Source organism: Haliotis rubra, unplaced genomic scaffold (assembly GCF_003918875.1).
Source record: "Haliotis rubra isolate DU_JTF1 unplaced genomic scaffold, ASM391887v1 Scf1191, whole genome shotgun sequence".
In the NCBI taxonomy this organism is placed as follows: Eukaryota; Metazoa; Mollusca; class Gastropoda; order Lepetellida; family Haliotidae; genus Haliotis; species Haliotis rubra.
Window position 1 is genome coordinate 2,707 of NW_025765105.1, and position 131,286 is coordinate 133,992.

General features: G+C 39.5%; 1 protein-coding gene and 1 long non-coding RNA gene across 3 annotated transcripts; both read left to right on the forward strand.

The window, feature by feature from the left end:
• Positions 1 to 12,569: 12,569 nt before the first annotated feature.
• On the forward strand, positions 12,570 to 99,289 carry LOC124261152 (sodium- and chloride-dependent glycine transporter 2-like). Of its 2 annotated transcripts, none has more exons than XM_046695488.1 (16): positions 12,570 to 12,702; positions 22,930 to 23,114; positions 23,273 to 23,477; positions 23,970 to 24,101; positions 24,667 to 24,855; positions 25,189 to 25,315; positions 25,821 to 25,953; positions 26,302 to 26,436; positions 27,072 to 27,175; positions 27,871 to 27,995; positions 43,398 to 43,510; positions 44,169 to 44,297; positions 44,752 to 44,851; positions 45,155 to 45,255; positions 45,846 to 46,013; positions 98,793 to 99,289. In XM_046695488.1, the coding sequence occupies exons 3-16, from the start codon at positions 23,408 to 23,410 to the stop codon at positions 98,928 to 98,930; spliced, it is 1,764 nt and encodes a 587-aa protein (XP_046551444.1). In that variant the 5' UTR covers positions 12,570 to 12,702; positions 22,930 to 23,114; positions 23,273 to 23,407; the 3' UTR covers positions 98,931 to 99,289. The 2 variants fall into 2 exon arrangements, with proteins under 2 accessions (XP_046551444.1, XP_046551437.1); XM_046695481.1 differs by lacking the exon at positions 98,793 to 99,289 and adding an exon at positions 46,823 to 47,497 and having other exon boundaries at positions 12,573 to 12,702.
• A 2,966-nt stretch (positions 99,290 to 102,255) lies between these two features.
• Positions 102,256 to 107,501, forward strand: LOC124261190. The gene is made up of 5 exons (XR_006894273.1): positions 102,256 to 102,436; positions 104,492 to 104,553; positions 105,856 to 105,952; positions 106,115 to 106,165; positions 107,384 to 107,501. It is a non-coding gene; the product is annotated as an uncharacterized LOC124261190 (long non-coding RNA).
• The last annotated feature ends 23,785 nt before the right edge of the window (positions 107,502 to 131,286 follow it).

Below are 131,286 nucleotides of genomic sequence, written 5' to 3' on the forward strand. Positions count from 1 at the left end.
GAAAGAATGTTCTCCCTGGCTTCTAATTTGGTTAATAAGTATTTAACAAATAGAGTCTTAACCCTTGTACCATTGCTTAAAAGCAAAGTACTTTTGTTTCGGTTGTCTAAAGCTACGTGATATGAATTGTTGAGTTCAAGGTATCAGCAATGTAAAGATGCAGTTAAATGCTTAAACCTCCGATAGGGTTAGTTGGTGGATGATTGATTGTGTTAATGTACATAGTTTCTGTTTTAATCTTATTCAGAAATGCGATTGTGTGCCTTTTGTATTGAAGGAACAAGCATGTATGCTGGTCTTGTAGTCTTCACGATCCTTTGGATACATGTCCCACAGGGGCCAGTGTGCCGATAACGGAAGTTAATGTCATCAGGTAAGTACATATCATTTTTCACGTGCACATATCATGAATGATGAAGAAAGAGATGTGTGTGAATGTGTGTGTGTGTGTGAGAGAGATATATGTATAGATGTATTCTCAGAGTCATTCTCAAAATTCGTGTATATTTCATGTTTGGCAAAAAATGCAAATTTTGTTATCTTGTTTTATTTTTGAATATTTGTTGATTACATTCATAGTATTCTGAATATACAAAACATAGATTATGCAAGCAACAAGTTTTCATTTTCCATATTTTACCCTTTTAATTAGAAATTTCATGACATTTGCGTCATTACCGTTACGAAATTTGTAACGTCATTTTGAAAACTAAAACAATCCAAAGATGATATTCATGTAATGTACATATATATTAAAATATGTGGTTTTGCAATGATATAACATGGCTAACGAATTTTTTAATTTTATATTCATTGTTTAAAGGGGACAACAAGCCCAAAATTCCCTTTCATTTTTCCGATTTGCAAATGTAAAGTAATAATATGTAAGCAAAAGATTCAAAATGAGAATATGAATTATTTTATGCTTACTTGAAGCTCTACTACCAAACATATGGCACTACAAATCCCAGACGTAAAACAGATAAATCAATTTTAATTAATTAACAAAAATGATATTATTATGGCATGGACATTTGGAATTTATTGTAGTGACACAGCAACGGCAGTGACATTTTTAATAATAGCCAGTTTTATATGTTTGCTTTAAAGAGATAATTAATGAAATTTGTCCAGTCAGATATTTTAGAATGTTTGAAGAGATATGTAATGGAGGCAAAATATTTGCTTATGGATGTCCCTGTCATGTAAGAAAACAGATAAAGACTGCATGTTACGGCAGTGACATTGTGACAGTATATAATGTCACTACTGTAACGGCCCTATCACAGCCGGTTTCTTCTTTGTACACCCGTACACTACCCCTGTCCTTACCGTAACAAACAAATCACACTTATATGCTTATTGATTTTATTCATTTGATAAAACTTTTTATGATAAATAGGATTCCAAAACATTTGATATCTTTGAATTGAAACTAGAAAATTGTCACTGCCGTCACAAAATCTGTCCTTACCGTAACAAAACCCATGATAACCTAACCATCGCCGATGCAGTTGTTCCTATAAGCTCATCTGTCAAAGATCTAGGCATATACTTTGATACATCACTGTCAATGGAAACACAGGTGAACAATATCTGTAAGACTTGCTATTTCCATCTTCGCTCCATCAGCAACATCCGCCAATACCTTACAGCTGGAAGCCACCATACATGCCTTAGTCCGGGAGCTTGTGATTTCAAGGCTCGACTACTGCAACAGCTTGTTGTTTGGGATCAGTCAAAGGCTCTTGGATAAGTTACAGAAGGTGCAGAACACGGCCGCTTACGTATTATCAGTCGGATTCCCAAACATGGCCACATCACACCTGTTCTTAAACAGTTGCTGGCTCCCCATCAAGGCAAGAAGCGACTACAAAATCCTCTGCTTGACCTACATGGCCCGTCACGGACTTGCTCCCCATATCTCTCTGACCTGCTTACTCTTTACTCAAACAAACGCTGCCTTCGATCATCCAATCAAGAGCTTCTGTTTGTGCCAAACTTCCAGGCTTAAACTTTTTTGGAAACCGGGCTTTTTCATATGCAGCCCCAACCTTGTGGAATTCACTCCCCTACAATCTAGAAGTTTCTGATAGTATTGCCACTTACAAGTCAGGACTCAAAACATACCTGTTTTCAATGTATTATTAGGAACTCTATTTGGACGTGTACATATTGCTGTATAAATGTGGGAGACTCTTTTAATCTGTTATTGTTGCGCCTTGAGAGCATATCTGCTGACGTGGAAAAGGCGCATGAAGAAATCTGCAATATATAACGGATTTAGGACATGCAAAATCTTAGATGTCATTTTGTATATACCCTGTTTCGATAAAAATCAGAAAAATGATTTTTTTTTGGGGTGTCAGTCTTTGACAGTCATATTTCCTCACTGCTTACCAAACATGAAGTAGAATCAGAGGAGACAATTACAGGGAGTAATCATTATTGCAATTTTTTGGATGATGTTACGGTAGTGACAAACCTTGATGACAAAAGTTTAACATTTTTACAAATTATTTTCCTTACCAAAAGGCCAAACCACGCCATGCATCTAAAGCTGTAATATTAATTATGATATGTTTAAAAAAATTATTTTTCAAAACATAGAAAAAAGAGCCCCCAAAAATCAAATTGCACATCGGCCACTGGAGTTATGACACATGAAAATTGAGTAAGATTAGGGTGGTTTAGGGGGTTTTAAAAATAATATAAAAATATGTTTTCCCCAATTTTATTACTGTAAAGTGTAGAATAAACTGAGATAAATTTGTTACCATAAAAATGTATTCATTTTGGCTTAAGTTTGTCGGGTACAAACATATCACATAAACATGCACGAATTTTGAAAATGACTGTACTCAAATGTCTGTAAGTGTGACTGACTTTTCTGGTACGTGTGAATATCAGTCCGTATCTGTCTCTATGTGTGGTTTTAGAATAGAGTGCATTCAGTAAGTACATATCATTTCTGACAAATGAATGACGAAGGAAGAATAATGTGTGCCTTAATGTGTGTGAGAGGTCCCACACAGCAATTTTCAAGTTATGTGACGACAATGGAAACCTTCGTCGGAGTCTGTATCAAACAATCAGCCCATTTAATTTACGAGCAACGATCGAACCGATCCCAACGATCAGGGGTAAGTTCACCATGCCTTCAAGCCAGTCACACTGAATCAGGCCATCAATCCATTTAGTCGCTTCTTACAACCCATCATAGGTTGTTAACGACCATTTATAGCAGGTATTATTCATCCTGGGTTTCAAAGTTTAATCGCCTCTGCAGGAACGAAAACAATAAGGCCCAGATACTCATTTCTTCCCCTCCCGTCACATCCGTGGCAATGTTTCAGTATGGGATTGATCTATGCAGTAACATACTATACACACAAACTATGGAGAGAAAAGCATATTCTAACATGGAATAGACTACCAATCATGATAAAACGCCTGAAAGAGATATGTGTTACTCATGTTTCAACGAACATTATATTCACTTTTTCATTTTATAAACTTATAACAACATAAAATGGAAAGGCGAAAGTCAGATGAACATCTATTCTTTTGTCATTCGTGAATGTGTGTATCAAAGAGTGAGATCTTTGAGACAGACATATGGGGAGTTTCATTAGGTTTTGAAACCTAAGCTTCTACATTCTCAAAGTATTTTCATAACTTTCCTATGCGAGCTCAATGTATATTTCTACCTCTACAACGCATAATGTTGGCTGTCGACTATGACTATTTTACACATCTCCTTCTATTGTCACGAACTGTCCACGTTCATAAGTTTTATGATGACATAGATACTGCCGTTATTGTGACTGCGCTTGTTAGTTACTATTAGAACTGAAGAGCTGCTGAGCAGCAGGAAATATACTATGTAATGTAAGAGGAAAAATTATCAAGGCTAGAAACTTATTTCTACATATATTTTATGATTATACACCAGAACAAAACACCCAATGCAAACATGTAATGTGTATTGCTTCCACTGAGAACCTATATTTGCAGAGTTATAGATTGGGCTTTATTTATTTACCAGAAGCCCTAGCTCATCTTCCGGACCCACAGTTGTAGATTTTATCTTCTTTGTCATGATCATCTTTTGGCGATGGATTCTCTGGGTTTAGAATATGTACCCATGCTACAAATTGCTTTTGCTGATATTTGCTTCATCTGTTGTGGAAAATACTTCAAACACTACTTTCTTAAATATGATATTACACGTTTAACTAAATTTACCAACAGTATTGGTGGATTGGGTTCAGATGGAAACAGAATTCAAGAATCATAGCGTCATCTTCTAAGTCTGTAAAATAAAACCATAATGAGTAAAGTTAGATTTGTAAGGAATGATGTAGGGTGCGTTTGCGAAACGGGCTAAACTGGCCCAAAATCTCGTGTTTTCACGATTTCTGCATTCTCACACACGTTGGACAAAGTTACGACGCAAGATCCTCTTTACATTATCTCTGTTGCATCTGACGCTTATGTTCCCAGAGCATTGGCTAGCTGTCCATGACAAGTCCACTGGAAGTTGATTGCCAACTGATGAGGGACGATTGTTGAAATGTATTTGTGAGACTGGCTATTTTTGAAGATTATCCTAATATTTCGGAATTAAAAAGAGTAATAATTGAATAACGGCGAGCGCGGCTTAACTGGGCGTCTTCAGATCGTGTTGGGGTAAGAATGGTTTTACGTAAATAGCGAGATTTTGTATCAAGGAATCATCTTTATCAAGTACATGCCCATTGGCGTATGTGTATTGATTATTCAAGATTTATGTTGATTTATCATGGTTGGTTTTTTCTCGCAGGTTAGAGCTCGCGGCCCAGCAATCTTGGATGAATACCACAGCCACAATTTAAATGGAGAATACCAATCCTTCGCTGTCTACTGCCTGGTGTGTCATTTCGTCGACTTGGACTTGGCTACTCAGGTGTGTGCGATGCGTACGTGAGCCCGTCTGTTCGATATTCTTACGTGTTTGTGTGTATCCAGTTTGTCTGTTTTAAAGTGTTTATATTCACATATATCAGCAAATAAATCCATTAACTCTCAATAGTTTCTCCGGTCTATTGTTCTCGTTCTTAAGATATATTTCCGGCGAAAATGTTTGGGACTAGCATATCCTCTTTCGCCATTTTAGCTAATCCAAATTGATTTGCATCAGTACAGCATCCTGTTCTACATGATATGCATGCAGACAAAGTGGCATTTTTAATATATCTTGACTCTAAACATTTGCTACGCTGATTTAAACTTTAGACTAATTCATGGTGTTCTGTTTACCACTGTAACTTTTACTCGAGGTGATTTGTTGTGACAGAGGCTCTGGATCCGAGAACTTATCCGAGTTCTTGCTTGTTAATATTTTGATGATGTTTTAATTTCAGGGTGGAATTATATGTATTCCAGCTCTTGTAGACTGGTACATTATTGGCGCTTTTTCATCACATTTCGTTGCTTTGCTGGAGATATATCTTAGTGTCGTTTGTGTATGAGTAAGGACTGCTCGCTAGGCGTTGGTGGCGCACATCCTATGGTTTTAAAACACCGCCATCATTTATTAACTGTATATATCTATTGTGATCCATCTGATGATGATATTCCAGCGGTGTGCCCGGACAATTTGAAACCGTTAATGTTATAATTTTATAATTTTCTCAAAGATGAGTAGGTAGTATTTTGCAAAATGTAAATCATGATAAAAAACCAAAAGATGTTTCACATTTTGAATATGGATAAAAATACCACCGGCTTGTTTTGTGGTAGGAATTACTACAGCTTTATTGCAAATAGAAGCGTTTCCTAATGACCTTGAAGCTGTTAACAGTCGTCGAAGCGTAGTAGAAGTATGTGAATTACGAAGGCTCAGATGGTATTCTCTAAAACTACCATTTGTCAAGAACTATTCTAATATTGTGTCTATCTTTTTTAGGTATTGACCGTTTCAGTGGCGACATTCAACTGATGATTGGCAGACCAGCACCCCTTTTCTTCAAGATCACATGGTGTTGTTACATTACACCAGCTATGTCTAGTTGGTATCTACCGTCTTTCATGGAATCGCCTCTTTATGACACCAGGAATATATACGAGCAACAAATCCATTTCCATAACATAAGAAATAGATGCTATATATAGTTAGTGTACCATATTTTAAGATTCCAAGTACAAAGTTATTTTAGCCATCACTATAAAATACCAAGCGCGTTCGCGAATAGGAAAGCTTTTCCTGCTAAAACGATGGCACCATCATTAACGCACGCAAAGGCAAGTCAACTGTCCACCTGAAACAATTACATGTCCGTCACAAAGCGTTGGGAAGATTTACTGAGGTCTCCCTACAAAATGAGACGGATGCTGAACTATTACACACAGCGAAATACACGTAACTCTTCGTCTCGACTGAGCTTTAGAGCCTTTGTTACGTTGAAGGCGCAAATATAATGTTATCAAGTTAGTCATTTTAATGACTAAATTCAGTTTATAGATTTTTAAAGAAACATTATGAAACCCTCAAAAGTAGGAAATCCAGAGTCTTTTATGAAAACAGCTTTTCAAGTATATCTCAGTACGTTTATACAGATTTCAGCTTGACTAAATAAACTATATGCTAATAAAACGTATTTCATTTTCCAGATGACTATTGTTTTCACCTTCGCTCCAGTATAAGTTGCCAACATATGGAGAATATGTGTATCCTTATTACTCGACTGTAATAGGGATGGATAATCGCTTCCCTCCCCTGATGCCTGTGATAATAATGATGTTCCTCGCTATTTACCGTAGGAAAGGAGGTGTTTTCCCGGTAATTCTGTTTTAAAGCTGTCAACGTTGTCAATAAAAATGAAAATATACAACATAAAAATCCATAAGGTACATATTTCTGGAAGTTTATTTATAAATTGGTAGACATGTATTGGCATTATTTCACTCAGACTTGTGTACATTTGAACACTGGCGTTAAACAACAAACAATTATTAACATTGGTCTTCAGCAAACTCCATGCATTACGTACATGTAAGATGCGGTTAACGGGATCAGGTGGTCAGGCTCGCTGGATCATTGGTTGTACATGTCTTCTCATTACCTCTCTAGATCTGCGGTTGCCCAGTAAACATTTGAATGGTAATACATACAGTAACCTAGGGTTATAACGAACTCAGAGGGAAAACTAATTTATTTAGTTACAACCATTAGTTCATTGTAAGCATTTCGGAGCTAAAGTATGCTACAAGTAGCCGGAGATAAAACATTTCTTTATATCAGCCAGGTAGGTGATAAGCGTGGTCGTTATAGGCGTAGTAATCTGTCATTCCGTCGTTACTCCTTCTGGAAATAAAATGTGTCATTTGTTTATGTCAAGTTGGACTTAAGAGACAATTTGTCTTTCATCAATGCGCACAATTCAAGATCGGTTTAAGAATTCAGCAAATACACCTCGTCATTGTTTCCATCTGGAAGTAATACCTTACTTCAGCACATGCCCATCGACTCTTGGTTAAATAAGTCTATGACAGTCAAGACTCATAGAGATTCGTAACAGGTCCATGAACATTTTTCCTACAGTTCGCGACAGTGTCTCTAGATGTGCATGCAATACTGTAAATACGATTAGTCAGTAGCTAGTCGACTGTGTCATGCTGTGCGAACAGATTTGTGTAAGGCTTCTAGGTTTTAATGTTCCCAGTGAAAGGGCTTTGAGAGCAATGTTTCTGTGCGAAGTGTTTATGGTATTGATTTTATTTCAGAGAGGATCAAGATGTCCCTGAAACCTGATGACACATGGGGCCATCTGAACCATCTTACCGCAGAGTACATCAAAGGAAACACAGAAGACCTTCCACTCTCAAAAGTGTCTTCTAAATCGTCGATTTCCTGGAAAGGGTAGGATAATCCCAGTTAGGTGACCTTTAGGCAAGTATAAAGTAGGCACCCAGTTTCAGCCCAAGTTCACTTTTTGTCCGCATCGGAGTATTTGGCTCAGACTGGCAAAGTCTACCATCAGTCCATAATACTTAGAACGCCATTGGCCTATAATTTATACATATAGAGAAGTTAAAGGTCACATGCAACGCAAAACAACACAACTTTGCTGCAGATTCTGATACCTTTCAGTATGGACTTACAGAAACAATAATCAAAAATCAATTTCAACTTCTAAAGTTGAAAAATAACGCGATGAAAACCCCCGAATCGGAGTTCAAACGTGATTCACCAATTCCCCACCGCAGCGCTGGGGTGAAAAGTGGTTTCAACAGCTATGCTGCGCTGCGCTCATAACGCATGCACAGTGAATACGCCATAAACAAAGAACCGGCTGAGCGTATCGGCAAATGAACTAGCCAGTGAAAGGAGACTTCGTTACACTTGAGTGCTCGCCAACCCGCTCTGACTGGTTCGTTCGGTATCCCGGGTGCTTCGTTTCGAGCGTAGTAAACCCAAATTACAAATTATTGCACTTTGTTTTGCGATTGTACGCTTATAATTGTGTTTTCTATCTGTTTTTTCACTAATCAGCAATGCATATTATATATCATGAATACGTGATAATTGTGTTTTAATTATGTTTGTATTTTGGTTGCATGTGACCTATAAGATATATTTATATAACGGAATATACATCAATAACCATGACAACTGTCAGAAACATATCCCGTCGTTGTGTTAGTGCATGCTTTATGAGGATCTCATATAATGCAGAATGAAATACGACAATTATTGTTCAGTATTTTTAGTCTTCATTAAAAAAGTACACTTTACACAAGTGAGGATAAAGATTCGTTCTTGAACTGGCTTCAACATAAAATGGTAACAAAAAAATACATCAAGGTGGTATTTATCTCTTTCCGTATAAAAATCAAACATACATTTGACAGATTCCCGCCTTCTCTTTGAATTCATGGTAATCTATCTAATCTCAATAAGGAAATCGTGTGAGAACTTGCCACCAGGACACTTCGAATTTTTGCACGTGTTTTTAAAGCAAATGGTGCTGTCTGTTAAATATAGTAGACACTGGAGAAGACACCACTTTGTTCAATCTATAAAGCACAAGACCTCGATGATTTAATCAACTTGTTAATTTACACGGTGTCGAGTTACACTTACAACCACGATCATAGAGTAGCAACTCTTTGTTACAGGTACATTTTAATATTGAATTTGTTATCTTAAGTAATTTCTTACTACTATTCATTAAACTGAGCATATTTGTATCATATTAACACTCAGATACTTCTTACAAGCATAACCTGTTATGTGTGTTATATTAACACCTGAGATAGTTCTTACACGTATATAAATGAATCGTTTCAAAGCTTCATTTTTCTGAATCCCTATATTTTGGATCATAATTGGGCTGATATCATTTGGAAAAACATATTACGTTTCCTAATTGCTTGTATGTTTTTAAAGAATCGCCATGGAATTTTCATATCTTGTCAAGCAAACCTTGTTAACATGCACAAGGAATGAAAATCGTTCTTGGTAGACACCAAAATAGTTATGACATCTGCAACCCGATAATCCGATTAACGCAATAACCAAACGATTGCTGGCTATAACAAATCTTGTTTACTATGTAAACTCATAAACTGTTGATTCATTAATCCGGTGCTTCACTCTCGTATCCGGACGTTAATTAGCGGGTACGGATTAGCTAATTACACTTGGTTTTGCTTCATTAATCCGGCGATACATCAAATTGGTTCGGATGATCCCCTTACCTCGTGAACACCATGGATTCGCGCTGATCTTCATCGGCAAACTTAAATGGTAATTGATAAGTGAGATGACGCTTCTGAGTTGAACATGTCGTTAGTTTGTGATTTTAATCAATAAATAGGTCTCACTTGTGTAAACGCTGAGATCTTTGGACAAACAGATGCGATCACGTGATCTTACTTTGTGACAACGCTGCCAGTCACAATTGTGCCAATGTCAAACTGACCAACGTAAAAGTTCATTTCCTGCCTCCCAACATCACTGCCATTGGCGATTTCTTTAAACCGGAGTGAGTTTCTGAGTTTTGACTGTTATACGGCTGTAATAAAGTCATTTGATACATGTACATGTATACGTTCTTATGTTCTTGTCTCGGTATGTCAAAGGAAGTAACTCTACTGTAGTGAATTGTACACAATGGTTCGTTTCAGTAGTCCGTACGTTTCACTATCTGAACGTTTCGGATTAACGCGGCCTGACTATAATGCAAACCATAAAGGCAAATAAAATTTTATCATGCCCTATTTTGCATACGATATGTCAATATTGTTTACAATGTTCTCTAGCGTGTCCCATATGAACGTTTGATGCAAGTATGTGTTAACAAGTTATTATAGCTAAAGCACACGGTTAATTATGGTTGTTTGTTCGCATAGTGATGGTGAGTGTTTCATTTAACTATATCACAGCGTGGCACACTTTAAAAGAGCTTCACACCGTATTTATGTGGGGAATCGAACCCGGACAGCAGTGTGACGGACAATGTACCGTACACATTTACGTACCGTACACTAGTTATCTTCCGGGCTCGGATGACCCAGTCTTTCAAAGTGCTTAATGTCCATGGCAGAGTTACGTCCCTTGGGCATACCAGAAAAACCTATGATCGTGGGTTCGGATCCTCGTCAGTCCTGATTATGTGTCTAGGTATATCTGCGCCATACCCATGTTTGTGGGTTTCGGTAATCTGGTGAACCTCTAACACCTATCACTCAAGCATTCCTTCCAGGTGAAGTCGACACGCCGTGTTAGTGTTCAACGCTGGAAGAGTGTTCACTATATATCTCCAAATTATTGAGATTTTACAGCAGCTTCGGCTTCTAAATTCGCTCCTCATGAAAGATGTCTTCTGTAAACGGACGATGATTTCTTTTAACAGAATATACCGCAGCATTGCATGAGTTCTATTTTGGCAACAGACACGCAGACAACAAACCCCTCCTACACCACGAACATTGTAGGCATGTCATGTCAGACCGGTAACCGACCTTGTGAGCCATGGTGATGCTAAACGTTAGTGAAAGTGATACAATCCTTTTCAGTAAACTGCTGAAGGCAAAGTCTGTTGTACGATTCCCGCTCTACTTTGATCATGTGTTGATACCTTAGCCGAAACATGTAGATTTTGTAATAACTGTAATAATTGAAGTGAGTGAGTATTACACCACACATATTCCAGCTATATTGCGTCGGTCTGGACAATGCTGCGATCAACAGCAATCTTTTGACATGTGTCAACCAAGTCAGCGAGCCTGACCACCCGATCCCGTTAGTCGCCTCTGACGACAAGCATGGGTTGCTGAAGATCAATTCTAACCCGGACATTCACGGATTGTAAAAATAAAAGGAAGAAATTGATTGTTAACTTAAAGTTGCCTATTAGAAATTTAACTCACTCACTCACTCACGTATTGAAATCGAAGATGCCATAAGTTCCAAATGCACTGGTGTGACGTTCTATACAGGCCAGTATGAAGTATGGATAACACGCAGAGATCTCGTTGGTTGTTACATTAAATCCATTAATATGTACTCCATGTTTCATACACCGTGTTAAGAAAAAAGAGTAGTTACTGAAAATTTATAATTAATTCATTAATGCAATCCGGGCTCACATGGCTGATCACATGGTCTATCGACGGTAACAATCACAATTTCATTTTTATGACATTTCTACTTAATCTTAATATCTAGATCTCGTCATCTGTCATCAGAAGCTGGCGTTGTTGAAATAACTGATTGCAGGTGATTGTTTTAGAAATCCTTTGGAACCCTCAAGTTTACCTATCGGAAAGGATTACCTTAGATGCCAAGATAGACATAATGTGGAATATTAGGGGCACTTGTCATATGTATCCCCGACAAACGGTTTTCCTTATCGACCACAGAGTGCAAGTGAAGGCCTAACTTGAATGTTTTTGGCTGGAGTGAATGGTTAGTTCGATTGTTGTTTAACGCTGCACTCATTAGTATTCAGTAGAAGCGACAACACCCTTTCCACATTCATAAAAAATCTCTGCCAAAGCAATCTAACCTGGACCAGACAATACAATGTTCAACATAGAGAGCATCAATCTAAGCAATTTGTATACGATAACATGTGTCACACAAGTCGGCCAGATTGACCACCTGACCCCGTTAGTCGCCCATTACCACACACATGGCGATCAGGTCTAACCCGGAGCGTTACGGGTAGGTTGGAATGAAAACATGGGTCGGGAAAATTCTGTACAAGGACTATTTTTGAAGAGGTGCCTCAACAATGAACACAAACTGGCACGGACCTTCTGTTGACATCCACTAATTTAGAAGATAAAGCTACTCTGTTTTCAATTTAGCGGTCCTTTATCGTTGTTTTAAGACCGCTAAATGTAATTTAAAAACCGAACGCCTGATACACCTTATTTCCTAGCATGATTTGTGGTGTATGACACACAGTCGAACACACGCATGCAAATATGTATTACCATGCACATTCCACTGCTTACTGACCCGTTTACTGATGTTAAGTACCAAGGCATGTGACGTATTACTATACAGTATTGGTTGGACCAACCTGCTGTGGTCATGTGACAAAGTGTAACTGAAGCGTACCAGTACACAGGTAGATACTGGCGTGGTGAGGTGAGGCGTGGCATTCAGTGCTGGAGGTGGATTCGTGCAGTATTCGGTCGCATCTGGTAGGTCTGCTTTCTGTTGCTTCTGTTACACATTTTTAGGAAATGTTATCCTGGGTAATAATGATCGGTATCGGTATCGGTATCGCCTAATTTTTAAAACAGGTAAACAGAAGCACTTAGACGACCCAAACATAGTCAGGGTTGAGTGACTTTGCTTGTTAGACGAAGTAGGCATGTGGACCAGTCCATTTCAAACTTAACAGGGATGTTACCACAAAATAAGAACAAAGACAACATAAATATATTTCATCGTACATTTTTATTATTTATTATTTTACTGTACTTATTTGCATATATATCTCACACATATATAACATTCACAAATATATAGAAATATAAGTAAAAATATATAATATTCTAGCTAGTTGCACAAACATCTGCAACTTATCACCACACACACATATATACAAATAATATATATTTCATTATTCAAAAATATACATAAATATATTTTATCATATATTGACTTGTATTATAGTTGCAGCTTATTCATCTTATCACCACTTTTCACATGTAAATATCATATCACCACATCATATCAGTCATACTCTCCTAGAAGGTGGGAGACTATCTGTATAGCGCTTTGAGCGTGCCCCTCAGTGCTGCGGAATTCAGCGCATTAAAAATGCCCTTATTATCATTAATAAAGGAAATTTAAAGTAAATTCAGGGTTTTAAGACCGCCTCCGTGGTGTAGTGGTTAGAGCGTCCGCCCGGAGAGCGGAAGGTCGCGGAATCAATACCCGGTCGCGTCATACCAAAGTGTTAGAATATGGTACTTGTTGGTCCCTGCCTGGCGCTCGGCATTAATGGGTACAACAAGGACCGGTCGGAGTCAGTATACTGTGCCTGACTGCGATATTCGTGCTTAACTGTCGCATGGTATGTCAGTGAGCTAGCACTATAAAAAACAGCTTAGGTTTTGGCTAGTACAAGCAGCCACACATACACACCCATGCACGTCGTAATATGAGCGAAATATTCGTAAGTACGACGTTAATTACGCTAAATGAAATGCGGACAAATATTTCTTTAGTCCTACTTTGTTACTGGTCGTAGTCATTCAAAATCTGCTTGAGCTTAAAGAACTAATAAACTTTTGTTTTTTGTACTGTTTTAACCATTACATATGAAAGACGTGTGGTTAGTCTTAAGCGGAACACCAAATTCGTTCCTAAAACACATGTGGTTAATTAATACCGAGCGATTAAAAGTTGCCAAAAGTCGCCTGCTTCACTCTCGCCCGCCAACCCACAGGGAAGTTACGTAACTCTTTCGCCAGAACACTGCAGCGAACCGGAAGTGACGTCATGTGAGGAACGATTTTCAGTTAGTTGTACATAAAGTGTGTAACAAGCTCGTCATTTTGCTGATTTCTTGACGTCAACGAAGACATGCCGAATCGTTGCGTTGCCGTCAATTGCTCCTAGGGGTCGGGTGATGGTGTCACCATGCACTGATTTCCACCGGACCCCAGTTCGTGCTAAATGGGTTATGTTTGTGAGTGCGAAGCGAGTGTTGTGAAAGCCTGGAGCAATATCTTACTTGTGTTCAGATCGCTTCACGAAAGTTACAAAACTCAAAACTACGTACTAGTTGTAGTAAAATATGTATATGATTGATGGCCAAAAAGATTTTCCATGACACAACTTGTAACATAACGATTGTTTCCTCGGAAGCGGGGTTGTGGTCGAAGCGACAATAGATATTGTAAGTAGTATTATATTGACACCCACGAGAGAAATTGTTATGTTATAAGCTATGTCATGCAAAATCCTATTGGCCATCAATCCAATACACATATTTTACTACCAGTAGAAAGTTGTTTTGATTTTGTAACTCGGTGAAAACAAATCTAAGTAGCATTTATTCTCAGACTGGCGGATGTTCGCGACAGGACGACGCCATTTTTTAAAATCGTGAAGTCACAGGCTAAAGTCTGTTAGAATTAATGAGATTATGCTTTGTTTTCATCAATTTAGATAATCAAAACTACTTTCTACTCGTAGTGATATGCCATTCATCTGCAGCTGTTCCAAGCGATGAATTTTAACTCACGAAGTCTTGGGGGAAAATTAAACACAGTCATTTGTTGTGTTATAGTCGTTGAAGGAGAATACAAAAAATCGCAATAACTGACTTGGTTAAAGATAAAGTTATCAGAAATATGTACCTCAATTTTTAATACAAAAGTGTTATTATTTATATTTTAAACGCGAAAACAGTTTCTGTTATCTGAGTTTCGGCAATTATGCATATTTCGCTAGCAAGTCCGTGACATTTTATACTAGTGACGTCATATGTGACTAAGGTTGGCTATAATGCGTATAACCAAGCGCTACAGTAATGTAGACCGCTGTTGTTGTTTGTTTTAATTGTTTGTCGTACTTGTAATTGGTAAATGGAGTATTGTGCAGTGTGTGTTTGCATGGTGTCATCGAACAAGGGAAATAAGCATCAGGGACGAGGTAAATAGTTTGGGCGGCAGTTTTCGATCGACATAGACGTTACCGTATACCGATGATTTGGTACAATACTACTCCATATTCATTTCATAATATTCAATTAAACATCATTACATGTTACAACTTACTGTCAGTCGTAAATTTCAATATTGAATAATGCAAGTGATAAAATATATATGGCATAGCTTTGGTGAGGATACTCTAGAACTATATATTCGGTATATTATGGATGGTTGCTGAGATGTAGGACTGGACGACTTATATATCAAATACATGTACTCCAAGACCCACACTGTAAATGTTTTTATCGAAATTCTCATCTGGAAAAATTAATGCTTGACATAACTTTCTCAATTGCTTCAGTGATGGCGGGTTTCATGCAAAGACACATTGGCTGTTTTATAGGCATATGGCCCTTCACTGAATAACTGTCTATCTGTCTCATCTCTAAGGTTCAGCAGTTAACACAAGCGACAAACCCGTTCCATAATCCTTTAGATAACTGCTTGACTGCACGCTTTCAACCACTCAGGAATGAATCACAAAGAAATTACTCACTCACTCACTGAGGAAATTCGAGGTCACCCCGCCCAACCATGTCGGACGCTCAACAAATCGTTTACCATAAAATATTTTCACATTTGGTTTAATTCAGAGCCGTTTGTCATCCCCGGGGTGACGCTTGAAAATAGCACAATGTTACATGATAGTTTCTTTAACAACCTTTTCTGTGATTGATCATAAAATGTCAGATTTCACATCCTGTAGGGTACAGAGATTTCAGGACCATATGACTTATTTATGTGTTGTACATGTATCCCCATTTCGAGTTATTTGCTCATTCATCGTTCTTATTTTGCCCCAAACGGACTGCAGTACATGAGGCCGCCTCCGTGGTGCAGTGGTTAGAGCGTCCGCCCGGAGAGCGGAAGGTCGCAGGTTCGATCCCCGGTCGCGTCATACTAAAAGACGTTAAAATATGGTACTTGTTGGTCCCTGTCTGGCGCTGGGCATTAGTACAACAAGGACTGGTCTGCTCGGAGTCAACACAATGTGTCTGAGTGGGGTGTTCATGCTTCACTGCGGCATGGTATCTCAGTGGGCTAGCACTATAAAACTAGCTTAAGTCTGGGCTAGAACAAGCAGCCGCACATACACATACACGCGCATGCACGTCGTCATATGAGCGAAATATTCTCAAGCACGACGTTAAACCCAATTTCACCTCACCTCACCTCACTGCAGTACATGAAGGAGATACGGTAACTGTAGATATACTGAGATTGAACGTTTTTTGGCATGATTCTTAGTTTTTATTGTTAATATGAAGCAATTTTGGTGCATTATCTTTAAACAATGTCTGTCTATAGACACGATCACGCACTAACAACTACACTACCACAATGACAGGTGTGGATACAGGGTTTTGGAGAAGGGGTTGGGGTGGACATAAATCATGAAGTCCAAAGGTTGGGGTGAAATGCTTCTCAGGGAAAATATTTCGGGCGTGAGGGATCCGCTCCTGAATGGACATGTACACGATCACGCACTAACAAATACACCACTACGGTGGACATATACACGATCACGCACTAACAACTACACTACTACAGTTGGCATATACACGATCACGCACTAACAACTACACTACTACAGTGGGCCTTTACACGATCACGCAGTACCTACTACACTACTACAGTGGGCATATACACGATCACGCACTAACAACTGCACTACTACAGTGGGCATATACACGATCACACACTAACAACTACACTACTACAGCGGGCATACACACGATCACGCACTAACAACTACACTACTACAGTGGGCATATACACGATCACGCACTAACAACTACACTACAGTGGGCATATACACGACAACGCAGTAACAACTACACTACAGTGGGCATGTACACGATAACGCAGTAACAAGTCCTACAATTACTTGTCTCTAAATATTTTCTGCAGAAACCCAAAAATGTGAGAGGGTTTGTTTGAACAACATATGCATTATGGTCCCTGTTTAAAATGGCTACGACACGCCAGTTTGAAAATGTGTTTGAATATGTGTAAACTGAAAAAGAGGAAAGAATCGGAATAAACCCATTTTGTCCCAGCCAGCTGTCATCCAGTGTCTGGCTACCCTGCATGAAAGTTTGTAGTCATTCCCACTGACATTTCATCAAATAACATAATCAGTATATGTAAACATCATTACATAAATTGTTTGATCAAAGAGCTTGGTTTACGTGACTTATCAAATAATGCCACATATAAGGCCAGTTTGTTAAATGAGGAAGAAATCTGCCTAAACCATTTAAGGTGTACCATGTTATCAACATTTGGCTTGACATTCAACCTGAAGACATGTCCATTCCTCTTTTGTACTGGATTCCAAAACAACTTAAAAATCCGTACAAGGAGAGATTTACTGCTGGTTCCGGCAAATGTACCACCCTGTCTCAGAGATTAACCATAATCCTTTATACTATCAAACAAGGACTTTCTCGATATTCACACACACATTTCGAGACAAGCGGAAATAATACCAAGTAGATTCTCAAAAACGCAGAGGATTTGCTTACATTTTCAGAATCTCAGAAACGTTCTGTCAAAACACTTTTTCAATATTGTATACCATTAACCCACATAACAAACTTAAGGAAACACTTCATTCCTTGATTCATGGGGCTTTTATAAACAAACGTGGTGAACAAAGATATACTACATATCTATCTTCAGAGGTTCAGGACAGTTTGTCAAAAATGAAAGCAAATGTCATTTCAAATTCAACGAGAAAAGATGTGAAATGCTCGACTTGCTCATTGATAACATCTTTGTGAAGTTTAGGGGTAAAACATTTCGCCAAGAAGTAGGCATCCCCATGGGCAACAACTGTGCTCCCCACCTTGCGGATGTTTTTTTTCTGCATACAATCGAGCCTGCTCTTTTTATCCGGATTTCGTCATGAATAGCGTCACGACACCACTGCTCAGAAGTTGTTTGGTCAAGGTTACAACATTCAAGGTCTCAATAAAGCTTTCAATAAATTTTATGGAAGACATGTGGAGGAAATTTGATGTATCAGTTACCAAAATAATGTCCCATGAAATTCCCTATTTTGACTTATACCATACGTTCCCGAATTATTTCAGGTGAACAAATAACTAGACTTAGCATATGTTTATGACGGGTGACCCCGGTGGGGCAGGATGCGCTCACCTTTTTGCGAATATTTCATAGTGATTCATAAACACACGCTCTGTCATCGTATGGTGACAAACGGTGGATTGTCTGGTCCTGACTCGATTATACAGCTGCAATACTGCTGCAATAAATATCTGCTCACGATATAGTCACAATTGTGCAATCGATTCTGCTTTTGGCTGAGATTTGTAATGAATATGGACAGGGTTTTCGCTTCAATGGTGTTGTTAAAACTTCACTCAGCAAGATTGAACCGATTTCATGACGGTCACGTTTTACTGGCAATGCGTTGCTGAATTGAAAATGAATTTGTTGATGCTGACACCGTGTTGGTGATGAGTAAGTAAGAGAGAGAGAGAGAGAGAGAGAGAGAGAGAGAGAGAGAGAGAGAGAGAGAGAGAGAGAGAGAGAGAGAGAGAGAGAGAGAGAGATACCAACAGAGAGAGAGAGAGAGAGAGCAACATCAGAGAGAGAGAGAGAGAGAGAGAGAGAGAGAGAGAGAGAGAGAGAGAGAGAGAGAGAGAGAGAGAGAGAGAGAGAGAGGCGTTTAATATGTACTTGATTGTGACATAGTACTTTTTGCATAAAATTCAAAAGCTCTTACTTCTCTGTGTCATATTGTTTCGTCAAACGTTATCATAGTATTGCGCGGAAATCTGAAATGGAATATTGATGTTATGTAATAAATGGTGTCTTTTAAATATATTTCAGCAGAGGTTATCAGTATTTAGATGTGTGCTGTATTGCATGCAATTCTTAGCATTCTGCCAATGAGCTACTTAATGGGAGGTTGACTAGCCTTGTGGTTAAAGCGTTTGCACGTCACACCGAAGACCCGGGTTCGATTCCCACATGGGTACAATGTGTGAAGCCCATTGTGATATTGTTAGAGTATTGCTAAAACCGACGTAAAACCATACTCACTCATTATACACTACTTTAGATGCTAACATTGCCACACAACTCCACAATCTCACAAGGAAACTCTGTGTGTCGAGACAAATCAACAATTTGACGAAAAGATTTGAATGAAAATGCCCAGACGTTTACCCTTTCGGTGAATTCAGGATAAATGTGACAAATTATATGTTGGCTGTTTCTTACAAAGAGAGTGGATTTCATTCAAAGCTGTAACCTGAAACGTATTCCGTACAAAGGTAGTACAGTCATTGTGAGCTGGTCCATGGCGATACACCTTGACAAAACACATTTTTAACATGGTTAAACAGAATTGCTTTCCCACAGAGAACGTGGATTATCTATTTTTGTTCCTGACGTGTTTTGTGTAGAGTAGACAGACAGATTTTTCAACGTTGTTTAAAGCATTATATCTATATGAAAGCATACTTTGCGCTCCGACATTTTGTCATGCTGAGCTGCACCCAAACATGAAAAATACTTTTGGTGCAAAATTAAATAACATAAATGACTCATTTATAATAACATGTAACTCAAGTGAGTGAGTGAGTGAGTTTAGTTTTACGCCGCACTCAGTAATATCCCAGCTATATGGCGGTGGTCTGGAAATAATCGAGTCTGGACCAGACAATCCAGTGATCAACAGCATGAGCATCGATTTGCGAAATTGGGAACCGATGACATGTGTCAACCAAGTCAGCGAAACTGACCACCCGATCCCTTTAGTCGCCTTTTACAACAAGCATAGCCGCCTTTTATGGCAAGCACATGGGTTGCTGAAGACCTATTCTACCCCGGATCTTCACGGGTCATGTAACTCAAGAAAGGAAGAGCACAAATACGAAAGTAAACTCTGTCAAAAAAGAAACGCAACCCCTGTCCTCAGATATGAAAAATTCGTTTGAATGAAGTTATTGCTTCCAAACTAAATTTTATTCGAATGTATTGAAATGATACACGTAATTAATGAAGATTACCATCCAAACAACTGCATTTGTACGCATAAGTGTATTTTATTGCTTATTCCGTCACAACGCATGAAATGACCCTCATGGTGACTTCGCACAAAAAAAACACATGCAAATCATGAAAATGGCAGTTAATGTAGGGGTGTATAAAAGCCCATGTGCTTCCGTATTATATTCATTCATTTGTCGCCGAAAAGCTGTGTTAAAATGCCACGATTGAGTGCTGCCGACCGAAATATCGCCATTGGTCGTGTTCAAGCCGGAGAAAGTTTTGGAACTGTTGCACGGCACCTAAATGTTCACAAAACAACGATATCCCGACTTTGGAGCCGCTACAACAACTTCAATTTGACCAACGATCGTCCGAGAAGTGGAAGGCCAAGAATCACGACCCCCTTCAAGATCGGTACATCCGGGTCCATCACCTGCGTAATCGGCATGCCCTACCAACCGTGACTGCCACACAAATACCAGGTTTGAGGAGAGTGTCAGCTCAAACGATTAGGAACCGTCTGAAAGAAGCGGGTTTACGTGCCTGTAGACCAGTTGTTGACCTGTACTACGCCCCCTACATCGACGCCGACGACTCAGGTGGTGCAACAACGTAAGGATACGGACTTTACAAAACTGGAGGCGAATCTGGTTTTCTGATGAATCACGTTTTCTTTGCAACGTCACGACGGAAGACAGCGTCTGTATAGGAGACGTCAGAAACGTTTTGCGCCCATCTGCGTCCGACAGGTGGACAGATTTGGCGGAGAAAGCGTCATGGTTTGGGGAACCATCTCATACAACCAGAAATCAGACTTGGTGATCGTTCCAGGAACCTGACAGCCCAACGTTACATCAACCACGTGTTAGAGCTTCACCTTCTCCCGATTATTGACCAACAGACACAGATTTTTCAACGGGACAACGCCCGGCCTCATACTGCACGTGCAACAATGAACTTTCTGCAGAATTCCAACGTCAATGTCTTGCCATGACCCTCTAAATCACCAGACCTCAACCCTATTGAACACCTGTGGGATACTCTGATCGACGCGTACGTCAACGTCAGCCGCCGCCACAGACGCTGCAACAGCTCGCCGTTGCACTGCAGGAGGAGTGGAGAGCCATTCCCCAGGAAAGAATCCGGCGTCTTATCCGTTCTTGTCCAAGGAGATGCCGTGCAGTGATTGCAGCGCGTGGTGCTCATACGAGATACTGAGAAAGACGCCCCCCTGGTGACAAACTGGTGTCTGTGAGATGACTTTTGAAATGACAATTTTAAACATGCCCATCTGGGTTATTATTCTGCCAAATTTCAGACTTCTGTCTTAAATAATAAAAATGCCGTGTCGTCCTAAAACTTCAGATCAAAATCTCTAAAATACAGGGGTTGCGTTTCTTTTTTGACAGAGTTTATATATTGTATGTATTCTACACATGGTTCAGATTTGTTATTTTTAATTACTGATGAGGGTAGAAAAACCTTTATTGTCCTTTATGTAACGTTGGAATAGAAAATGATATTCATTTTACACTGTTATCAGGAATTAAGGCAGAAATATATACCAGACCATTTACTAGCAAAACAACCTCTGTATGCATTTATATCCATATACCCCCCCAAACCCCCAAAAAACAACAACAACAAAAAACAACAAAAAAAACCCCCAAAAACAAACAAACAAAACCCCCCAAACCAAACAAAAAAAAACCCCAAAAAAAGAAAAAAAAGAAGAAAAAAACAAATTCGACTAACTTAGAACGCTATTAAAAAAATCTCGCCCATGGGCCAAAAATATGTTGGCGAGATTGTTTAATATCGTTCTAAGTTAGTCGAATTAAGTCAAAATGAGTTGAAATTTGTGTCATGATGCTTATAAACATACACTCATTCATTTACAACCTCCAAAACATGAATTCTGATCGAAATTAAACATTCTCGCCCATGGGCCACTGTTCGCCCATAGGCCGGCGAGCGAGTTTAAATTTAAGTTTCCGAAATTATTTATTTTCATTTTTTTATCCTTGGCATAATTTCATACCAACTGCATGTTTAATTTGGTCAAATCCTTTGTGAGAAAGTGCCAACAGTGCGGAGAGTTTCTGGACTTTTGTGAGTCCAGAATTAAATTGTGACGTATTTAATCCATTTTAATATTTACATACATTTTTATCAATATTGTTATAGTGAGAAAAAATATATACAGTGTAAATGACAAAAAATACCTTTTCACAGATGCGATTTATATATAAAATTATTTTGTCCAGGAATAAACTTATAAGTTGAAATGCATTGTTTGCTTTACATACAGAAACTTGGCAGAGTCCATTTCACATGAGAGGGTGGACATCATCTAAACTGTTTATTTGAGATCCCCCATTACCCTACACTTTTTGACGCCCAAAGGTGTAGGTGAATTGAGAGTGTAACAGACACAGCGTTTTGCAATATAGTTGTATATAGTTGTATACACAAAGACGTGAACCATTAGGTCCCTATTTTTGTACACAATTGTATGAGTTATCTGACTAATCATAGCTGCACATGTTATTAATTATACTTTGAAAGGAAATAATAACAACGCATTAATGATTGCCGGTGTAAAATACTGAGTGTTGTAAAACTGTAAACATGCACACACTTGGTATGACCTCTTTTTGATTCGGAATCCAGACATTATCCCATACGGACAAGCAATACCAGCAGTAAAAAAGAGGTAAAAAGAACATCATCATCTCGTGATTGCTGGAGGAACTACAGTGAAAGGTCCAAGGTCCTCGGGTACTGACAAAGTACCTCTTGCTCATCCCTAATTGTCAGTGCCGGAGAACGAGAGTATACAGCCATTCCAGGTGCAGGTACGTCAATCCAGCCAGAACACAGTCGACGCTAATTACCCGGCGTTATCCAAACATTGTGTACCTTCAAAGTACCGTTTAATTTATGGAGCATAACTACCTTGGACACTTTGTAGTTCGTTAGTTAGATCATGTCATAGTGTACATGTCTTCTTCAGGATGCGTTCCAGTCGAGAATGTGAGGTAGAAGTTGCTATGTCAGATTTGATGGAGTCTGGGGACTCTGAGCATGGTGAAATGGAACGGAAAGAGAGAGAGAACAATGGGCTTCCGAGATAGAATACCTGCTGTCCATGATTGGTTTCTGCGTAGCCCTTGGCAACGTCTGGCGATTCCCGTACATCTGCCAGAGAAACGGTGGAGGTACTAAATATGAACATCTTCAAATTAATATGGTGTTGACCATTGTTTCTTTTTCTGGTTCACACTTGATGATTTATAAAAGCCAACAATGCCACTGAGTGCGGTGTTAAACAAGAAACAAACTGGCGGACCACTACTTATTACTGATTCGGTGTTCCTGATGCATACTGTCGTAGTCTATGCTTATTGGGCATTTAACATATATATTTCTTTTCCAGTTTAATGATATTATGAACAAAAGACGTTGGTTACCGACAGAAATAGCTTCTACCTTACTTCGTATGAAGCTGTTTGTGATCACTCTTCTAAAAGAGTTTTTTGATCTAGGTAAGACCAAACAAACCAGTGATCGACAACATGAACACCGATCTACGCATTTGGGATACGATGACATGTGTCAACCAAGTATGCGAGCCTGACAACTCGACCCAATTAGTCGCCTGTTACAAGCATGAACCATGCACAAAAATACAAAATGTCTGTCTGTTTTAGGGGCGTTCTTGATTCCTTTCATCGTGTGTCTTGTGCTGTGTGGTCTTCCTCTGGTCTTTCTCGAGATTGCTCTGGGGCAGTTTTCTGGAATGAGTCCTTCCCACGTCTGGAGCCTGTGTCCTTTGATGAAAGGTTGGTGACAACTGCAACAGTAACATATATTTATGATATGCTACATAACAGTTTGCTTGTTAGAGCAAATATAAAAGTGACATAAGAGTTATGCGATTACAAACCTTTGAAACATTGTTGAGTATACTTGAGTGAGGAAGTAGGAAATTAGTTGCTCTTTGATATCACAGAAGAATTCACCACAGTAGAAATGGACTTCGCAAACTGTTACCATTTGGTGAATCAAGCGTTCAGGCAGGTGTACGCCTAAACCACAAGGCTACACAGCAGCCTTTTTGGTTTCCACTGTGATATGTTTCCTGACACAAATTGCATCCAGTGGGAATACAAAATAATAACATTATACGTGGGTACAATTCGGTTACATTCTATATGCAGCATGTAACCAAATAACATCAAACTGTTTTCACACTAGTCCTTATAATTCAAGTAAAATTAAGCCAAATGACAAAATTGATGCCATCTACTGGAGTGTACTTCTTCTTAAGGTAACTCAGTATAACACCAAGCTGTTCTTCAACCAGTTCTTCAACATATCACGTTATTATTTGTATTTTTTGTGCAGGTATCGGCATTGGTATGGTGATCATATGTGTTGGGTCTGCCGTCTACCTGAACGTAATCTGTGGCTGGGCGATGTACTACGCCATATCCTCTTTCAGTTCCGTCCTACCCTGGACGAACTGCAACAACACGTGGAACACTGACACTTGTGTTGCTGGTGTCGAGGCATTGCACCATAGACTAACTGGAGGTATCTCAACCGTTCCCGAATATAACGTGGTACATTACACCTGACAAATGGTAAAGTTGTGAAATGTAAACCCATAAAATCTGTCAGGTTTTAAAATTCAACTTTAAGTGTATAATACTTAAAAATGCTTAAAAAGTGTTTCCCTATCATTTTGTTGAATCGTACAATATGTTGTGCTTTAAGCATCGGATTCTTGTGGTACTGAAACGGTTTTGGGGCTTCTTTCATGTTCCTGAATATGCTGATTATATCCTTCTAAATGTCCGCTAAATCTCTATATAATTCAACTGGACAATGCATGTAAAATAATATTAAACGTATGTTTTTGTGCAGAGTACAATGCCACAAGTGACTGGGTCAACAAGTCCTACAGCTTCAATACTACTGACTTCAGCAGCACAACATACAGTAGTGAGGATTTACACAATCAATATCGTACAGCAGCAGAAGAATTTTGGCAGTACGTGGAAGTTTTCCGTTTGCTATAATGAGAAAGAGAGGATGTGGGGATCGCCGCGACTGCCGTAACGGGACTACGTAGTCAGATAGCCGCAGACACACACACGAAATACTAAATGATGATATCTGGGCAGACAACATAATTCCCTTTTGGAACTCTTCATGCATCCTGTTGTTTCTGATGATATTGATATTTGAAATGTCATCCATTATATTAACCATGGATAGTGTGTCTGTTCGGTGAGCATAGGGTCGAATGTTCGATTGTTGACCGCGTCATATCAAAATATATTAAAATGTGGTATTTGATGGTACATGTATTACGGGCATTAAGGGCTGTTCAGTACAATGTGCTTAGTGGGGTACCCATGATAAACTTTGGCATAGTATCTCAATGGGACAGATGCATCAATCCGGCATACGTTCAGATTACACAGCCAAACAAAGTATACGAGAGCAATTTTCTTGAACCTGATGTTAAAGCTTACACATACCTATATATTCAGTTACAAGGCACTGGGGATTTCAAAGGGTATCGACGAAATTGGTTCGATCAAGTGGGAGATGGCGTTGTGTCTTCTGGCTTCCTGGTTCCTCATCTTCATATGCGCGGTGAAAGGCGTGCGATCTGTTGGAAAGGTATAAATATCATGTCAGATTGACAGACATTTGTGTAATGTAGAGAGAACGATTGACAGAACAGTTGTTACTGAAAGAAAAGAAAACCCTTTTTCTGTAGCATTTTCTGTGTGTGGTGCGATTTCCTGTATACCCATTGTTAAACGAACATTACATTATAGGTACTATAAAATATGATAGATTAACTACTGTATTTGGTGTTGGTGTTGATTGTTGCGGATAGTTCAAAGAGGGTGATGTTTATGATATAATACTTTATTGCCCGTTTATGTCAATATTACAATAGTATGACAATCCAGTACGTTGCGAGAGCAGTGACATGAAGGACTCCACCTTGATACATTTCAGGCCGTCTATGTAACAGCAACCTTACCGTATGTCATCCTTACTGTTCTGCTCATTCGTGGACTGACTCTACCGGGAGGAACCGATGGAGCTGTCTTTTATTTCACTCCGAACTTCAGTAAACTTCTGGAAGTACAGGTATTGTGTCACAGAGCAATGATAAGCAGAGTTTGGGTCGTGTATTATAAGGGAACTCATAAGAGTATCTGATTATCAAATTATTTTATATCTAACATGATGTCAATGACCTTTCAGAGGTAAACTATCTTAAATGTATAAAACTATCAAGATACTTGCAATTAGTGATGAAGGATTTACTTACCACATTGTTGATGGCTTATAGTAGTCAACTGTGGTATTTCAATGATCTACTCAGAATTTCAATGGCTACTTTTCTTTGATAACATTGTTTATATAGAGACTCACAGCATTTTGCTGTGACGTGACATATACAGACTGCCTCATGGCCAAAATGAAAGCGAATTTACCCACTTCCAATGTATAATATTATTATTTCTGTCCCCTTTGGATGCGCATAGTAGAAAACAAAGAAGCAACAGTGTTGTCTATTGGTTTAGGCGTTCACCTGTTCAGTATTGTAGACCAAAGTGTTCCCGAAAATGAATACAAAGGACTGTCAAATCTTCAAGACTCCAGACGTACAGCTTATACTTTTTATACGATGTTCTTTCAAGAATGTTACTGTTACATGTGACCTTCCACTCATTTTGCATAAGAAGGTAATCCTGAAGTGATATTCTCTTCTTCATCAGGTGTGGTTGGAGGCGTGTCTCCAGGTGTTCTACTCCCTGGGTCCGGCCTGGGGTTGTATCATCACTATGTCAAGTTACACCAAGTTCAACACAAACTGTCTCAGGTAATATCAGGACAGGCTACATCCCTTATGTCATGTTTCATTTTGAAAGCCATGTCACGGTCATTTCAAGGTTACGTTTGAAAGAGATCTCACTAACATAGCAAGTTCAATCTAAAAGGATCTCATTGGCATTTCAAGGTCCATTCTGAAAGGAATCTCAAATATGTACAATAGATATTCATTTGCATAATGATAGGCTTTGAACGTGTGTATTTGTAAGTCACCATGAAATAGGTATAACTAAAGACGTTTAAGCAAGCATCGGAATATTAAATCAAGTGGGGTTTTTTCAGACTCTTGAAACAAAGTCTCTTTGTGATTTGACACTGACTGACCAACCAGAACTAATACTTGTGATAGAATACATGTAATCTTCTTGTATTTTTTAAATTATGGGACTTAAAACGTAACTTTCTGTTGAACCCACAAGTAAGCTTGATATTGGAAAAGAAGGTTCTCCCTGGCTTCTACTTTGAGTTAATAACTATTTAATAAATAGAGTCTTAACCCCCTTGTACCATTGCTTAAAAGCAAAAGTACTTTTGTTTCGGTTGTCTAAGCTACGTGATATGCATTGTTGAGTTCAAGTATCAGAAATGTAAAGATGCAGTTAAATACTTAAACCTCCGATAGAGGTTAATTGGTGGATGATTGATTGTGTTAATGTACATAGTTTCTGTTTTAATCTTATTCAGAAATGCGATTGTGTGCACCTTTCTGTGTGAAGGAACAAGCATGTATGCTGGTCTTGTAGTCTTCACGATACTTGGATACATGTCCCACGAGGCCAGTGTGCCGATAACGGAAGTTGTGTCATCAGGTAAGTGGATATCATTCTGACATATCATGAATGATGAAGAAAAGAATGTGTGTGAATGTGTGTGTCTGTGTGTGTGCCTCTCTCCCTCTCTCTCTCTCTCTCTCTCTCTCTCTCTCTCTCTCTCTCTCTCTCTCTCTCTCTCTCTCTCTCTGTGTGAGTGAGATATTCTCAGAGTCATTCTCAAAATTCGTGCATATTTCATGTTGGCAAAAATGGCAAAGTTTGTTTTCTGGTTTTATTTTGAAATGTTGTTGATTACGTTCATAGTATTCTGAATATATAAAACATAAATTATGCAATCTTAACGACGTTTATTTTCCATATTTATCCTTTTTATTAGAAATTTCATGACATTGCGTCAATACCGTTACGAACTTTTAGCGTCATTTTGAAAAGAAAACAATCCAAATATGATATTCATGTAATGTACATATATATTAAAATATGTCGTTTTACAATATAACATGGCTAATGGGTTTGGCTAGTGACACAACAACGGCAGTGACATTTTTAATAATAGCCAGGTTTATATGTTTACTTTAAGAGATAATTAATGAAATTTTTCAGTCAGATATTTTAGAACGTTTGAAGAATATGAAATAGGCAAAAGACTCACTTATGGATGTCCCTGCCATGTAAAAAACAGGTAAAGACTGCATGTTACGGCAGTGAATATTGTAACGGTATATTATGTCACTACTGTAACGGCCCTATCACAGCTGGTTTCTTCTTTGTCACAGCCGTTACACTACCCTGTCCTTACAGTAACAAAACAATCACACTTATATGCTTATTGATTTTATTCATTTGATACAAACTTTTTATGATAAATAGGATTCCAAAACATTCGATATCTTTGAATTGAAAATTTAAATACAAATAACGTTAAACTAGAAAATTGTCACTGCCGTCACAAAATATGTCCTTACCGTAACAAAACCCATGATAACCTAACCATCGCCGATGCATTTATTCCTATAAGCTCATCTGTCAAAGATCTAGGCATATACTTTGATACAATGGAAACGTAGGTGAACAATATATGTAAGACTTGCTGTTTCCATCTTCGCTCCATCAGCAACATCCGTCAATACCTTACAGCTGAAGCCACCCATGCCTTAGTCAGGGCGCTTGTGATTTCAAGGCTCGACTACTGCAACAGCTTGTTGTTTGGGATCAGTCAGAGGCCAATGGATAAGTTACAGAAGGTGCAGAACACGGCCGCACGTATTATCAGTCGGATTCCCAAATATTGCCACGTCACACCTGTTCTTAAACAGTTGTACTGGCTCCCCACCAAGGCAAGAAGCGACTACAAAATCCTCTGCTTGACCTACATGGCCCGTCACGGACTTGCTCTCCCATATCTCTCTGACCTGCTTACTCCTTACTCAAACAAACGCTGCCTTCGATCATCCAATCAAAGCTTCTGTCTGTGCCAAACTTCAGGCTTAAAACCTTTGGAAACCGGACTTTTTCATCTGCAGCCCCAACCTTGTGGAATTCACTCTCATACAATCTGAAAGTTTCTGATAGTATTGCCACATTCAAGTCAGGACTCAAAACATACCTGCTTTCAATGTATTATTAGGAACTCTATTTGGACGTGTACATATTGCTGTATAAATGTTGGAGACTCTTTTAATCTGTTATTGTTGCGCCTTGAGCATATTTCCTGACGTGGAAAAGCCGCATGAAGAAATCTGCAATATATATATATATATATATATATATATATATATATATATATATATATATATATATATATATATATAACGGCAGTGACCGTGACGGTAGTGACAGCCACTAACAATATCAGTTTAAAAACAATAACTGGTCCCCAAAGTTTACTGAGCACATAGTTTCAAACGATTTCTCCACCTGTCGAAGGTACTTGGTGTTCTTTGGCTTCACAAAATTAATTGGTTTAAGGGGTAGCCACCGTAACGGTTAGGACATGCAAAAATCTTAGATGTCATTTTGTATACACCCTTTTTGCGATAAAATTCAGAAAAATGATTTTTTGGGGTGTCAGTCTTTGACAGTCATGTTTCCTCACTGCTTGCAAACATGAAGTAGAATTAGAAGACAGTACAGGGAGTAATCATTATTGCAATTTTTGGGATGATGTTACGGTAGTGACAAACCTTGTGACAAAGTTTAACATTTTTTTACAAAAAGATTTTGCATACAAAAAAGGCTAAACCACGCCATGCATGTAGCTGTAACATCATTAATTATGATATATTAAGAAAAATTCTTTTGAAAACTGGCCACTGCACATCGGCGTGTTGTGACACAGGAAAATTGAGTAAGATTGGGTGGATTGGGGGCTTAAAATAAATATAAAAATATGTTTTCCCAATTTTATTACTGTAAAGTGTAGAATAAACTGAGATAAATTTGTTACCATACGAAAGTATTTATTTTGGCTTAGGTTGTCGGGTACAAACATATCACATAAACATGCACGAATTTTTGAAAATCACTCAAATGTCTGTAAGTGTGACTTTTCTGGTACGTGTGAATATCAGTCCATATCTGTCCATGTGTAGTTTAGAGATAGGTGCATTCAGTAAGTACATATCATTCTGACAAATGAATGACGAAGGAAAGAATGTGTGTGCCTTAATGTGTGTGAGAGGTCACACGCAGCAATTTTCAAGTTATGTGACAACAGCCAAAACTTCGTCGAGTCTGTATCAAACAATCGGCCATTAACTTTACGAGCAACGATCCCGGGTAAGTTTCCATGCCTTCAACCAAGTCACTGAATCAGACCATCCAATCCATTTAGTCGCTTCTTACAACCCATCATAGGTTGTTAACGACCATTTATAACCGTATTTATCACAGGTTTCCAGTTTAATCGCCTCTTAAGACAAACAATGGGCCGAATTACACATTCTTCCCCTTGGTCACATCCGTGTATGTTTCAGTACGATTGATCTATGCAATGTTTACTATACACACAAACTATGGAGAAAAGCATATTCTTTTATGGAATAGACTACCAATCATGATAAAACGCCTGAAAATATGTTACTCATGTTTAACGAACTTATATTCTTTTTCATTTTGTAAACTTTTAACAACATACACAGCAAAAATAACTTGGTTTCCGCAATGCGGAAACCTGATTGAAAGTGGACTGAAACTTAAGTTTCCACCTAGAATCCAGTGAGTTTCCGTTCTTTTACATTGAGTTTCCGCAATAACGGAAACTTACAATTACCCACTTTCTAAGGGTTTCCGCAAGGTTTCCGTTACCCACACTCCAACAGGTTTCCGCAAGGTATCCGTTACCCACACTCCAAGAAGTTTCCGTTGAGTTTCAGTTAACTTTGAATCCATCAGGTTTCCGCAAGGTTTCAGTTATTAAGACTCCAACAGGTTTCCGCAGAGTTTCAGTTACCAACAATCTGACATAGTTTCCGCATAGTTTCAGTTACCAACAATCCGACATAGTTTCCGCATAGTTTCAGTTACCAACAATCCGACATAGTTTCCGCATAGTTTCAGTTACCAACAATCCGACATAGTTTCCGCATAGTTTCAGTTACCGGTTTCAATTTCAGGTTCACAGGTTTTCATATGCGTTTCAAAGAGCTAAATGTAAACATTTTTCTTTATTCATATCATAAACTCTTGTTAAAAACAATACAAGCAATTTGTTATTATCATGACATTTACTTAAAGAAAAACAGAATATATAATAAGATTCATTTTTTTATTTTCTCAACATGAATATGAATTAGCATTTAAGGCAAATAAAGATCATACATATAACTAGTAATATAGCACTAAAGAGACAGGGCAAAACATTTTGGCATAACTCAGTCCAGTTTAAGAAATCATATATCATTTATAACAAAGTAGTAATTGTTCATCAGTTAAACTTTCGTTCACTTATTATCCTGAAATAGCATGTTAGATATGAAATTTATTTCTAAAATCATGCTAATGGTGAAAAACAATAACATACAACTTAACACAGTAATAAAACATAGCTGCATCGGACATTTGGCATTCAGCCAAACACTCTATGTCACAACTATCTCCAAACATCCACTATGATATACATCATACAATAACACAACATACAGCTTACAATACAAAAATAAAATAAAATAAAAATTACATTATGAAATTGAAAATTGCAAGAGTTGGTCAGTTAGCCCAATAAAGGGGCATCCCTGGGCGGAGATCCCTCTGTTACTTTGGTTGGATGCCTCATCCTCGTCCTCATGTTGGCCTTGACGAGAGCAGTGGAGGTGTAGATTCTTTCCAAGTCCAGTGTCGTCGTGTATGCCCTAAAGCTTGCTGGACTCCCAGACAAAGGGGCGGAATGCAATTAATTGACGTCATCTTCGTCACTCACGACTGGTGATGTCATGTGTATGGTGAGTGTTGTCGCTACCTTTTCTTTCGTCTATCTGGCCAATCGATAGATGCAAGTCTGTTTAGGCGTTGTGCAGGTTTCTGAAAATGGCAGGTAATAACGAATTGCTAGGTTATTTTGATAAATTACACAAACATCAATCAACAAGAAACTGACAATGCCAAGGATGATTTAAAATGAGTAATCCAAAAGGAAGTTTGAATAAAAGAGAACTAAATTGAACAATCACACTTTGCATTAGTTTTCTCAAAACTGTAATTATACAATTCATCACACTTCATTGACCGAATGAAATATCTTATTTTCTAAAGAGGACACACAATCTATACAACATTTGCTCTGGAGTTACATGCTTCCCAGACCAGAGGTAGTAATACGTTATATATACATATATATATATCTGAAGATTTATTGCATTTTCTATATACAGTAGTTATAATGGTACTAGTAATAGATTTTCATCAAATTGCTATATTCAATCTCTTACAGATCGTATTGTTGAGCCCATTTCTGGTGTCCCCAGCCGTGATGTTGCTGGAATATTGCTAAAAGCGGCGTAAAACTAAAATCAGTCAGTCAGTCGTATTGTTGAAGGCACAAGTATATTCACCCAGTAGTGACTGTATGTTTACACCATTAAGTCTTTGAGGTGTATTTAGAAATGAATAATACAAGACATGAATGTTTACGGATGTCAACTCTGAAACATGTTTTCACATAATAAAGGAGTTGACATCCATAAACCTTGTCTCTACACTATTGGAAATTATTTACTATTTATAATGAAAGTCACTACAGATAGGTCAAAATTACCTTCACATGTTCCTGCTGACCATCTTTGGTCATTCTTTATAAAGTCTCCAGACTCATCATCAGCTTTGCTGAAAAAATAAACAATAACACGTTACTTTTCTTTGCATTTCCCATTCATTCATTCGAGTTTTAAAGATCACATATACCCTACGGGGTACAACTCCATAAATCACTAACTGGCATCGTTATGAATGAAACCCCGTCATTAAAACTACTCATTTTGACCTTTAATTGACTTAAAACGACCTTTTTGACAACAGTGCACAATTCTCACCGGCGAACGAAATTTCAACCAATCAGAGCGGCGCGTTCCTGTGACGTCATATGAGGAATAGCTTTGAGGGCCGATGCAGAATTCATCTACATTTTAGGGGGTAAATTATCTTGTTTACAGGCTTGTATAAACCTGAAATCGTGACAATTGTTGTGGAAAATGAAAGCTATATGTTCTCACAATCTACTGTCATTTAATTTTGTCTCCTGCTTTGCCTAGTTTCCGAGTTACAACTTGTTTTCATAGACGATTCTCTCAAAATCGATTGGTGTCGTTAGGCCCTATTTGTATAATGACTGATCCAAATTGATCCCATTTCTGTGCTTTTTTACCTCGATATTTAATCATGTCATGTAAAAATCTGTTTGTATTCTCAAAACAGTGTCGGCCCATAAGTTTTCACATGCAATACAGCAATTAATACTCCCTTGTTGTAACCTGTGTTAGGTGGTATAAACCTACACATGTTATTTGTTAGATTCACTTGATGGTCAGTTAATGAATTTACAACAGGTATAATTAGTGGTAACACACTTAGATTACCCAACAAAAGTTCCCATTTGGCATTTCTTGTGTCTGGAGTAAATATTCAACATTATAAACATCGATCAAAGGATTAACCGATAACACGCTGATTGATACATTACTTTTATCTTACACAGCCGAATTGTCAAAAGGTAGTGTTTATGTATGTAGATTTACTAATCTATACTGAATACACTCTGCCGTGTCGGTGTATGCGTAAAAACAACGCCCTTCTTTCAAAGGATTAACCGGCAGTTCATTGATTGATTGCCCATTATTGGCTAACTAAATTACTGTTTTAAAGATATTACAGTTCTGTTATAAATTCACTATAAGTATCAGCAGATCGTCTGCTTTTTAGTTAGTTTCAAAATGCATACAAGTATGATAATAGACTAATTAGGATTATAAGACCAAATATAAAGACGCACATTGACTAGTATCTACATACTGGTGAGTGGACATTAACCATGTGAATGTAGCAAGAAATTTATCGCACAGTATTGTGACTTCGACCCCCACCTCGCTTCCTTGGAAGAAATCGTTATAAGTTGTGTCATGCAAAATCCGTTTGGTTATGATTCCAATACATATTTAACTACGAGTAGAAAGTAGTTTTGATTTTCTAACTTGATGAAAACAAACTATAATCTCATTAATTCTAACAGACTTTACGATTTTCAAAAATGGCGGCGCCCTGTCGCAAACATCTACCAGTCTGAGGATAAATGCTATTTAGGTTTGTTTTCACCGAGTTATAAAATCAAAACTACTTTCTACTGGTAGTAAAATATGTATTTTATTGATGGCCAATAGGATTTTGCATGACATAGCGTATAACATAACAATTTCTCTCCTGGCAGCGAGGTGGGTGTTAATATAATACTACTTACAATATTATTGTTACTTCGACCACAACCTCACTTCCGAAGAAGAAATCGTTATGTTACAAGTTGTGTCATGGAAAATCTGTATGGTCATATACATATTTTACTACAACTAGTAAGTAGTTTTGATTCTTAACTTCCGTGAAGCGATCTGAACACACGTAAGATATCGTTTCAGGCTTCGCAACGCTCGCTTTGCACTCACAAACATAACCCATTTAGCACGAACTGCGGGGTCCTGTGGAAATCTGTAGCATGGTGACACCATCGCCTGATCCCTAGGAGCAATTGACGACAAAGCAACGATTCGGCATGTCGTCGTTGATGTCGAAATCATCAAAATGATGAGCGTGCTACACACTTTCTATACAACTAACTGAAAATCGTTCCTCATATGACGTCACTGCAGTGCTCTGGCGACAGAGTTACGTAACCTGTCTGTGGTTTCGTTGGCGGGGAGAGGGAAGCGGGCGACTTTTGGCCACTTTTAATCGCTCGGTATTAATTAACCACAAGTTTTAAAGAATAAATTTGGTGTTCCGCATAAGACTAACCACAAAGCTTTCATATGTAATTGTTAAAAGAGTAACAAAAAACAAAGTTTATTGGTTCTTTAAAAAAACAACCAAACAATTGCAGCGACATTTATACCAACAAGCAAACTACAGATTTATCACTTTAGGTTATGCAATCAGTAACTGAACGGCCTGACATAAACATCCTGATGAATGAAGTTTAGTTATCTCATGTGACATAACCTTGGAGTAATTACGGTATTGTAAAATCAAGGGGTCAGTTTGACTGCAATTTCACACAGGTGTGAAGATTTATTTGGTCCAATTTGAAATCATGATTAAGTTACCGGTTATTCAAATCCATTTGCAAATGCAACTTTAGTATGGTTCATTTTGTGAAAATGTATCTAGGGAAGCATAATAATAAAATATACAAAGTGAAATTATGTCTATGTTTCGTAGTACCATAAACACATACCTTCAGTAAGAGAGGGTGATCATTTCCTCCAGGAGTAGTCGTAACACATGTTTCCTCACAACAGCTTAAATGAATAAAACAAATCCATTAATATATAATCTATTTGCTGTATTTTTCAAAATTGTAGTATATTTTTAGATAGACACTTATTTTACTTCACCAACCTTTGAAAATAGTTCGAGCAAAACTGTTTATACAGTCATGGGACTTAAATATACGTCAGTCGGCAAAATTCTCATAGACTTGCATGCTATTTTAGTGTAGCTGTGTAATTTTCATTAATTCAGTTTTCAATATTTGGTTGTCAAATTTTGCAGGTCGTTAGGAAATCATCTTGGTCACAGATACATAATTTTCCGCATTGTAGTTACATGAGCAACATATATACAACATTGCGTATTCTTTCCCCATAGACCGCCATGTTAAAAATTGCCATAACCATGACACGCACTGAATTGAAAATAAAACGGAAATTATGTCTTTGTAGCTGAGATAATTCATGACCCATGTGCAAAATATAAACAATATCAAACGGATATTAAATAAATTCAAGACATATTTCTAGCTGCACCAAATTAACATGTAAGTCGAATAATGCATAGTGACGAATACCTATGGCCAGTGGCTGTAATTCGATAGATTCGACAATAAATTTATGGAATGCCCAACCAAAGCGTCATGTAATCTCACAGAATTTAAAAACCTAATTACAAAAACTGAAAATAAGATTTACTTTGACCTTAATTATGGCACTCGTTTTTGCCAAATCGTTCACTGTCGCCCCAGGCTCGGATGTAGCGACCTAAACGCCGATAAGTATAACAGACATTTAAAAGACAGCCCTTGTTGTTCTTGTGGACATCAGAGTGAAAACGCCCTACACTATTTCCTCCCTTGCCGTAACTATACTCGGATAAGACTTAATATGTATTTTTACACTACCGGTTATAACCTGGATACGATTCTTAAGGGAAACAGAGAACTTACTCCCTGTGTAAACCAGAAAATAGTTGAATCCGTCCACGATTATATAACCAAGACACAACGCTTTAAATTTTCTCAGGAAAATAATTAAATTTACTCAACAACCTTCTCATGATTGATTTATATTTCTACAATGGCTTGTGAAACACACACAGCTGTAACTCTCTAACTTATGACTACTTAGAGAATAGTTGTATTTCATGTAATCTGTATATATTTATACATTTAAAAAATATTATATTTATGCAATGGTCAGTATCGATGACGTCAAATCCTCCATTTTCATGTTGTACTGTAATCGTAGTTATTTTAGCGCAAAAAGATTGTGCGCCAATAACCATACCAAGCGAAATATTCATGGTGAAGTCATGACAAATACTCAAGTAGGAACAACATGCAATTTGTTTATTCTCTCAGATAACAACATCAATGCAAATACTCAAGTAGGAACAACATGCAATTTGTTTATTCTCTCAGATAACAACATCAAAGCAATTATTCCCGGTCCATGTTTACATATTACGAGATCAAACAATGTCAAGAGGTCCACAGATGTTCGCCTACCGGTAATTCCTCAACACAATGTACTTACGTCACAGCAATCACTTACATACTGCGTCTACTCACGTCTCAAAATAAAGTGTAGTTGACAGTAAATGGATACGTATACATATTTTGTTTCGCCAAAAGTCATAATTAGTGTAGCTGGACGATCACATGTTGACAACAAACGCGATTCAATTATGGCAGCTAGCTTTGATCATTGCATGTTGACAACAAACGCGATTCAATTATGGCAGCTAGCTTTGATCATTGCATGTCTATCGGTTGTGAAAACGTTGTGATGGATACCATCACTCAGGTGTTTGAAATGCGCGAAAAAACAACTGCGCGAACAGGCCTTTTGTGAACTTTCCGCGAAAATTGCACCCCGCGAAAATATATGCGATTACAGTATTTTATGTTGCATGGGAGCGGTGTTAATATAAGCAGTAATGCTTGTTCACCAATCCCAATTCATCTTCATGAATAAAAATATGTTTAAATCAATTCGATAGATTAACTTGTTTACCAATCCGGACTTCTGTACGTAAAGTAAATAATTCATAAAACGTTATTTGATAACAAAATAAATTGGTCTTACCTGACATGGTCGTGGTACTGCGAGTTTTTCGCAGCCATTTCCATCTTTCTTTTCCTGGTAGCGAATTCTCTCTTCCAGTGCTTTGAGGGAAACTGAGGCGACTATGAAAATGGCGTCTCGCAAAGACTCACGGGAAAAACACTTTGTTGTTGTTTTTTAATCTAAATCTAACATTACAGTTTGACAATATCTTTCCGTGTTATACAACAAAATAAACATACACTATACAAATAAAATGTCAGCTGTGTGTTTTTATAATGATTTAGGTAGTCTCGCGTGGACGTGATCCGGTCGCCATTGTTTTATTTGTTTACATTGCCGACATCAAAGGTGGAAGGTGGAAATGAGCAGATTGAATGTGAGTACCCAAAGTGACAACAGTGGGCTGTTATGGGCTTAAGGGTCTTTTCATCGCATAATGGGCACTAATTGCTCCTCCTCAGTGTCAAGCATCAACATGTAGGCCTAGGATAATTAACAGTGAATAAATCTGAAAACATATTCACGTTACTTTAAAAGTCTTTGGTGCCGTTCCACTAACCGATCTTATCTAAGATCAGTCTTAGCAAGTTACGCCAATTTTACAATCGTCTTAGCTAAAAGTTACACCCGTTCCACTAACCGATTTTAGGCCGATTGTAGCCGGTCCCGATCACTCAGCAATAGTCCAGCTATATGGCGGCGGTCTGTAAATAATCTAACTAAGATGCATAGCGTTCACTAACATGAGCGTTCATGTTAGTTAACGCTATGTATCTTAGCTATAAATAATCGAGTCTGGACCAGACAATCCAGTGATCAACAGCATGAGCATCGATCTGCGCAGTTGGGAACCGATGACATGTGTCAACCAAGTCAGCGAGCCTGACCACCCGATCCCGTTAGTGGCCTCTTACGACAAGCATGGGTTGCTGAAGTTCAATATTCTAACCCGGGCCTTCATTGGTATTTTTCCAACCAAGTGTAAACGTGGAGAAAAAGGCTGGAGCAAAATAGTACGGTAGTGAGCACCTTGGTTTCAGGTGCAAGTGCGTGTGAACGCTGGGTATCGGGCATAATATAATAATAATAATGCATATTATAGAGCGCCATTCCACATCCTGGGGCATGCTCAAAGCGCCATGTACAGATAATTTACACGAGAGCATTTACTGCCGAGGTAATAAACTGAGAACGGGTTTTAAGTCTGGACTTTAAAAATGTCAATTGTGTCAGAGCTTTTAATATGTGCCTGAATAACACGCGGTCTGCCTTTAGAATCCCCCACCAAATATGCGCAGTGAAGTCAAACATATTTGTATCTTTTTGCTTCAGAACATTGTTCACTTCACGGCTGTCCCTATTCTTAACCATGATGTTGCAATATTGCTGTACAATACAAATGTGTTACACCAACTCGCTCGGTTGTGTTCCCATGACGACAGTGGTCAGACTGGCCTGACATTTGTAAGGCTTCAGTGCAGTGTTTGTTTACATCACAGAAATATACAAATTCATTTCATGGGGGATTTTAGGGGACGCTCACGGTGAAATGCTCGCTCTTATTTTTCACATAGAATAGGAAAGCCACCATTTTGGTTTCTCTACGATTGATTTTAGCTATCCTAAGTTGTTCATGAGCAACTTAGACTTTGAATCTTAACTTTACGATTGACTTAGGTAAGATTGGTTAGTGGAACGGTATGCCGATCGTAACGTCACGCTAAGATTGGGATTTTATGGGTTTACGATTGGCGTAGGGCTAAGATCGGTTAGTGGAACGGCACCCAGATCGAGCTTCATGAGTCCTGCTCATGGGAACTTGTGTTAGTGGCAAATAGGTGACTTTTCAAAACTCTGTCAGGAGTAGGCAGTATACGAAAATATTTCTGCTGGACGTAAAACTTCATCATGTAAGTACATGTAATTTACCTATTGAGCTCAAAACATACAAGTGTATTAGATATGCTTATATCATGTTCATTCTTTTCAGTTTTACACCTAGATCTACGTATACTATTCCGATGTATTATCAGTTTACTTATCTAATTTTGCAGTATATATTACTAGTTTATATGTAATGTCAGCTCAACATATCTAAGTGAGTGAGTTAAGTATTACGCCGCACTCAGCAATATTCCAGCTATAAGGCGGTATTGATCCAATTATACCAGTTCATCTTTTTTATCATTTTATAACCATTAAAACAATTATTACATATACTTTACACTCATAGCTTTGTGTAATAATTTGTGTAATCAATTATTAAACCTCTTAGCCTTACAATGCATTGACACAAGTCACGTATAACACTTCTAAAAGAATCATTGTTTCAATTATTTGATTTACAGATACGTATTGTGGATCCACTGACTTGTTGGAGATTGAACAGAGGCTTGGCTTGGTAATCATTTATAGTTACACCATACCATGCTCCTAATTTCATTAAAGGAAATCTTAAAACAGTATTTTTTATTCATCAGCATTTAGTCAAAAACAAGTAAACACTAAATAGATACATAGAATAAATTTCTTTATCTTTGTAAAAAAAATAATCAATCAAATGTAACAGTGCGTGGATTCCAGTGTAATCATAAGTTGATATGTTTTTCAGTTCCAAGAAAAAGACCCAGTTTTCTGTCCGCACTGCCAGTCGTTTGTTTCAAGGAAACAAGGAATCCGTCTGGAATGGACGGCAGTTTCTCATCAGGTTAGTCGTCAAAGATACTTCACTTCATAGGTTTCACTTAACGACTTCAGTTTGATCTGTCCCTTTGCTATCCATCATATATCAATAATGAATATATTTAATTATTGTATATCAGATATGTAACTGTAACTGAAAGTGAATAAGTTGTGTTACACATTTTACAGTTTTTAAATTAAAGTAAAGGTCACATTAAAAAATAAAAATAATATTTTATGTTATTATATTGCCGTGAATGTTTCCTTAGTGGGTTGATAAAACTAAGAAATACCCACGATTTTTCATTCATGGGAAATGTTAGGTTTTGTATGCTTTTCTCAGTAGAGTTGGTCATTTCAATTTGAATAAGATCACATATATAATCAAGTGTTACATTCGGTGTTTAAACGGGATTCGTATCTATTTAAAATATGTATGTACCATTTTACCTATGCTTAGATTTCAATTGGCGATTTGGTAGTAGATGTTACCTTGAATATGAGTACAGTAACAGTAATAAATATTACCACAATTTGCTTCAGAATACTGGGTTGGCTAGTATTTTCTGGTACCAATCAATCAAATAAGTGACATGTCCAATGGGAGAAACAATATACATGTATACTACAGATCTTTCCTTTGTGATTGTGAAAAAAAATCTTTTGGTTACATCTACAAATTAGTCGTTCTAATTTTATAATTCATTGTGATCAGATGTACCACTGTGCATGTTTTTGAATATGTATCAATGTGTTACTTTGGCTGTTTTTGTAGTTTTACTAAGCATTGTATGTATTGTATTTGCAGGATGATGCAGAGTCTGTGTGGGATGATGATGATGGCAACGATGTTGTGCCAGACATCAACCAGGACTCTTCATATTCACCCACAGATCTAAAGTAGAGCATACACCATCTGTTTGCGGTTGTGGACTGGTTCAAGCCTTGTTGTAATCAACTTGGTTATATTTCCCCTTTCTCTGTGTGGCAAAACAAATGTCTCAACTCAGGCTCTGCTTCATATGTACCAGATCAGAGGATTGCTGTCTGCTCAGTATGAGTGCAACAGAAGCTTCATGATTGTCAGCAAGTTGCCAAGTCTTTTTATGTGAGATTGTTAGTGTGTGTATGTTAAGATACATTGAGGCAGCTTCAAATGTACACTTCATGTATATGTATATGGGCCCATGACCTTTCATACAATAAACATTTGAATGTTAATTTGAAATCTGTTTAATAAATACCACAGCAAATATGTTATGCCTGCACTAGTAGACCTCATTTCATTATATGCATAAAATGTTGTAGGGTTTTAACATATTTGTATTTGCATATTAATACAGAATTTGTGTTCTCCAAATCTGAAGATTCCCTCTTGATGAGGCCATACACACACACATACATTGTTGAGTTCTGTTGAAATGTGAGCTATTCAAAATAATGAAAGAGATGAATCATAACAGTGACTGTGTTACTGTGTTTGTTGTTTTTCGTGTAAAATATAATAAATGGTACATTCACAAGTTATGCAGAATGGTAGTGAGTGAGTTACAAAGTCACATCGGCAGCCATATCGTGACTATGAAAGTCGTAACTCTAAATTTGTAAATGTGTACATGAAATAAAAACAAACTTATTTCTTACCTGTCTTCGAAGGACAGTAAAATAACTAGTCTATCACAAATGTACACTAAAAACTGGCATGTAACCATAAACACTATAACGGTACAGTATAAAAGTGGGCTATAGATTGCCAACACCTGAAGGTTGATCAACATACTAGGGACTACGGCACGTACAGTACGTTTGCTTCCTGCATGGACCCTAGAAGGATTCTATATATAGAAATTATCTTGCAAATGTAACAGTAAGTAAATATAGTCCCCCAATGGAACAGCACAAAGCTATACTAAGTTTGCCATATCATCTAAGCTGAAACCAACAGAAACCAAGCGGAAACCTACATTACCCAGTATCCAATAGGTTTCCGAAATAGCGGAAACTAAGTCATTTTGCTATGAATGTTTCAGCGAACTGAAACTAAATGGAAACGCATAATGATAGTTTCAGTTGTAGAAACTTGACGGAAACCTAGATTTGTTAGTTTCAGTTTTGTAAACTATGCGGAAACTCGCATTGTCTGTTTCCGGATACTGAAACCTAGCGGAAACCTACATTACCCAGTATCCATTAGGTTTCCGCAAGATCGGAAACTCAATTATTTTTGCTGTGATAAATGGAAAACGAAAGTCAGATGAATATTTATTCTTTTGTTATTCGTGAATGTGTATCAAAATGAATCTTTGAGAAACGAACAGATGTTCATTAGGTTTTTGAAACCTAAGCTTCATTCAAAAGTTGTTTTTTTTCATAACTTTCCTATGCAGCTAAATGTATATTTCTACACTCATAACATAATGTTGGCTGTCGTCTATGACTACGTTTTACATCTCCTTCTATTGTCACTAACTGTGACGATCATAAGTTTTATGATGACACAGATACTGCCGTTGTGTGACTGCACTTAATTCGTTTAATTAAAACCGAAGAGCTGCTGAGCGGCGAAATATACGATGTATGTAAAGGAAAAATATCAAGACTAAACTTATTTTTATACATTTTATGGTTATGCACCAGAACAAAACACTCCATACATACATGTAACGTGTATTTCTACCGCTGAGACATGCTTTGTTCTAAATTTCTATATTTGCAGGACCTGGATTGGGCTTTGTTATTTACCCAGAAGCCCTGGCTCAACTTCCATTGCCACAGTTGTGGAGTTTTATCTTCTTTGTCATGATCATCCTATTGGCGATGGATTCTCTGGTTAGAATGTACTAATGCTACACATTGCCTTCGCTGATATTTGCTTCATCTGTTGTGGAAAATACTTCAAACACTACTTTCATAAATATGATATTACACGGTTAACTAAATTTACCCAGTGATTAGTTGGGTTCGAATTGAGCAGAATTCAAGAATCATGACGTCTTCTAAGTCTGTAGAAGGAACCGCAATGAGTAAAGTTGAATTTGTAAGGAATAGTGTAAGGGACGTTTTCTCGACACGGGCGAAACTGGCCCAAATCTCGTGTTTTCACGATTTCGCATTCTCACACGTTTGACAAAGTTACGACGCAAGATCCCTTACATTATATCTTGTGTATATGACCATATGTTCCAGAGCATGATAGCTGTCCATGACAAGTCCACTGGAAGTGCCAACTGATGAGGGTTGATTATTAAATGTAGTTTTCTAACTAGGTATTTTGAAGATTATCGTAATATATTTTGAATTAAAAGAGTAACAATTGAATAACAACGAGCATGGCTTAACCAGACATCCTGGAATCGTGTTGAAGTAAGAATGGTTTAAGTAAAAAGTGAGATTCTTGTGACAAGGAATCATGTTATCAAACCATGCCCATGGCGTATGTGTATTGATTACTCAAATATTTACATTTATTTATCATGTTATTTTTAAGTTCTCGCAAGTTGAAACTTTCATGACGGCAATCTTGGATGAATACCACAGCCTAGTGAAATGGAGAATACCAATCGCCGCCGTCTACTGCCTGGTGTCATTTCTCGTTGGACTAGTAATGACTACTCAGGTGTGTGTGTGTGTGTGTGTGTGTGTGTGTGTGTGCGTGCGTGCGTGCGTGCGTGCGCGCCCGTATTTGTGTGTCTCTGTGTGTGTCTGTTTAAAGTGCTTATATTCACAGTTATCAACAACAAACATTAATCTCAATGATTTCTCGGTCTATTGTTCTCATTCTTAAGATGTTTTGTGAAAATGTTTGGGACTAGCATATCCTCTTTTCGCTGCTTTAAGGACCCAATTGCTTTGCATCAGTACAACACACTGTTCTACATGACATGTATGCAGATGAAGTGGCATTTTTAATATATCTTGACTTAATCATTGCTATGCGATTTCAACTTTAGACTAATTCATGGTGTTCTGTTTACCACTGTAATCTGCACTGAGCTGATTTGTCAGACAGAGGGCCTGGATCCGAGAACATCCAAGTCCTTGCTTGTTAATATTTTGATGTTTAATTTCAGGGTGGAATATATGTGTTCCAGCTTGTAGACTGGTACATTGTGGCGCTCTTCATTACATTCGTTGCTTTGCTGGAATGTATCATGGTGTCATGGTTGTATGGTAAGGACTGTTCGCTAGGCGTTGGTGGAGCACATCCCATGGTTTTAAAACACCACTTCATTTATTAACTGTATATATCTGGCCAGTGATCCATCTGATATCCCAGCAGTGTGCCAGGACAAATTGAAACTGTTAATATTATAATTTATAATTTTCTCAAAGACAGTAGGTATTTTGCACAATGTAAACATATGATAAAAAACCCCAAAGATGTAGTAGAAGCAAGTGAATTACGAGCTCAGATGTTAATCTCTCAACTACCATTTGTCGAGAACTATTCTAATATTGTGTCTATCCTTTTAGGTATTGACCGTTTCAGTGGCGACATTCAACTGATGATTGGCAGACCAGCACCCCTATTCTTCAAGATCACATGGTGTTACATTACACCAGCAATGCTCCTGGTAGGTATCAACGTCTTTCATGGAATCGCCTTTTTCTGACCCCAGGGAATATATACGAGCAACAAATCCATTTCCATCCCATAAGAAATAGATGCTATATATAGTTAGTGTACCATTTTAAGATTCCAAGTACAAAATTATTTTTAGCCATCACTATAAAATACCAAGTGTTCGCGAATAGGTAAGCTTTTCTGCCCAAACGCTGGCACCATCATTAACGCACGCAAAGGCAAGTTAACTGTCCACCTGAAACAATAGCATGTCCGTCACAAAGCGTTGGGAAGATTTACTGAGGTCTCCTTACAAAATGAGTCGGATGCTGAACATTACATACAGCGAAATACGTACCTTATCGTCTCGAGTGAGCTTTAAGAGCCTTTGTTACGTTGAAGGCGCAAATATAATGTTATTAAGTTAGTCATTTTTAATGACTAAATGAAGTTTACAGATTTTAAAGAAACATTATGAAAACTCAAAGTAGGAAATCCAGAGTCTTTTATAACAACAGGTTTAAAGTATATCTCAGTATGTTTATACAGATTACATTTACAAATAAACTATATGCTAATAAAACGTATTTCATTTTCCAGATGACTATGGTTTTCACCTTCGCCCAGTATAAATCACCAACATATGGAGAATATGTGTATCCTTATTACTCGACTGTAATAGGATGGATAATCGCTTCCCTCCCCCTGATGCCTGTGATAATAATGATGTTTCTCGCTATTTACCGTGGGAAAGGAGGTGTTTTCCAGGTAATTCGGTTTAAAGCTATCAACGTTGTCAATGAAAAATGAAAATATACAACATAGAAATCCATGATGTACATATTATTTCTGGTAGTTGATCTATAAATTGGTAGACATGAATTGGCATTATTTCACTCAGACTTGTGGACAATTGTTAAAATTGGTCTTCAGCAACCCATGCTTGTCGTACATGTAAGAAGCGACTAACGGGATCGGGTGGTCAGGCTCGCTGACTTGGTTGACGCATATCATCGTATTCCAATTGCGTAGATCGATGCTCACTACCTCTCTAGATCTGCGGTTACTTCGTAAACATTTGAATGGTGATAAATACAGTAACCTAGGGTTATAACGAACCCAGAGGGAAACTTATTTAGTTCGTTACAACCGTAGTTACTTATAATCATTTCGACTAAAGTATGCAACAAGTAGCCGGGACTAAAGTTGGACTGAAGAGACAATTTGTCTTTCATCAATTCGTCAAATTCAAGATCTGTTTAATAATTAGCAAATACACTCGTCATTGTTTCATCTGGAAGTAATACCTTTTCATCAGCATATGCCTGTTGACTCTTGGTTAAATAGGTCCATGACATTCTAGACTCTGGTAACAGGTCCATGAACATTTTCTTACAGCTCATGACACTCTCTTAGATGTGCATGAAATACTGTAAATACGGTCGTCAGTAGCTAGTCGACTGTGTCATGCTGTGCGAAAGGATTTGTGTAAGGCTTCTAGTTTTAAATGCTCCTAATGGAAGGGCTTTTGGAGCAATGTTTCGGGTGGAATGTTTATGTTATTGAATTTATTTCAGAGGATCAAGATGTCCCTGAAACCTGATGACACATGGGAGCCATCTGAACCATCTTACCGTGAAGAGTACATCAAGAAACACAGAAGACCTTCCACTCTCAAAAGTGCCTTCAAATCGTCGATTTCCTGGAAAGGGTAGATAATCTCAGTTGGTGACCTTCTAGGCAAGAAGTAGGAACCAGTTTGTGCCGAAGTTCACTTTTTGCCTGCATCGGAGTATTTGCTTGGGGTGAAAAGTTGTTTCAACAGCTATGCTGCGCTGCGCTCATAACGCATGCGCAGTGAATAGGTTCGCGGAGCCTGAAACAGGATGCATGTCCCGATTATAAAGTCGTGAGCAGGAGTCTAATCTTGGTTGTGTACACAGACAAGTAAATAATCTAATCGTTACATAAAAAACATATTGATTGTGACAAGCAGCCTCTGTCACAGACAAAACTCAATGTCTGTTTAATTGGCACCTATATGTCTACCTGCCTGTCTGCTAATGACAATATGCAATACACAATTTCAATCACTGACCACATGCAATTTGAACTTTACACCTATCGGACTTATACCCCATAAACAAAGAACCGGTTGAGCGTATCGGCAAATGAACTAGCCAATGAAAGACTTTGTTACACTTGAGTGCTCGCCAACCCGCTCTGACTGGGTTCGGTATCCCGGGTGCTTCGTTTCGAGCGCAGTAAACCCAAGTACAAAATGTTGCACTTTTCATTTGCGATTGTACGCTTATAATTTTGTTTATTTGCTTTTTGATAATCAGCAATGCATATTATATATCATGAATACGTGATTATTGTGTTTTAATTATGTTTGTATTTTTGGTTGCATGTGATCTTTAAGATATATTTATGTAACGGAATATGCATCAATAACCATGACAACTGTCAAACATATCCCGTCGTTGTGTTAGTGCATGCTTTATGAGATTCATATAATGCAAAACGAAATTCGACAATTGTTTTTCAGTACTTTTAGTCTTCATTAAAGAGTACACTTTACACAAGTGAGGATAAAACATTCATTCTTGAACTGGCTTCAACATAAAATGGAAACAAAAATACATCAAATGGCATTTATCTTCCGTATTACAAAAATCAACATACATTTGACAGATTCTGCCTTCTGTTTTGATTCCATGGTGTCTATCTAATTCAATAAGGAAATCGTGAGAACTGCTACCAGGACACTTCGAATTTCTGCACGTGTCTTTAAAGCAAATGGTGCTGTCTGTTAAATGTAGTAGGCACTGGAGAAGATACTCACTTTGTTCAGTCTTTAAAGCACCAGACCCAGTGATTTGATCAACTGGTTAACAAACGGTGTCGAGTTACATTTACAATCACGATCATAGAGTAACAATTCATTGTTACAGGTACATTTTAATCTTGAATTTGTTATCTTAAGTAATTTTTTACTACTATTCAGTACACTGAGTATATGTGTGTTATATTAACACTCGGATACTTCTTACAAGCATAACCTGTTATGTGTGTTATAGTAATACCCAGATAGATCATACAAGTATACAAATGAATCGTTTCAAAAGCATCAATTTTTCTGAATCCCTATATTTTGGATCCATACATCATAATTGGGCTGATATCATTTGGAAAACATATTACGTTTCCAAATTGCTTTTTTTTTAAAGAATCGCCATGGAATTTTCATATCTTGTCAAGCAACCTTGTTAACATGCACAGGGAATGAAAACTCGTTCTTGGTAGACACCAAAATAGTTTTTACATCTGCACTCCGATAATCCGATTAACGCAATATCCGAACGATTGCTGGCTATAACAAATCTTGTTTACTATGTAAACTCATTAACTGTTGATTCATTAATCCGGTGCTTCACTCTCCGGATCCGGACGTTAATTGGCGGTAACGGATTAGCTAATTACACTTGGTTTTGCTTCATTAATCCGGCGATACATCAAATTGGTTCGGATAATCCCCTAACCTCGTGAACACCATTGATTCGCGCTGATTTACATCTGTAAACTTAAATGGTAATTGATAAGTGAGATGACCCTTCTGAGTTGAACATGTCGTTATTTTGTTTTTTTAATCAATTAATAGGTCTCACTTGTGCAAACGCTGAAATCTTTTGACAGACAGATGCGATCACGTGGATCTTACTTTGTGACAACGCTGCCAGTCACAAGTGTGCCAATATCAAACTGACCAACGTGAAAGTTCATTTCCTGCCTCCCAACATCACTGCCATTGGCGATTTCTTTAAACCCGAGTGAGTTTCTGAGTTTTGATTGTTATACAAACTGTAATAAAGTCATTTGATACATGTACATGTATACGTTCTTATGTTCTTGTCTCGGTATGTCAAAGGGAAGTAACTCTACTATAGTGGTGTACATAATGGTTCGTTTCAGTAGTCCGTACGTTTCACTATCTGAACGTTTTTGATGAAAAACGGAAGTGTTCGGATTAACGCGGCCTGACTATAACGCAAACCATAAAGGCAAATAAAACCTTATCATGCCCTATTTTGCATACGATATGTCTTTTGTTTACAATGTTCTCTAGCCGCGTGTCCCATATGAACGTTTGATGCAAGTATGTGTTAACAAGTTGTTATAGCTAAAGCGCACGGTTAATTATGGTTGTTTGTTCGCCCAGTGATGGTGAGTGTTTCATTTAACCATATCACAGCGTGGCACACTTAAAAAGAGCTTCACACCGTATTTATGTGGGGAATCGAACCCGGACAGCAGTGTGATGGACAATGTACCGTACACTTTTACGTACCGTACACTAGTTATCTTCCCGGGCTCGGATGACCCAGTCGTCCAAGGTGATTAATGTCCATGGCAGAGTTACGTCCCTTGGGCATACCAGAAACCTATGATCGTGGGTTCGGATCCTCATCAGTCCTGATTATGTGTCTAGGTATATCTGCGCCATACCCATGTTCGTGGGTTTCGGTAATCTGCTGAACGTCTAACACCTGTATCACTCAAGCATTCCTTCTAGATGAAGTCGACACGCCGTGTTAGAGCTGGAATAGTGTTCAACGCTGCGTTCACTATATATCTCCAAATTGTTGAGATTTTACAGCAGCTTCGGCTTCTAAATGCGCTCCTCATGAAAGATGCCTTCTGTAAACGGACGATGATTTCTTTAAACAGAATATACCGCAGCATTGCATGAGTTCTGTTTTGGCAACAGACACGCAGACAACAAACACCTCCTACACCACGAACATTGTAGGCATGTCATGTCAGACCGGTAACCGACCTTGTGAGCCATGGTGATGCTAAACGTTAGTGAAAGTGATACAATCCTTTTAAGTAAACTGCTGAAGGCAAAGTCCGTTGTACGATTCCCGCTCTACTTTGATCATGTGTTGAAACCATAGCCAAAACATGTAGACTTTGTAATAACTGTAATAATGGAAGTGAGTGAGTTTTACACCACACAAAACTCCAGCAATATGGCGGCGATCTGGACAATGCTGTGATCAACAGCAATCTGTTGACATATGTCAACCAAGTCAGCGAGTCTGACCACCCGATCCCTTTTGTCGCCTCTGACGACAAGCATGGGTTGCTGAAGATCAATTCTAACCCGGACATTCACGGACTGTAGTAATAAAAGGAAGAAATTAATTGTTAACTTAAAGTTGCCTATTAGAAATTTAACTCACTCACCTCTTGATGACATACGATCGACGGAGGCACGTGGAGAAGTGGTTAGATCGTCTGCCCGGAGAGCGGAAGGTTCCGGCCGCGTCACTCCCAAAGACGTTAAAATATGATCCCTGCCTGGTGCTCGGCATTAATGGGTACAACAAGAACTGGTCGGCTCGGAGTCAGTATAATGTATCTGAGTAGGGTATTTATGCTTAACTGGTATCTCTGGTAAAACCAGCCTAAGTGTGGGCTAGTACAAGCAGCCACAAATACACACGCATGCACGTCGTCATATGAGTGAAATATTCTTAAGAAGAACGTTAAAGCCCATTTCACCTCACCTCACATACGATTGCTTTGTTGCGCTGGAACTTAGGCAAACACGAAAAAAAGCGGTCTTACCCGACTTACTTATTATGAAAAAAAGCTGTCTTACCCGACTCACTTATTTCTTATGCTAATGTTTCCAGGCGCTCAATAGCAATATGAACATCCATCGCAATATCTGATTTCTGCATGGCGTGTTACCTACAGGTCATTGACACAGTAATACGTCCGGGGTTCTTGAAAGGTGGACTGGCGTATTTATTCTCGCAGTACAACTTTGTGAGGCAGGGCTAACAGTTTACATGCAGTTTACAGAGTCAGACAGCCTGCTCTGATGGACTGGATTGGCTCTGGATGAGTGCCCGCCCCTGGCTTGCCTTTCTGCTGTCTACCGCTCTCCCGCTGTCTCTCCGCTTCACCTATCTTACCTGTCTTTAAATCTTAGGAACAACTAACCACCACTTTAAGTCGGCAATGGACATCATCTGCTTAGCTGGTCATATTATGACGAGCTTGACATATCACGGACACAGGAATATGACACAAAATCAGTCATCCGAGGTTACTGCTTCAGCTCACCTTATAGTAGTTTTTGAATCCCCCATAAATTTTTAGCAACTTCACCGCTGATAATCGCAACCAACGCTTCTGTCAAATTCAGAGTGACGCAAAAAAGGGTGCTCATATTGCAGTCAAGGGAACTTGCAATTTTCATGATCGGAGTATGGTTGCGAGGCTATCGAATGTTCGGAAAGGGAGAATTTTGAAAGTATTTAAACAAACACACATTTAAACAAATTGCACTCTGATTTCCGTATTGAACGGCTGCCGGGTATGCTTTGTCCAATGTTCAACAACATCTTTCCGTAAAAGTCTATCATACTGGCCGGTACAGAACGTCAAACTAATGCATTTGGAACTTGTGTATTGAACTCGAAGATGCCATAAGTTCCAAATGCACTGGTATGACGTTCTATACAGGCCAGTATGAAGTCTGGATAACACGCACAGATCTCGGTGGTTGTTACATTAAATCCATAAATATGTACTCCATATTTCATACACTGTGTTTAAGAAAAAATAGTATTCACTGAAAATTAGTAATTTATTCATTAATGCATTCCGGGCTCACATGGCTGATCACATGGTCTGTCGACGGTAACAATCACGATTTCATTTTATGGAATCTTAATATCTAGATCTCGTCATCTGTCATCAGAAGCTGGCGTTGTTGAAATCACTGATTGCAGGTGATTGTTTTAGAAATCCTTTGGAACCCTCAAGTTTACGTACCGGAAAGGATTACTTTAGATGCCAAGATAGACATAATGTGGAATATTAGGGGCACTGGTCATATGTATCCCCGACCAACGGTTTTCCTTATAGACCACAGAGTGCAAGTTAAGGCCAACTTGAATGTGTTAGGCTGGAATGAATTGTTAGTTTGATTGTTGTTTAACGCTGCACTCATTAGTGTTCAGTAGAAGCGACAACATTACGTACGTGACGTATTACTATACAGTATTGGTTGGACCAACCTGCTGTGGTCATGTGACAAAGTGTAACTGAAGCGTACCAGTACACAGGTAGATACTGGCGTGGTGAGGTGAGGCGTGGCATTCAGAGCTGGGGGTTGATTCGTGCAGTATTCGGTCGCATTTGGTAGGTCTGCTTTCTATTGCTTCTGTTACAAACCTCTAGGAATTGTTATCCTGGGTAATAATGATCAGATTATAGCGCTTTGAGCGTGCCCCTCCATGGTGCTGAATTCAGCGCATTACAAATGCCCTTATTATCATTAATAAAGGATATTTAAAGTAAATTCAGGGTTTTAAGACGGCCTCCGTGGTGTAGTGGTTAGAGCGTCCGCCCGGAGAGCGGAAGGTCGCGGGTTCGATCCCCGACCGCGTCATACCAAAAGGTGTTAAAATATGGTAGTTGTTGGTCCCTGCCTGGCGCTCGGCATTACTTGGTACAAGAACTGTTCGGAGTCAGTATACAGTGTCTGAGTGGAATATTCGTGCTTAACTGCGGCATGGTATCTCAGTGAGCTAGCACTATAAAACCAGCTTAAGTCTGGGCGAGTACAAGCAGCCACACATACACACCCATGCACGTCGTAATATGAGCGAAATATTCGTAAGTACGACGTTAATTACGTTAAACGAAATGCGGACAAATATTTCTTTAGTAATATTTTGTTACTGGTCGTAGTCATTCAAAATCTGCTTGAGCTTAAAGAACAAATAAACTTTTGTTTTTTGTACTCTTTCAACCATTACATATGAAAGACGTGTGGTTAGTTTTAAGCGGAACACCAAATTCGTTCTTAAAAAACTTGTGGTTAATTAATACCGAGCGATTAAAAGTTGCCCATAAGTCGCCTGCTTCACTCTCGCCCGCCAACCCACAGGGAAGTTACGTAACTCTGTCGCCAGAACACTGCAGCGAACCGGAAGTGACGTCATGTGAGGAAGGATTTTCAGTAAGATAACGTGTGTAACAAGCTTCGTCATTTTGCTGATTTCTTGACGTCAACGAAGACATGCCGAATCGTTGCGTTGCCGTCAATTCTTCCTAGGGGTCGGGTGATGGTGTCACCATGCACTGATTTCCACCGGACCCCGTAGTTCGTGCTAAATGGGTTATGTTTGTGAGTGCGAAGCGAGTGTTGTGAAAGCCTGGAACGATATCTTACTTGTGTTCAGATCGCTTCACGGAAGTTAAGAATCAAAACTACTTACAAGTTGTAGTAAAATATGTATATGATTGATGGCCAAAATGATTTTCCATGACACAACTTGTAACATAACGATTTTTTTCCTCGGAAGCGGGGTTGTGGTCGAAGCGACAATAATATTGTAAGTAGTATTATATTGACACCCACCTCGCTTCCACGAGAGGAATTGTTATGTTATAAGCTATGTCATGCAAAATCCTATTGGCCATCAATCAAATACATATTTTACTACCAGTAGAAAGTTGTTTTGATTTTGTAACTCGGTGAAAACAAATCTAAATAACATTTATTCTCAGGCTGGCGGATGTTCGCGACAGGGCGCCGCCATTTTTAAAAATCGTGAAGTCACGGGCTAAAGTCTGTTAGAATTAATGACATTATGGTTTGTTTTCATCAAGTTAGAAAATCAAAACTACTTTCTACTCGTAGTTACATATGTATTTGAATCATGACCAAAAGGATCTTGCATGACACAAATTGTAACATAACGATTTCTTCCACGGAAGCGAGGTGGGGGTCGAAGTGACAATACTGACCGATAAACTTCTTGCTACATTCACGTGGTTAACGTTCACTCACCAGTATGTAGATACTAGTCAATGTATATCTTTATATTTGGTCTTATAATCCAAATTAGGTTATTATCATACTTGTATACATTTTGAAACTTAATAAAAAACCGGCGATCTGCTGATACTTATAGTGAATTAATAACAGGACTGTAATATCTAGACATTTTATAGTTTGCCAATGTGAATCATAATTCGCACACACGCCCTAGTGTATGTTGTCTGTCTCATTACACTTCACGGCGAAAACAATGATTCTGTTGAATGCTACGACAAATGAATAAAAACGAAATGCAAATATTCAAATTAAAACAGATTAAAGTTATAGTAACAATATCAGGCTATTACCTTGTTCGAGGAATGTATACATCAATATCCACAAAAACGAGTGATATGCCATTCATCTGCAGCTGTTCCAAGCGATGTGTCTTTTAACAGTCTAATATGCGTCTGATATATCGTTTCAGGTTTTTGTCCTCTGACTATGGCACAGAAATATTTTCTTTGTAATGTTTGCCTGTATTTTTAAGATCATGGATTGGCATTGTGGTTTATTAATTCTTGCTTCATTCATCACAAAAAGGATTTTCTCTTAACCTCCATTACATGTACTGCTTGTATTGCAATAAATGTAATTCTTTTCCATTATACTGATACAGCAGTTTTGGAGTATCCAAAAGATACAGTTACGTCATACATCAAGAGTAGTTAGTGAGTGAGTTAAGGTTTGAAGTTACGTTGGCAGTGTTTCAGCCATACCGTGACCAAAACAAGTTATATATTCATAATATATAGTTAAAGTATAAAAACCTGTTAACGAAAGACAGTAAAACAACTTTATATCCTCTCATTGGGACAATAATTTTGCGGTACTTCATCCCCCGTTGAGGGCATTGCCACGAACAATCTCAGTTAATAATAATATCCTACGATTCCTAAAAATATTTAGCTATATGTACATCAAAATGTATCAATAGAATCGATTTCCTTTAAAAAGCCAACAATTTCCTTAATGCTTAAACGAGAATCAATACTAAATTATTTAAGAGATCCTTAATAGATAATGATTCGAAATATTTATCCCTTTTGTCTGAAAAATCAATGCAGTCAAGCCATACTTGCTTGACCGTGATTCTTTCATCACAAGGGATTCAAAATGGATGTTCCGCACCTTTCAATAGGTATTCATGAGTATATCGGGAATGGCTAATACGTCATCGTCTTAAAATGACCTCTTCAAATCTGACAACGCAAGATGGTGTGACCAATATAGGGTTTTATTGCATGAAGTTATTGATACTTACTTGGGTGTCTTCTGAATTAGATCACGGATGTAAGAACTAATCACGCTTTTGTAATCAGAGTATGGAATAAGAAGCAGTTTCAAAGAGTGCTGCCTTAGCACCAGCATCAGCCCTCGTGTTACCACTGATTCCAACATGACTGGGTAACCAACAGAAGACGAGTCGTGTTGGTCAGTTGCAAGATCATTATATAATTCCATTCTTTCAATTAAAAGTGGATGTTTACACCATAAATATTTAATAGCCTGAAGTCCCGAAAGTGAGTCCAAGACATTATATATTGTTGATATTTGGGTTGTTTATTGATATGTATAAGGGCTGCTAATGGTTGCTTCTGCAGTGAAAATTGAGCTGTCATTTGGTAATCGAGAAGATATTGTTCTGGATCCGGTGGCACAAGCAACTGCACCAAAATCCTTGGATCCATCTATAAATAAGGATTTCTATGTATTATGTTTACTTTTAATTGATTAAATTCTATTTACACTGTAATTTATTAGTTTCTCAATTCTAGAACGTTGTCATTATTAGGTATCCTTATGGTCTCACTCATTGCCAAGGAGGAGAAGAAAGCAGGCGGGAAGGAGATATATTGTCTAGCTCAATGCAAGTAGCAGAAAAGATAGGTTTGATTCTTATATCTAAAGATGTAGCAAGTAAAGACTTCTTGTTGTACAGATCTTCATAGAGGGGGGATAAAGACATGCAGGGTTACACAAGTGTTGATCAGACAAGTGATCTATACAAGTGTAGGAGGGTAGTTTGGTCCCTCTTCACTTTGAATTAAAAACGACTTTCAACAAATCAAATCAAATATTGTGAGATATTCAAAATGCGCCAGATTAGTATGAATTACAAAATTTAAAACTGTTTTCCATTTACGAATGCCATCTCTATTGTATGCATATTTGTATCACGATAAGAGACATTAAGATCATCCAAGAAAAGTGATTCATCAAATGAAACAGTTAAAACCTTTAAAAGACTATTTTATACTAAATAAAATGACAGACGAACCACTGCCTTGTGGATCAATCTAATCCTGACTGTAATGATCACTCGGACTTGAAATTGCCTCTCTGTTAAAAACTGTGATATAAAAAGAGGTGAACGACCTTTTAAATCATGTAAATCCCTCAAAATGCCGTGCTTCCAAGTAGTATCAAAGACTTTTTCAAGATCAAAGAACTTTTTAATAAAGGATCCAATCATAGTAAATAATTAACAGTACTTCGATTTTTCCAGAAACCACATTGTATATTTATTATTAAGTTATTGGATTCCAGATAACAGTTTGTGTATTTGTAATCAAGTTATTTGATTCAAGATACCAAATTGTATATTTGTACTGAAGTTATTGGTTTGCAGATACCAGATTAGCCTATTATTTACCATTCTTTTCACTGACACAACTCGTTAAAGATATTGGTCTGTGATTAGAAGGATCAGCATGTGATCCTGGAAGGCTTTGGTATAGGACAACAATGACATTATGCCACGAAGGTGGCATGGAGGAGTCCCTTTAGTCCATATGTAATAACATAGATCTGGAAGTATACCCTCACAAAAAGAAACCTGACATGCTATTTTGGAGTTTACGTACTGAGTGCATGTAACTGATTCAAACATGACATCATTGCTCAATTACAGTAAAATCATCACTTTACAAATATCCAAAATATGATTTCCAGAAAGTGTTTGGTAAAACCACAGTTGGCTTTTAAAGTAAAATGTCAGTATCTGATGTGACCACCATGAGCATCGATAACAGATTGGCAGCGGTGACCCATAGAAGAAAGGAGATGCCGAATGCTGTCTTGAGGAATGTTTTGATACTCTTGCTGAAGTGCTGTGTGCAGAACTTGTAGTGTCTGAGTTGGCGGATTAGGCTGGTGCAAGCGTTTATCAAGAGTATCCCATAGATATTCAATGGGGACAAATCGGGTGATTGAGAAGGCCAAGGTAACAACTGTACATTGTGTTGTTGGAGGAAGACCTGTCAAACACGTGCAACGTGAGGTCAAGCATTGTCGAACATTGGATGATGCGGCCGTGGTGTTTGAACGAAAATGTCTCAACCGGATGTAGCGATCCTGGGCGGCAGTGGTAACTCTAGGTCGACCTGACTTGGGTCTGTCATTAACACTCCCAGTATTTTTGTATCAGATCCATACGTTTGAGATGGTCTCTCTGGACACGCTGAAGTACCTTGCCACATCATGCAACGATGACCGTCCTTGTAAACGACCGATGGCGTTGTGTCATTGAGCCTCTGTCAGTCTTTTCATTCTCTTGTCGTCTATAGTGGCTTAAAGCAATGCATGTCAAGTACCATTGACGTGGCTTTTCAAAAGCTACAGTCATAGGCTTCAGCTCAGGGTGATGCACAAGTTCATGATGCTCGTGCATTTCATGTAGGGTGCGTTTTAGCGATTCACTACATTCGCGAGTATAACGTTACGTTTTTGTTAAATGTTTCTTTTTTCAAACGTTTTGTCGTCGGCAACCATTCCCGCACATGCTGGGATTCAGCATGGATTGGTTTGTGTAAAAAATGTTCCTAAAATTCAAATTTGTCCTATGTCAAGTTTCTTTTCTTTGAAGAGTATATTTTGGTGTGCACTATGTCTGGTACAGCACTCTAACCGAGACTATTGTGGTGAATTCCTTCACCAAAGTTAAAGCTTTTGCACGTCGCGCCGAAGACTCGGGTTCGATACCCACATGGGTAGAATGTGTGAAGCCCATTTCTGGTGTTCCCCGCCGTGATATTGCTGGAATATTGCTAAAAGTGGCGTAAAACCATACTCACTCACTCATGAATACACAACTTACCCTAGAGTTTAGGCAGCTAGCTTGCAGTTTTTGAAAGGCATTTAGAAGTTGGATGAACATGAATACATGACACGTTTTATGAATAACAAGTACAAGACGTGTAAAGAATACAAAAAGTGTTATTTATGAAACGTTTGAAGAATTAAAAATAATTTGTTATTCATAAAACGTGTCATGTATTCAGGTAGCTTGCTACCAAGTCTACTAAATCTGTTGAGTGCCAGACAGGTATAACCTGGGTGAATACTGAAAAACATCCACTGTATGAAATCCACATTGTTGTCTATGAAATTCACCATCACAAAATCTCGTTCACCACCACCTGTTGTGATAAATGCCAGCAAGAACATCATCTAAAAATCGGATCGAGTGCCCAAAGGTCACCGGAATCCGGTAAAACCCTCAACAATGTGCGCGCCGCAAAAGTCATTCGCCACAGTCTAGGAACAGATCCCTTGTCTTACCACCTAATGTAACATGGATAACACTACTACACTTATCCAGTTGAACTGCAAAGGTCTTAAGACCAACTTAAATGAAATACAGCTGTTAATCCAAGACTTCCAACCATCTGTTTTCTGTTTCCAGGAAACGTACCTGAAGCAGGCAGATACATTTGACTTACGTCAGTACAATTCTCATCATTCCTTTTCTCCTTCGGGTGGCAAAGCCACTGGAACCTCCTCTATTTTGTTGAAACAGGGTGAAACATAACGTTACACATTGCATTTACTTTATGCTCTTTATATATCCCTACATCTTAAAGCCTCCAACAATCTGAACTTCAATCTCTATGTGACCAGTTACCTCAGCCCTGCATACTCATAGGGGATTTGAATGGACATAATCCTTTATGGGGAAGTAGTGGTATTACTACCAAAGGTAAAATATTAGAGGATTTCATTTCTGACAATAGTCTATGTATTTTTAATGATGGTACCAACACATATTTACACCCTGCAACGGGTAGCTATTCTGCCTTGGATCTAACAATCACAGATGCAAACCTTCTGAATGAATTTTCATGGTCAGTTCCTGATGATTTATGCGGAAGTGACCACTTTCCTACATTTTTAACAGTCAGTAACCCATCTGACGTTCCGCCCTCATCAAGGTGGGATTTTTCAAAGGCTAACTGGTCTAAATTCACATCATTGTGTTCTGAGAAATTAAAACATGAAGCATTCCAGAATATCACTGATCCCATTCAGCTGTTTTCAGATGAACTGAATGCTATAGCTACCGAATTCATTCCTAAGTCCTCTGCTAATCCACACATTCGTAAGTCATGGTTTGATAGAGACTGCAAACAGGCTAGACAAAATAGGAAAAGAGCGGGAAAAATGTTTTCGCAAGCATCCAACTGAACATAATTTGAATAATGTTAAGGTAACCAGAGCTAAAGCTCGACGTACCTTCAAACAAAATAAACGTCAATCATGGATAACCTACGTCTCGAAGATTAATTCCCGCACACCTACATCAAAGGTGTGGAATATGGTCCAAAGAATCAAAGGCAAAGATTCAAAAACGAGTGTTAAACACCTCAAGGAAGGAGATCATTTTTCTGGAGAAGGCTTCAAATATCGCAAACAAACTTGGTGAAACATTAGCTAAACACTCGTCTTCATCAAACTATCTTCCTGAATTTAAGAAATATCAGTAGATCGAGGAAAAGAAGAACATTAATTTCAACTCCGAAAATGGTGAAGATTACAACGAAGTATTTTCACTACATGAGCTACAAACTGCCCTTTGGCAAGCTCATGATACGGCAACAGGGGCTGATAATATTCACTATCAGCTCCTGAAACGTTTGCCTGAATCATGTCTTGAAGTTCTTTTAGACATTTTTGATGAAATTTGGACTTCAGGAAACTTTCCTCCTCCTTGGCGGAATGCTATTGTTTTTCCTATTCCTAAACCTGGCAAGGACCATTCAGATGCATCTAATTATCGACCTATATCATTAACTAGCTGTGTTTGTAAAACCATGGAACGTATGGTAAATAATCGTTTAATGTGGTATTTGGAAACCAATAATCTTTTTACAGATATCCAATGTGGTTTCCGGAAAAACGTAGTACCATCGATCATTTAGTCCGATTAGAATACTATGTTAAAAATGCTCTTGTAAATAAACAACACGTGGTATCAATTTTCTTCCATCTGGAGAAAGCATATGATACTACTTGCAAGCACGGCATTTTGAAAGATTTACATCATTTCGGTTTGAGAGGTCGTTTACCTCATTTTATCTCTCAATTTTTAACAGACAGGCAATTTCAAGTCCGAGTGGGTTCAGCCCTGTCTGATCATTGCAATCAGGATCAGGGTGTCCCACAAGGCAGTTTTTTGTCTGTCACACTTTTTAGTATCAAGATCAACAGTTTATCCGAGGTTTTAAATGATTCAATTGATGGATCACTTTTTGTGGATGATTGTAATATTTCTTGTCGTGGTAAAAATATGCATACTATTGAACGGCAACTGCAGCTCTGTTTAAATGAAAATGGTTGTCTGTCTTGAAAATGGTTTTAAATTTTCTAAATTCAAAACTAATTGCATACATTTTTGTAGAAAATATAAACCGCATAAAGACCCTGAACTGTTTCTTAATGGCACACCCATCAAAGTTGTCAAGGCGGCCAAGTTCTTGGGTGTTATTTTTCGATTCAGATCTAACCTTCCTACCAAATATTAAATCCCTTAAAACTAAATGTCTGAAGGCTCTCGATTTGCTAAAGGTTGTTTCCAATTCCAAGTAGGGAAGGGATCAAACTACCCTCCTACACCTATATAGATCATTAGTGCGATCTAAACTTGATTATGGCTCCGTCGTATATGGTGGAGCCTGCAAAAGCAACCTAAAACTACTTGATTCTGTCCACCACGAAGGCCTAAGACTTTGTCTTGGGTCTTTTAGAACTTCTCCTGTTGACATCTCCTGTTGACAGTCTCTATGTTGAGGCAGATGAGCCATCCCTTAACCAACGTCGTGTAAAATTATCATTACAGTATATAACAAAACTCTAACGAGTCTAATCCTGCATTTCGCTGTATTTTCAATCCTCTTTATGAGAATCTGTACAACAAAAAGTCTTCTCTTGTTCCGCCTCTTGGGCACAGAATTAAACCATTCATTTCTGCTGCGGCATTGAGCTGGAAAATATATCTCCTTCCCATCTTCTTTCTTCTCCTCCTTGGCAACTGGTGAGGCCTGAAGTTGACCTAACGCTGACAAAATTTAGGAAATCAGAAACAAATGAACTACAATATAAACAAGAATATAATCAATTAAAAAGTAAATATAATACATACAAATCCTTATTTACAGATGGGTCCAAGGATGGTGGCGCGATGGCATGTGCCACTGTTATTGGATCCCGAACAATATCTTCTAGAATACCGGATAACAGCTCTATTTTCACAGCAGAAGCAAACGCCATATTAACGGCCCTTAAATATATTCAAAGACATCCTAAACATAAACAATATATAATCTTTTCTGACTCTCTTTCTTGCCTTCAGGCTATAACAAATCTATCTTGCAAACATCACTTTTAATTGAAATAATCGAACTATGTAATGATCTTGCTACTGGCCAATGCGACATCGTCTTCTGTTGGTTGCCCAGCCACGTTGGCATTTCTGGGAACACAATGGCCGATCTTGCTGCTAAGGCAGCACTCAACAAACCTGTAACACCAATTCTTCTTCCATACTCTGATTACAAATCTTGCATTAGAACCTACATCCGTGATCTGATGCAGAAGAAGTGGGACACCCAGGCAGGTATCAATGAATTACATGAAATAAACCTTATTTGGTTACACTTACTTGGATTGTCAGTCCAGATTTCAGGAGGTCATTATGCGACGATGTGGCATTGGTTATACTCATTAATACCTGTTACAAGGTGAAGATCCTCCGTTTTGTATCCCTTGTGATGAGAGAACCACGGTCAAGCATATCCTGCTTGACTGTGTTGAATTCTCCATCATAAGGGATAAATATTTCAATGTTAAAACAATGATGGATCTTTTTACAAATGTTAATGTTCATTTAATTATTGGTTTTTTAAAAGAGATTGATTTATTTGATGAATTCTGAGTAATGTTTTTTGTAAATAGGTATCATTAAAGATTGGTAGTTTAGATTAGTGACTTAGATTGTTAGTGGCTGTACCCTCAAAGGGGGTTAAAGTATTGTAAAATTATTGTCCTCCTGAGAGGGTACGTATGTCCCAAAACGTTCAAAGCTAACTTTAAATTTACCTGATTTTTAAAACGTAGTATTTTTGTTCTTTTACAGTTGACTAAATATTTCCTACAATCGCCAGCGGCTGAAGGGATGGTGTAAATCCAAGCTAGGGTCCATGCAGGTAGCAAAGGTACTGTAAGTCCCAATGGTCCCTAGTATGGTGATCTACCTTCAGTTGTTGGCGATCTATAGATTATTTTTATATTGTGATGTCCTCTATAGTTAAAATGTTTTAGATTTAATTACTAGTTTTACATTTATATCTGTGATATTCTAGTTGTTTTACTGTCTTTTGTCGACAGCTATTTAGATTGATTACCTTGTTTTCATCGCTATATGGCTGTAATATTGCCGATGCGATGTAAAATTTTAACTCACTCAGGTAGCTTGCAGTCAGTCAGTCAGTGTGAACATGTGACAGCTGCGGTTGTTGCTTGGTTTCAAACTACAATATGCGCGTGAGTGTGTGCTTATGTTGCACTGTCATAAATAATGGCATATGCATACTTGTTTTCATTCTCTCAGTGTGATATTCTGGTTGTTTTACTGCCCTTTGTGGACAGATTTTAAAATGGAACTAAATATATTATCAATTCCCGTGTATGTGCTTGTACGTCGTTGTCTTCAATGATACCGGTTTCAAAATGCCAGCACACTGTGGTAGTGCTGACAGCAAGTATCGTGTTCAAACTATCGATCTCTGCTCTCCAAGAAGTCTTTCCACTAGAGTCGGGTGGTGATCCTGCAACTAGTTGATGATATGAGGGAAAGGTACGTGTCCCTGCCCTGTATCCCTTGTGTTCTGCAAGTACGTACATAAACAGAATATTTCATTTCAACATATTACCCTGCAGATTCGAATTAAACATTCGATAATCTCAGCCCCTGGAACTCAATTGCATAACACTACATTATATATAAAGCACCTTGCAATTTACTCCAATATATCTTCTGATATTTAATTGTCAATGAACGTTTTTATAAGAGAACACCACCTTTATACCCTGTGAAATGTGTTAGGGTGTAACATAGGAGCTTGGAATCCTTTTACTTCCAAAAGGAAATTAGACATAGTATTGTTTATCTAAACATGTTTTGACATACTCAACCAACAGCAGTTTCTCAACTTCCCAAAGTCTCAACACATATTTAACATAGACATTTCTATGAAAAGTGTGTGATATAGTTAACAGCGTGATTTCTCAGTTACCCCGCCCTGTTTGAGCGTCAATAAAAACCCATACATTTCAAGCAGATCTGCTGTTGTAACAATTGTTTTACCAAATTTGAACTCTTGAAGTCTTGGGGGAAATTGATCACAGTCATTTGTTGTGTTATAGTCGTTGAAGGAGAATACAAGAAAATTGCAATAACTGACTTGGTTAAAGATAAAGTCATCAGAAACATGTATCCCAATTTTTAATTTAGTGTTATTATTTATATTTTAAACTCGAAAACAGTTTCTGTTATCTGAGTTTCGGCAATTATGCATATTCCACTAGCAAAGTCCGTGACCTTTTATACTAGTGGCGTCATATGTGACTAAGGTTGGCCATAATGCGTAAAACCAAGTGCTACAGTAATGTAGACCGCTGTTGTGTTGTTTGTTTGTCGTTCTTGTAATTGGTAAATGGAGTATTGTGTAGTCTGTGGTTGCATGGCGTCATCGAACAATGGAAATAAGCACCACGGACGATGTAAATAGTTTGGGCGGCAGTTTTCAATCGACATAACAGTTATCGTAGACCAATGATTTGGTACAATACTAATCCATATTCATTTCATGATATTCAATTTATACCACATCATTACATGTTACAACTTACTGTCAATCGTAATGTTTAACATTGATTAAAGCAAGTGATGAAATATATATTATCAAAATCAAACACATATTTTCCCATGAGCTTGAAAATGTTTCGCTATAACGTTCGTTCCGATCTGGAGCCCTAAATACTGCAGTTTATAAAAACCAAAACAAAACCCAAAACATTATCTATAAATACAACGGCAAATAATGAAGTACCTGTTTCATTGTTGATAATGGTATATTGTTATGAGAATGTGTTTTAGTTAATAATAATGTCAGATTAATTAACTTTTAAGTGTTATGGGTCACAAAAGTTTAAAGCGCTGAATGACGGTGGGATTCCAGTAATTTCTAGATGGTGGTGGTATGGTATAGCTTTTGTCAGAACACTTTAGAACTGTATATTAGATATATAAGGGATGGTTGCTGACATAAAGGACGGGACGACTTTGGGTATATGCTCATCTGTCTGCTAGCAACAACATCTACATTGAACTTTCAACAAATTTCAATCAGTACATCTACAAGGATCAAGACTTTGGTGACTATAGAAATTTAGTTACTATTTTAGGTTTGTGACCCAATCGTATTCCATTAGAAATCTGTTCTGTCATTCATCGTAACCTTGTTTTATCTTTTATTCAATATATAATTCAATATTATGGAGTCGATTGTGTTTTGGTTTGTGTTTTTAAAGGGGCCTCACAAGACGTTTATTTCAGTAACTTTTAAACCGTAACAAAAAATTGGGGCGCGTCCAGGATCGAATTCATTTGACATATGAGACTTTTGTGGAAAATTTATTTCAAATTTCTGTATTTTTGCAAACAAGGTAACTGTGAAACCAGCAAAATGATGCTTAAACTTGAGGGTTGTCTTAAGTCCCCTACCCCTGAGACAGTGGGTCACTTGCGCAAATCAGATTTATCGCAAATTTCTGTACATTTACAATTTGAAGCCAAGCCTGCTATGGGGAAATTTCAGATTTGGAAATTTGTGTTGAATCACTATATTTATGTGAGAGGTTTTGGAAATGGTTAAATGGTTCGGAAATGAAAAAACTTGAAGTTCAATTGGAACTAAAGTGGCTAGAAATAGAAAAAGAAAAAGAAGAAAGGGAATTGAAAAAGTTCAAAATGGAGAAAGAAGTAGAATTCAGAAAAATGGAAAATGATACAGAAAATTGGTATTTGACAAAGAAATTGAGGTGAAAAAGCTCGAAAAGTCTCCTCACTCAAACCCTTCCTCTTTTGACATTGCAAGGCACGCCAGACTGGTACCCCCTTTCAATGAAAAAGAAGCAGATGAATATTTTCAGAAGGAATCTTTGTTCGATAGGTGGTGTGGTTCTATGGAGGTCCTAGATTTTGATGGTTTGAGGCAGTTAGATTTGATGGAGGATTTCAAGCAGAGCGTTCATTCTGATCTCAAGACTTATTTGGATGAACATAAAGTTGGCGTCTCACATGAGCCAGCGATGTTGGCAGATGACTATTGTTTGACTCACACGAGTTCTTTTAGGTCTCCGGGTTATACCAAGTTTTCTGGTCAAAAGGATAAGACTTCAGGACATGCAGGTACCAGTGGTGTTAATACAGGTTCAAATTCTACTGAGAAGCAATCACAGTCTTTTCAGTCAAAGTCTAAGGCGTCTAGTAGTTCTGATCCAGTTTGTGCATATTGTAAGATGCCAGGTCATTCTGCATGTTACAAACTCCATTTTAAAATCAGTTTGCAGGTTCCCCAAATGCTTTTGTGTCTATACAACCTAAGCCTTTCGTTCCGGGTGGTTCTGAAGAGAGTTTTCTTTGTCAGAGTAAGTCCCCAGGTTCTGTAGTTCGTATGGGGTATTTACCCTTTGTTTCTAAAGGTTCTTTGTCACTTATGGGAGATAATTCTACCCCACAGCCCGTTCTTAATTTGGTGGATTCTGGAGCTCTTCAATCTTTGATTTTGAAGGCTATTTGTTCTGATGAGTCTTCAGCAAACTCAGATGTTTGCTTCAGAGTATAGGTGGAAATTCTTCTGCACCTCTCCATTCTGTGAATTTGACTTCAGATCCGATTTCTGGTGAGGTGAAAGTTGGTGTTCTTGACTCTCTCCCAGTTCCTGGTGTCGATTTGTTGATCGGTAATGATCTGATGGGGGCCAAAGTCGGTGCTGATCCTATTGCCACTGTTTCTTCGGGGGATTAGTTATTACAGAAAAGTTGGATGATTATTTTCTGGCTATTTTTCCTTCTTGCGCAGTGACTTGTTCGATGTTGAAAGGCATTTCTTCCAAGACTTCTTTGCCGAATGACTCCATTTATCGTTTGTCAGGTACTTTTATGGACCATTCTTTTTATGAGGTAGAGGCTGATGGCTTATCTTCAAAGGGTTAACTCTTCTGGTCTTCTTGATAACTGTAATAGTTTGTCAGCTGGTGATCACATTCTTTCTTGAGAGCAACTTATTAGTGCGCAAGGTGAGGATGTTGAGTTGCAGAAATTGGCCAATAACACTGTTTCCTTTGAGGAGATTAGCAAGGCTCCAGTTTGTCATAACTTCAAGGATGGTGTTCTGATGAGGAAATATAGGTCTCCGGATGTTCCCGGGGGGGGATAAATGGAAATTGTATTACCAGTGTATACCAAACTTATTTTGAAATCATGTACTTTCACTGGCACAGGAAAGTCCCATGGCAGGTCATTTTGGTGTAAACAAAACTTGTGAGAAAATGATGGCACATTTCCTTTGGTCCAGTTTGAGACAAAATGTGGTTGAATTTTGCAAGACCTGTCATGCATGCCCAGATGTAGGAAAACCAAATCAGAAAGTTCCTATGGCTCTCTGTAAAAAGCTATACCAGCTTTTGAGGGACGTTTCCGTAGAGTGATCATTGATTGTGTTGTCCACTACCTAAGACTAAGTCTGGTATCTAATCAGTATCTTCTCGGTACTTCTTGGCGCTGCTGTGCTGACATGAAAACTTTCTGATTCTTATTTAATTCCGAGGGCGGGCGATTGCATTGATCGCATTGGTCAAGCTCAATACATAAGTAAGTTTGGCTTATTGAAGGGCTTCTGCCAGATTCAACTTCTATGAAAATATCCGCCTTTGCTACACCAGATGGACTGTATCAATACAAAGTGCTGCCATTTGGTCTGAAGAGCGCACCAGCCACGTTCCAGAGACTCGTCAACAATGTCACATCTGGTCTTGATGGTGTTGAAGCTTATATGGATGATGTTATCAATTATGGCATGGAGTGGGAAAACCATCTGAAGAGAATCTGTGCTTTCTTCCAAAGACCTATCAACCTTTTCGGGAAAAAAGTTAAAATTTCAGAGGGATAGCAGTTGTCAGACTGCATTTGAAACAGTCAAAACCATACTCATGAATTCTCCAGTATTGCGGGCACCAAATTTTGAAAAAGCATTTAAGTTCCAAATTGATACAAGTGATGTACAGGTGGTGTCCTGGTTCAAGAGGATGATTCAGGAATTGATCATCCGGGTTGTTATTTTTCCAAGAAAATAGAGAAGTTGAATGATTCTGTTGGATGCTACAACAAATGAATAAAAACAAAATAGAAACGTTAAAATTAAAATCGACTAAAGTTAGAAAACAACATCAGGCCATTACCTAGTTCGAGGAATATATCCATCAATATCCACATAAAGGAATGCCATTCATCTGCAGCTGACAAAAAGCCCTGTTCCATGTTGTTATGAGAGTGTGTTTTTTGCAATATATCATATCATTGATTAAGTGATAGTTATTATGAGTCACAATGTTTAAAGTTTTGAGTGTGGGTTTTGGCACGCTTCTCGCATCTTATATGCTCAATGGAAATAGTATTTTTAGCGGCACGCCTTTTTGATAGCACTTCAGAGTTGCCTCCCTTGGCAAGTTGTTGACTTCATGCCGTGTGTTCCACATGATACCATATCGTTCCGAGAGAATAATGATGGAGCTTGGCTTTACTAGAATGCTCGAGAACTGTGTAAGAGCTATATAAAGGCTGGTTGTTGAGTAGTGCGACAGGGGACTTTTCACATGACTGGATTTATACACATCTGTCTGCCATCGTCATAGAATTTGGTTTTCCTTCATCGTCAAGTTGTTCAACATTTCAAAACTGACCGTGCTTGTCTATTCAACTGCTTTTATTGTAAACAACCTTCAATAAGTATATCTGTTCTCACTGTAAATGTCAAGACTCTGGTGAGTTAATATTTGATATTTGTGACCCAATACTTTAGATTTGTGACTCAATTGCATTGTACTAGAAATCTGTATTGTCATTCATTGTAGCTTGCTCATTGTTTGTTCAATATATTATTGAATAATTTAGACTTGTCTGTGTTCTATTTTGCTGGTTCAAAGGGGAATCTTAAACCTTTTGTCACGGCAAATATTAACCGTAACAATGTCATGTGTCTTTTAACAGTCTTATATGCAAAAAATGTATAAATCGTTGTTATCAGTGATGAATAGGAACGTTTTATGGATAGACATAATAGATACGAACGGAACTTCATTGTTCGTTGAGCAATCCATGTACGCATTTGCTGTGTACTAATGTTAAAAACTGTATATACCTGTTTACCTAAGTAAATGTTCAGATTTTTCTAGCAATGGCAAAGTTAGGCTGATTTATTTACAGACTCAAATAAATCAAATGTGTGTTTTTAATATCATAGGTCAAAAGACATTACAGTGTTACATGACATAATTAATATCGATGTGGAAAAAAAACGGAAACAGAATCAAATTGGATCAGTCATCACACCATCCATGCATCGGAAAATCAGAAAAAGCCTACACTGCTTGGATACTTGATTACAATCCGACAAGAACTACCGGAGATGTTTTCAAATAGCGGCATCTGATCATCATGGGCATCCACCGTTCTTATTTTCCCATTATTTAGGTCGAAAGGGTGGACATTTCCCAGCCCCGTGTCCGTCTCGTCCGTCAGGGACTGACCACCTGGCAGCTAGGCAATTGTTGGCGCGAAATATTGTTCGCTCTGGATCAGTGCCCCTTTAAGTGTCGGGTGTTTGCGTAATAGGCGGAAATATGAGTGCGTTTTTAACGTGTTTATTGCGATTTTACAAATTTTTTGTTCAGTTTTAATCATGAAATGTTTCTTTTAGAATTTAGAAAAAATTGTTAGTATTCTCCTTTAAACGATCAATCACATATTTGTATTTAAGAAGAATATGTTAAAAGTGCCCAACCTAAACAAATTTAGACGCACAATGTACTTGATTATCAAATTTTTTCAAAACTGTTTCCAGTCCAGACACTTTCTAAACAAGGTTAGAATTCCAAACGTTTCAGCAAACAATGATTACAAAAACAAAACAACAACAACAACAAAAACACAACAACATAAATAACCCAAACAAACAAAACAACACTGTCTGTGACCATAGCGTCAATGGCTGCAGTTAACAGACATTCATTTGTGCTTAATGAGACAAGTCATATGAATACACCATGCCATTTAGAAAGTGGTCAAATGTAACATATGTTATATTTGGGATTACACTTTCTGAGTACAGTACAGATTTTTGTACTTTTGTTGGGTTATGTTCCATGCGGCATTCAAACCCACACCCTCAGAGTCAGGCACCTAATCGCCAGCACACAAAGTCAGCCGCCTGATATTTCATGTACGTGTGACCGAGCAAATACTCGGTAAGAAATATAGGATAAATCTAAATCAGGTCATGCACGATTTCAAGATTTTCATAGTCTCCTAAATGCTCTTTTAATTCATGACATGCAAAATAAATGCAAACTTTGCGGCCAAATGACACTTACATTTTCAACGTTTGTCATAAAGACCTCGGATAATATGTGAATTTGGTCACAAAGTTCAAAATATTGGACATACTGTGGTGCTAATGGAAGCATGTCCGATTGCATAACAATGTCTTGCTTAAAGTCTGTGGTCGTAAAGGTCCTGCGAATTACCGACCAATTTCACTGATAAGCTGCGTTTGCAAGACTATGGAACGCATGATCAATATTAGATTAGTTTCGTACTTGGAAACAAACAATTTACTTTGTGACATACAAAGTGGTTTCCGTAAACATCGAAGTACCATTGAATATTTAGTGCGATTAGAATCATGAATACACAATGCCATTTAGAAAGTGATCAAATGTAACATATGTTATATTTATATTTCTTAGTTAAGTACAAATTCTAGTGTTGTGTTAGTTGGAGTCCCATCCGGGATTCGAACCCACACCCTCAGCATCAGGCACGTAATCGCCAGCCGTTCATAACGGTTTACCTGTGCCGGAATCGGCCCAACTTAAAAACGTCGGCCACGAAGCAGTTTCGTGTGGTCTGGGCAGTTACGCGACCCATAAACAGTGAGTTACTGGTTGTCGCTAAAATCGTAAACAGATTACGCAAATGATGCAGTCGAGTTTGATTGTTCTCGACATGACCTGGGGCGATCAGATATCGTACCCGTTCTCTTGTTATGGGATATTTATATAGTGCATATGTCCATGCAACTAGTACATGCTCAAGGCGCGCGTGTAACAGCCACAGTAGACTGGCAAACCTGGAGCATGTCAAATGAACCTACACGTTCAACATTTGTAAGGCGTGGCATGAGAATTATGGGATATCATACACCTAATTCATTTCTCCAAATGTGAAGTTTCATATTTTGTTCAGTATATATCATTTGATATGACATTGTTTGATATTGCTTATTTCTTCTATATTTTTGCGTAATTGAAACAAATGCGGACAACTTTAATTTTAATATGACTTTAAGTTATTACAGCAAAGGCTGAGCGGAAGGGGAAATAACATGGTTATGCTTGCCTGTGGAACTCTCTCCCTACAGACATCAAATCTGCTCCAACTCTCTCAAGTTTCAAATCTCATCTAAAGACATTTCTTTTTCTTCGCTACTGACTGTCTTGTGTTTGCGCTTAGAGCATGGCCAAGTGTTGTGGAGTCAAGCGCATTACAAATGATCTATATTATTATTCAGGCACTGTGAGACTATCAAAAAGGGCCTCGTGTAGTGCAATAATATTTCAGTTATATACTCCCAGAAATATATTTTTATAGCAGTGTTGCTTGACCTGAATGGACTTGCTGGTTTGTCTCTGGTATTTGGCTGTGCTCCAACAGAGATAGAGGGCTATTCCCATGGGATATCAGGTCACTTGCGAGGACAAAGGGGCAGCGCATCGTCCTTTGTTCATAACTGAACCTTTCAATCCCTCTATACAAGCACCTCACAATATTTGCCAACAGTGAACGCAAAGCGTAACTGATACTGGTAGCAGCGCGTAACTTGAATAATGCTATTTTCATTGTCAGGCTCTTTAAGTAATACGAGTATTGTAGTCAAATGACCGTTGATTTCAAACGTATTAAAATATGTGAACATGAGGTTACAAGAACCAAGTATTTCAGTTGATAGAAATATATATTCATCTTCTTTGAACACCGGTAAAATGAACACATGCAACAGCTTCATATCTATACCGTACGGCATGGTACATATCTAAGCTGTGTAAACATTTGACTCTTTGAAAAGTTTCCTCGCCTAAGGATATTTCCATGTTCCTAACCCTAGTAAATCGGAATTGCAATTAAGAAAACTGTATTGGAATACTCTATGATCACGTATCTGCTGGGGTACCTGTTTTGTAATTGGAAATACCTGAAAATCCGGTCATAGCATACATGAAAGAGGTGTCTGTGCCTACGAAAATATAGAATGAGCCCATGTTTCAAAGTCATAGCAGTGTATGAAAGATCTGCAAATATACCCAAAGTTATTTATAGCATGTATTTCCCACTGTGTTTGCGTTTATTTCAATGGTGAGGTGAGGTGAAATTGGGTTTAACGTCGTGCTTGAGGATATTTCGCTCATATGACGACGTGCATGCGTGTGTGTGTATGTGCGGCTGCTTGTACTAGCCCAGACTGAAGCTGGTTTTATAGTGCTACCCCACTGAGATACCATGCCGCAGTAAAGCATGAATACCCCACTCAGACACATTATATTGACTCCGAGCCGACCAGTCCTTGTTGTACCCATTAATGCCGAGCGCCAGGCAGGGACCATCAAGTACCATATTTTAACGTCTTTTAGTATGACGCGGTCGGGGATCGAGCCCGCGACCTTACGCTCTCCGGGCGGATTATTTCAATGGTGCACAATCCGCCTTTTGGTCCTGTGTAAAAATCAGTGATGATACCAGGTGTTCGCCAAAAAAGGGTAAGCATGTCCGTACCGGTAGAACCCGCCATTCAGTATTTGCCAAAGAATGGAAGTATTTTTGTGCCTAACCCTGCACCGCAGTACACCTGCAATACGACGGTGACATGTAAACAAACCAGAAAATCAAGTGATCGATGACCTGCATCATGCAGCCATTGAGGGGCAACACGTTAATGTGGCTTTCCCATCCTTACCCATTCTCAGCTGGGCGGATTGGGACACATAGTACTTTGTCGAAGTTTACTGCACGTTGCTGTACCTGCAACTAGGTGTTTGCACGTATTCATGTGGCCACCATCTGGTCATTTACCAACGGATTCGTGGGTTCATTTACGTGCACAGGTTGTGTACTGTACACGAGGGGTTGTGACAACACTGAAAGAGTCTGCACGCAAAGCTGACTCCAAGGTTTTTACACCCGGTCACAGGCGAGCTCGATCCCGGCACCTTTAGCTCGCTGGATCACTAGCCTGGCGCCTTAGATGGCTCGCCCACCGCAAGTAGAAGTACAGCTATCCGTATTCTTAAAAGTAAAGAAAAACGTTCGGGAAATAGATTTGTTTCAAGGCACACTGGGAGATAGTTTTTAATGTCTCGGACCAAACATTTCTTTTGTAGTAGTCTGGTGCAAGTCCGCTCTCTTCTGACTGTGACTAACTTTCCTTCTAAGAGGCTCAGGGCACCATCTTTTCTAACGAGACTGAAGTCTTGTGGCTGAAGTATCTTGGCTAAGTGACAAATAGAGTGGGTTGGACAAGCAACACCAACAGTGAAAAAGCGGTTAAAAGAACAATATCCTCTTGTGATTGCTGAAGAATCTACAGTGAAAGGTCAAAGGTCCCTTGGGTACTTACAGAGTACCTCTTGCTCATCCCTAATTATCTGTACCGAAGGACGAGACGAGGTTATACCGTCCTTCCAGGTGAAGGTAAGTCAATTCAGGTGTTGGTTACGATTAAGCGACGACACAGTCGACGGTAACTACCTGACGTTATCCAAACATTGTGTACCTTCAAAGTACCGTCTAATTACTGGAACATAACTACCTTGGACACTTGTAGTTCGTTAGTTAGATCATGTCCTACTGTACATGTCTTCTTCAGGATGCATTCCAACCGTGAATATGAGATAGAAGTTGCTATGTCGGATTTGATGGAGTCTGAGGACTCCGACCACGGTGAAATGGAGAGGAGAGAGGAGAGAGAACAATGGGCTTCCCAGATAGAATACCTGCTGTCCATGATTGGTTTCAGCGTAGGCCTTGGCAACGTCTGGCGATTCCCGTACATCTGCCAGAGAAACGGTGGAGGTACTAAATATCAGCATGTTTCAATGAACATGATGTTGATCACTGTCTGGTTCACACTTGTTGATATATATCGGGCAACGTCACATAATTAAAATGCCCCTGAGTGCGGTGTTAAACAAGAAACAAACTGACGGACCACTACTTATTATTGGTTCGGTGTTTCCGATACATACTTTCGAAGTCTATGCTTATTAGGCATTTAACATAAATATTTCTTTTCCAGTTTAATGATATTATGAACAAAAAACGTTGGTTACCGACAGAAATAGCTTCTACCTTACTTCGTATGAAACTGTTTGTGATCACTCTTCTACAAGAGTTTTTAATCGAGGCTGGACCAGACAAACCAGTGATTGACAACATGAACACCGATCTACGCATTAGGGATACAATGACATGTGTCAACCAAGTATGCGAGCCTGACAACTCGATCCAATTAGTCGCCTCTTACAAGCATGAACTATGGACTTGAACTGAAACAACGAAATGTCTGTCTGTTTTAGGGGCGTTCTTGATTCCTTTCGTCATGTGTCTTGTGCTGTGTGGCCTTCCTCTGGTCTTTCTCGAGGTTGCTCTGGGGCAGTTTTCAGGAATGAGTCCTTCCCACGTCTGGAGCCTGTGTCCTTTGATGAAAGGTTGGTGACAACTGCAACAGTAACATATATTTCTGGTATGCTGTATAACAGTTTGCTTGTTAGAGCAAATATAAAAGTGACATAAGAGTTATGCGATTACAAACCTTTAAACATTGTTGAGTATACTTGAGTGAGGAAGTAGGAAATTAGTTGCTCTTTGATATCGCAGAAGAACTCACCACAGTAGAAATGGACTTCATTATTGTGGCCATGTCGTGAATCGAACCCAAGCGTTTGTTCGCCTAAACCACTAGGCTACACAGCAGCCATTTTGTTTTTTACTATGATATGTATTTTCCTAACACAAACTGCATCCAATGGGAAGAGAAATAATAACATTTTACATGAGTATATTCTATATGCAACATGTAACAAAATGACATCAAAATGTTTTCAGACTTGTTATTCTAATTCAAGTAAAATAAAACTAAATGACAAAAGCGATGGCATCTGCGGGGGGTGCACTTCTTCTTAATAACACCAAGCTGTTCTTCATCCATTCATCATCAGTATGAACTATCACGTCATTTATTTTGTGTGTGCAGGTATTGGCATTGGCATGCTGGTCATATGTGTTGGGTCTGCCGTCTACATGAATGTAATCTGTGGCTGGGCGATGTACTACGCCATATCCTCTTTCAGTACCGTCCTACCCTGGGCAAACTGTAACAACACGTGGAACACTGACACTTGTGTTGCTGGCGTCGAGGCATTGCACCATAGATTAACTGGAGGTATCACAGCTGTTCTCGTATCATGTAATATGACCAGATCACAAATGGTAAAGTTGTAAAATGTTTTAAAATTCAATTTGAAGTATATATATATGACCATGCTTTAAGAAGTGTTTCTGTATCATTTTGTTGAATCTTACAATATGTTCTGCTTGAAGCATTGGGTTCTTGTGGTACTGAAACGGTTTTCAGGCTTTCATGTTCCTGAATATGCTGATTATATCCTCCTAAATGTCCGCTAAATGTCTATATAATTCAACAGAACAATGCATGTAAAATAATACTGAAAGTATGTTTTTGTGCAGAGTACAATGCCACAAGTGACTGGGTCAACAAGTCCTACAGCTTCAATACTACTGACATCAGTATCACAACCTACACTAGCGAGGACTCACACAATCAATATCGTACAGCAGCGGAAGAATTTTGGCAGTACGTGGAAGTTTTCCGTTTACTATAATGAGAGAGAGAGGATGTGGGGATCGCCGCGACTGTCGTAACGGGACTAGGCAGTCAGATAGCTAGCTTATTGCTGACTACGGGGCTAAACGGCAAACACACAATCGAAATATATAATGATGATATCTGGGCAGACAACACACTTCGCTTTTGGAACTATTCATGCATCCTGTTGTTTCTGATAAATTCCACGATATCTGAAATGTCATCCATTATAGTAACATTGGATAGTGTGTCTGCTAGGTGAGCAGAGGGTCGAATGTTCGATCGTTGACCGCGTCATATCAAAAGACGTTAAAATACGGTATTTGATGGTATTAAGGGAATCAAGGGCTGTTCACTACAATGTGCTTAGTGGGGTAACTATGTTAAACTTTGGCATAGTATATCGATGGGCCAGATCCATAAATCCGCCATAAGTTCAGTCTACAGCGAAACAAAGGATACGAGAGCTATTTTCTTGAACCTGATGTTAAAGTTTACATATATTATATATTCAGCTACAAGGCACTTGGGATTTCAAAGGGTATCGACGAAATTGGATCGATCAAGTGGGAGATGGCGTTGTGTCTTCTGGCTTCCTGGTTCCTCATCTTCATATGCGCGGTGAAAGGAGTACGATCTGTTGGAAAGGTATAAACATCATTTTAGATTCACAGACATTTGTGTAATGTAGAGAAAACGATTGACAAAACACGTGTTACTGAAAGAAAAGAAAACCCTTTTAGAATGTTATTTATGTGGTAATGGAGGTGCGATTTCCTGTACAAATTAAATTATAGGTACTATACAATATGATAGATTAACTACTGTATTTGATGTTGGTGTTGATTTATAAGATGCGGATAATACAATGAAGGTGATGTTTATGTCTATATCACGATAGCATGACAATCCAGTACGTTGCGAGAGCAGTGACATGAAGGATTCCACCTTGATATATTTCAGGCCGTCTATGTAACAGCAACCTTACCGTATGTCATCCTTACTGTTCTGCTCATTCGTGGACTGACTCTACCGGGAGGAACCGATGGAGCTGTATTTTATATCACTCCAAACTTCAGTAAACTTCTGGAAGTACAGGTATTATGTCACAGAGCAAGGACAAGCAGACTTTGGATCGTGCATTATAAGGGAACTCATAATAGTGTCTGATTATCAAATTATTTTATATCTAACATGATGTCAAAGACCTTTCAGAAGTAAACCATCTTAAATGTATAAAACTATCAAGATACTTGCAATTAGTGATGAAGGATTTAATTACCACATTGTTGATGACTTATAGTAGTCAGCAGTGGTATTTCAATGATCTACTCATGAATGTCAATGGCTATCTTTCTTTGATAACATTTGGTTACACATATAGACTGCCTCATGGCCAAAATGAAAGCGAATGTACCCACTTCCAATGTATAATATTATTGTTTCTGTACCCTTTGGATGCTCATAGTAGAAAACAAAGATGCAACAGTGTAGTCTAGTGGTTTAGGCGTTCAGCTGTTCTGTATTGTAGACTAAAGTGTTGCCGTATGTAGTGTCACGAAAATGAATAGAAGGGACACTCAATTCTTCAAGACTTATATCTTATCTTATACTTTATTATACGACGTTCTTTCAAGAATGTTACAGTTACAGGTGATCTTCCACCATGACTCATTTTGCATAAGAAGATATTCTCTTCTTCATCAGGTGTGGTTAGAGGCGTGTATCCAGGTGTTCTACTCCCTGGGTGCGGCCTGGGGTTGTATCATCACTATGTCGAGTTACACCAAGTTCAACACAAACTGTCTCAGGTAATATCAGGAAAGCTATGCCACCGGCATATCAAGATTCATTTTGATAGGGATTTCTTTGGCATTTGTAGGTTCATTTTGGAAGGAATCTCGGTGGCAAACTCAAACATCATCTACTTGGTGTTAGATTCTATTGAATGACAAAGCAGATTGTAAAGGGCAATAAGTAGTTAGGACTTTCCATAAAACCCGATACTATTCTCAGATATAATTTATGAATGCTATCTGTTTACTATGAAGGAGTGTACTTGTACACCAGTAGTCTGACTAAAGACCTTTGACAAGGCATGGTGCTGAAAATTCACATTTACAAATATATATCTATTCGCATAATGATAGACGTTGAACGTATGTACTTGTAAGTCATCATGAAATAGATATCACTAAAGAAGTTTAAGCAAGCATCTGAATATTTAAACAAGTGACTTGTTTTCCAAAATCTTAAAACATCGTCTCTTTCGAGTCTCCCGCTGGTTATGATTTGACCCTGACTGACCAATCAGAACCGAGGACTTGACAATACTTGTGATAGAATATATATATAACCTTCTCGGGTTTTTAAATTATGGCACTTAAAACATTTCTTTTTCAGTTGAACCCAAAAGTAAGCATGATATTTGAAAAAAAGGTTCTCCCTTTCTTCAAATTTGAGTTCATAACTATTTAACAAATAGAGTCTTAACCCCCTTGTGTCATTGCTTAATAGCGCGTAATGGCGAAAGTCATTTTCTTTTGGTTACATCTAAGCTACATCATATGAATGGTTGAATTTAGTTATCAGACATGTATACTTGCAGTTAAATACTTAAACCTCCGATAGAGGTTATTGGATGGTTGAATAGTTTCTGTTTTAATCTTATTCAGAAATGCGATTGTGTGCACCTTTCTGTGTGAAGGAACAAGCATGTATGCTGGGCTTGTAGTCTTCACGATACTTGGATACATGTCCCACGAGGCCAGTGTGCCGATAACGGAAGTTGTGTCATCAGGTAAGTACATATCATTTTGACATATCATAAATGACGAAGGAATGAATGTGTGTGCCTCAGTGTGTTTGAGGGAGTATGCGTATGCATATGTGTGAATGTGTGTGAGTGAGTGAGAGAGTGTGTGTGTGTTGGTGCGTGTGAATAACAGCCTGTATCTGCTCATATTTAGTGTGCATTAAGTCAAGAACCCTGGGGTCCATTCTATCAACATATTCATGTTAAATGGGTTTGATCCAATGTCCCACACAACAATGTTCAAGTCATGTGACGACTGCCAAAACTTTATCGAGTCTAGTTCAAACAATCAGCCATTTAATTTATAAGCAACGATCCGAACCGATCCCAACGATAGGGGGTAAGTAGCCATGCCTTCAACCAAGTCACTGAATCAGGCCATCCAATCCATTTAGTTGCTTCTTGCAACCCATGATAGGTTGTTAACGACCAATTCTAAACTGTATTTGTCAAAGGCTTCCAATTTAATTGCCTCTTAAAACAAACAATTGGCTGAATTACACATTTTCCCCCTTGGTCACATCTGTGTATGCTTCAGTAAGTAGTAAGACGATGGGGGTACAGCACCACTTCCCCTCATGGTGTCCTATTGGTCCAATTCAGCTCCCAGTAGCCCTTAAAAATGATGGTTGATGAGCGGGGACATAGTTTGATGTGAACCGTATTGAAAGGGGTCAGCCTTGAATATTTTTTGGTTAAAAAATAATAGAAAGAGAAAGATGGAAAGATATTTGAAAAAATAGCAAAATGTCATCAGCAGCCACAATCCCACAGGGAGAAAGGTATAGAGAGATGTTGTTGTTGTTATGCACCTCCTCCCTATGGGATTGTGTCGACTGGATTGACCTCCCTCAGAGACGTCCCCTTCTCAGGAGAGACCCTTCTCAGAAAAGCCCCATGATATGATTTTGATACCTTATGGTCGAAACTGATTTTGAAAGTTGCAAGGAATCCACAGAGGCTTGATTGGGATACGAACTCACAATGCAGAGTTGCGCTGCTCTACATCAAGCCTGTAAGGCTGGATTTACACCGCATTTTGTGACGCATGCGTTACAGAGTGCGTTTTTTCCAATACACTAGGTGCGATCATCTGCGATATAAGCCAGTGCATTTTGACTCTGTGATGGCATCAAAGATTGCTTTTAAGCTACTAATAGATGAGGAGGAGGAAGAAGAAGAGATGGAGGAAGAAATCCTAGCATCTCTGGCAGTTTCTGTGCATGAGGAAGAGAACAGAACACGGAGATTGTGGGTTCATCGCTTAAACCAACAAAGATTACTTGAAGGAGCCTATAATCGTCTAATAAGGGAATTAGAAGAGGATGATGAAAAATTCCAAAAATATTTCAGGATATCTGAAGAGCAATTATATGCATTACTGTCGAAAATTGAACATTCAATATCAAAACAACACACAAGAATGCGACCCGCTATTGCAGCACGGGAAAGATTCGCTGTCACCTTAAGGTATGTTCAGGGCTTTTCACTGTTCCTTAAAAAAGTAACAACTATATATATCGATTTAAGAGCTCTTTAATGTTTACATTGGTACTTAAAACGTAAGAATTCAAATTAAATATCACCAATCTTTGATGTGTTTTCGAAACATTGAAACTAAAAATAAGTAGAAAATATTTGTTTTCATGCCAACGTGTTATCATATCACACGGTACTTCCGTGCTAATTGTTCTCTCATACACTCAGGCATTACAAATTCCACATAGAATTTGAGCAGTACTGATTTCCCTGGGGAACATAGTTTTAATCCTGAGGGTTCTGTTGACATGAACCAAATTGAGCATCATGAAATATTTGGGCAATTTTCATTTTTACAAGACTTTTGGAAGCATCTGGAAGTAGCTATAAATCTTTTGCATAAGACATCATGAACATTTCATCACTGTCCTTGTGTAGTGCTGCCAAAGACTCTGCTAAGACCTTGTCTCTCGCCTCCTGTCTTGAACGGTTCCTCACTCTTGTCTCCCCAGGGACCCCAATTAATTTAGAACTGTTGTCCTCTGATTTCCGTGGTCTCTTTTTCGGTACGAGGACAACAGGTGAGACACATCTTGAGGTCGAAGGTGAAGGAGATACTTGACGTGAGGTCCGCCTGCAAAGGCGAAAATATGCTTATTAAGTTATTGTTAATTTCAAAGAAAATTAAGCAAACATATTAACAATAACTGTTTTACTTGATAGGTTTTTGGCTACAGGAGAATTGTTTTAGTCACTGTCCTACACCTACAAAATAGCTGCCTGAACTATTGGAGCTATAGTCAAAGAGGTGTGCTCTGTGATTTGGGAAACACTGCAACCAGAAGTTATGAAGTTCCTAATACACCTGAGGATTGGAAACAGATTGCTGAGAGTTTTGATGACACATGGCAATTTCCCAATTGCTGTGGGGCCATTGATGGCAAGCATATTGTGATAAAGGCACCAGCTAGGTCAGGTTCTGTATACTACAATTACAAAGGGACTTTTTCAATTGTGCTACTGGCTGTTGTTGATGCTTGCTACAAGTTTGTGATGATTGACGTGGGATAATATGAGATGAACAATGACTCAGGAGTGTTTCGAAACTCAAGGTTTGGTCAGGCTTTGAGAAATGGTAATTTGTCCCTTCCCTCGGACAGAACACTCACACGAGCAAGGGAGTTTGGACCCCTCCCATAAGTGTTCACCGCAGATGAAGGTTTGCCGCTCTTGAGAAATCTAATGAGACCTTATGGTGGACGGGGACGGAATGAAGAAGAGAGAATCTTCAACTATCGCCTCACTCGGGCGAGGAGAATAGATGAGAGCACCTTTGGCATTCTCGCCGGAGAGTTTTTCATTCCAGAATAGCAGTGGAACCTGAAACGGCTAAAAGCATCGTTAAAGCAGCGTGTGTACTCCACAATTATCTCCAGAACTCTACGACACCAACACAGCAGAGACGTTCTGGTGAATCTGCTGAGTCTTCTCAAGAATGTGCAACATGGTCCAGTCTCCCTAGGCACACCAGGCGCGTTAGCCGAGAGGCAGAAAGTGTGAGGGATTCATTCAGACAATATGTTAACAACAAGGGCCAAGTACCATGGCAGACCGATGTTGTTAGGAGAGGACTGTTTCCAATCTAGATAAGTTGACTTCTTACCCGCTGTCTCCTTCAGAACATCCACGGTCAACACTGTCTTCAGGGTCCACGTCATCCTCCTCTCGATCTTCCTCTGTGTCACTTGGCATGTTGCTCACTGTGCTGTATACGTAGAAAACAAGTGTTTGTTTTAAACATTAAAACCTTCTGCTTGATATCAAATAGCCAACCATTGCATGAAAAACACAATTGTTAATTTTTCACAATCATGTTGTTTGATATTTTTGAAGTAGAATGCGAAGTTACTTGTCATCTTGTTTTTCACAATCATGTTGTTTGATATTTTGGAAGTAAAATGCGAACTTACTTGTCATCATCCATGTATTCATCTAGAAAGCCCAACATTTTATACCAAGGCCATTTTGGTTCCTTAATACCATCTCTTCCTGAGCCACTTTTTTTCTTTCTCTTAGTTCCCTTCATTTTCTTATGTACGTGTCTTTAATGCTCCTCCAACAAGTCCTGGCTGCAATTAAAACACACGGAGTTGGTAAACAATAAAAGAGCATAAACAAACACAATTTGTTTGTAATTATGTTACAATGTGTTTTACAATGACTGATAATATGATACGTATCTTGCAACCTATAACATTATGCTAGAATATCGAGAGCTGTCCAAGGTTTTAGGGGTTTTCATGAATACTAACATAAACCTGAGGGAAAAAAGTTACCTTATGAAACGCTGACACCAAGGATCTTGGATATAGATGTCCATATGTTATTGATTACATCCACATCTCTGTAGTTTCTGGATCTCTTATCGTACAGCGTGCTGTTTTGTTCAACAAGGGATATTAATTGTTCCGTATCGACGGAAGTCCGTTGACCTCTTTTTCCAGTCATTCTGCTTGTTCTGAGAATGAATGAGTTATCAAATGTTTGTCATATTATTGTATGTTATATACAGACAGGCGCAGAAACACATTGTAGATAATATCTCATCAGAAACACATTGTAGATAATATCTCATCAGAAACACATTGTAGATAATATCTCATCAGAAACACATTGTAGATAATATCTCATCAGAAACACATTGTAGATAATATCTCATCAGAAACACAGCTTCTCTGCAGTTGGAATCGCGTATTTTTATCGAAAGATGAGAAAATAATCTTACCTGATTGTCAACGTGTTGGGGAAATACCTTATTGGAATGACGTCATCAGGGGAATTCCTCATGCGAGTTCATTTGCGTTGCGTCCAAAATAGGAGGCCTACCTATCTTAATCGCATCAGATCGCAACGCATGCAATATTTGCACATAGTGTATTGTGTAAATGAAAAAAGTACTGCTTGCGTTTTTTCCGACGCAACGCATGACGCAACGCAGAGAAATAGGACGTAGTGTTAATCCAGCCTAACCCAGTCATCCAGACTGAGCTACCGAGGCTCTCACAGCATAGTTTTAGTTTTAGTGGTCTATTCTGAGATAACATAATTAAAGTTCGTAAGTTTCCGTTAATAAAAAAGTTTCTATCTATGGAGCAGCTCGGCAACGTTCGGTAGCCAAAAATAGCCTAGGTTGAGAAGCTCGGCAACGTTTGTCAACCTTAGTCTAAAACATAGCCTTGGCAACAGCACGAACACTACATTACTATGCTGTCTAACATACAATAGCGGTAAATAACTCTGAAAACGATTGCAGCGCACATTCTATGAGGGTGTAATTGCTTTGTTTATAAACCAAGCGGGAGGTGTATGTGAAATGCAAGATTATATATAGCTTAAATTCACTGTGCCATTCACAGCAGGCTTTGTAGTGGGATGGTAGAGTGTTGGTCTCAGTACACTACGTTTTTGCGTCAGGAAAGGGGAGAATTGTTTGTATATGTTTTAATTTTTGTATCAAATATTTTGAAATATGTTTTGAAATTTACATTGCCCAATTTCTTTAAATTACTGTAAATGCCCATAAAAACCTTTCGTCCCTGTAAAGCAGCACTATTACCATGATGATACCATGATAACGTATTGGCAAAATGGACCCCTAGATATTTATATCCTTTAACAACTTCTAAGTAGTCTCCGTTATAAAGCCATTTTTCTGATTTGGACAATTAAACGCCATTCTTAAAGACAACAACCTTTGTTTTATTTGCATTTACATCAAGCTTAAATTCACGGCAATGGCTTTCCAGCAAGATAATTTGTTTTTGTAGAGCCTTCACTGTACTTGAGAACACGATGACATCATCAGCAAACAATAACAAAAATGCCTTAACAATGTCCAGGTGCAACTGAATACCATCTGTACAATTTTGATACATAACTGACGCTAATTCATTTATAAAGAAAATGAACAGAAATGGGCTTAGTATACAGCCTTGGCGTACACCGACATTGCAATCAAATGTTGATGACATAACACCATTGTTACGCACACATGCTTTCACATTGTTATATATATTACATAATAGTTTTCCCATTTTGCTACTCAAGCCGTTCTGGGTGAGTAGCTTCCATAATTTGTTCCCATACACCGAGTCGAATGCCTTGGCAAAATCTACAAATAAAACATAAAATTTACCACCTTTACGTGAGATATAACGCTGTGCAAGGCTTTGGAGAATGAACATATTGTCAGTGGTGGAGTAGCCCTCTCTAAAGCCCGCTTGTGATTCGTGAATTTTTTCTTTCGAATCAGCCCAGAAAACGAGTTTTTTATTAATGATATACAAGAAAACTTTACTAAAATACTAAGTAATGTGATACTGCGGTAATTATTTGCTAATTTTTGATCCCCACCCTTAAACAGTGGAATGATATTACCGGTATCCCATGCTTCTGGGAAGGCTGCATTTTCGAGCATAATGTTAAATATTACTAGTAGGTAAGGCATAAGCACATCTTCCGCGTTCTTGAAAAACTCTGGTATAATATTGTCTATTCCTGCAGATTTGTCATTCTTCAGATGTCGTATACTTTCTCTTATTTCAAACTCTGAAATTGGTGCATCTAGAATATCAGTTGTAATTTCATCTTCAACATCATTGTTCATGATAAAATCAAAGAAGGGCATGAACACGTTACCATTATCTTCTTTCTCAGGGTCTGAAACATTAAATAAAGTTTTGAAGTGGTCGTACCACTCATGACTTGGAATAGTATTTTCTGTAAAGTTGGATTTTAATTTTTTTATTACTTCCCAAAAACGTATAGGATTTTCAAGTGACTCTTCTAATAAGCGAAGTTTGTGTTCATGATATTGTTCTTTTTTAACTTTACAAACTGCATTATACTTATTTCTAGCATCCACGTATTCGTGGAGGGAAACGGGTTCCTTATCTTTTCTGAATTTATTCAAAGTCCTGCACCTTTCTTTCTTTTTAAATTCACATTCAGCGTCAAACCAAGGTTAACTAGTTTTACGTTTATTACCAACTCGTCGTTGCATTCCATCTGCTGCCGCACATAATCCTTTACACATGTAATCTATACTGTCATTAATATTTGTAAATGCAACAACGAGAGATTTTTCGAATATGCCTTGTACAGTATCAAAATGTAAATTCTCTACAAATGATTGTTTCTTAGCTGTATCCCATATAAACCTGGAAGAGAAAATATTTGAATTATCCTCGTCCGAACCAACACAAGCACAAGTGTGAGGAGCTTGTAAAGATAAAACAAGTGGAAGGTGCGATGATTCTGCACGAGAAAGTACATTAAACGTTTCACAGTGTTGAAAGAGCTCCGGGGAACATATTACATAATCAATCAAGCTTGCCCCATTATGTCCAATGAATGTAAAATCACCCACACCCTGATCGCCATCACATCTTCCATTCATTATATAAATGTTTAAGACTGCGCATAGATCAAGTAAACATTTTCCAAAACGATTTACACATTTGTCTACTGAATACCTTTTCATTGTAGAAACATCCGATAAAAGCTCACATGATCTATTATCGGTACCTTCTGTGTACTTCAAAATATCATTCCCTATAAAATCAGAATTTGTACCAGTTCTGGCCTTAAAATCTCCACCGATACATAAATATACGTCAGTGTACTTCATAAGTATATCAAATCTTTCTTGAAAGATAATGATGCCATTATTACATTGTATTTCTGTAGTATTATACCACAGTGATCGTTCAGGATGTACATACACACAAGTGTATAATATATCCTTATTAACATTAAACAGGAGTTTATCAAACAATACAAATATACAGCTTTCAAACACCTCAATACATTTTACGTATTGGGATATAGTATTTTTGCAGATATTTTCTCAGCATCCTTCAGCAAAAACTGATTTCAGATCAGAACTCTTCATCCATGTTTCAGTCAATCCGATGATTTCATGTGATAATATAAACTGAATACAGTCATGATCATTAAGCTTTGATAAAAGTCCGGACACATTCCAGAGTACAAAATTAACTTTTTTACAAGTATTTACACAACTATGTATACAATGTGTTGAACGAAGTGCCGTAGAATCACATAGGCCCTGACCACACCCCTATCTCTCCTTGTTATTCTTTCTCCCTGTTCTATTCCTCTCACGGAGTTTTCTAATGTCAGGTTCTTTCCTACTAACTCTTAACGACTCTCCCACTCCATCAATCGGCATATCATCATCCCTATCTGTCTCACTAATGTTTCTATTCAAGCCTCTCTGCCCTTTCCTCTTGCTTCTCCTGTTTGATTTCCAAGACACATTCCCCAGTGTGTCGGAACCAGTAGGAGACTGACTATCAGATCGGGTCTCCCTGTTGAGATCTGGTCTCTCACTACTTTCACGTCTACCTAGTTGCGTATCAGATGTGGTCTGACGCCTCGCACTTTCCAAAATTCTATTTCCTTTATAGTAAAAATGTTTATCGGGATTTTCCGATCTTAACCTACCCAGTTCTTCCCGCTGGTAGGAGGTCATATCATTTGCCACACCATATCCCATATCTCGGAGACAGTCTCTCATCCCAATAACTTGCATCTTGTCATCCCATTGTGACATTTTAACAATAAGAGGTCTATGTTTACCGTTTATTTTCGCACCTATTTTGTACGCTCTTTCCAACTATATAGCTGACAATGAGTACCGTCAGAAGTGTGTCTATCCGTATGAATACATGGACGATTTCTCTTGGGAAACGCAATAGCCTCCCATAGAATCGTTTTATAGTCTCTTAGAAACAAGCGAAGACGATTACATGCATTCGAGTGTGGGATAAACTCGGCTGTGAGAATTTAGGTGATTATCACAACCTGTACTTGAAAACGAACGTGTTGCTGCTCGCCGATGTATTCAAAATCTTCAGAAAAACGTGTTTGAAACAGTATGGTCTAGACCCAGCATGCTATTTCTAAAGCCCAGGTCTATCTTGGGATGCCTTGTTAAAAAAGACATGCGTGGAATTGGAACTTTTGACGGATTACGATATGCACCTGTTTATTGAGAAAGGATTAAGCGGTGGTATATCAATTACCTCTAAGCAGCGTTCGAAATAACCGCCAGTTGTTATTGCATCGTTATTTAGACCCCGTCCATTGTGAAATGAATAAATAATAAAAATAATTAATCAATGGCTGACACCCTTCAATACGGAGGACATCAAACGATGTCTCCGCTCATAGACCAGCATTTTTAGGGGCTGCTGGGAGCTGAATTGGACCGATAGGACACCATGAGGGGAAGTGGTCCTGTACCCCCATCGTCTTACTACTCAGTGTGATTGATCTATGCAATGTATAGTATAAACACATACTATGCAGAAAAGCATATTGTTTTATGTAATAAACTACCAATCATGATAAAACGCCTGAAAATATGTTACTTATGTTAATAAGTTAACGAACATATATTCTTTCTCATTTTGTAAATGTTTAACAACATAAATGGAATACGAAAGTCAGGTGAAGATGTATTCTTTTGTCGTTCGTGAATGTCTATCAGAATGAGGTGAGGTGAGGTGAAATTGGGTTTTACGTCATGCTTGAGAATATTTCGCTCATATGACGACGTGCATGCGTGTGTATGTGTATGTGCGGCTGCTTGTACTAGCCCAGACTGAAGCTGGTTTTATAGTGCTAGCCCACTGAGATGCCATGCCGCAGTGAAGCATGAATACCCCACTCAGACACATTATACTGACTCCGAGCCGACAAGTCCTTGTTGTACCCATTAATGCCGAGCGCCAGGCAGGGACCAACAAGTACCATATTTTAACGTCTTTTGGTTTGACGCGGTCGGGGATCGAACCCGCGACCTTCCGTTCTCCGGGCAGACGCTCTAACAATTACACCACGGAGGCGGTCTATCAGAATGAATCATTGAGAACAGAACAGATGTTTTTTTAGGTTTTTGAAACCCAAGCTTCATTCAAAAGTTTTTCTCATAACTTTCCTATGCAGCAGAATGTATAATGTATTGATGCCTACCACTGTTGTCACAAATTGTATCGTCACAAACATGACGTCACTACCATCGCCGATGAAGGTTTCCACTTCGACACCGTTCTTGTTGACACTCCATGGTGGGTGGGGAGCAAGGTTGTCGAATATCCATTTTTCATTATGGCTACCCAAAATCTAACTGGTTCTCGATCAAAAACTAAAAGGCGACATATTGAAACAGATGCTTTGTCATCTTCTGATGATGATTCTACCGCAGTCAGTATTGATTCCTGGAAACGCTTTTTGGTTGTGGAGGGAATTGATGGACAACCTTTGAAGCTTAACCCCTTTGCCATATCAAAATGGGACACATGAAAAGGTCAACTGCACAAATGAAATCAAATTATGTCCAGCATATGAAGGACAAACACAAATTTTGAAATTGAAGCACACCAACAATATACCCTTCAATGAAGCAAAGAAATTATTACCAGTTAATAGTCGCATGTCTTCTACAAATACGTACGCAGCAGCTGTTTCTACTCCTTGCCCAAAGGTTGGTCAGGGCTGTCAAACTGCAATAACCTGGGTCTCAGACGACCAAACTGTTTTGTACAGTGTTTCTGGTACCAGAAATGGTGCTGCCACTCAGACAGATACTGATATTGAAGCAGACCATCCGCTTCCAGCATTGTCTGACACTCCATCAGACTCCAAGAATTTGCCAGCACCTCAAGTTCTTTCAGACCCTGAAACCCAGACAGCACTGGTAACCAAACCTAAACGTCTCAAGAACAAAGAACGGAAACAACTCAAAAAGAAAGAAATTAGGGCACTTAAACACTTAGAAGTGGCTCCTCATTTATTCGTCCCTATAGAGGTTCACAACACCTTTGAACCTCTGGACATGGAGGTCACTCCATTGCTGCCAGATCAGCGAAGAGGACCTTCTCCCCGTGCTCAATCACCCACTGAACCACCATGACTTCCTCCGCTAATTTAATTCAATGGAATTGTAGAGGACTTCGTAATAACTTTAATGATCTTCAGCTATTAATATAAGATCTAAAACCATCAGCCTTTTGCTTACAGGAAACTTTCCTTAAAGTTACAGATAATTTTGACTTGAGATATTATAACTCATACCATCACTTCTCTCCTCCAGGTGATAAAGCTTCTGGAGGATCTTCTGTTATGGTGAGGCAGGGCGTCATTCACAGCCCTGTTCCTCTAAATACCTCTCTCCAGGCTGTTGCTGTACGAGTAACCCTAAATATCGTTTTTACCCTGTGTTCTTTATATATTCCACCTTCGTTTTGTCTCAGACAGGTTGATCTTCAAGCATTATATGACCAGCTACCAAAGCCCTGTGTCATCATGGGAGATTTAATTGGCCATAACCCGCTTTGGGGTAGTAATAACATCAATACAAAGGGTAAAATCGTAGAGGAGTTTTTCTCAAACAATGATTTATGCATTTTTAATGATGGTTCTCACACTTATCTTCATCCCAGAACTGGCACTTACTCTTGTCTGGACTTGTCAGTTGTGCATTTCAATTTACTGAGTGAATTTGAGTGGTCAGTTCACGATGACCTGTGCGGAAGTGACCACTTCCCTACAGTACTTACATCTGTATCTCCATCTGATGTTCCTCCATCATCAAGATGGAATTTCACTAAGGCAAACTGGCGTTTGTATGGAACTCTTTGTAGGAATAAACTAACACCTGATGTTTTTATTGATGCTACTGACCCTATGAAATGTTTCTCTGCTGACCTTCCCAAAATAGCTGAAGATTGTATTCCGAAGTCCTCTCCAAATCCTCACGTACGTAAACCATGGTTTACAGCTGATTGCAAACAAGCTAGGAAGGCTCGGAAGAAGGCCGAACATTATGTCCGTCGCCATCCCATGGTCCATAATCTAAATAAATATAAAATTCTAAATGCTAAAGCGCGGCGTACCTTTAAACAACATAAACGCCAGTCTTGGCAAAATTATGTTTCAAAGATAACTTCTCGAACGCCAATGTCAAAGGTATGGAACATGATCCAGAAAATTAAAGGTAAGGGTACCAAATCAAGTATACACCATCTCAAAACTGGAGATAAATTGTTAACTGACAAGTCTGATATCGCAAATAAACTGGGTGAAACACTTTCCAACCATTCTTCCTCGTCTAACTATGTTCCTAAATTTCAAAATTACCAAAAACAGTAGGAGACGAAACACATAAATTTTCATTCGGATAACGGGAAGATTATAACGAAATCTTTTCTATCCATGAGCTACATACTGCTCTTGAACAAGCTCATAATACTGCTACAGGAGCTGATGGTATACATTATCAAGTCCTGAAGCATTTACCTGAATCATCTTTAGAGACGCTGTTGAGTATCTTTGATGAAATTTGGACATCTGGTAAATTCCCATCATCCTGGCGTGATGCCATAGTTGTACCCATACCCAAACCTGGACGTGATCATACAGATCCCTCTAATTATAGGCCCATATCCTTGACTAGCTGCATTTGCAAAACCATGGAACGCATGGTCAATAGCAGACTAACATGGTACTTAGAATCAAATAATTTGATCACAGATATTCAATGTGGTTTTGGTAAAAATCGCAGTACCATTGACCATTTAGTTCGAATGGAGTCATTCGTTAAGAATGCCATTCCAAACAAGCAACATGCAGTGTCAATCTTTTTGATTTAGAAAAAGCTCATGACACTACATGGAAATACGGCATTTTAAAAGATCTACATGATTTTGGTTTACGGGGCCGTTTGCCTAAGTTTATATCCGAGTTTTTACCGACAGACAATTTCAAGTCCGCGTGGGCTCAACCCTGTCTGATCATTATAAACAGGACCAGGGTGTTCCCCAGGGAAGTATTTTGTCTGTCACTTTATTCAGTATTAAAATCAACAGTTTAGCAAACGTTTTACATGATTCAGTTGATCGGTCACTTTTTGTGAATGATTTTAATATTTCTTGTCGTGGTAAAAATATGCATACTACTGAACGGCAATTGCAGTTGTGTTTAAATAAAATAAATACATGGTGTCTTGAAAACGGCTTTAAATTTTCTAAATCAAAACTAATTGTCTACACTTTTGTAGAAAATATAAGCCGCATAAGGACCCAGAACTATCTTTAAATGGCACTCCCATCAAAGTTGTAAAGGAGGCCAAGTTCTTGCGTCTAATTTTTGATTCTCATTTAAGTTTCTTGCCACACATCAAATCCCTTAAAGCTAAATGCCTGAAGGCACTAGATTTGGTAAAGGTTTTTTCAAGTTCTAAGTGGGGAGGGGATCAGACTACCCTCCTTCATTTATACAGATCATTGGTACGATCTAAAATTGATTATGGCTCCATCGTATATGGTGGAGCCTGCAAAAGCAACTTAAAACTTTTAGATTCTGTCCACCACCAAGGTCTGAGACTTTGTCTTGTGTCATTCAGAACATCTCCTGTTGACAGTCTCTATGTTGAGGCAGATGAGCCTTCTCTTACCAAACGCCGTATAAAATTATCTTTACAATATATTACCAAACTATATTCTAACGAGTTTAACCCTGCTTTTAATTGTGTCTTTAATCCTCTCTATGAGGATTTGTACAACAAAAAGTCTTCTCTTGTTCCGCCTCTTGGGCTTAGAATTCAACCATTCATTTCTGCTGCTGGCATTGAGCTGGACAATATAGCTCCTTCCCGTCTTCTTTCTTCTCCTCCTTGGCAATTAGTGAGACCAAAAGTTGACCTCACACTGACAAAGTTTAAGAAAGCAGAAACTAATGAATTACAATATAAACAAGAATATAACCAATTAAAAACTAAATATAATACATACAAATCCTTATTTACAGATGGATCCAAGGATGGTGGCGCAGTTGCTTGTGCCACTGTCATTGGATCCCGAACAATATCTTCTCGACTACCAAATAACAGCTCTATTTTCACAGCAGAAGCTAACGCCATATTAACAGCTCTTAAATATATTAATAAACACCGTAAATATAAACAATACATAATCTTTTCCGATTCTCTTTCGTGTCTTCAGGCTATTAAAAATATTTCTTGTAGACATCCACTTTTATTAGAAATTATTGAATTGTATAATGAGCTTGCTACTGGCCAATGCGACATCGTCTTTTGTTTGTTACCCAGCCACGTTGGCATTTCTGGGAACACAATGGCCGATCTTGCTGCTAAGGCAGCACTCAACAAATCTGTGACACCACTTCTGATCCCATACTCTGATTACAAAGCTGCTATTAGATCTTATATCCGTGATCTGATGCAAAAGAAGCGGGACAGCCAAGTAGGTATCAATGAATTACATGAAATAAACCCTATATCGGTTACACTTACTTGGGTTGTCAGTCCAGATTTGAAGAGGTCATCATACGACGATGTCTTATTGGGCACACAAGATATACTCATGCTTACCTATTGAAAGGTGAGGATCCTCCGTTTTGTATCCCTTGTGATGAGAGAACCACGGTCAAGCATGTCCTGCTTGACTGTGTTGAGTTCTCCATCATAAGGGATAAATATTTCAATGTAAAAACAATGAAGGATCTTTTTACAAATGTTAATTTTCATTTAATTATTGGTTTTTTAAAAGAAATTGATTTGTTTGATGAATTCTGATTAATGTGTTTTGTAAATAGACATATTTTAAAGATTGGTAATTTAGATTAGTAACTTAGATTGTTAGTGGCTTTACCCTCAAAGGGGTTAAAGTACTGTAAAATTATTGTCCTCCTGAGAGGGTACGTAAGTCCCAAAACTGCCGGCTACATTTTCCTACAATCGCCAACAGCTGAAGGGATGGTGTAAATCCAGCTAGGGTCCATGCAGGTAGCAAAAGTAATGTAAGTCCCCATGGTTCCTAGTATGGTGATCTACCTTCAGTTGTTGGCGATCTATAGTCCGTGATTTATCCTGTATTGTCCTCTTTAATTGACATGTTTTAGCTTTGCTCGCTAGTTTTATTCATATCTGTGATTCTCTAGTATTTTTACTGTCCATCGTCGACAGGTTTTAATCTTCAAAACGTTTTCTCTTTATATTGTATAAATTGTTTCCGTCACGAATGGCTGAGATATTGCCGATGTGACGTTAAATATTAACTCACTCACACTCACTCATAGGTTTTATGATGACACAGATGCTGCTGTTGTGTGTCGCCTTTGACTACGTTTTACTTCTTCTATTGTCACTAACTGTTAAGTCATACACTTCATGATGACACAGATGCTGCCGTGGTGTGTCGCCTATGACTACGTTTTACTTCTTCTATTGTCACTAACTGTTAAGTCATACACTTCATGATGACACAGATGCTGCCGTGGTGTGTCGCCAATGACTACGTTTTACTTCTTCTATTGTCACTAACTGTTAAGTCATACGCTTTATGATGACACAGATACTGCCGTTGTGTGGCGCCTGTGACTACGCTTAATTTTTATTGCAACTGAAGAGCTGCTGAGCGACAAAAGATCCGATGTACATAAAGGACAAATATCAGGACTCCACATTTTATGATTATGCACCAGAACATAACACTGCATGCTTATATGTAATATGTATTCTACAGTTGATACATGCTTTGTTCTAAATTTCTTTATTTGCAGGACCTGGATTGGGCTTTGTTATTTACCCAGAAGCCCTGGCTCATCTTCCGGTTCCACAGTTGTGGAGTTTTATCTTCTTTGTCATGATCATCCTATTGGCGATGGATTCTCTGGTTAGAATGTACCAATGCTACAAATTGCTTTTGCTGATATTTGCTTCATCTGTTGTGGAAAATACTTCAAACACTACTTTCATAAATATGATATTTCACGTTTAACTAAATTTGCCCAGGGATTAGTTGGGTACGAATTGAGCAGAATTCAAGAACCATGGTGTCTTCTAAGTCTACAGAAGAAACTGCAATGAGAAAAGTTGAATTTGTGGAATACTGTTAGGGACGTTTTCGCGAAAGGGGCTTGATAGACGGGCTAAACTGGACCTAATCTCGTGTTTTCGAGATTTTGCATCCTCACACGTTTGATAAATTTACGATGCAAGATCCCTTACATTATATCTTGCGCATATGACCATATGTTCCAGAGCAAGATAGTTGTGCCAACTGCAAGTGCCAACTGATCAGGGTTGATTGTTAAATGTAGTTTGCAGACTAGGTATTTTGAAGATTATCGTAATATATTTTGCATTCAAAGAATAATAATTAAATAACAACAAGCATGGCTTAACCAGACATCTTGGAATCGTGTTGAGGTAAGAATAATTTACGTAAAAAGTGAGATTCTTGTGACAATGATCAAACCATGCCCATGGGGTATGTGAATTGCTTATTCAAATATTTACATTGATTTGTCATCATGTTGGTTTTTTTAAGTTCTCGCACGTTGAAACTTTCATGACGGCAATCTTGGATGAATACCACAGCCTAGTTGAAATGGAGAATACCAATCGCTGCTGTCTACTGCCTGGTGTCATTTCTTCTTGGACTTGTAATGACCACTGAGGTGTGTGTGCTGGCATGCGTGCGTGCGTGCGTGCGTATGTGTGTATGCCTAAGTGTATTTAAAGTGTTATATTCACAGATATCAACAACAAACATTAATGTCAATGAGTCTTATAGTTCTCATTCTTAAGATATTTTATAAAATAAATTTTGACTGGCATGTCCTCTTTCCGTTATTTTAAGGACCCTGATACGTTGCATCAGTACAGCATCCTGTTCTACATGGCATGCATGCAGACAAACAAAGTACCGTTTAATATATCTTGACTTAATCATTGCTATGCGATTTCAACTTTAGACTAATTCATGGTGTTCAGTTTACCACTGTAATTTGCACCGAGGTGATATGTCAGACAGAGAGCCAGAATCATCCGAGTTTTTGCTTGTTAATATTTTGATGTTTAATTTCAGGGTGGAATATATGTGTTCCAGCTTGTAGACTGGTACATTGTGGCGCTTTTCATAACATTCGCTGCGTTGCTGGAATGTATCATGGTGTCATGGTTGTATGGTAAGGACTGTTCGATAGGCGTTGGTGGCGCACATCCTATGGTTTTAAAACACCACTTCATTTATTAACTGTATATATCTGGCCAAAGCTCCATCTAATATCCCAGCAGTGTGCCAGGACAATATAAAACTGTTAATATTATAATATATAATTTTCTCAAAGACAGTAGGCATTTGGCCCAATGTAAACATATTGAAAACCCCAAAGATGTTTCACATTTTGAACATTGATAAATGCGTCATCGACGTTTTGTGGTAAGGATTGCTACGCCTTCTGCAAATATAACGTTTCTTACGGACAGCGCGCTGTTAACAGTCGTTGAAGTAGTAGAAGCAAGTGAATTACGAGCTCAGATGTTAATCTCTCAACTACCATTTGTCGAGAACTATTCTAATATTGTGTCTATCTTTTTAGGTATTGACCGTTTCAGTGGCGACATTCAACTGATGATTGGCAGACCAGCACCCCTATTCTTCAAGATCACATGGTGTTACATTACACCAGCTATGCTCCTGGTAGGTATCAACGTCTTTCATGGAATCGCCTCTTTATGACCTCAGGGGATATATACAAGCAACAATTTCATTTCCATAACATAAGAAATAGATGCTATAGATAGTTTGTGTACCATTTTAAGATTCCAAGTACAAAGTTATATTTAGCTATCACTATAAGATACCAAGCGTTCGCAAATAGGAAAGCTTTTCCTGCCCAAACGATGGCACTATCATAAACGCACGCAAAGGCAAGTCAACTGTCCACCTGAAACAAATCCATGCCTGTCTCAAAGCCCTGGGAAGATTTGCTGAGGTCTCTTTACAAAATGAGTAATGACAGAGTCGGAGGCTGAACATTGCACACAGCGAAATACGTACCTTCTCGTCTCGAGTGAGCTTTTGAGCCTTCGTGTTCAAAAAGAAACTTCACATTCTTTCTTCAGGGTACTATAAAAGAACAAGAGATGGTAAGATGGTGAAATTGTTATTATTTCATTGCTGAGATCTGTGTGATGTACTCGATACACTGACAGTGCCATAATCAGTTCCATTAGGCTACACCGCCGTTCCAAAACATGGGTATACAGAATGTCAAGTCACAAGAATCAAAATGCGAAATTTCTCAGTTCAATATCGTGTATGGCCGCCCCGCGCATTCACCACTGCCAAACACCGTCTCCTCATCGACTGCCTGATGCTTGTGAACACGTGGTTGGGGATTCTGCGCCATTGCTCTTGCAAGGCAGCGCCAAGTTCCTGCAAATTCTGAGGTTGGTTCCTAAGACCACGAAGCCTTCTCCCAAGTGCATCCCAAACGTGCTCTATTGGATTAAGGTCAGGGGACCTCGATGGCCAGTCCATGACGTTGATTCCAGCGTTTTGAAGGAAATTTCGTGGCAACATCGCGGTATGCGGCCGAGCATTATCATGCTGGAACTGTAGACCTGGGCCATGAGCCGCCATGAAAGGAACGAGTTCAGGGGTGAGCACTCGGTCGCGGTAAGCAGCAGCTGTAAGGTTTCCACGGATGACCAGAAGTCGGGAACGGTTGTTCCCACAGAAAGCACCCCACACCATGCAACTTCCGCCCCCCGAATCTGTCGACTTCCTGTTCACAACATTGGGCATACCGTTCACGACGTCGTCTCGAAACTCTATGCCTGCCGTCCGCGAATCTGGGGGTAAACCTGGATTCATCGCTAAAGACGACTCGATTCCAGTCTCTCTGGGTCCATCGGAGGTGACGTTGGGCCCGAAGCAGACGTTGACGTTGATGAAACGGCGTCAATATTGGCCCACGATATGGACTTCGAGAATGGAGACTGGCAGCCCGCAACCGATTTCGAATGGTCTGTGAGGACAGTCGACCTCTAAACATCTCAGCCCTGGTTCGTGTAGCCGGCAGAAATCTGTCACGTAGGTGACGTAGGACGATTTGACGGTCTTCTGCTCGTGACGTCACACGTGGACGACCCGACCTTGGGCGATCAGAAGTGGTGCCAGTTTGTTGTAGACGACCTCGCAAGTCATACACAGTACGACGGCTGCATCCCATTGCTCTTGCGATGTCAATAACTGATCTTCCCGCTTGCAACATGCCAACGGCACGTTCACGTTGCACATTTGACAATCGTGGCATTTCAAGTACCGTTAGAACTGTGGTTTAAAAGTGTTTTTTCAATTCTTGAGGCCAATGCAAACACGTGCATATGAAGAAAACTTCGATGCGAAGATCACGTGATCGACTGCACGTGCAAAACCTGATTTGGTACTAACGTCATTTGCACGACGAATGGATGGGTTTGAGTGGGTTTTGCTAACGTTTTTCTAGAGTCGAAAGATAGGGATCCCATTTCGGATACATAGATGTATCATCAGAGAAAAATTATTCATTATTTTTCAAATTACATTTTGTGAAGTTTCTTTTTTGACTCAGTATATAATGTTATTAAGTAAGTGATTTTTAATGACTTAATGCAATTTATAGACTTTAAAGAAACATAATGAAAAGTCAAAGTAGGAAATCCAGATTCTTTTATGAAAACAGTATTCAAAAATATTTAGTATGTTTATAGAGAATATATTTACAAACAAACTAAACATGCTATATATTTTAAAGCGTATGATATATGCTAATAAAACGTATTTCATTTTTCAGATGACTATGGTTTTCACCTTCGCCCAGTATAAATCACCAACATATGGAGAATATGTGTATCCTTATTACTCGACTGTAATAGGATGGATAATCGCTTCCCTTCCCCTGATGCCTGTGATCATAATGATGTTCCTCGCTATTTACCGTGGGAAAGGAGGTGTTTTTCAGGTAATTCGGTTTAAAGGTATCAACGTTGTCAATGAAAAATAAAAGTATACAACATAGAAATCCATGATGTACATATTTCTGGTAGTTTATTTATAAATTGGTCAACACTTATTGGTATTATTTCACTCAGACTTGTGTACATTTGAACATTGGCGTTAAACAACAAACAATTATTAAAATTGGTCTTCAGCAACCCATGTTTGTCGTACATGTAAGATGCGGCTAACGGGATCGGGTGGTCAGGCTCGCTGACTTGGTTGACACATGTCTTCTCATTACCGCTCTAGATCTGCGGTTACTTCGTAAACATTTGAATGGTGATACATACATTAACCTAGGGTTATAACGAACTCAGAGGGAAGCTAATTTAGTTCGTTATAACCGTAGTTCATTGTGAGCATTTCGACTAAAGTATGCTACAAGTAGCCGGGACTAAAACGTTTCTTTATATCAGCCAGATCGTGATAAGCGTGGTCGTTATGGGCGTAGTAATCTGTCATTCTGTCGTTAGTGCTTTTGGAAATGAAATGTGTTATTTGTTTATGTCAAGTTGGACTGAAGAGACAAGATGTCTTTCATCAATTCGTCAAATTCAGGATCAGTTTAAGAATTAGCAAATACAGCCGTCATTGTTTCATCTGGAAGTAATACCTTACTTCAGCATATGCCTGTTGACTCTTGGTTAAATAGTCTATGACATTCAAGACTCTGGTAACAGGTCCATGACAGTCTCTTAGATGTGCATGCAATACTGTAAGTACGGTCGTCAGTAGCTAGTTGACTGTGTCATGCTATGCGAAAGGATTTGTGTAAAGCTTCTAGTTTTAAAAGGACTTTTGGGGCAATGTTTCGGGCGGAGTGTTTATGTTATTGGATTTATTTCAGAGGATCAAGATGTCCCTGAAACCTGATGACACATGGGGTCCATCTGAACCATCTCACCGTACAGAGTACATCAAGAAACACAGAAGATCTTCCACTCTCAAAAGTGCCTTCAAATCGTCGATTTCCTGGAAAGGGTAGATAACCTCAGTTTGTGACATTTAAGGCAAGAAGGAGTCACCAGTTTGTGCCCAAGTTCACGTTTTGCCTGCATCGGAGTATCTGCTCAGACTGGCAAAGTCTACCTTCAGTCCATAATACTTCGATCGGATTGTCTGATTTGTTTACACGCACGGGCATTGCGGCGTCGGACAAGCAACACTTCTATTTTTGGGCAAAGTTACGTTTGACCACTTTCTCAATGGCATTATGCATTCACTATACTCTTGTCGTTGACCCGTGAAGCCATGATCAGGGTCGTTCGTCAAAATGTGGGTTTGTTGATACCTGTAGTATAGTTTACATTTACTATATTCTGATGTGTGCCGGTCTCCAGCATGTCAGTATTCCCCAGATGCATCATCGTTAAATCATAGTGAATGGAATCAAGTAACCACTGCATGATTACCAGCATAAAACATACTGAAGTTCTACCCACATAACACGCCGAAGACCCGGGTTCGAATCCCCACATGGCTACAATGTGTGAAGCCCATTTCTGGTGTCCCCCGCCGTGATGTTGCTGAAATATTGCTAAAAGCGGCGTAAAACCAAACTCAGTCAGTCAGTCAGTCAGTCTTCCCACATAAACGTACTTGCATACGTTTACGTTTTGAGTACAAATTTCAATCCAATTACTCCTGATAATTGCCTGGGAGTTGATATTGTTTCTGCTTCTCTATTACAAACGTTTTATTTGTAAAGTATTTATTCAATGTCTTTTTCTTTCATCGATGTTTCATACATGCAAGTTACGAGAATCTATAAACTTGACGGACGCACCTTTCTTCTTCGTGATGCTCTTTGATGATCTCAGCTTTGTGTTTTCTTTGTTTTATGCTTGCAGCAATTTGTATAATGTAAACCATAAATCCAAATAAAATCTTACCATGCCCTTATTTGCGTGCGATATGTCATTTGTTTAGAATGTTCTCCAGCGTGTCCCATATGCACGGTTGATGCAATTATGTGTTAACAAGTTATTATAGCTAAATCACACGGTTAATTATGCTCCCTTGTTCACCCAGTGATGATGGTGAGTATGGCATTTAGCAATATCACGGCGGGGTACACTACAAAAGCACTTCACACAGTATTCATGTGGAGAATCGAACCCGGACAACGGCTAAGGTAACCCAGTCGTCTAAGGTGCTTTATGTCCATTACAGAGTTACGTCCCTTGGGATTGCGAGAAACCATGATCTTGGGTTTGAGTGAGTTTAGATTTAGGCCGCTGTTAGCAATATTCCAACAATATTACGGCGGGGGACACCAGAAATGGGCTTCACACATTGCACCCATGTGGGGAATCGAACCCGGACAGCAGTGTGACGGACAATGTACCGTACACTTTTACGTACCGTACACTAGTAATCTTCCCGGGCTCGGATGACCCAGTCGTCCAAGGTGCTTAATGTCCATGGCAGAGTTACGTCCCTTGGGCATACCAGAAACCTATGATCGTGGGTTCGGATCCTCATCAGTCCTGATTATGTGTCTAGGTATATCTGCGCCATACCCATGTTCGTGGGTTTCGGTAATCTGGTGAACGTCTAACACCTGTATCACTCAAGCGTTCCTTCCAGATGAAGTCGACACGCAGCTGGAATAGTGTTCAACGCTGCGTTCACTCGATATGTCCTCCAAATTATTGAGATTTTACAGCCGCTTCGGCTTCTAAATGCGCGCATTTAGATACAGAATATACCGTAGCATGGCATTAGTTCTATTTTGGCAACAGGCAGGCAACAAACAAACACCTACTTCACCACGAATACTGTAGGCATGTCATTTCAGACCGGTAACAGACCTTGTGAGCCATGATGATGCTAAACGTTAGCGAAAGTGACACAATCCTTTCCAGTAAACTGTTGAAAGCTACGTCCGTCCCGCTCTACTGTGGTGATGTGCTGATGATTGTTGCTGTAATACCATAGCCAAAACATGTCGACTTTGTAATAACTGTGATAATAAAAGGAAGAAATTGATTGTTAACTTAAAGTTGCCAATTAGAAATTTAAGGCATCCCTCCTGATGCCATTCGATCGGTGTGTCGCGCTGGAACTTCGGGCAAACATGAGAAATATAACACCGGTTTTACTGGGCTCATTTATGTCTTGTGCCATTTACCTTCAGCTTATTGACACAGATATATTCCCGGCGTTCTTGAAAGGTGGATTGGCGTTCCAAGAATGGGTGCTTTTACTCTCACATGACAACTATGTGAGGCAGGGTGAACAATTTACACACAGTTTACACGCGGTGTATTATTATTATTATTGGATATTTAAATATCCAAGCACTAGTGCATGCTCAAGGCGATGGTATTTTCTCCCTCGAACATTGGATGTCAATCTTAACGGCACATTTTATTATCAAATCTCAACTCCCTGCGGAGCAGGGATGTCACCGAGTTATTGCAGCTTTTCCATCCTTACGAGGTACCCATTCACAGCTGGGTGGACTGGGACATATAGTCACAGTACTTTGTCCAAGATTACTGCACGTTGCTAGGTGTTTGCACGTATTCATGTGGCCACCATCTGGTCATATACCAACGGATTCGTGGGTTCTTTTAAGTGCACAGGGCTGTGTACTGTACAACACTGAAAGTGTCTGCACACAAAGTTGACTCCAAGGTTTTTACACTCGGTCACAGGTGGGCTCGATCCCGGCTCGATCCCGCCCCCCACGCAGTTTACACACATTTACACGCAGTTTACACTCAGTTTACACGCAATTTACACACAGTTTACACGCAGGTTACGCACAGTTTACAGAGTCCGACAGGGGAAGGCGGATAAGTCAGGCTGACACTTGATTGCAGATGAACTTGATTGACTGATAGTGCCCGTCCCTCCTTGTCCTTGACTTGCCTTTCTGCTGGTCTGTCCGCGCTCTTCCACCTGTTCCGGAGCAGAACTTAAAAACCGTTAAATATTTCTTCACTAAACTCTGCACACTTTACAGTCTTTGTAATGGCAAGCCAGGAGTTAAGTGACTTGTTGACCGGACTGGCAGGGCAGATGTCGGGGCAGTTAGCAAACCTGTCCACGATGTTAGGTGCTCAGGGTATAGCTCAAGTTATTAAACCATTTGAGGGGGAACCAACAAAATTCAAAGAATGGATGAAACGTACAGAAAAATATGCGGTATTAACTAATTCAGGTCAAGACAGAATATAACTGGTGGCGTACCAGTCGAGTTCAGGGGCAATCAGCGATTGTATTCATCACGATCATGAACAGGCAACGTGGCCGGAGATAAAACATGAGTTAACTAGACGATTTGCTGAAGTGACAGACGCACAGCATGCATTCATGTTGTTGAGAGCCATGACACAGAAACATGGTGAGAGTCGCAGAGCGACTGTTAAACTTAGCTGACGAGGCTTACACGGGTTTCGGTAGAGAAGGGAATGGTGCCACAATAGAGCACCAGTTAGTGGGATTCTTTACAGATGGGCTGGACCACGATTATCTAAACAGGTAGGTCATTAGGGAGAAACCCCAAACATAGCCACAGCTGTTGCATGTGCTACACATAAGCAGAACGTACGCGCAATTATTGACAGTTATTGAATATAATGTCTTTTGTACTCAAAATGTATTTTTTCTCATCCCTGGCTAAGCCGGATATGGGTCATGTATATGTCAATAAATGTGGATGCGCGTCTGTATCTTTTGTACTGTATACTTTTGTTGCATAACTTTTGTAAGATGAATCACGTTCATATTCAATATATTTTGTAACATTATTAACATTAATCACATGATGTGAGATAAAGAAGAATGGTAAATTCAACATGACATTATTTATTACCAGATTATTCACAGACCTCCACCATATAGCTTAAATATTGCTGAGTGTGGTGTTTAATAACAAAAAAAACTGCAAAACAAACAAACATATGAGGTGAGGTGAAATTGGGTTTTACGTCGTGCTTGAGAATATTTCGCTCATATGACGACGTGCATGCGTGTGTATGTGTATGTGCGGCTGCTTGTACTAGCCCAGACTGAAGCTGGTTTTATAGTGCTAGCCCACTGAGATACCATGCCGCAGTAAAGCATGAATACCCCACTCAGACACATTATACTGACTCCGAGCCGACCAGTCCTTGTTGTACCCAGTAATGCCGAGCGCCGGGCAGGGACCAACAAGTACCATATTTTAACGTCTTTTGGTATGACGCGGTCGGGGATCGAACCCGCGATCTTCCGCTCTCCGGATGCATGTCAGACACAGCCTTCAAGAAAGAAAAGAATTGGTGTCATTTCAAATGACAATCACGACTGCCTCAGAGGTGACATTCCCGAGAAAAGCTAGACTGTCAAATTTTATCATTTCTGTAAGAAAATGAAGAAGTTTGATTTATCTTTGAAAGAAATCCACAACCCTGTCCATGGAGATTACAGACTGGAGATTATTGATGGGGACAGGGAAATAGTGATTCCTAAGGTTTGACTTCATTATGTCATATCCACAGCGTTGTGGGGTTCAGGATCCCAAAATATAAGAATATTGATAAACCAGTATTATACTGGAAATTCTTAGGAAGCCACACAGGAGTTTGTTAATAAGCAGGGTGACAGGCAACTGTTATGTCCCAAATTTGCTAATGAAGCAGATTTGACACTTGTGATGTAAAAAACACCAATGGGGCAACACCAGGATCTACTTTGAATATGGATGGTGTTCTGTTGCACATGGCAACATTTCATTTAATTGTCCGAGATTGAAATTTTACGTATGATTCATTTCTTCAGTGTTATCTTTAGTGGGGAGTCTCCTACTCGGGAGATGCATGTATCAGGTAAAAGTGAGTGAGTGAGTTTCGATTTACGCCACTTTTAGCAATATTATAGCAATATAGGAACACCAGAAATTGGCCTCACACAATGTACCCATGTGGGGGATCGAACCTTGGTTTTCGGCGTGACAAGCGAACGCTTTAACCACAAGACTACCTCACAGCCCCGCATCAGGTAGAAACTTCATGGTTTCAGAAATGTAGTGGGGAGAAATTTCCTTTCTACACACTCAAGTTACGCCAAACTTACGCCGACTCATTCTGCTGGATTCAGCCATGCATTGTTGTTCGGCTAAGTTGCATGCACATGTGAATGTGATTTGTTTGAAGCCGTATTTTATTGATTTATGGTCAAACAAACAAAAAAGGTGTGTGTAACAAGAATATATAATTGAAATAAGGTTTGTTAATTCAGTAACCATTTCACACATTCAAAGTATTTTTACTGAAGCGTCCTTAAAATGGCTTTATATTGTCCATGTCTCAGACATACATGCTGTCGATGTAATGACTAAATACATATAGTCCGTTTGGCTCAAAAGCGGACCGATGAATTGCAATCTAACTCGAAAACTAATAAACATATAATACTCAATGAAACACTGATCATAATCAAAGCATCAGAACAACTCTGTTATTTTTTTCAGAAAGTACATGTATGTCCTAAAAATAAAAAGTTGTTTAACAAACTATCATTAAAATATTTACACAGTTCATTATTTGTTGCGAGGGAGGAGTGCAAAGAAAGGGACAGCCAGGTGTACGGGAAAGGATGGAGACGGCACAGCACAGGTAAATGAATCAATAGCTTTGTCGGCACTTGTGCACGTGCAACCCGTACACCTGGCTGTTCGTGATGTTGCTGGGAAGCGAGTCAAGTCAGTGTTCAGGGAAGGGAGAAGGGAGAAAGTGAAAGGTTTCGGTGTAGTCATTATTATATCACTTGTGCTCATATGCTTCAGGATTAATGGTGTATTCTCTTGGTTTTACACTTGATTTTATGCACCATTTAAAAGGGAAAAGGATGTAGATTACCGTGCCCTCTTGTTAATCTTTGAGCAAAAGCTAAGATCGAAATGCAGTTTGACAAAGTGTATTTATGTTGTATCTTAACGCTCCCAAGGTTATATGAATGATTGTATCAAATACCTGTTTTATTAAAAGAATGTGTTATTGTCACTGATTTCAAATATGAGAAAAATAGAATTATGACATAAATAGAATTATAATAACATAAACGTGCACTCGACTAATTTTTATATCAAAGGATGAACATTGGTTGATGGTAACTTCGTGGTAAATGAAATCATCACTGTTTATAATCATGTTCATGGTCAGCACAGGTATGAATGGTATATATACTCATTCAAAGATCATTGGAACACTCATTTACTTTTTGTTGATAAGTTAAGAACGCCTATTGATATCAAAGCACAACTAATGTAATACGATACTTTAGCATTTATTCCATGAATATGACAGTTCTTTAGAACATCATGCAATGTATAGCATAAAACAATTGAACAGAATGACGAAGGGTCAGTTTGCAAAGTCACAGTTTCATTTGCAGATCAGCAGTGAGTGTGTCTACCTCTGTTTCTGACACACTCTGCACATCTAGCCCACAGACCCTCGTGTCTTTGCGAGGATTAAATTCTTTTTAAAATATTTTTTTGAGATGACCCCCGACTCGAAATGCTTCACAGTACAATACATTATGACAAGGCCGGACACTTCGATGCACCCCACACGACTGTTTTGCCGCTCGCGATGCTACCATCGCATGCAATCGGTTAAAACTTAATGTAAACATAATCATGGATGATTGGCCCATCGAGCACCACTCATGACACCTACCAATTCTTTATTGTTATTTCTGCAAGTCGACTGAAACCCGATTTTGACTCTCAACTAAACGATCTTGACACAAATGGATGACGATATATCCGCACAAAACTACGCACAATTACTACGTCAACACTACCAAAATGACAGGTGTTCCCATATTTCTTTGAATGAGTATAGTACCTAACTGAAAGAGGTAATTTCAAAGTAGGCAAAATATAATATTTTTCACGTGTATTGTTCGAACAGACTCATTGCCAGATGCAAGAGAAGGAGAAACACATGACAAAAAGGGTATTACAATTTGAGACACTTCTCACTTCAGCATGAATGCAGAATTGAAAAGGTAATGTATACTTCTATAAATTTTAGCACTTCATTGAGCATTTATCCTTTTTGAAACATTCTCTGAGGTAATATTTTAAACTTCTAAATAAGCCTAATGTAAAGCATTCCTTTATGCTAAAGAACATGTTTGCACTTGGTGATATATGTTTCTACTTTTCAGGAAAGGGAGAACAGACTCCAAACAAGAGCAGAGGCGATGAAGCCAAGAAAGGTATTAGCTGATGGATATAATATATGGGACTGATAAACTCAAGATGAATAATAATTGGTATGCAAATGCTAAGTATGAGGTTGTGTCAGTTTCTCATTTGGCTTCATTTCTGAAATGGGTCATTGTCTCAGTTGATAAATACTACATGTGTACATGAACTGAAGAATATTTATGAAAATGTATATGGAAGGCACAAGAAGGTACAAACTTTAAACGAAATGGAGCTCGAGGCCTCATTTTATGATCTTGAAATTGTGAACAAGAAGGGCGGGTAACTGCATATTTATTGCACTGGCTCAGAACCATCGAAATGAGATCAGTGTTGAAACACTGTTAAAGAAACATAAATGTGTTGTTTTGTAACAGTGTAATGATGCAACACGCTATATCTTGGCGCAGAATAGAAAAAAAACTGACTGAGTTTGGTTTTACGTCGCTTTTAGCAATATTCCAGCAATATCATGGCGGGGGACACCAGAAATTGGGAATAGAACAAAAGTGGATATGTAATGTCTGTTTAAACAAAAGAAACTCCCGAGCCATACCAAGATGACCAAATGTGCAGTGGTTAATATCTGAAATATACCAAGATGACCAAATGTGCAGTGGTTAATATCTCAAATATACCAAGATGACCAAATGTGCAGTGGTCAAAATCTCAAATTATACCCAGTTGTACCTCTTCTTAAATGGATACTTAGCCAATGGCCGACTGAAACCACTTACAGTAGTTTATAACATGTTTACATGCTTTCTCACAATTTGTGATTTGGATTCAAGTTTGTACTGCCTAAAGAAAATTAACTTGTGAATGCTATCATTATCTCATTGAAACTGATTGTTTCCTTTTTTAACAAGCATAAAAAACATTCACTGAGTTCATGTATCTAAGTTGATGTATAACACAGTTTCACAAATATGACCAAATATTTATGGTGCAGGTACAATATGTATATATTAGTTCACCTTGTCCAAGCTATAACACCTTGCAATACAGTGTTGGTAAGATTTTTTCTATAGCATTGTATATTACCTCTGCCAATCAAATTAGTCTTACCCACCAACCAGGTTTCTGATAGAGCATAGTGTTGTGCTGATCACTTTAAGTGCATGTAGTTGCCAAGTCATTGTCTGCTCCACTCCAAATTTCAACATATTAAACCAGGATTACTCAGATCGGGTTTCCACATCTGACATACAATAATGTTACAGTTTCAGAGGAAGAGACAAAGGAAACCTGCGAAACACGAAGGTGGACACAGAAGATGAATCAGATTCAAATATAAAATGAACTCTGGTGTGTGGGAACAAAAGGCATGTTCAAACTAAAAGAGAGCCTTTAATCAAATAATAAGTAATGCCTGGCATGTCTTTTCAATTGTATCAGTCTCATTAAAATGATAGATTCATAGCTTTTTTTTTAAGTAAATACAATTTAGTTCTACTTTCATCTACAAATAAGAGTAACCTTCAGTTTTTCTGTACCTGAGTTGACACTACACATGTATTGCAATGACAATTGGTAATTATTATGCCATGTGGTCATAAAAATTCATAACCAAACATTTAAAAGTTTTAACAATACAAAGATGCATATGTCAGTTGCGGCCATCATCTACAACATCATAAGGAGGTGTTTACTTGCTTTCAGATGTGTTCATGAACATATGTTAAAGATGTTGTTTTTTCACTTAAATGTCCACAGAAAGTAAAAGTTAGACAAGACTCGTCATTATGAAGGGGCAAGTATTAGCCCAGAAACGTTGTGCGTAAATAATAAAGAAATTCACATCCATATCAACTTCTAATGCCTATCGGGGCGGTGGGGTAGCCTAGTGGTTAAAGCGTCCGCTCGTCACGCCGAAGACCCAGGTTCGATTCCCACATAGATACAATGCGTGAAGCCCATTTCTGGTGTTCCACGCCGTGATATTGTGATATTGCTGGAATATTGCTAAAAGCTGCGTAAAACTAAACTCACTCACTTTAATTCCTATCAAACATCTGAAAAGGTAGTTGCTCACCTGCAGAAAATTGCTGCAAAAGATGCATCGTGAATTATATTTGGAAATAACTTGGATTGACTTTGAATTCAGATGACTGATTTTGGTTCTAGTTGGTCCCTCAAGGTGTTGATTACTCAGAACCGTACCTGTGTAAGTGGGTTTCAAAGACTTCATACTTTCTTAGATCCAGTTTAGAAGTGGTCTCCACCAGCATTATGTGTGTTGTATGAGGTGACTAACGCCTGTGTAAGTGGGTTTCAAAGACTTCATACTTTCTTAGATCCAGTTTAGAAGTGGTCTCCAGCAGTATTATGTGTGTTGTATGAGGTGACTAACACGTGAATTTGCTGATGCGTGGCATCATATTCTTTATCCACAGCATAATATTTTAGTACGTCATAATAAAAAATTTTTTAGTTTTTTATTTTGTTGCATTTTTCAACATTTTATTCAAACAAATAACAATGATATTCCAGTATACATGATGAACAATCAAATATTTTTAGCAGAATATATCATGACATGACGACCAGAACGTGTAGAAAGCATTGATATTACAACTAATTATTGACGAACGCTTTGTTAACATATAATATTCGAACAGTTTATGTTGAAAAACTTGAAAAGATGGCATAATGTTGTTAAACTTATTTCGAAAAATTAGTTCCTTGAAGAGAATTAAGATGATATTTATTGGATCATTGTTTTTCTTTGGGTAACCAAGCATTACATGTTTCTTTTCAATTTGGAGTTTTATTTGTGCTTTAGCATGCAGCCAGTTCTCACGTTTTTTCCATATATGGTTTACCTTGCTGCAAGACCAGAATAAGTGGATAGTTGTTTCTATATCTTCGGAGCAAAAACTACAATTATTAGTGTCTTTATATCCTATCTTTTCTAAAAAAAATGTTTGTTGGCAAGATATGGTGTAAAAGTCTGTATTGGAACCATTGTAATCTAGTATCGTTCGTACATCTTAAGGGAATAGTATTGTAAAGTGGCCAATCATTAGATATAATGTCGTCGTATAAAATGTTTAGTTCCCATTTCGATGCATGTTGGTTTTTTAAGACGTCATAATAATCCTAAAAGTGCTATTCCTGTGTCGCTGACAGAGCTTGCCCATATATTGTGGGTGCAAAGCCCAATAAACAATAATCCTATTCTCACTTCAAAATTCTAATGTGCTGTTCAATATTGCTTCAACTGTTAATGTCTTAATTCTGACACATAATATAAATGTGTTTGTGGGTGACTGGACCCAAGAATATCTCTTATCTGACTTCATTCTTCAGAAGTAATGTGGAACACATTGTTCATATGTATAAAATAAATTATGGTAGAGACATGAGAAGGTAGTAATGTACTGGCCTGTGATTGAACATACCTGGTTGCACTTATCGACAATAACACATTGTATATCCTGAACTGAGTCCATTTAATACACAAAGATAAGTAAGTCCTGATGAGTGAGTGAGTGGGTTTAGTTTTACGCCGCACTCAGCAATATTCAGCTATATGGCGGGGTCTGTAAATAATCCAGTCTGGACCAGACAATCCAGGGATCAACAGCATGGGCATTGATCTACGCAATTGGGAACCGATGACATGTGTCGGCCTCTTCAGCGAGCCTGACCACCCGATCCCGTTAGTCGCCTCTTACGACAAGCATGGGTTACTGAAGATCAATTCTAACCCGGATCTTCAGGGGTAAGTACTGATGAGTATGCTGTACACATTGTCCATCTTGAAGATGTCTGTGAGGTGGTTTTTGTATGAATGCAGGATCTCCATAATGATGGCTGTGATCAGATCTCTGTGGGAGAGACACGTACTTGCTTGGTCTGTGGTATCTGGCGGTTTCATCCTTAACTTGTAGGTTGTCCATAAGGTGGCTGCTGTATGATGCTTCATTCAAGATGGCGGCGTTGAGGATCAAGACTGATTCAGACAGTCTGAGGCACCCCACCCATTACACTCAGATTGGGACATCGCAACCATTACATACAGACTGAGACAGACTGATTGGTTGGTTGGTTTGTTGTTTAACGCGGCTCTCAGCAATATTCCATCGAGTCTGGGCCAGACAATCCAGTGATCAACAGCCTCACCACCCTATCCCGTTAGTCGGCTCGTACGACAAGCATGGGGTGCTGAAGACAAATTCTAACCAGGATCGTCACGGGTTCGCATACAGTCTGAGGTACCCTTATCATCACTTACAGTCTGAAACATCCTATCCCTTACATAGAAATGTTGCCCTTTCCATTACAGTCACCCTGAGGCACAGTCCTGAGGCACACCCCTTACATACAGTCTGAAACACCTTACATACAGTCTGAGACACCCTACACCTTACATACAGTCTGAGGCACCCTACACCTTACATACAGTCTGAGACACCCTACACCTTACATACAGTCTGAGACACCCTACACCTTACATACAGTCTGAGACACACCTACACCTTACATACAGTCTGAGGCACCCTACACCTTACATACAGTCTGAGACACCCTACACCTTACATACAGTCTGAGACACCCTACACCTTACATACAGTCTGAGGCACCCTACACCTTACATACAGTCTGAGACACCCTACACCTTACATACAGTCTGAGACACCCTACATACCTTTTACATACAGTCTGAGACACCCTACACCTTACATACAGTCTGAGAGTCTGAGACACCCTTTACATACAGTCTGAGACACCCTACACCTTACATACAGTCTGAGACACCCTACACCTTACATACAGTCTGAGGCACCCGTCACCTTACATACTGTCTGAGACACCCGACACCTTACATACAGTCTGAGACACCCTACACCTTACATACAGTCTGAGACACCCTACACCTTACATACAGTCTGAGACACCCTACACCTTACATACAGTCTGAGACACCCTACACCTTACATACAGTCTGAGACACCCTAGACCTTACATACAGTCTGAGACACCCTACACCTTACATACAGTCTGAGACACCCTACACCTTACATACAGTCTGAGACACCCTACACACCTTACATACAGTCTGAGACACCCTACACCTTACATACAGTCTGAGACACCCTACACCTTACATACAGTCTGAGACACCCTACACCTTACATACAGTCTGAGACACCCTACACCTTACATACAGTCTGAGACACCCTACACCTTACATACAGTCTGAGACACACCTACACCTTACATACAGTCTGAGACACCCTACACCTTACATACAGTCTGAGACACCCTAGACCTTACATACAGTCTGAGACACCCTACACCTTACATACAGTCTGAGACACCCTACACCTTACATACAGTCTGAGACACCCTACACCTTACATCCTTACATACAGTCTGAGACACCCTACACCTTACATACAGTCTGAGACACCCTACACCTTACATACAGTCTGAGACACCCTACACCTTACATACAGTCTGAGACACCCTACACCTTACATACAGTCTGAGACACCCTACACCTTACATACAGTCTGAGGCACCCTACACCTTACATACAGTCTGAGACACCCTACACCTTACATACAGTCTGAGACACCCTACACCTTACATACAGTCTGAGACACCCTACACCTTACATACAGTCTGAGACACCCTACACCTTACATACAGTCTGAGACACCCTACACCTTACATACAGTCTGAGACACCCTACACACCTTACCATACAGTCTGAGACACCCTACACCTTACATACAGTCTGAGACACCCTACACCTTACATACAGTCTGAGACACCCTACACCTTTACATACAGTCTGAGACACACCCTACACCTTACATACAGTCTGAGACACCCTACACCTACATACAGTCTGAGACACCCTACACCTTACATACAGTCTGAGACACCCTACACCTTACATACAGTCTGAGACACCCTACACCTTACATACAGTCTGAGGCACCTGACACCTTACATACAGTCTGAGACACCTGACACCTTACATACAGTCTGAGACACCAGTCTGAGACACCCTTACCATACATACAGTCTGAGACACCCTACACCTTACATACAGTCTGAGACACCCTACACCTTACATACAGTCTGAGACACCCTACACCCTTACATACAGTCTGAGACACCCTGACACCTACACCTTACATACAGTCTGAGACACCCTACACCTTACATACAGTCTGAGACACCCTACACCTTACATACAGTCTGAGACACACCCACACCTTACATACAGTCTGAGACACCCTACACCTTACATACAGTCTGAGACACACCATACTAGACACCCTACACCTTACATACAGTCTGAGACACCCTACACCTTACATACAGTCTGAGACACCCTACACCTTACATACAGTCTGAGACACCCTACACCTTACATACAGTCTGAGACACCCTACACCTTACATACAGTCTGAGACACCCTACACCTTACATACAGTCTGAGACACCCTACACCTTACATACAGTCTGAGACACCCTACACCTTACATACAGTCTGAGACACCCTACCTACACCTTACCTTACATACAGTCTGAGACACCCTACACCCTTACATACAGTCTGAGACACCCTACACCTTACATACAGTCTGAGACACCCTACACCTTACATACAGTCTGAGACACCCTACACCTTACATACAGTCTGAGAGACACCTTACATACCTCTGAGGCACCCTACACCTTACATACAGTCTGAGACACCCTACACCTTACATACAGTCTGAGACACCCTACACCTTACATACAGTCTGAGACACCCTACACCACCTTTACATACAGTCTGAGACACCCTGTCACCTTACATACAGTCTGAGACACCCTACACCCTACACCTTACATACAGTCTGAGACACCCTACACCTTACATACAGTCTGAGACACCCTACACCTTACATACAGTCTGAGACACCCTACACCTTACATACAGTCTGAGACACACCCTACACCTTACATACAGTCTTGAGACACCCTACACCTTACATACAGTCTGAGACACCCTACACCTTACATACAGTCTGAGACACCCTATACCTTACATACAGTCTGAGACACACCCCTACACCTTACATACAGTCTGAGACACCCTGCACCTTACATACAGTCTGAGACACCTACACCTTACATACAGTCTGAGACACCCTACACCTTACATACAGTCTGAGGCACCCTACACCTTACATACAGTCTGAGACACCCTACACCTTACATACAGTCTGAGACACCCTACACCTTACATACAGTCTGAGACACCCTACACCTTACATACAGTCTGAGACACCCTACACCTTACATACAGTCTGAGACACCCTACACCTTACATACAGTCTGAGACACCCTACACCTTACATACAGTCTGAGACACCCTACACCTTACATACAGTCTGAGACACCCTACACCTTACATACAGTCTGAGACACCCTACACCTTACATACAGTCTGAGACACCCTAGACCTTACATACAGTCTGAGACACCCTACACCTTACATACAGTCTGAGGCACCCGTCACCTTACATACAGTCTGAGGCACCCGACACCTTACATACAGTCTGAGACACCCTACACCTGACATAGTCTGAGACTTCCTACACCTTACATACAGTATGAGACACCCTATACCTTACATACAGTCTGAGACACCCTACACCTTACATACAGTCTGAGGCACCCTATACCTTACATACAGTCTGAGACACCCTACACCTTACATACAGTCTGACATACCCTGAGGCACCCTATACCTTACATACAGTCTGAGACACCCTACACCTTACATACAGTCTGAGACACCCTACACCTTACATACAGTCTGAGACACCCTGCACCTTACATACAGTCTGAGACACCCTACACCTTACATACAGTCTGAGACACCCTACACCTTACATACAGTCTGAGACACCCTACACCTTACATACAGTCTGAGACACACCTATACCATACACAGTCTGAGACACCCTACACCTTACATACAGTCTGAGACACCCTATACCTTACATACAGTCTGAGACACCCTATACCTTACATACTGTCTGAGACACCCTATACCTTACATACTGTCTGAGACACCCTATACCTTACATACAGTCTGAGACACCCTATACCTTACATACTGTCTGAGACACCCTATACCTTACATACTGTCTGAGACACCCTATACCTTACATACTGTCTGAGACACCCTATACCTTACATACTGTCTGAGACACCCTATACCTTACATACAGTCTGAGACACCCTATACCTTACATACTGTCTGAGACACCCTATACCTTACATACTGTCTGAGACGCTCTATACCTTACATACTGTCTGAGACACCCTATACCTTACATACAGTCTGAGACACCCTATACCTTACATACAGCCTGAGGCACCCTACACCTTACATACTGTCTGAGACACCCTATACCTTACATACAGTCTGAGACACCCTATACCTTACATACAGCTTGAGACACCGTGCCCTTACATAGATCTAAGGCATCCTACACATAATCTGATACACCCCACTCCTAGCGCACAGTATGACGCATTCTACCCTTTACGTACACTATGAGGCGCCTTATCCCTCAAATAGAGTTTTGGATACCTGACTTATTACATACACTATGAGAGTCCGTTCCTTACTTGCAGTCGGAGATTACCACTCTCCTTGCACATTGTCACATACAGTTTCTGCCACCTCTCACACCAACAGAGCATGAGTCTAAGGTAAGAGTTACTTCGAATATTCTTCCACTAGAATAAACGAACATTGAGTATTTAAAAGGTTTGTGTTTTGTACGAGAAATTCAAGCTGAGTTCTTGAAGTGCGTGAGGCCGAATTGGCGTATTGCCTACATTGTTCGCTGGACTACAGGAGAGGATAGAGCGCACACCCTGTTGTCACTATGATCTTTCAGTGCTCACGTATCGATGTCATGCCTCCAACACAAGATGAGCCTCGCCCACCTGGTCAAACTCCATCAATACAATCACTGGCTCGCGTGGCACAGGTGTACATTTCGCCTGCTCAAATAACCGGCTTACTATACACAAAGGCGAGCATCACTATGACACATTCTGTAACATCGGTGAACGTGAATACAAAATGTCTGCAGATAAGTGTGTTTGTGTCGATGTTCACTTGAGTAGAAAAAACTGGGTAACCTTGTGTCGATGTTCACTTGAGTAGAATAACTGGGGATGCTTGTGTCGAGTGAGTGAGTGAGTGAGTTAAACTCTACGCCGCACTCAGCTATATGGCGGCGATCTTTAAATAATCGAGTCTGGATCAGACAATCCACTGATCAACAACATGAGCATCGATCTACGCAATTGGGAACCGATGAATTGTGTCAACCAAGTCAGCGAGCCTGACCACCCGAACCCGTTAGTCGCCTCTTACGACAAGCATGGGTTACTGAAGATCAATATTCTACCCCGGATCTTCACGGGTGCTTGTATCGATGTTCACTTGAATAGAATAACTGGGTATGCTTGTGTCGATGTTCACTTGAGTAGAATAACAGGGTATGCTTGTGTCGATGTTCACTTGAGTAGAATAACTGGGTATGCTTGTGTCGATGTTCACTTGAGTAGAATAACCTGACTATGCTTGTGTCGGTGTTCACTTGAGAAAAGTGTTGTAACAGACGTAGAAGATACACCATTGTGGCGATGTTATCATTGGATGTGCAGGGCCGTTGGCATGGTAAACACAAGATGTTAACGCTAGAGAATCAACAGATTTCATTGGACGCTAAAGGAACCACAGCGTTGAAAATTGTACGACATGGTCACTGAATGTAGAGGGTAACACAAGATCATCTTGTTTTACAGTATTGGTGTATCCACTCCCGTGGCGATCTTCCCCATAGGATTTACAAGTTTAAAATCTGAATACCACAACTTTTACATCGAGCCGAAATATGAGATCCTCATACATAGTAGATGTTTTCCTTCCTACAATCCCTTACCCGTTAAGGTCCGGGTTAGAATATTGATCTTCAGTAACCCATACTTGTCGTAAGAGGCGACTAACGGAATCGGGTGGTCAGGCTCGCTGACTTGTTTGACACATATCAACGGTTCCCAATTGCACAGAACGATGCTCGTGCTGTTGATCACTGGATTGTCTGGTCCAGACTCGATTATTTACAGTCCGCCGCCATAAAGCTGGAATATTGCTGAGTGCGGCGTAAAACTAAACTCACTCCTACAATCCCTAAATTTTTGTCAGTGTTGAGCCTTGGGTTAAGTCCGTGGTTTACCGGCCACATACACTCAACACTATTATTATTATCATTGTTCGAGTGTATCGTGCCCACGCCAGTAGCCAAAGTTCAAAGCCCACGCGCCACTCGCGTAATCCCATCCAGGGACTGCCTACATGCATTATCTTATGTCATAGGTGACACATACAGGCTGATATCTCCATATAAAACTGTTGTCATCACACAAGTTAATATACGCAGTATAGTGTCAGCGATACAAATAGTTGCACAGGTATATAGCCAGCTATTTGCTCCACGTCGCCAGACTCGTAGCAAGGTGTAGGTCCAGGTAGACGAGCAGTTGTCCGCAGAAGACTGAAGTCGAGGAGGGATACTCCCATCACGCAATAAGAAGGACTGGTCACACCTATCCCCATACAAACGGGAGGGACTGGCAACACCTTTCTCTATACACACAGGAGGGACTGGCAACACCTTTCTCTATACACACAGGAGGGACTGGCGACACCTTTCTATACACACAGGAGGGACTGGCAACACCTTTCTCTATACACACAGGAGGGACTGGCAACACCTTTCTCCATACAAACGGGAGGGACTGGCAACACCTTTCTCTATACACACAGGAGGGACTGGCAACACCTTTCTCTCTACACACAGGAGGGACTGGCAACACCTTTCTCTATACACACAGGAGGGACTGGCGACACCTTTCTCTATACACACAGGAGGGACTGGCAACACCTTTCTCTATACACACAGGAGGGACTGGCAACACCTTTCTCTATACACACAGGAGGGACTGGCGACACCTTTCTCTACACACAGGAGGGACTGGCAACACCTTTCTACACAGGAGGGACTACACACAGGAGGGACTGGCAACACCTTTCTCTACACACAGGAGGGACTGGCAACACCTTTCTCTATACACAGGAGGGACTGGCGACACTTTCTCACACAGGAGGGACTGGCTATACACACACCTTTCTCTACACACAGGAGGGACTGGCAACACCTTTTTCTACACACAGGAGGGACTGGCAACACCTTTCTCTATACACACAGGAGGGACTGGCAACACCTTTCTCCATACACACAGGAGGGACTGGCAACACCTTTCTCTACACACAGGAGGGACTGACAACACCTTTCTCCATACACACAGGAGGGACTGGCAACACCTTTCTCCATACACACAGGAGGGACTAGTAACACCTTTCTCCGTATACATAACGGATGAACTGGCAACACGTGTTTTAACACACATACTGTGCTCACCCAGGAACGATGCTCTACCAGCTTGCCCACGGAGGTGACCTCTATCCAGGTAAATAACATCTATTTTAGGGTAGAATTGATCATCATATAGAGGAAAAATAATTTGTCAGTTAAAGCATAAAGTGTGAAATGTATTGTACAAAGTTCCACCATGTTGCTAATGCGTTGAGCCGTTTTCTCAGTCAATGCAAATGGATGTACCTATCAGACTTCACGCTGTTATGATAAGGGAATACACCCAGAAACAAATACAATGTTACCGTCATGACGATAAGGATCACGGACTTTCAGAGACCTACAATAAGCCAGTTAGAAATGTATTGTAATATTTCACTCAAGCGTTACTAGGGATGTGACAATGGATATAAGGTAATAACGTACAGATAGGTAAATATGGTATTTCAAGGCAAAACAATAGAAACTGTTTAATCCCATAAATGTTTGGGTGTTTTCAAGCAGGCTATTGTGATACTGATGATTCATCGATTCAGTGGAAGGAGGTGCTATTTAGTTGTACATTTCCATAAATTTTAAGTGACTTGTCAACAGTCTTGAAAATGTTTGATATCGAGATTTCCACTATTCTCCTATTGGCTGTGACATATGGGGGCTGTGTGACTCTCATTGGATCAGTTCATCATTTCTAGATACACACATTGGTGCGTGGAGAGTATACCATTATTTCACAATATGACACATTTAGAAAAAACTGGTTGAAAATACGTATTGCCAACGAATACGAATATTTGACAATATGATTTTATATACAAATCCTGGCACTGAAATCTGGGTATATTTGATGAACATTTATCTGAAACATTCAATGTATACCAAGAAAAAACTATCAAGACGGTTTCTAGACTTACTAAGGCAAATAATTGTTGATATGTACATTCAACAGTGGAACCATCACGTACATGTTGCTTCTATAAACTATATAAATCTTCACTATCTACTGAAAGCTACATAATGACTGTATAGCACATAGCTTTCACAACTGTTATGTGAATGATTGAAATAGGAAGCCATAATTATACAGTAAGAGGTAAAGGACTGTGTTCGCAATGTACTTTCAATACAATGGAGGAAGAATTGTTTAAATGTATACTAAATGTAATAACTTGAAATGCATATCTAAAGCATATCCTTTTCCCCACAATGTGTTCCTTGGTGAAATTAGTCAATACAATTAGTGTTCGTTACTCATCAATATTTATTGATCACTCAGTTTCAAGCAGAACGTTTTTGTGCGTACATCCCTCCGCTTGTACTTCGCAATACATATATACCAGGAGTCTGCAGCGTTTCAGTGAAGCCTGGTAGATTGGTTGATACGATACACGTGACATGTTATATTATATATTACCCATCAAAAGTTTAGACTCACAAGTGTAAATGTAGCCACGTTCTAAACTTGATTTTGCAAAAGATTCCATTCAGTTTAAAGGTACTGTTTACACATGAACTAATGTATAGTAAAACAATATTCGTAACGTTGAAAAGATTAATCATGAGTTCAGTAAATTATGAAAATCAGTGAAAATTGGCGTATTCTCATCAAAACTTTACACAAAAACGCAGCTGTTCACATGAACGATATTTTCACATGCTTTTTTAGCAATTTGATGCATGATCCTCGTACAATTCATCTGCATAAAGTTTGCAGTTGGTTCCCCCATGTTAGTGGAGATATTCATAACATATAGTTTGGGCTTCAGGTGAGTCTAAACTTTGATGGGTAGTATATAAATGTGTTTGGCCTCACCAGAATAATGAATAACAATTGTTTGATACACAGGTACCTGTTGTGTCCTGCCTAATGTCACCCGGACAAATACTGGCAGTCCTTGATGCACTCAGCTCAAGTAAATGAAGACGAAGAACAACATAACAGCACCGAACAAGAACAGCACAAACGTTTGGGAGGAATCAGTAGGGAGCTTGCGGATGCGGTGCATAGACAATAGCCAGTTATTTGTAAATGCACCCTATCCGGTGACATCCTACTGTCTATATGGATCCCAACCAGCATTTACTGACTGTCTATATGGATCCCAACCAACGATTACTGACTGTCTATATGGATCCCAACCAACGACTACTGTCTATATGGATCCCAACCAACGATTACTGACTGTCTATATGGATCCCAACCAACGATTACTGACTGTCTATATGGATCCCAACCAACGACTACTGACTGTCTATATGGATCCCAACCAACGATTACTGACTGTTTATGTGGATACCAACCAAAGATTACTGACTGTCTATGTGGATCCCAACCAAAGATTACTGACTGTCTATATGGATCCCAACCAACGATTACTGACTGTCTATATGGATCCCAACCAAAGATTACTGACTGTCTTTATGGATCCCAACCAACGATTACTGACTGTCTATATGGATCCCAACCAACGATTACTGACTGTCTATATGGATCCCAACCAACGATTACTGACTGTCTATATGGACCCTAACCAACGATTACTGACTGTCTACATGGACCCCTACCAACGATTACTGACTGTCTACATGGACCCCTACCAACAATTACTGACTCTCTATATGGACCCTAACCAACGATTACTGACTGTCTACATGGACCCTAACCAACGATTACTGACTGTCTACATGGACCCTAACCAACGATTACTGACTGTCTACATGGACCCCTACCAACGATTACTGACTGTCTACATGGACCCCTACCAACGATTACTGACTGTCTATATGGATCCCTACCAACGATTACTGATTGTATAAACGGATCCCAACCAACGATTACTGACTGTCTATATGACTCCCACCAGCAATTATTGACTGTCTATATGGACCCCAACAACCGATTATTGACTGTCTATATGGACCCCAACAACCGATTATTGACTGTCTATATGGACCCCAACCAACGATTACTGACAGTCTATATGGACCCCAACCAGCGAATGCGCCGTCCTAACGCATCATCATAACACTACTTCAGTAAATCACGCTCATCAACAGTGATGCATCTTAGGTGGATCCAAGATTAGCTTTTTCCTGCTGTTGTGTGATAGATGCTGCATTTGCTGATTACAACCAACGAGTAAATGCATCCTCTATTACCCAAACAGCTGAGAAATACATCCTCTATTACCAACACTTCTGGAGAAATGCATCCTCTATTACCCAAACAGCTGAGAAATACATCCTCTATTACCAACACTTCTGGAGAAATGCATCCTCTATTACCCAAACAGTGGAGCAAACACTTCTGGAGAAATACATCCTCTATTACCAACACTTCTGGAGAAATGCATCCTCTATTACCAACACTTCTGGAGAAATACATCCTCTATTACCCACTTTGGAGAAAGCTTACCAACAGAAATGCATCCTCTATTACCAACACTCCTGGAGAAATGCATCCCTATTACACTTCTGGAGAACACAGCTGGAGAAATGCATCCTCTATTACCCACACAGCTGGAGAAAAAATGCAAATGCATCCTCTATTACCCACACAGCTGGAGAAATACATCCTCTATTACCCACACAGCTGGAGAAATGCATCCTCTATTACCCACACAGCTGGAGAAATACATCCTCTATTACCCACACAGCTGGAGAAATGCATCCTCTATTACCAACACAGCTGGAGAAAGAATTTACCCAAACTCTTTATCCTACCCACACTTCTGGAGAAATGCATCCTCTATTACCCACACAGCTGGAGAAATGCATCCTCTATTACCCACACAGCTGGAGAATGCATCCCTATTACCCACAGCTGGAGAAATGCATCCTCTATTACCAACACAGCTGGAGAAATGCATCCTACAGCTTATGCTTCCCTTTTACCCACACAGCTGGAGAAATGCATCCTCTTTTACCCACACATCTGGAGAAATGCATCCCTCTGGTGAAATGCATCCTCTTACCCAACACAGCTGGAGAAATGGAGAAATCCTCTATTACCCACACAGCTGGAGAAATGCATCCTCTGTTACCCACACAGCTGGAGAAATACATCCTCTATTACCCACACTCTGGAGAAATGCATCCTCTGTTACCCACACAGCTGGAGAAATACATCCTCACATTACTTCCCACACAGCTGGAGAAATACATCCTCTATTGCATCCTCCAACCCACAGCTGGAGAAATACATCCTCTATTACCCACACAGCTGGAGAAAGAAATGCATCCTCTTTTATTACCCACACAGCTGGAGAAATGCATCCTCTATTACCCACACAGCTGGAGAAATGCATCCTCTGGAGAAAATCCTCTGTTACCCACACAGCTGGAGAAATGCATCCTCTGTTACCCACACAGCTGGAGAAATGCATCCTCTGTTACCCACACAGCTGGAGAAATGCTTCCTCTTTTACCCACACCTGGAGAAAACATCCTCTGTTACCCAGACACCTATTACATCCTCATTACCCACACAGCTGGAGAAATGCATCCTCTATTACCCACACAGCTGGAGAAATGCATCCTCTATTACCCACACAGCTGGAGAAATGCATCCTCTATTACCCACACAGCTGGAGAAATACATCCTCTATTACCCACACAGCTGGAGAAATGCATCCTCTATTACCCACTACCCAGAGAAACAGCTGGAGAAATGCATCCTCTATTACCCCCACACAGCTGGAGAAATGCATCCTCTATTACCCACACAGCTGGAGAAATGCATCCTCTATTACCCACACAGCTGGAGAAATGCTTCCTCTTTTACCCACACAGCTGGAGAAATGCATCCCTCTTTACCCCTCTCTATTACCCACACAGCTGGAGAAATGCATCCTCTTTTACCCAGACAGCTGGAGAAACCCACCCACACAGCTGGAGAAATGCTTCCTCTTTTACCCACACAGCTGGAGGAGAGCTGAGAAATGCTTCCTCTTTTACCCACACAGCTGGAGAAATGCTTCCTCTTTTACCCAACACAGCTGGAGAAATGCTTCCTCTGGAGAAATTACCCACACAGCTGGAGAAATGCTTCCTCTTTACCCACACCTCTGGAGAAATGCTTCCTCTTTTACCCAACACACCTGGAGAAATGCTTCCCCTTTTACCCACACAGCTGGAGAAATGCATCCTCTATTACCCACACAGCTGGAGAAATGCATCCTCTATTACCCAGACAGCTGGAGAAATGCATCCTCTTTTACCCAGACAGCTGGAGAAATGCTTCCTCTATTACCCACACAGCTGGAGAAATGCTTCCTCTTTTACCCACACAGCTGGAGAAATGCTTCCTCTTTTACCCACACAGCTGGAGAAATGCTTCCTCTTTTACCCACACAGCTGGAGAAATGCTTCCTCTTTTACCCACACAGCTGGAGAAATGCTTCCTCTTTTACCCACACAGCTGAGAAAATGCACACCTCTGGAGAAATGCTTCCTCCCACACAGCTGGAGAAATGCTTCCTCTTTTACCCACACACCTGGAGAAATGCTTCCTCTTTACCCACACAGCTGGAGAAATGCATCCTCTTTTACCCACACAGCTGGAGAAATGCAACCTCTTTTACCCACACAGCTGGAGAAATGCATCCTCTATTACCCAGACAGCTGGAGAAATGCATCCTCTTTTACCCAGACAGCTGGAGAAATGCATCCTCTTTTACCCACACAGCTGGAGAAATGCATCCTCTTTTACCCAGACAGCTGGAGAAATGCTTCCTCTGTTACCCACACAGCTATGCCTCTTTTACCAGCAGCTGAATGCTTTCCTCTTTACCCACACAGCTGAAATGCTTCCTCTTTTACCCACACAGCTGGAGAAATGCTTCCTCTTTTACCCACAACTGCTTAATGCTTCCCTGATACACACCTCTGGAGAAATGCTTCCTCTTTTACCCACACATCTGGAGAAATGCTTCCTCTTTTACCAACACAGCTGGAGAAATGCAACCTCTATTACCCACACAGCTGGAGAAATGCTTCCTCTTTTACCCACACATCTGGAGAAATGCTTCCTCTTTTACCCACACAGCTGGTGAAATGCTTCCTCTTTTACCCACACAGCTGGAGAAATGCTTCCTCTGTTACCCACACATCTGGAGAAATGCTTCCCCTTTTACCCAGACACCTGGAGAAATGACACCTCAGTATTTGGAGCTGGCCACGAATAATTTGAAAGAATTCCAGGACTAAGTGAAGGTACATGACAAATGGTCTCCAAAGAAACATTTCAGTCGCTTCCTCAAAGTGATCGTAGCGCTGCGGCAGTCGTAAATCTATTTTAAAGTATGGGAGCATATGGTATGTTGTGACAAGCAGCAGATTAACATTAACAACAGCATGTAATAAAAAATAACAAGTGGTACATAATTTGCAGAGGCCAGTATGGAACTGAACACAACAAATAGCACTAGTGATGAAGCCAATAAACAGGGGGATTTAAGTAGTGACAACAAATAGACAGGGTGCTATTGATGGTCTATAGTTTGATTAGTTCTTCATAGGCTGATGGGATGTAGTATCCTTGGTCTCTGTTGATCAGAGGTTTGTGGCGGCGGATGAACCTTTGTTTTCACAAGCTGAGTGGTCAGTGTGAGGACCTAGGTATGTTTTGTCAAGCATAGGATGAACGGGCTGAGAAAAGGGATTAATTAATTTGGTGAGATCAATTACCAATGAGACAGTGGTGTCAACTTGAATTGTCACTGTCAGCAATAAACCTTTTCATGAAAGTGTGAATATGATTGTTTGTACATGTATGTATATTGTGCTGAAGATAATAAATCCAATGATATGTACATGTAAATACAGAATTTGTTTTTTCCCTTTATTTACCAAGAAAATAGTTATTAAGCAGTAATTTCATGATATAAGCCAGTTACAATGTATGGTACTGTTTGAAAAGTACTCAATCATGGAAACATTTAATTATCCGACACTCTGTATAATCCGACTTTTTTTCCCAGTCCCAGTGAATGTCGGATTATACAGAGTTCACTGTAGACAAATCAATACAAAATCAGAACGACGGTATCACTATGATAGTACAACGTAGAGTAGCAAGACACATTCGGAGGCAGTATAATACAGCTAACCTCTCAGTAACAGTAATCCAACTGGAAAGTAAGGGCTAGGCAAGATTATCACAGGCCTGAAAGTGGTCACACTAAATACTGGTTCCACTCATACCCAGGTGTCCTGTAAAAGTTGAACATGGACATAAGCATACCCAGGTGTCCTGTTAAAGTGAACACGGACACAAGCATAGGTGTCCTGTTAAAGTGAACACGGACACAAGCATACCCAGGTGTCCTGTTAAAGTGAACATGGACATACGCATACCCAGGTGTCCTGTTAAAGTGAACATGGACACAAGCATACCCAGCTGCCCTGTTAAAGTGAACACGGAAACAAGTCTACCCAGGTGTCCTGTTAAAATGAACACGGACATACGCATACCCAGCTGTCCTGTTAAAGTGAACATCGATACAAGCATACCCAGCTGTCCTGTTAAAGTGAACATCGATACAAGCATACCCAGCTGTCCTGTTAAAGTGAACATCGATACAAGCATACCCAGCTGTCCTGTTAAAGTGAACATCGATACAAGCATACCCAGCTGTCCTGTTAAAGTGAACATCGATACAAGCATACCCAGCTGTCCTGTTAAAGTGAACATCGATACAAGCATACCCAGCTGTCCTGTTAAAGTGAACATCGATACAAGCATACCCAGTTTTACCACTCAAGTGAATAAGCACACTCAGTTGTGATCTGCAGACATTTTGTATTCACGTTTACTGATGCCATGTTACAGAATCAGTCGGGACGATGATGTGATTGTGTACGATACACATGTTTGTTTGCATAAACTGAGCCGGTATTTGAGCAGGTGAAATGTACACCTGTGCCACGCGCGCCAGTGATTGTATTGATGGAGTTTGACCAGGTGGGCGAGGCTCATCTTGTGTTGGTGGCATGACATCGATACGTGAGCACTGAAAGATCATAGTGTCATCAGGGTGTGTGCTCTATCCTCTCCTGTAGTCAGCGAACAATGTAGGCAATATGCCAATTCCGCCTCACACACTTGAAGTACTCAGCTTGAATTTCTCGTACAAAACACAAACCTTTTAAATACTCAATGTTCGTTCATTCTGGTTGAAGGACATTGGACCGATGGAAGAAACACCAACGTTAGGCTCATCCACTGTCAGTGTGAGGGGTGACTGAAACTTTCTGAACCAGTCATTGTGACTGAGACAGGGCTGAGAGTGGTGATCTCAGACTCTATGTAAGGAGGAGGGGCGTCTCAGACTGTGTACACAGAGGGGTGTCTCAGACTCTATGTAAGGAGGAGAGGTGTCTCAGACAGTGTACACAGAGGGGTGTCTCAGACAGTGTACACAGAGGGGTGTCTCAGGAAGTGTACACAGATAGGTGTCTCAGACTGTGTGTACACACAGAGGGGTGTCTCAGACTGTGTACACACAGAGGGGTTCTCAGACTGTACACAGAGGGGTGTCTCAGACTGTACACACAGTTGGGTGTCTCAGACTGTACACACAGAGGGTGTCTCAAACAGTGTACACAGAGGGTGTCTCAGACAGTGTACACAGAGGGGTGTCTCAGGCCACGTTGCACCCAAAAACAGGCTAACCGAAGTTATAACATAGGAACCGATTTGAGGTAGAGGAATAAGGACTTGACCGCCGTATTGGGCACCGCGGGTACTGTATAGTGGCTAGGGAACATTCTGAATACTGAAACGTAAGTTGGGTAAATATTGTGTAGCATCCGTGCTGACGACGTTTCCAGCTGTCCCTGCGTGTTGATGAACTCACAGACCATATAATAGACTGACTGACTGACTGACTGACTGAGTTTAGTTTTACGCCGCTTTTAGCAATATTCCAGCAATATCACGGCGGGGGACACCAGAAATGGGCTTTCACACATTGTACCCATGTGGGGAATCGAACCCGGGTCTTCGGCGTGACGAGTCAACGCTTTAACCACTATAGGCTACCCCACCTGCCCCCATATAATAGGTCTCTGATGAACTCAACAGACATACTATCATGGTCTGTGATCAGTAGAATGGTTTCCATGGTGATTATAGGAAACTGATTCACGTAGTGAAATTGCATACGAGTATATCGACAGCTGTGATTATGATTATGACATTCCTATACTGCAGACAGTGATTGTGACAGTATTTATCGAAAAAAAGAAGCATATAAAGCCAGAATACTTTCATGGTCTCATGTCAGTGTAATTTCACAATTAATAAGACATGAGGCTCTTAAAAGCCAGATCACGAAAAACGTATGTGAGCAGATGCTGACTTTAGTAGTTCTTATACTCACAGGGTGGAAGCGCTGTCCACACGAAATGTGGAGTTGCCCCAAAAGCAACTCCATTTCCTCGCTGGACAGTGAAAGACGGACACGTGGCGCAAGAGTAAATGTAGGTTGTCCTCGCATTTTCATTATTTTGCAAGTATATCAGGTTTTGCCATTTGGCAGAAGGATCTAGAAAGTTACAGATCTTTCTGTAATTGCTTGACACCCTCTATATTTATTGCAATTGCGCGTTAAGCGAGGGCACCCTACTGAGTATCGAAACAAGATCGCGGAAAAGGATAGTTTCAACACGAAACATGACATCCTCATCTGCAGACACACCTTTTTTTGCTGTCAATTCTTAGATATAGTGATTTTAGGTCTTCATTCGCAGTTAGACTTTAATGCGTCAGAACTTTTTCAATGATCGTCGAAAAATCAATCTGTACATTTTATATGGAGTTGCTCACGTTTAGCAAACAAACTGCCCATTGCGTTGTGATTTTACTGTCCAGGAGTTGACAGTTTATAGTTTTATCCGTCAGGTGATCAAACGTTATTCTAGAGATATTTGTTGTGAAGAAGAATGTTTTGTTACTGCCTACCTGGCGTATTTATTACGATTTTTTATCTTCAAGTACGATTGTACACCCTCATTGCAGTTTGTACCCTATCTGGGATTTATTGGATGCAAACCTATAAAAACACATATTACATGCATTCGTTTCACTTCAGCTGTACTTGCCAGCGTAAACACGACATGAAAACGAAGCTAAACAAGAGTGACCTCCCTTTCAAGTCACTTTCGTGCGTACAACCGAAAGTACTTTATTTAAAATCGTGACCGTAATGTATGTTGATTGATGATAGATATAGATCAAGTACTTCGGTAGATGTCGTGAAAATACAAAGTAACCTGATTGGCTAATTTTTCCGGTCTTTATCGTCGGGTTCTCTCATATTTTCCCGGTTTCTACCCATCTTATCCGATTGCTTCCCAACCAGTGGCATCATGGCGGAGCGTTCGTCGGGCTCATATGGGCCAGGATTAAAACATTTTACAAAATCATGTACGATCCGAAGTGTATTAACAAATATACATCTACCCCAGGAATAACCAAAACCAGGTTATTCCAAAATATGTACATTGTTCATACTATCATTCAGATATTAGTATTGCACATTCGGGTAAAGCACATGACTAAGCATCTGAAAACCAAAGCACATCACTAAGCATCGAAATCAAAAACCAAGGGACATCTAACCACTCTGTCTTTTGAATGTGCGAAATCAAATACAATAATGACTTCCTTTGTTCCCACCGGTGGCACCAACAGCGATATGGACAAGTCAATGGCAGTTGTAGAAAAAATAAAGGAGAAATCCAAATGGCACAATTTCATGAGAAAATGAACTTGCCGATCTTATCTTCAGACCTTACGAAGACAGTCAAAACTGTGTTGAACTTGATTGATAAAATCCTTCACAACAACTACCGTTTCCATTGCCAAGTCTGTGGAAAAGGGCATCAACAACTGTGGGATTTCAACAGTTAATGTTCTAAAATCCTAGCTAAGATACATAGCGTTCGCTATGTATCTTAGCTACTAAAATCCATGCAACTACATGGACAGTTACTTCAACGTAAACATTCAAAGCAATGGACAGTTTCAAAACAACTCCATGTAAAATGTACAGTTTGATTCTTCGACGATAACTGAAAAATGACCGATGCATTAAAGCTTAAACTGTGAATGAAGACCTAAAATCACTATATCTAAGAACTGACAGCAAAAAAAGGTGTGTCTGCTGATGAGGATGTCATATTTCATGTTGAAACGATCATTTTCTTTCGACACTCAGGAGGGTGCCCTCGCCTAACGCGCAATTGTAATAAATATAGATGATGTCAAGCTATTACAGAAAGATCTGTAACTTTCTAGATCCTTCTGCCAAATGGCTAAAACCTGATATACTTGCAAATTAATGCAAATGCGAGGGAAAACTTACCATTACTCTTGCGCCACGTGTTCTTTTTTCACTGTCCAGCGAGGAAAGGGTGTTGCTTTGGGGGCAACTCCACATTTCGTGTGGACAGCGCTTCCACCCTGTGATACTAGGTTTTATTCATGCAACATACTTTTAAATAATGGCGCGTCCTTTATCAAAGCTCAGCACAGCGACTGACCTAACAGCTACAGACGTCGATAATGAAGCTGGCGGTAGCATGCCATGGACTTGAGCTTGTGTTTTCTCCCGCGATCCAGGAAATGGGAACTAGTTTCCCGACAACGTACTATATCCTACAATCTACCGATTCACAATGTTCAGCGCGCTGGGCATCGGGCTACAAATAACTTATACAGATGGGATTGTCCTTGTTGAAACGGTTCTGTGATCAACCGTGGATCGTATTCGTCACTGTTCGTCACTATTTGTAAATGTATCTGACCTACGTGAAGGACGAGCCCTCTGTAAAATGCCTCTCGGCGAAAGTGTTCTCTGTGTAGTCACGTTTCCTTGTTATCATAAGGGTACAGTGGTACCGTTAGTGCTCACACACAGGATGACATGTGTGGTGAGGTTGTTTCCACGTACAGGCTTCGTGACAAGTGTGGTGAGGTTGTTTAGTTACACGTACAGGCTTCGTGACAAGTGTGGTGAGGTTGTTTAGTTACACGTACAGGCTTCGTGACAAGTGTGGTGGTGAGGCTGTTTAGTGTGGTGATTAGTGGTGAGGTTGTTTAGTTACACGTACAGGCTTCGTGACAAGTGTGGTGAGGCTCGTGACAAGTGTGGTGAGGTTGTTTTAGTTACACGTACAGGCTTCGTGACAAGTGTGGTGAGGTTGTTTAGGTACAGGCTTCGTGACGTACAGGCTTCGTGACAAGTGTGGTGGTGAGGTTGTTTAGTTACACGTACAGGCTTCGTGACAAGTGTGGTGAGGTTGTTTAGTTACACGTACAGGCTTCGTGACAAGTGTGGTGAGGTTGTTTAGTTGACAAGTGTGGTGAGGTTGTTTAGTTACACGTACAGGCTTCGTGACAAGTGTGGTGAGGCTGTTTAGTTACACGTACAGGCTTCGTGACAAGTGTGGTGAGGTTGTTTAGTTACACGTACAGGCTTCGTGACAAGTGTGGTGAGGTTGTTTAGTTACACGTACAGGCTTCGTGACAAGTGTGGTGAGGTTGTTTAGTTACACGTACAGGCTTCGTGACAAGTGTGGTGAGGCTGTTAAACGTACAGGCTTGTGTGGTGAGGCTGTTTAGTTACACGTACAGGCTTCGTGACAAGTGTGGTGAGGTTGTTTAGTTGGACGTACAGGCTTCGTGACAAGTGGTGGTTGTTGGAGGACATAGGCCTTGAGACAAAAATGTGGTGAGGTTGTTGGAGGTGGTGCTGGTGAGAAAGGGTGAAGGTAGTTTACAGGCTTCTGTGAGAAAAGTGTAGTGAGGTTGTTGGAGGTGACAGTACAGGTCCTTGAGATGGGTCTTGGAGATAGTGTGGTGAGGTTTTGGAAGAACATAGCCCTTTGGAGGACATAGAAAACTGCCGTGAGGTTGTTGGAGCAGAAGGAGCCTAGTGATCACAGGGGCGGATACAGCTTTTTGAGACCGCCTCCGTGGTGTAGCGGTTAGAGCGTCCGCCCGGAGAGCGAAAGGTCGCGGGTTCGATCCCCGACCGCGTCATACCAAAAGACGTTAAAATATGGTGCTTGTTGGTCCCTGCCTGGCGCTCGGCATTAATGGGTACAACAAGGACTGGTCGGCTCGGAGTCAGTATAATGTGTCTGAGTGGGGTATTCATGCTTCACTGTGGCATGGTATCTCAGTGGGCTAGCACTATAAAACCAGCTTCAGTCTGGGCTAGTACAAGCAGCCGCACATACACATACACACGCATGCACGTCGTCATATGAGCACGACGTTAAACCCAATTTCACCTCAACTCACCTCACAGCTTTTTGAGAAAGGTGTGGGGTGTGTGCACACTCTTGAGAAAGGGGGTGCACACTTCATTTTCATCCCTTTTCGCGAGAGTTTCAATGGTAATTTAATTAGCTTTCAGGACAAAAAAGCTGTATGCTCCTTGTGTTCGCATCTGTTTGCGCAGCCTCAATCCTCTCTATTGTTTTGTGAAGCGATTATCTAAGGCTAAACAGAGACCATATGGTCTCTGGGCTAAACAACTGAATGTACGCCAGAATTTCACATATTCTTGGTCTCGAAAGTTTCGCCCCTTTGAAACCTATTGGTGATTAAAAATACAAGTATCAGTTATGCGAATGTGTTATAATGT

Bases quoted from the DNA above. Each gene is read 5' to 3' on its own strand.
- LOC124261152 (XM_046695488.1), top strand. From the start codon at position 23,408: ATGATTGGTTTCTGCGTAGCCCTTGGCAACGTCTGGCGATTCCCGTAC. The intron at 24,102-24,666 runs GTTGGTGACAAC...TTTTTTGTGCAG, and splicing joins CCTGTGTCCTTTGATGAAAG to GTATCGGCATTGGTATGGTG. The intron at 44,298-44,751 runs GTGTGTGTGTGT...GTTTAATTTCAG, and splicing joins GACTAGTAATGACTACTCAG to GGTGGAATATATGTGTTCCA.